The sequence below is a fragment of the Coregonus clupeaformis genome, chromosome 34 (genome assembly GCF_020615455.1).
Source record: "Coregonus clupeaformis isolate EN_2021a chromosome 34, ASM2061545v1, whole genome shotgun sequence".
Taxonomy (NCBI): domain Eukaryota; kingdom Metazoa; phylum Chordata; class Actinopteri; order Salmoniformes; family Salmonidae; genus Coregonus; species Coregonus clupeaformis.
In genome coordinates, this window is record NC_059225.1 from 12,320,210 (window position 1) to 12,464,388 (window position 144,179).

The following is a 144,179-nucleotide window of genomic DNA, read 5'->3' on the forward strand; positions in this document are numbered from 1 at the left end:
CCTGAAGGAGAATGTCTGGCCATCTGTTTGTGACCTCAAGCTGAAGCGAACTTGGATTCTGCAGCAGGACAATGATCCAAAACAAAATGAAGACTTTGGAGTGGCCTAGTCAAAGTCCTGACCTGAATCCTATTGAGATGCTGTGACATGACCTTAAAAAGGAAGTTCATGCTCGAAAACCCTCCAATGTGGCTGAATTACAACAATTCTGCAAAGATGAGTGGGCTGAAATTCCTCCACAGCGCTGTAAAAGACTCATTGCAAGTTATCGCAAACGCTTGATTGCAGTTGCTAACATTTACATTTTAGCAGACGCTCTTATCCAGAGCAACTTACAGTTTGTGCATACATTATTTTTATTTTTTTCATACTGGCCCCCCATGGGAATCAAACCCACAACCCTGGCGTTGCAAACACCATGCTCTACCAACTGAGCTACATCTCTGCCAGCCATTCCCTCCCCTACCCTGGACCAATTATGCACCGCCCCATGGGTCTCCCGGTCGCGGCCGGCTACGACAGAGCCTGGATTCGAACCAGAATCTCTAGTGGCACAGCTAGCACTGCGATGCAGTGCCTTAGACCACTGCGCCACTCGGGAGACTGCTAAGGGTGGCCCAACCAGTTATTAGGTTGTAGGGGACAATCACTTTTTCACACAGGGCCATGTGGGTTTGGATTTTGTTTTCCCTTAATAATAACAACCTTCATTTCAAAACTGCATTTTGTGTTTACTTGTGTTATCTTTGACTAATATTTACATTTGTTTGATGATCTGAAACATTTAAGTGTGACAAACATGCAAACAAATAAGAAATCAGGAAGGGGGCAAACACTTTTTCACACCACTGTATATATGGGGGATATAACCATTCCAGCTCTACAGATTTTGCTGCGAAGAATCATTAGATCATTTGTTTTGGTACTGTCCATATGTAGCTTGTTTTTGGTCGCAGGTTCAGGAATGGCTGAAGAATTACAACATTTACCTGGAGTTAACTCTGCAAATAGCACTGCTGGGTGATTTAAGAAGTCACAGTCAATCGCTCAATAATATAATAATACTCATAGCAAAAATGTTCATCTTTAATTTACAATATGTAGAATCTATGAGACTCGAAAGGTTTAGAACTTTTGTTAAACATCACAACACAGTTGAAAATTGTATGGCAAATAGAAATCAAAACTGGATGGTGTTCAGATATAGAATGGAGGGGTTGAGTGGAGCTGAAGGATGGGCCTAAAAACAAACAAAAGATAACTATTGTAAAATATACTGTGCCGTAAAATGTATATAATATGTACAAGGTGGAAGTAGAAGCCTAAATGTTGTTGTCAATTAGTTTACTCCATTTAGCGGAGGGATGGTAGGGTTAGGGGAATATAATAAAGGAAAATATTATTTAAAATATGTACACTACCATTTAAAAGTTTGAGGTGACTTAGAAATAACCTTGTTTTCGAAAGAAAAGCAATTTTTTTGTCCATTAAAATAACATCAAATTTATCAGAAATACAGTGTAGACAATGTTGTAAATGGCTGTTGTAGCTGGAAACGGATGATTTTTAATGGAATATCTACATAGGCGTACAGAGGCCCATTATCAGCAACCAGCAGTCCTGTGTTCCAATGGCACGTTGTGTTTGCTAATCCAAGTTTATCATTTTAAAAGGCTAATTGATCAGTAGAAAACCTTTTGCAATTATGTTAGCACAGCTGAAAACTGTTGTGCTGATTAAAGAAGCAATAAAACTGGCCTTCTTGAGACTAGTTGAGTATCTGGAGCATCAGCAATTGTGGGTTCGATTACAGGCTCAAAATGTCCAGAAACAAATAACTTTCTTCTGAAACTCGTCAGTCTATTCTTGATCTGAGAAATGAAGGCTATTCCATGCGAGAAATTGCCAAGAAACTGAAGATCTCGTACAACGCTGTGTACTACTCCCTTCACAGAACAGCGCAAATTGTCTCTAACCAGAATAGAAAGAGGAGAGGGAGGCCCCAGTGCACAACTGAGCAAGAGGACAAATATACATGATGTTCCCCCGTCCTTGTACCCCAGCTTGCATTTCTCAGGTACGGCACCCACCATCACCTGGCATCACGATGGTGGGCTGCCCGGTCGAATACCACTTTGTGTCGCCGTGGACACAGGACACGGACATCTCCTCACCCTGGTCGTTCGGATGGGCCAGCAGGCACGCTTGTACGAGCGTTACCACACTCCCAGAATCCAACAGAGTGTGGGTGTCGTCACCGTCGACTTTCACCGGGACCGAAGGCTCCCGGATTCGGCCTGCGTCCCCTTCAGCAGGGCCTCAGTATTCTGGTGCATCTCCACGGCTCCCAAGAGGTCCTCCAAGGTCTGGGGCGCATGTAGGCTGGCCGCCCTGTTCATGTCGTGAGGTAGTGCCCGTAAGAAGTGATCCATGACCACTTTGTCGATAACTGGGAGGGTGGCTATGTCGGTTAGGAGCCATGCCCTGGTGATGCGCAGTAGGTCGCTCATCTGGGCTCGGGGGGAAGCTTCGGCCATGATACTCCAGTTGGGCCCAACGGGCCAGGCTGTACCCGTTGCGGCTGAGTACCTCCCTCTTGAGACAGTCATAGTTAGCCGCCTGTTTGGTGTTGAGGTCATAATATGCCTTTTGGGCGTCTCCGGACAGGAACGGGTCCAACAGACTCGCCCACTTTACCTTGGGCCATCCTTCCCGGAGTGTTGTCCGTTCGAACGTGCAGAGGTAGGTCTCAATGTCGTCATCCTCCGTTAGCTTGATTTAAAACTGATTGGGATGCGATTCGGTCTGCGTTTCTCCTCGCAGCTTCCTGACTTCCTCCAGCAGGCGGACATTCTGTAGATGCTGTTCTTCCAGCATTCGTTACTGAATGTCTAATTGTCTAATAACAACCCACTCTTAACTAACATTATCTAATAACAACCCACTCTTAACTAACATTGTGTAATAACAACACACTCTTAACTATCATTTTGTAATAACAACCCACTCCTAACTAACATTGTCTAATAACAACCCACTCTTAACTATAATTGTCTAATAACAACCCACTCTTAACTATCATTGTCTAATAACAACCCACTCTTAACTAACATTGACTTTGTCTAATAACAACCCACTCGTGGTCTGTACCTCGACATGGTGAGTGGGATTCAAACCATGACAGGCCATTAATTTATCATTTCTTTAAAATGCTCAGATAACCATCTGTGTGGACACCCGCAGGACTACTTGCTGTATGGATCCAGGTGTGAATGTCACAGCTGCAACATAACTATTCAACATGACAGAGTGACTAGTTATTGGACATTAAGTGTGAATTGAACTATGATTACTTGTCTGGCCCTACTGTCTTTGAGTTGGCTTTAGTTCTGCACTGATTGAATATATCTTTATCATTGAATTTAGTTTTGCACTAAATACATACAGTAAAAGACATGTTCAGTGTTCTAGAGGATGTCATCAGGCTTTAGAAGACATTGTGGCCTATGTAACAGCTTGGATGTCATCAGGCTATAGAATACATTTTATGCATTGTTTAGTTGACAAAACCTTACAGAAAACCATATATCACATCAAATAAAATCACTCACACTGTGATGAAAGAGCCTAGTGGAAGTTCAACAAATGTTTTTGCGTGGATGTCATCAGTCTTTGGGCAAGTCATGAGGATGTTAAATCATGTCCTCTGTCTCGCTCTCCTCTCCTCTCTGTCACTTCTCTCCTCTCTGTCACTCCTCTCCTCTCTGCCACTCCTCTCCTCTCTGTCACTCCTCTCCTCTCTGCCACTCGTCTCCTCTCTGTCACTCCTCTCCTCTCTGTCACTCCTCTCCTCTCTCTGATCGTCTCCTCTCTGTCGCTCTCCTCTGTGCACTCCTCTGTCATCACTCCTCTCTCTCTGTCACTCCTCTCCTCTCTGTCATCCTCTCCTCTCTGTCCTCCTCTCCTCTCTGTCACTTCTCTCCTCTCTGCCTATCACTCTACTCTCTGCCACTCCTCTCCTCTCTGTCCTCCTCTCCTCTCTGTCTACTCTCTCCTCTCTGTCACTCCTCTCCTCTCTGCACTCCTCTCTCTCTTCCTCTCTGTCACCCCTCTCCTCTCTGTCACTCCTCTCCTCTCTGTCACTCCTCTCCTCTCATCCACTCTCTCCTCTCTGTCACTCCCTCTATCTCCTCTCTGTCGCCCCCTCTCCTCTCTGCCCTACTCTCTCCTCTCTGTCACTCCTCTCCTCTCTGCCACTCTTCTCTCCTCTCTGTCATCCTCTCTCTCTGCCTCCTCCTCCTCTGTCACTCCTCTCCTCTCTATCCTCACTCCTCTCTGTACCCTCTCCTCTCTGCCACTCTCTCTCTGTATCCTCTCTCTCTGCCTCCTCACCTCTCCTCTCTGTCACTCCTCTCCTCTCCTCCTCTCCTCTCTGTCACTCCTCTCTTTCTCTGTCACTCCTCTCCTCTCTGTCCTCCTCTCCTCTCTGCCACTCCTCTCCTCTCTGTCACTCCTCTCCTCTCTGTCACTCCTCTCCTCTCTGTCATCCCTCTCCTCTCTGTCATCCTCTCCTCTCTGTCTCATCCTCTCTGTCACTCCTCTCCTCTCTGTCCTCCTCTCTCTCTGTCACTCCTCTCCTCTCTGCCACTCCTCTCTCTCTGTCACTCCTCTCCTCTCTGCCACTCCTCTCCTCTCTGTCACTCCTCTCCTCTCTGTCACTCCTCTCCTCTCTGTCACTCTTCTCCTCTCTGCCACTCCTCTCTCTCTGTCACTCCGCTCTCCTGTCATCTCCTCTCTTCCTCTCTGTTCACTCCTCTCCTCTCTGTCACCTCTCCTCGTATCTCTCTGTCTCCTCTCTCTCTCGTCCCTCCTCTCCTCTCTGTCATCTCCCGTCACCTCTCTCTGCCTCTTCTCTCTGTCACTCCTCTCCTCTCTGCACTCCTCTCCTCTCTGTCACTCCTCTCCTCTCTGCCACTCCTCTCCTCTCTGCCACCCCTCCCCTCTCTGTCACTCCTCTCCTCTCTGTCACTCCTCTCCTCTCTGCCACTCCTCTCCTCTCTGTCACTCCTCTCCTCTCTGCCCTCCTCTCCCTCTCTGTCACTCCTCTCTCTGCCACCCCTCTCCTCTCTGTCACTCCTCTCCTCTCTGTCACTCCTCTCCTCTCTGCCCTCCTCTCCTCTCTGCCACTCCTCTCCTCTCTGTCACTCCTCTCCTCTCTGCCTCTCCTCTCTCTCTGTCACTCCTCTCTCTCTGCCACTCCTCTCCTCTCTGTCACTCCCTCTCCTCTCTGTCACTCCTCTCCTCTCTGTCACTCCTCTCCTCTCTCCTCCTCTCCTCTCTGCCCTCCTCTCCTCTCTGTCACTCTCTCTCTCTCTGCCACCCCTCTCCTCTCTGTCACTCCTCTCCTCTCTGTCACTCCTCTCTCTCTGTCACTCCTCTCCTCTCTGCCACTCCTCTCCTCTCTGTCACTCCTCTCCTCTCTGCCACTCCTCTCCTCTCTGTCCTCCTCTCCTCTCTGCCTCTCCCCTCCTCTCCTCTCTGTCACTCCTCTCCTTCTCTGTCACTCCTCTCCTCTCTGCTCTCTCCTTCTCTCCGTCCTTCTCTCCTCTCTGCCACTCCTCTCCTCTCTGTCACTCCTCTCCTCTCTGGCATCCCTCTCCTCTCTGCTCTCTCTCTTCTCTCCTTCTCATCTTTCCTCTCTGTCACTCCTCTCCTCTCTGCACTCCTCTCCTCTCTGTCACTCCTCTCTCCTCTCTGTCACTCCTCTCCTCTCTGTCACTCCTCTCCTCTCTGCCACTCCTCTCTCTCTGCCCTCCTCCCTCTCTGTCACTCCTCTCCTCTCTGTCCTCCTCTCCTCTCTGTCACTCCTATCCTCTCTGCCACTCCTCTCCTCTCTGTCACTCCTCTCCTCTCTGCCACTCCTCTCCTCTCTGTCACTCCTCTCTCTCTGCCACCTCCCTCTCTGTCACTCCTCTCCTCTCTGCCACTCCTCTCCTCTCTGCACCCCTCTCCTCTCTGTCACTCCTCTCCTCTCTGTCACTCCTCTCCTCTCTGCCACTCCTCTCCTCTCTGTCACTCCTCTCCTCTCTGCCACTCCTCTCCTCTCTGTCACTCCTCTCTGCCACCCCTCTCCTCTCTATCACTCCTCTCCTCTCTGTCACTCCTCTCCTCTCTGCCACTCCTCTCCTCTCTGTCACTCCTCTCCTCTCTGCCACTCCTCCTCTCTGTCACTCCTCTCCTCTCTGTCACTCCTCTCCTCTCTGTCACTCCTCTCCTCTCTGTCACTCCTCTCCTCTCTGCCACTCCTCTCCTCTCTGCCATCCCCTCTCCTCTCTGTCCTCCTCTCCTCTCTGTCACTCCTCTCCTCTCTGCCACTCCTCTCTTCTCTGTCACTCCTCTCCTCTCTGCTCCTCTCCTCTCTGTCACTCCTCTCTGCCACCCCTCTCCTCTCTATCTCCTCTCCTCTCTGTCACTCCTCTCCTCTCTGCCACTCCTCTCCTCTCTGCCCTCCTCTCCTCTCTGTCACTCCTCTCCTCTCTGTCACCTCCTCTCTGTCACTCCTCTCCTCTCTGCCACTCATCTCCTCTCTGTCATCCTCTCTGCCACTCCTCTCCTCTCTGTCACTCCTCTCTGTCATGGCCTCTCCTCTGCCACCTCTCCTCTCTGTCACTCTCTCCTCTCTGCCTCTCTCCTCTCTGTCACTCCTCTCCTCTCTGGCGCTCCTCTCTTGCCTCCTCTCCTCTCTCACTCCTCTCCTCTCTGTCATCCCTTTCCTCTCTGTCACTCCTCTCCTCTCTGCCACTCCTCTCTCTCTGTCACTCCTCTCCTCTCTGTCACTCCCTCTCCTCTCTGTCACTCCTCTCCTCTCTGCCACTCTCTCCTCCTCTCTGCCCACTCCTCACCTCTCTGTCACTCCTCACCTCTCTCTGTCACTCCTCTCCTCTCTGTCACTCCTATCTCTCTGCCACTCCTCTCCTCTCTGTCACTCCTCTCCTCTCTGCCACTCCTCTCCTCTCTGTCACTCCTCTCCTCTCTGCCACTCCTCTCCTCTCTGTCCTCCTCTCCTCTCTGCCACTCCTCTCCTCTCTGCCACCCCTCTCCTCTCTGTCACTCCTCTCCTCTCTGTCACTCCTCTCCTCTCTGCCACTCCTCTCCTCTCTGTCACTCCTCTCCTCTCTGCCACTCCTCTCCTCTCTGTCACTCCTCTCTGCCACCCCTCTCCTCTCTATCACTCCTCTCCTCTCTGTCACTCCTCTCCTCTCTGCCACTCCTCTCCTCTCTGTCACTCCTCTCCTCTCTGCCACTCAACTCCTCTCTGTCACTCCTCTCCTCTCTGTCACTCCTCTCCTCTCTGTCACTCCCCTCCTCTCTGCCTCCTCTCCTCTATGTCCCTCCTCTCCTCTCTGTCTCCTCTCCTCTCTGCCACTCATCTCCTCTCTGTCATTCCTCTCTGCCACCCCTCTCCTCTCTGTCACTCCTCTCTGTCATGCCTCTCCTCACTGCCACTCCTCTCCTCTCTGTCACTCCTCTCCTCTCTGCCACTCCTCTCCTTCTGTCACTCCTCTCCTCTCTGGCTCCTCTCCTCTCTGGCTCCTCTCCTCTCTCACTCCTCTCCTCTCTGTCACTCCTTTCCTCTCTGTCACTCCTCTCCTCTCTGCCACTCCTCTCCTCTCTGTCACTCCTCTCCTCTCTGTCACTCCTCTCCTCTCTGTCACTCCTCTCCTCTCTGCCACTCCTCTCCTCTCTGCCACTCCTCACCTCTCTGTCACTCCTCACCTCTCTGTCACTCCTCTCCTCTCTGTCACTCCTATCTCTCTGCCACTCCTCTCCTCTCTGTCACTCCTCTCCTCTCTGCCACTCCTCTCCTCTCTGTCACTCCTCTCCTCTCTGCCACTCCTCTCCTCTCTGTCACTCCTCTCCTCTCTGCCACTCCTCTCCTCTCTGCAACCCCTCTCCTCTCTGTCACTCCTCTCCTCTCTGTCACTCCTCTCCTCTCTGCCACTCCTCTCCTCTCTGTCACTCCTCTCCTCTCTGCCACTCCTCTCCTCTCTGTCACTCCTCTCTGCCACCCCTCTCTCTCTCTATCACTCCTCTCCTCTCTGTCACTCCTCTCCTCTCTGCCACTCCTCTCCTCTCTGTCCTCCTCTCCTCTCTGCCCCTCAACTCCTCTCTGTCACTCCTCTCCTCTCTGTCACTCCTCTCTCTCTGTCACTCCTCTCCTCTCTGCCACTCCTCTCCTCTCTGCCACCCCTCTCCTCTCTGTCACTCCTCTCCTCTCTGTCACTCCTCTCCTCTCTGTCCCTCCTCTCCTCTCTGTCACTCCTCTCCTCTCTGCCCTCCTCTCCTCTCTGTCACTCCTCTCTGCCACCCCTCTCCTCTCTATCACTCCTCTCCTCTCTGTCACTCCTCTCCTCTCTGCCACTCCTCTCCTCTCTGCCACTCCTCTCCTCTCTGTCTCCTCTCCTCTATGTCACTCCCTCTCCTCTCTGTCACTCCTCTCACTCTCTGCCACTCATCTCCTCTCTGTCATTCCTCTCTGCCACCCCTCTCCTCTCTGTCACTCCTCTCTGTCATGCCTCTCCTCCTGCCACTCCTCTCCCTCTGTCACTCCTCTCCCTCTCTGCCACTCCTCTCCTCTCTGTTCCTCTCCCTCTGGACTCTCTCCTCTCTGGCACTCCTCTCCTCTCTCACTCCTCTCTTCTGTCACTCCTTTCTTCTGTCACTCCTCTCCTCTCTGCCATCTCCTTCCTCTCTGTCACTCCTCTCCTCTCTGTCCATCTCTCTCTCTGTCACTCCTCTCCTCTCTGCCCTCCTCTCCTCTCTGCCACTCCCTCACCCCTCTCTGTCACTCCTCACCTCTCTGTCACTCCTCTCCTCTCTGTCACTCCTATCTCTCTGCATCCCCCTCCTCTCTGTCACTCCTCTCCTCTCTGCCACTCCTCTCCTCTCTGTCACTCCTCTCCTCTCTGCCACTCCTCTCCTCTCTGTCACTCCTCTCCTCTCTGCCACTCCTCTCCTCTCTGCAACCCCTCTCCTCTCTGTCACTCCTCTCCTCTCTGTCATCCTCTCCTCTCTTGCCACTCCTCTCCTCTCTGTCACTCCTCTCCTCTCTGCCACTCCCTCTCCTCTCTGTCACTCCTCTCTGCCACCCCTCTCCTCTCTATCACTCCTCTCCTCTCTGTCACTCCTCTCCTCTCTGCCCTCCTCTCTCTCTGTCACTCCTCTCCTCTCTGCCACTCAACTCCTCTCTGTCACTCCTCTCCTCTCTGTCACTCCTCTCCTCTCTGTCACTCCTCTCCTCTCTGTCACTCCTCTCCTCTCTGTCACTCCTCTCCTCTCTGCCACTCCTCTCCTCTCTGTCACTCCTCTCTGCAACCCCTCTCCTCTCTGTCACTCCTCTCCTCTCTGTCACTCCTCTCCTCTCTGCCACTCCTCTCCTCTCTGTCACTCCTCTCCTCTCTGCCACTCCTCTCCTCTCTGTCACTCCTCTCTGCCACTCAACTCCTCTCTGTCACTCCTCTCCTCTCTGTCACTCCTCTCCTCTCTGCCACTCCTCGCCTCTCTGTCACTCCTCTCCTCTCTGTCACTCCTCTCCTCTCTGGCACTCCTCTCCTCTCTGTCACTCCTCTCCTCTCTGTCACTCCTCTCCTCTCTGCCACTCCTTTCCTCTCTGTCACTCCTCTCCTCTCTGCAACTCCTTTCCTCTCTGTCACTCCTCTCCTCTCTGCCACTCCTCTCCTCTCTGTCACTCCTCTCCTCTCTGTCACTCCTCTCCTCTCTGTCACTCCTCTCCTCTCTGCCACTCCTCACCTCTCTGCTACTCCTCTCCTCTCTGTCACTCCTCTCCTCTCTGCCACTCATCTCCTCTCTGTCACTCCTCTCCTCTCTGCCACTCCTCTCCTCTCTGCCACCCCTCCCCTCTCTGTCACTCCTCTCCTCTCTGTCACTCCTCTCCTCTCTGCCACTCCTCTCCTCTCTGTCACTCCTCTCCTCTCTGCCACTCCTCTCCTCTCTGTCACTCCTCTCTGCCACCCCTCTCCTCTCTATCACTCCTCTCCTCTCTGTCACTCCTCTCCTCTCTGGCACTCCTCTCCTCTCTGTCACTCCTCTCCTCTCTGTCACTCCTCTCCTCTCTGCCACTCCTTTCCTCTCTGTCACTCCTCTCCTCTCTGCCACTCCTCTCCTCTCTGTCACTCCTCTCCTCTCTGTCACTCCTCTCCTCTCTGTCACTCCTCTCCTCTCTGCCACTCCTCACCTCTCTGCCACTCCTCTCCTCTCTGTCACTCCTCTCCTCTCTGCCACTCCTCTCCTCTCTGTCACTCCTCTCCTCTCTGCCACTCCTCTCCTCTCTGCCACCCCTCTCCTCTCTGTCACTCCTCTCCTCTATGTCACTCCTCTCCTCTCTGCCACTCCTCTCCTCTCTGTCACTCCTCTCCTCTCTGCCACTCCTCTCCTCTCTGTCACTCCTCTCTGCCACCCCTCTCCTCTCTATCACTCCTCTCCTCTCTGTCACTCCTCTCCTCTCTGCCACTCCTCTCCTCTCTGCCACTCCTCTCCTCTCTGTCACTCCTCTCCTCTATGTCACTCCTCTCCTCTCTGTCACTCCTCTCCTCTCTGCCACTCATCTCCTCTCTGTCATTCCTCTCTGCCACCCCTCTCCTCTCTGTCACTCCTCTCTGTCATGCCTCTCCTCACTGCCACTCCTCTCCTCTCTGTCACTCCTCTCCTCTCTGCCACTCCTCTCCTCTCTGTCACTCCTCTCTCTCTCTGGCACTCCTCTCCTCTCTGGCACTCCTCCTCTCTCACTCCTCTCCTCTCTGTCACTCCTTTCCTCTCTGTCACTCCTCTCCTCTCTCTCCTCTCCTCTCTATCACTCCTCTCCTCTCTGTCATCCTCTCCTCTCTGGCACTCCTCTCCTCTCTGTCCCTCCTCTCCTCTCTGTCATCCTCTCCTCTCTGCCACTCCTCTCCTCTCTGTCACTCCTCTCCTCTCTGCCACTCCTCTCCTCTCTGTCTCCTCTCCTCTCTGTCACTCCTCTCCTCTCTGTCACTCCTCTCCTCTCTGCTACTCCTCTCTCCTGCCCCTCCTCTCCTCTCTGTCACTCCTCTCCTCTCTGCCACTCCTCTCCTCTCTGTCACTCCTCTCCTCTCTGCACTCCTCTCCTCTCTGCCACCCCTCTCCTCTCTGTCACTCCTCTCCTCTATGTCACTCCTCTCCTCTCTGCCCTCCTCTCTCTGTCACTCTCTCCTCTCTGCCACTCCTCTCCTCTCTGTCACTCCTCTCTCACCTCTCTCTCTCTATCACTCCTTCCTCTCTATCACTCCTCTCCTCTCTGCCACTCCTCTCCTCTCTGCCACTCCTCTCCTCTCTGTCACTCCTCTCCTCTATGTCACTCCTCTCCTCTCTGTCACTCCTCTCCTCTCTGCCACTCATCTCCTCTCTGTCATTCCTCTCTGCCACCCCTCTCCTCTCTGTCACTCCTCTCTGTCATGCCTCTCCTCACTGCCACTCCTCTCCTCTCTGTCACTCCTCTCCTCTCTGCCACTCCTCTCCTCTCTGTCACTCCTCTCCTCTCTGCACTCCTCTCTCTCTCTGGCACTCCTCTCCTCTCTCACTCCTCTCCTCTCTGTCACTCCTTTCCTCTCTGTCACTCCCTCTCCTCTCTGCCACTCCTCTCCTCTCTGTCACTCCTCTCCTCTCTGTCCTCCCCTCCCCTCTGTCACTCCTCTCCTCTCTGCCACTCCTCTCCTCTCTGCCACTCCTCACCTCTCTGTCACTCCTCACCTCTCTGTCACTCCTCTCCTCTCTGTCACTCCTATCTCTCTGCCACTCCTCTCCTCTCTGTCACTCCTCTCCTCTCTGTCACTCCTCTCCTCTCTGCCATTCCTCTCCTCTCTGTCACTCCTCTCCTCTCTGCCACTCCTCTCCTCTCTGTCATTCCTCTCTGCCACCCCTCTCCTCTCTGTCACTCCTCTTCTCTCTGTCATGCCTCTCCTCACTGCCACTCCTCTCCTCTCTGTCACTCCTCTCCTCTCTGCCACTCCTCTCCTCTCTGTCTCCTCTCCTCTCTGTCACTCCTCTCCTCTCTGCCATCTCCTCTCCTCTCTGCCATTCCTCATCTCTCTGTCACTCCTCACCTCTCTGTCACTCCTCTCCTCTGTCACTCCTATCTCTCTGCACTCCTCTCCTCTCTGTCACTCCTCTCCTCTCTGCCACTCCTCTCCTCTCTGTCACTCCTCTCCTCTCTGTCACTCCTCTCCTCTCTGTCACTCCTCTCCTCTCTGTCACTCCTCTCCTCTCTGCCACTCCTCTCCTCTCTGCCACTCCTCTCCTCTCTGTCACTCCTCTCCTCTATGTCACTCCTCTCCTCTCTGTCACTCCTCTCCTCTCTGCCACTCATCTCCTCTCTGTCATTCCTCTCTGCCACCCCTCTCCTCTCTGTCTCCTCTCTGTCATGCCTCTCTCCTGCCACTCCTCTCCCTCTCTGTCACTCCTCTCTCTCTGCCCTCCTCTCCTCTCTGTCACTCCTCTCCTCTCTGGCACTCCTCTCCTCTCTGGCACTCCCTCTCTCTCTCACTCCTCTCCTCTCTGTCACTCCTTTCCTCTCTGTCACTCCTCTCTCTCTGCCACTCCTCTCCTCTCTGTCACTCCTCTCCTCTCTGTCACTCCTCTCCTCTCTGTCACTCCTCTCCTCTCTGCCACTCCTCTCCTCTCTGCCACTCACTCTCTGTCACTCCTCACCTCTCTGTCACTCCTCTCCTCTCTATACTCCTATCTCTCTGCCACCTCTCCTCTCTGTCAATCTCACTCTCTGTCACTCCTCTCCTCTCTGCCATTCCTCTCCTCTCTGTCACTCCTCTCCTCTCTGCCACTCCCTCTCCTCTCTGTCACTCCTCTCTTCTCTGGCACTCCTCTCCTCTCTACTCCCTCTCCTCTCTCACTCCTCTCTCTCTGTCACTCCTTTCCTCTCTGTCACTCCTCTCTCTGCCACTCCTCTCCTCTCTGTCCTCCTCTCTCTCTGTCACTCCTCTCCTCTCTGTCACTCCCCTCTCTGCCATCCTCTCCTCTCTGCCACTCCTCACCTCTCTGTCACTCCTCACCTCTCTGTCCTCCTCTCCTCTCTGTCACTCCTATCTCTCTGCCACTCCTCTCCTCTCTGTCACTCCTCTCCTCTCTGGCACTCCTCTCTCTCTGGCACTCCTCTCCTCTCTCACTCCTCTCCTCTCTGTCACTCCTTTCCTCTCTGTCACTCCTCTCCTCTCTGCCCTCCTCTCCTCTCTGTCCTCCTCTCCTCTCTGTCACTCCTCTCCTCTCTGTCACTCCTCTCCTCTCTGCCACTCCTCTCCTCTCTGCCACTCCTCTCTCTGTCACTCCACCTCTCTGTCACTCCTCTCCTCTCTGTCACTCCTATCTCTCTGCCACTCCTCTCCTCTCTGTCACTCCTCTCCTCTCTTCACTCCTCTCCTCTCTGCCATTCCTCTCCTCTCTGTCATCCTCTCCTCTCTGCTACTTCCTCTCCTCTCTGTCATTCCTCTCTGCAACCCCTCTACTCTCTGTCACTCCTCTTCTCTCTGTCATGCCTCTCCTCACTGCCACTCCTCTCCTCTCTGTCATCCTCTACTCTCTGCTACTCCTCTCTCTCTGTCACTCCTCTCCTCTGTCACTCCTCTCCTCTCTGCCATCCTCTCCTCTCTGCCATCCTCACCTCTCTGTCATCCTCACTCTCTGTCACTCCTCTCCTCTCTGTCACTCCTATCTCTCTGCCACTCCTCTCCTCTCTGTCACTCCTCTCCTCTCTGCCACTCCTCTCCTCTCTGTCACTCCTCTCCTCTCTGCCACTCCTCTCCTCTCTGTCACTCCTCTCCTCTCTGCCACTCCTCTCCTCTCTGCAACCCCTCTCCTCTCTGTCACTCCTCTCCTCTCTGTCACTCCTCTCCTCTCTGCCACTCCTCTCCTCTCTGTCACTCCTCTCCTCTCTGCCCTCCTCTCCTCTCTGTCATCCTCTCTGCCCCCTCTCCTCTCTATCATCCTCTCCTCTCTGTCACTCCTCTCCTCTCTGCCACTCCTCTCTCTCTCTGTCACTCCTCTCCTCTCTGCCACTCAATCTCCTCTCTGTCACTCCTCTCCTCTCTGTCACTCCTCTCCTCTCTGTCATCCTCTCCTCTCTGTCACTCCTCTCCTCTCTGTCACTCCTCTCCTCTCTGCTACTCCTCTCTGTTACTCTCTGTCACCTCCTCCTCTCTCTGCTCACTCCTCTCCTCTCTGTCACTCCTCTCCTCTCTGCCACTCTCCTCTCTGCTCACTCTCTCCTCTCTGTCACTCCTCTCCTCTCTGTCATCCTCTCCTCTCTGTCACTCCTCTCCTCTCTGTCACTCCTCTCCTCTGTCACTCCTCTCCTCTCTGTCACTCCTCTCCTCTCTGTCACTCCTCTCCTCTCTGTCACTCCTCTTCTCTCTGTCACTCCTCTCCTCTCTGTCACTCCTCTCCTCTCTGTCACTCCTCTCTTACCTCTCCTCTCTGTCACTCCTCTCTCTCTCTGTCACTCCTCTCCTCTCTGTCACTCTCCTGCCACTCCGCCTCTGTCACTCCTCTCCTCTCTGTCACTCCCTCTCTCTCTGGCACTCCTCTCCTCTCTGTCACTCCTCTCCTCTCTGTCACTCCTCTCCTCTCTGCCACTCCTTTCCTCTCTGTCACTCCTCTCCTCTCTGCAACTCCTTTCCTCTCTGTCACTCCTCTCCTCTCTGCCACTCCTCTCCTCTCTGTCACTCCTCTCCTCTCTGTCACTCCTCTCCTCTCTGTCACTCCTCTCCTCTCTGCCACTCCTCTCCTCTCTGTCACTCCTCTCCTCTCTGCCACTCCTCTCCTCTCTGCCACCCCTCCCCTCTCTGTCACTCCTCTCCTCTCTGTCACTCCTCTCCTCTCTGCCACTCCTCTCCTCTCTGTCACTCCTCTCCTCTCTGCCACTCCTCTCCTCTCTGTCACTCCCTCTCTGCCACCCCTCTCCTCTCTATCACTCCTCTCCTCTCTGTCATCCTCTCCTCTCTGGCCTCCTCTCTCTCTGTCACTCTTCTCCTCTCTGTCACTCCTCTCCTCTCTGCTACTCCTTTCCTCTCTGTCACTCCTCTCCTCTCTGCCACTCCTCTCCTCTCTGTCACTCCTCTCCTCTCTGTCACTCCTCTCCTCTCTGTCACTCCTCTCCTCTCTGCCACTCCTCACCTCTCTGCCACTCCTCTCCTCTCTGTCACTCCTCTCCTCTCTGCCACTCCTCTCCTCTCTGTCACTCCTCTCCTCTCTACCCACTCCTCTCTCTCTGCTACCCCTCTCCTCTCTGTCACTCCTCTCCTCTATGTCACTCCTCTCCTCTCTGCCACTCCTCTCCTCTCTGTCACTCCTCTCCTCTCTGCCACTCCTCTCCTCTCTGTCACTCCTCTCTGCCACCCCTCTCCTCTCTATCACTCCTCTCCTCTCTGTCACTCCTCTCCTCTCTGCCACTCCTCTCCTCTCTGCCACTCCTCTCCTCTCTGTCACTCCTCTCCTCTATGTCACTCCTCTCCTCTCTGTCACTCCTCTCCTCTCTGCCACTCATCTCCTCTCTGTCATTCCTCTCTGCCACCCCTCTCCTCTCTGTCACTCCTCTCTGTCATGCCTCTCCTCACTGCCACTCCTCTCCTCTCTGTCACTCCTCTCCTCTCTGCCACTCCTCTCCTCTCTGTCACTCCTCTCCTCTCTGGCACTCCTCTCCTCTCTGGCACTCCTCTCCTCTCTCACTCCTCTCCTCTCTGTCACTCCTTTCCTCTCTGTCACTCCTCTCCTCTCTGCCACTCCTCTCCTCTCTGTCACTCCTCTCCTCTCTGTCACTCCTCTCCTCTCTGTCACTCCTCTCCTCTCTGCCACTCCTCTCCTCTCTGCCACTCCTCACCTCTCTGTCACTCCTCACCTCTCTGTCACTCCTCTCCTCTCTGTCACTCCTATCTCTCTGCCACTCCTCTCCTCTCTGTCACTCCTCTCCCTCTCTGTCACTCCTCTCTCTCTGCCATTCCTCTCCTCTCTGTCACTCCTCTCCTCTCTGCCACTCCTCTCCTCTCTGTCATTCCTCTCTGCCACCCCTCTCCTCTCTGTCACTCCTCTTCTCTCTGTCATGCCTCTCCTCACTGCCACTCCTCTCCTCTCTGTCACTCCTCACCTCTCTGCCACTCCTCTCCTCTCTGTCACTCCTCTCCTCTCTGTCACTCCTCTCCTCTCTGGCACTCCTCTCCTCTCTGTCACTCCTCTCCTCTCTGCCACTCCTCTCCTCTCTCACTCCTCTCCTCTCTGCCACTCCTCTCCTCTCTGTCACTCCTCTCCTCTCTGTCACTCCTCTCCTCTCTGTCACTCCTCTCCTCTCTGCCACTCCTCTCCTCTCTGCCACTCCTCACCTCTCTGTCACTCCTCACCTCTCTGTCACTCCTCTCCTCTCTGTCACTCCTATCTCTCTTTCACTCCTCTCCTCTCTGTCACTCCTCTCCTCTCTGTCACTCCTCTCCTCTCTGCCATTCCTCTCCTCTCTGTCACTCCTCTCCTCTCTGCCACTCCTCTCCTCTCTGTCACTCCTCTCTGCCACCCCTCTCCTCTCTGTCACTCCTCTCCTCTCTGTCACTCCTCTCCTCTACGCCACTCCTCTCCTCTCTGTCACTCCTCTCCTCTCTGCCACTCCTCTCCTCTCTGTAACTCCTCTCCTCTCTGTCACTCTTCTCCTCTCTGTCACTCTTCTCCTCTCTGTCACTCCTCTCCTCTCTGTCACTCCTCTCCTCTCTGCCACTCCTCTCCTCTCTGTCACTCCTCTCCTCTGTCACTCCTCTCCTCTCTGCCACTCCTCTCCTCTCTGTCACTCCTCTCCTCTCTGCCACTCCTCTCCTCTCTGTCACTCCTCTCCTCTCTGTCACTCCTCTCCTCTCTGTCACTCCTCTCCTCTCTGTCACTCCTCTCCTGTCTCTGCCACTCCTCTCCTCTCTGTCACTCCTCTCCTCTCTGTCACTCCTCTCCTGTCTCTGCTGTCCTCTCTTCTCTCCTCTGTCTCTCCACTACAGCACATGCATATTGCGGTCCTCCTGATCAAGTTCAATGACTGTGTGAACGCCACAGACAAGTGAGCCTTCAACTCTCTCTAGAAGGCAGCCCAGAAGCTAAACGCAGGGAATGTGTTATGTCTCTCTAGTTGCACAAGTGTTTGACTTACAATAGTAGTCTGGTCACAATAATTCCCATCCAATATATTTTGATGCACACGGCTAAGGAAACCTTATCACCCAGTATCTCTCCCTCTGACCATATCCTCCTCCTTCCTCAGGCTGATGATATATGTGCCCTGTTGATGGACACTATGCCTCCAGACACAGAAGAATAGGGAACACCAGCTCGGCCAATGAGCCACCCAGCTGAATGGACTAACGCTTTAATGCATAAATCCTTCAGCTATTGTATTTTAACATTTTGTGTGTATTTCATACAAGCTTGTGGGTTGTTATGATATTCTTGCTTTGTAACTCTCAGACAAATCTGTAATTATATCCTGTAATCGTGTCCCTCTGTCACGGATACGGCCGAGGCTGCCCCTCCTCCTCGCTCGGGCAGGCTTCGGCGGTCGTTGTCACCGGAGTATTAGCTGCCACCGATCGATGTTTCTGTGTCTCACTAGTTCTGTCTTTATTATTCACACCTGTTACTCATTAGGCTTATTAGTTTCCCTATATTACCTGTTTTCCCTCCTGAGTGTGTGCGTGATTGTTCTTTGTTACGTCTTCTGTTGAGCTGTTGTTTTGCTCTTCCCTGCGTGGAGGGTTTGCTATGGTTTACTTTGAGTCTAGTAAAGCCATTTATCTCTCAGTTCTGTGTCCTGCGCCTGATTCCGTTTCCCCACTTCACCCAGACGCTGACAGAATCACGCACCCTTTATGGAGTCAGCAGGCACGCCCGATCCCAGCGCTTCGGTGGAGGAACGCATCCACCAGCACACGACCATGCTGCATAGATTAGGTTCAGCTCTGGATCAAGTGTCAACACCATGGATCGATGGGAAAGAGTTGGGTTTTCTACACCTCCTCCTTCGCCGATTTCTCCTCCATCAAGACCCTCAAACCCTGGGTCCAGTGGTATTCAGCTCTCGCTCCCGAGGGAATACGATGGGACAGCTGCCGGGTGTAAGGGTTTCCTGCTCCAGGTGGAGCTTTACCTGGCCACCATCCACCCGGCTCCCTCGGGATATGAGAGCGTGTCCGCCCTCATCTCCTGTCTGTCGGGCAGAGCCCTGGAATGGGCCAACGCGGGGTGGGGTGGAATAGACGCTGAGTCCGTTCGTTATGAGGATTTTACCCGCCGTTTCCGGGCAGTATTCGATCATCCGCCTGAGGGGAGAGAGGCGGGGAAGCGTCTGTTTCACCTCAGCCAGGGAGGGAGGAGCGCACAGGAATTCGCCCTGGATTTCAGGAAACTGGCAGCCAGCGCTGGATAGAACGAGAGGGCCCTGATTGATCACTACCGATGCAGTCTACGGGAGGACGTTCGTCGGGAGCTGGCCTGCAGGGACACTAATCTTAAACTGGACCAGCTGGTAGATTTATCGATCCGGCTGGATAACCTGTTGGCTACCCGCGGATGTCCAGATCAGGGTCCGTCCAGTCCATCCCCCAGCACTTTCGAGTCCACACCTATGGAGCTTGGAAGTGCTGATGCGGAGAGAACGAGCAAGGGGGTGGTCTCCTGCACCAACTGTGGCCGCAGAGGACACACTGCGGGCCGGTGCAGGAGAAGACCCTCATGGAATCGAGGCAGCAGGCAGGGTTCTGGGGGACCATCCCAGGTGAGTAGGCACCCAACTCACCCAGAGCTCCCTGTTGCTCACATTATGATAAATGTTATTTTTCCTGAGTTTTCCACACATTCCCAGCATAGGGCGCTCGTAGATTCCGGCGCAGCTGGGAATTTCATGGATAGACTGGTTGCGCATAGATTAGGGATTCCTATATTGCCTTTAGATGTGCCCTTCCCTATACGTGCCCTAGATAGTCGCCCATTAGGGTCAGGTATGGTTAGGGAGGTCACAGTTCCACTTCGGATGGAGACACAGGGGGGTCATGAGGAGAGAGTGCTGGGCCTTCCCTGGCTAGCCACCCATGACCCCTGTATTTCGTGGCAACAGAGGGCTCTTAAGGGATGGTCACCTCAGTGCTCGGGAAGGTGTGTAGGTGTTTCCGTAGGGGCAACCACGGTGGAGAGTCCAAACTAGGTCTCCCCAATGCACATTCCCTCAGAATATGCCGATTTGGCTCTCGCGACTCAATTACCACCCCATCGACGAGGGGATTGTGCGATAGATCTCCGTGAGGGCGCTGCACTTCCCAGGAGTCACGTGTATCCTCTGTCACAGGAGGAGACGGTGGCTATGGAGACATATGTCACCGAATCTCTGGGACAGGGATACATTCGGCCCTCCACTTCCCCTGCCTCCTCAAGTTTATTTTTTGTGAAGAAAAAGGATGGAGGTTTACGCCCGTGCATTGACTATCGAGGTCTCAATCAGATAACCGTAAAATACAGCTATCCTCTTCCTCTCATTGCTAGTATGATACAGCTATCCTCTTCCTCTCATTGCTTCCTCTCATCGGAGTCATTGCACGGGGCGCGCTTCTTCACAAAATTGGACCTCAAGAGTGCGTACAATCTGATCCGTATCCGGGAGGGGGACGAGTGGAAGATGGCATTTAGTACCACCTCTGGTCACTATGAGTACCTCGTCATGCCGTACGGGTTGATGAATGCTCCCTCAGTCTTTCAATCCTTTGTCGATGAGATTTTCAGGGACCTGCACGGACAGGGTGTAGTGGTGTATATAGATGATATTCTAATATACTCCGCTACACGCGACGAGCATGTGTCCCTGGTGCGCAAGGTGCTTGGTAGACTGTTGGAGCATGACCTGTACGTTAAGGCTGAGAAATGTCTGTTCTTCGTCTCCTTCTTAGGATACCGCTTGTCACAGTCAGGGGTCGAGATGGAGTGTGACCGCATTTCAGCCGTGCGTAATTGGCCGACTCCTACCACGGTAAAGGAGGTGCAGCGATTTTTGGGTTTTGCCAACTACTACCGGAGATTTATCTGGGGCTTTGGCCAGGTAGCAGCTCCCATAACCTCTTTGCTAAAGGGCGGATCGGTGCGCCTGCAGTGGTCAGCTGAGGCGAACAGGGCTTTTGGTCAGCTGAAGGTGCTGTTCATCACGGCTCCCGTGCTGGCTCATCCGGATCCTTCCTTGCAATTCATAGTCGAGGTGGACGCGTCCGAGGCGGGGATAGGAGCTGTACTGTCTCAGCGCTCGGGTATGCCTCCCAAACTCCGCCCCTGTGCTTTCTTCTCGAAGAAGCTCAGCCCGGCGGAGCAAAACTATGACGTGGGGGATCGGGAGCTGTTTGCTGTTGTGAAAGCTCTTAAGGTGTGGAGCCATTGGCTTGAGGGGGCTAAACATTCGGGCAGCGAGGAGACTGAATCCTCGTCAGGCAAGGTGGGCCATGTTTTTCACACGTTTTGTGTTCACCCTATCATATAGACCAGGTTCCTAGAATGCTAAGGCAGACGCTCTGTCCCGGCTATATGACTCAGAGGATCGGACCAGGGAGCCTACTCCCATACTTCCGGCTTCTTGTCTGGTGGCACCGGTGGTATGGGAGGTTGACGCGGACATCGAGCGGGCATTACTCACGGAGCCCACTCCCCCCCAGTGTCCAGTGGGTCGTGCGTATGTTCCGTCCGAGGTTCGCGATCGTTTGATTTATTGGGCTCACACGTCACCCTCTTCTGGCCATCCTGGCATTGGTTGGACAGTGCGCTGTCTTAGTGGGAAGTACTGGTGGCCTACCTTAGCTCAGGACGTGAGGGTTTATGTTTCTTCCTGTTCGGTGTGTGCCCAGTGCAAGGCACCTAGACACCTGCCCAGAGGTAAATTACAACCTCTCCCCGTTCCACAGCGGCCATGATCACACCTATCGGTGGACTTTGTTACGGATCTTCCTCCGTCACAGGGTAACACCACGATCCTGGTCATTGTGGATCGGTTTTCTAAGTCCTGTCGTCTCATTCCTTTGCCCGGTCTCCCTACTGCCCTACAGACCGCAGAGGCCCTGTTTACACACGTCTTCCGGCACTACGGGGTGCCTGAGGATATAGTGTCTGATCGGGGTCCCCAGTTCACATCGAGGGTCTGGAAGGCGTTTATGGACCATCTGGGGGTCTCGGTCAGCCTGACCTCAGGTTTTCACCCCGAGAGTAATGGGCAGGTGGAGAGAGTAAACCAGGATGTGGGTAGGTTTCTGAGGTCGTATTGCCAGGACCGGCAGGGGGATTGGTCAGTTTCCATCCCCTGGGCAGAGATGGCACAAAATTCCCTCCGCCACTCCTCCACTGACCTGTCTCCTTTTCAGTGTGTACTAGGTTACCAGCCGGTCCTGGCACCGTGGCATCAGAGCCAGATCGAGGTTCCTGCGGTGGATGAATGGTTTTGGCGCTCTGAGGAAACATGGAATGCTGCCCATGTACGCCTGCAAAGGGCGATTAGGAGACAGAAGGCGAGTGCCGACCGCCACCGCAGTGAGGCTCCGGTTTATGCACCGGGGGACCGGGACTGGCTCTCGACCCGAAACCTGCCCCTTCGCCTGCCCTGCCGGAAGCTGGGTCGGCGGTTTGTGGGGCCCTTTAAAGTCCTGAGGAGGTTGAACGAGGTTTGTTATAGGTTACAGCTCCCCCTGATTCCGTCGATAACCCCTCGTTCCATGTGTCTCTCCTCAGGCCGGTGGTAGCTGGTCAGCTCCAGGAGTCCGAGTGCGGGAGGTTCCCCCCGCCCCATTGGACATTGAGGGGGCACCGGCGTACTCGGTCCGTTCCATCATGGATTCGAGGCGTCGGGTTGGAGGCCTGCAGTATCTCGTGGAGTGGGAGGGGTATGGTCCGGAGGAACGGAGATGGGTTCCCAGGAGGGACATCCTCGATCCCTCCTTGTTAAGGGAGTTCCATCGTTGTCATCCGACTCGCCCTGCTCAGCGGAGAGGCCGGTGTCGACGCACGGCTGGAGCTGCACGTCGGGGGTACTGTCACGGATACGGCCGAGGCTGCCCCTCCTCCTCGCTCGGGCAGGCTTCGGCGGGCGTCGTCACCGGAGTACAAGCTGCCACCGATCGATGTTTCTGTGTCTCACTAGTTCTGTCTTTATTATTCCCACCTGTTACTCATTAGGCTTATTAGTTTCCCTATATTACCTGTTTTCCCTCCTGGGTGTGTGCGTGATTGTTCTTTGTTACGTCTTCTGTTGAGCTGTTGTTTTGCTCTTCCCTGCGTGGAGGGTTTGCTATGGTTTACTTTGAGTCTAGTAAAGCATTTATCTCTCAGTTCTGTGTCCTGCGCCTGATTCCGTTTCCCCACTTCACCCAGACGCTGACACCCTCAGGACTACAATGTTGAACATTAAACTCCATTATCTTATAAGCCGAGGTGAACTGATGGACAGTGGACCAGCACCAGTCAGTATGTAACCTGACACCACTGGAGGTGAACTGATGGACAGTGGACCAGCACCAGTCAGTATGTAACCTGACACCACTGGAGGTGAACTGATGGACAGTGGACCAGCACCAGTCAGTATGTAACCTGACACCACTGGAGGTGAACTGATGGACAGTGGACCAGCACCAGTCAGTATGTAACCTGACACCACTGGAGGTGAACTGATGGACAGTGGACCAGCACCAGTCAGTATGTAACCTGACACCACTGGAGGTGAACTGATGGACAGTGGACCAGCACCAGTCAGTATGTAACCTGACACCACTGGAGGTGAACTGATGGACAGTGGACCAGCAGCAGTCAGTATGTAACCTGACACCACTGGAGGTGAACTGATGGACAGTGGACCAGCAGCAGTCAGTATGTAACCTGACACCACTGGAGGTGAACTGATGGACAGTGGACCAGCAGCAGTCAGTATGTAACCTGACACCACTGGAGGTGAACTGATGGACAGTGGACCAGCACCAGTCAGTATGTAACCTGACACCACTGGAGGTGAACTGATGGACAGTGGACCAGCACCAGTCAGTATGTAACCTGACACCACTGGAGGTCTTGATGGTATTTGTGTAGAATAAGAAAGAAAACCAGTAGGTGGTCACTACAATGCAGACAACTTTAGTGAACTATTTACACATAACATATACAAAATAATCCAGTGTAAATAGGAGCAGATCAGTCTATAGTTTACAGCAACATGAACGTGACCAGCAGTAGCTCAGACACCTCCATCCCAACGCCGATGTCCACGTACCCCAGAACTCCCTCATCCCCATACCACTCCTCCTCCTCCTGCATGTCCAGCTGAAGCTCCCTGATCTGACTCTTATCCTCCTGTACTCCGGCCTCCAGCGACGCCAGCACCTTGTGGTTGAAGTTTGGGCTGTATTGGGCTTGACCAGGTGAGGCTGGGGCTTGACGAGACGCTCATACAGGGCCTGGAGACTCCTGATGGCAACCAGGGCTCCGATGTACCTGGCTGGAGGTGAGTGGTGCACCAACTTTTAAATGTAACAGGCACAAACTATTATGTAGGGCCAACAGCTCCAACAGATTAATTTACATTTACATTTTATCCCGAGGGACTTATAGGAGCAACTAGCCTTGCTCAAGGGCACATCGACAGATGTTTCACTTAGTCGGCCCAGGGATTCGAACTAGCGACCTTTCAGTTAACTTCAGATTCTATCAATAGAAATAGCAATACATGGCATGCATCAAATAAAAATGTCCATAAATGTAATGCTGTAATTATATTATTTGGAACCATTCACTTCACAGTCAGTCTTCCAGTCTCATCTTCCAATCTCAGGAATCCTGCACCTTGAAGAAGCAGGTCCCGGACAAGAGCCTGTGAGTGATTTCCATAGTTTGTCCTTCTGTGATTGTATGTGACACAAGCTCATCCATGTAACAGCATGAATATACAACATTAATAACTTTGGCTGAGAGCGATGGAAAGAAAATCGACCTCGAAGACAATTCATGGAAAAATTCAGTGGATATTTTTGGCACAAAGGTGACAACGAAAGTGGTTTTAGAAAATAGACTTCTCTATGGGAATTGTCTTTCTGGGCTCAGCGTCCGTTAACAGCACTATCAACAAGGCAGGTCCTACAGGCTCTAGTTTTATCGCACCTGGACTACTGTTCAGTTGTGTGGTCAGGTGCCACAAAGGGGGACTTAAGAAAATTGCAATTGGTTCAAAACAGGGCAGCACGGCTGGCCCTTGGATGTACACAGAGTGCAAACATTAACAATATGCATGTCAATCTCTCCTGACTCAAAGTGGAGGAGAGATTGACCTCATCACTGCTTGTGTTTGTGAGAGGTGTTGACATGTTGAAAGCAGCGAGCTGTCTGTTTGAACGATTGGCACACAGCTCAGACACCCATGCATACCCCATAAGACATGCCACCAGAGGTCTCTTCACAGTCCCGAAGTCCAGAATAGACTATGGGAGGCGCACAGTACTACATAGAGCCATGACTACATGGAACTCTATTCCACATCAGGTAACTGATGCAAGCAGTAGAATCAGATTTAAAACACAGATAAAAATACACCTTATGGAACAGCAGGGACTGTGAAGCAACACAAACATAGGCACAGACACATGCATACACACACATGATAACATACGCTCTATACACACACGTACACATGGATTTTGTGTTGTAGATATGTTATAGTGGAGTAGGGGCCTGAGGGCACACACTTAGTGTGATGGGAAATCTGTTATGAACGTATTGTAATGTTTTTTTAAATGTATAACTGCCTTAATTTTGCTGGACCCCAGGAAGAGTAGCTGTTGCCTTGGCAGCAGCTAATGGGGATCCATAATAAATACAAATACACACTGCAGTCTCCTCTGGGTACATGGAATGTCGTGCTTCCCAACCAGAACCCTGGCCCGTGGATCCACGCAGGGGTGTAGTGCTGCCAGAGTGCAGAGGAGCGGCGCTTCCTCACTTTTTTCAATTTGAGAATACAAGGAGGTGGTAAAACTATTTCAGGAAAATGTATTCTGATAAATTCCAAATAAATTATATTTAATTACCACTAAAGTTCCATGAAAAACAGTAGAATGACAAACCAAATAAACATGTTTAGCAGTCTAGAGGTAAATGGTGGTTTCTACCCTGTCTTCTCTCTGGCAGTGGTAAGAATGATGAACAACTATGTAGGCTACATATGTATACTGCAGAGGCCCATCGGAGGCTTGACGACTTTGGCCAATCAGAACATTGAAACGAATATCGTAATTCACCGTGTGTCAGCCTTGAAATTGATAAAACTCCATGGACCCCCTCTTGAGCAGTGGAACCCAGAACCATGTGACCACTTGATAATGGCGACAACTTTCTGCCGAGAACACCCAAACCAGAGTGGGCTCCACAAAGCCCAAGGAGCCAGACCCACTCTGAAAGTTGATGTAGCCCTGCTTGGGATACTTAGCCTACATTGGCTATTGGTTGAGATGCAGGTTCGGTTCTAGCTTGGTTGGTCAGGGTGGGCAATTGGAAATAATAGTTGGAGGTAATAATGCATTTAGGTTATAGTTTATTGAGATGCATGAATACACCACACAAAAAGCTTGATTTGATGGCTGTTTTAAAACGGATTTTCTGTAATTCTACATAGTAATGATTTATGTTCACTACTTGGTCAATTGATTTGATAGCATGTTTAATCTATGCAAATGTATTTTATGAATTGATAGTTCACCTCTCTTTTTCCTATTATTCTGTAATAGGGTATAATGTAACCATGTGTTCAAGCTAATCAAATCAAAGTGTATTTATGATACAGCGTGTAAGCTACATACAAAGATATGTCGACTCGCAATAAAGCTCTCCTCGTAAACAGTGCAATGATATTAAGCTATATGTATTTGTATTTACATTAGGCTGTAGTCTACAAATAGCTATTCCATGTAGTCGTAGGCCTACTAGGCTACACTTCAAATTATTGTTGTTTGTTCCTGAACTGGCCGAATGGCGGAGCTATCCTGCAGCACCACAAGTTGGTTCAATTTCTTTACTGCAGTGGGCTAAATCAGGGTCAAAAAGAGTGATTCTTGGTAGTCTTAAACAAATCTACTTTGAAACAAAAGTATACACCTCACACACATGGTTATGGGCTTTAAAAAAGGAGACACCTGTACCATGTCAGATATAGAGTTGACATTTATAAAATGTTGAGTTTGCGTCCCAATATTACACTTTATATACATCACAGAAGACTGAAATATAATACAACTGTTTGACATAGAAACACCGGATTTTCATCTGTATTAAAAAAAATATATATATATATATATTAATAACATTCCACCCATGAAGCCGAAGAGGACGCTTTTGGTCATTGACTGCAGAAAAGGGCTATATTGCGCGATCCTGGCACTGTCCTTTAGAACCACGAAGGGTGCTCCAATGGTTTAAAATAACACTAATCAAGATCTGTTGCCTAATAGTCCTACTCATCACTTATGATTATTATTACTAATAGAAGATGATCACTTCTCACAATGCTGGCTCGTTTAGTAAAGTTAGATCAAAGCTGAATCAATGTCTCACAAGGTCGCATAATGACGAATTAGTGTTTTACATAACAGAACCGAATATAATAGCATAGCTAGTAGGCCCCCATAACATTACTGTTACACCAAAAACACCTCCTTATTTTTAATTAGATTTTAGGATGGTTATCTGAAGCTGAATAGAAACAAAAATAGAAAAAAAGATCGTGCGCCAAAACTTAACAGACCGCGCCACTAGGCAGGATGTATGCTGTGATTAAAACAAAATACAAGAAAGGCTAATAGTTTGTTTACACCACCTGCTCTAAATCGTGCACGAAACTGTAATTCAAGAAGATCGAAATACATAGGCTATTCCCATTTGTCATGCAGATGCAATTTCACCAGTAAAACGATTGACAGCGATTATGGCCTATTTTGAAATTACTAATGTAATTAGGTGTTTGAGGGTATTAAAAATAGACTATTTTCTTGAGACAATATGTGTGGGCACAGGCTGACGTTGCAATTGGAGGATGCAATTAATGCATATTCTATAAAAGGGCTGTCCAACCCTGTTCCTGTAGAGACCTTTACAGCAGGGGTATTCAACTCTTAAAGCCAATTTACGCTTGATCCAAAAATGTGTTCGGAGGCTTTTGCGGAGGCTTGCAGAGGCCAAATCGAGCTCTGTACCGCATGGCTGTGTGCCTCTCAAATTTCGTAACTATGAGGAGGGCTCTGTATAGCTCAGCATTGACATGAATGGTTGACTGTAGGTGAGAGCGGGAGTTCCTGTATAAACATAAACTCACTTCCTTGACAACTTCCTTCACAACAGCTAAGCTCCGCAAAGTGCAAGAAGTATGAATGCCCTGAGTTCTGCAGAGGCAGTATCACTGTAAATGCTGCATGGCCAATGCAGATGTAGGATTGACCACGCAGAGCCTTTCAATGGTGCTGGATGGTCAATCCGACATCTGCATTGGTGGTATCTGCAGTGGTTTTATGGAGCTCAATTTGGCTCTGTAATTGCGTCACACCATCCATAAGGCACCTCCGACAACATTTTTCGGATCAAGCATAAATTGGCTTTAAAGCTACCATCCTGTAGGTTTTCATTCAAAGTCCAACCCTAATCTAGTGCACCTGATTCTAGTAATTAGCTGGTTTATTAGATGAAACAGGTTAGTTACAACTTGGGTTGGAGTGAAAACCTTTAGGAGGGTCTCACCTAGCAAAATGTCATTAAAAATATGTTGAAAAGATGACTATGCCTGACATCCAATCTACGTTTGGTTTTGGTTGAAAGTTGAAAATGCTTATTTTTAATGTAATTGAAAATACGTATTTTTTATGTAGTTAAAAAGACTACTATTCAAAGATGTCCGTCTACGTTCGGTTTTGGTTGAAAAAACATTCTGGTCATTGTTTCAACAACTTGTATCAAAAATGTGTCTATGAACAATTTTATTAACAATCATACATCATTCGAGTTTTTACACACAGTATTTATTTACAACATTCAACTGCTAATTGTCTTAATTCCACTACTGAAGAAGCATGACTCAAATCACTTACTCATATTTCAAACATCCAGGTGAAAAAATATACATTTTTAATTATTCCATGCCTCACCATTAAGATCATTATTGCCAATACATATTAACAAAAGGGGTTTCCATTCGGTTTTGATATTTGATATTTACATGTTATGTAACATTTAGTATTCATCAATTATTTATGCAACCAACTGAACATTTATTTGTACGATTATATGGTTCACAAACAATGGAGTAAAGCAGCTTATATTCTGGGTTGGACAATGCATCCTATTCTCAGTCTTTTAATCAATGGCATCAACATAGTGGAAAACCAATGAACTTACCAAGCAACAAACTCTTGCAAAGCCAATGAACAAATATGTGAAAAAGCAACACACATCTTGGTCCATCTTAGTATGATAAATAGTATACATTCAGTATGTATCTTCCACCTTGTCGAAATTGTGCATGGTATGTACTGAGTGTACAAAATGTTATGGACACCTGCTCTTTCCATGACAGACTGACCAGGTGAATCCAGGTGAAAGCTATGATCCCTTATTGATGTCACCTGTTAAATCCACTTCAATCAGTGTAGATGAAGTGGAGGAGACAGGTTAAAGAAGGATTTTTAAGCCTTGAGACATGAATTGTGTATGTGTGCCATTCAGAGGGTGAATGGGCAAGAACAATTATGGCGTGCTCACCTCACTGGCTGTAGAAGTGTTCTTCCTAACAGGAGATCTTATATGTTTTGTTCTATGAGATAATCTTCATTAGCTAACGTCACTTTTTGTGAATTTTGAAGCATTTATGTAATCATAAAAAGCACGTAAACGCTTCATAATTCATCAAGGTTATGTTAACTGACTGATATTATCTCATAGAACAAAACATATAAGATCTCCTATGCCTGTGTTAACCTCAGACCTTATTTTCAGCGTTTATCCCAAAACCCTGTTCTTTCCCCATAGGAATGGCTGAACGAACCAGAGGTAACTAATTTCCGGTTTTTAAGACTACAAGCTGGCGAGCTCTATACCATGCCTTCTTAACTGCCCCTTGGGAAGATTAATTAAGTTGTAATTATTTGAATTGAATATAAAACTTCAGTCTCACAGACAACATGATGTTAGTAAATGTAATGTATAACAAGAGGTATTACAGAGTGTTATGGGTATGATTATGATAATGCTATCTCTGTCACATCTGCTCCTGCAACGCCCTCTACTGCTCATCCTGTCTCCATGACCTGCCGCCACTCCCCCAGTACTCTCTCTCTCTCTCCCTCTCCCTCTCTCTCTCTGTGTGTGTGATTGTGTGGGCGGAGACAGGTGTGCTGGAGTCAGAGCAGATCCCCACCAGCTGCAACCTGTTCCATAATCAAGACCTCTACAAATACTCAGCCCTGCCACTTCCACACTGCCAGATCGTAATCTCTGCTCAGTCAATGTACGGTTCTAGCCGTTTGTTACTAATCAGATCCTGTTGTGCCTGTTTTCCTTGCCTGATGCTGTTTTCCGCTCAGCTACAGTTCTGCCCGCTCTGACTCTGGTCCCTGTCTCCAGTCCCACGTCTTGTCATCTTGCTACTCTGTCCTCGATTCCCCACTCTACTAGTACCTTGGATTCCCCTCCGGACCTGCTCACCCTGTCTCAACCCTCCCTTGCTCCAGCCGCAGCCTCCGCATCTGGTTTCCAGCGGTTTCCCCTGACCTGCACTCCATCTTCCCCCTGTGTCTCAATAAATACCTTGCTTACTTCATCCCAGTCTCCTCGTCTGAGTCTGCTCTTGGGTTCCCAGAGTCTGGATCAGCTCCTGATTTCTGGACCTCTGAAGCAGCCTGGGATGGTATTGCCTGAGAGAGTACAGTCTGTTCAGCCCTCTTTTTTTCCCCTGTAGTCCACAATCATCTCCTTTGTCTTGGTCACGTTGAGGGAGAGGTTGTTGTCCTGGCACCACACGGCCAGGTCTCTGACCTCCTCCCTATAGGCTGTCTCATCGTTGTCGGTGATCAGGCCTACCACTGTTGTGTCGTCTGCAAACTTAATGATGGTGTTGGAGTCGTGCCTGGCCATGCAGTCATGGGTGAACAGGGAGTACAGGAAGGGACTGAGCACGCACCCCTGAAGGGCCCCCGTTTTGAGGATCAGCGTGGCAGATGTGTTGTTACCTACCCTTACCACCTGGGGGCGGACCGTCAGGAAGTCCAGGATCCAGTTGCAGAGGGAGGTGTTTAGTCCAAGGGTCCTTAGTTTAGTGATGAGCTTTGAGGGCACTATGGTGTTGAACGCTGAGCTGTCCTCTCCCTGTCCTGAGCCAGGTAGACCAGAAGAATCCTCACCTGTATAAGTAGTGTCCTCTCCCTGTCCTGAGCCAGGTAGACCAGAAGAATCCTCACCTGTATAAGTAGTGTCCTCTCCCTGTCCTGAGCCAGGTAGACCAGAAGAATCCTCACCTGTATAAGTAGTGTCCTCTCCCTGTCCTGAGCCAGGTAGACCAGAAGAATCCTCACCTGTATAAGTAGTGTCCTCTCCCTGTCCTGAGCCAGGTAGACCAGAAGAATCCTCACCTGTATAAGTAGTGTCCTCTCCCTGTCCTGAGCCAGGTAGACCAGAAGAATCCTCAAAACACAAGTATGGGAATGGAGTTGAAGACTTCAGCTATAACAGAGGCTTTTTCAATTCCAAAGACGAAGACAGTTTGACATCTTTTTATAACCTCTAGCCATCTCCCCTTACCTGTTGACAGCCTGCACCAGCCCAGTGAGCACACTCTCCAGCCAGCCCTCCGGGACGTTCTCCAGCAGCTTCCAGCACACCCTCTGCCACTACATGTCTGAGCACGTGCAGGAGTAGAAGCGAGAGGCCAGCACCTCAAACACTAACCCTGCAGAAAGAGACACAATTATTTAACTCTTCTGATGAATGGAAAAGTGTCACAGTTGATAATCATCAATGCATGAGGAACACATGTTGAATGCAGCCTTGTGTCCAGCTGTGTCCCTGAACACAAGCCTTCCGCAGTGCATGGGCCACAAAAGTCAGGGAGCAGCCTTTTCCATCTGGTAACAACACAGTGTATTCAGTTGTGTAAAGTACTTAAGTAGTCCTTTAAAGTATTTTTACTTAAGTCGTTTTTTTTTGGTATCTGTACTTTACTATTTACATTTTTGCCAACTTTTACTTTTACTTCACTTAATTCCTTAAGAAAATTATGTACTTTTTACTTCATACATTTTACCCGACACCCAAAAGTACTCGTTACATTTCGACAAGAGAACATCCCTGGTCATCCCTACTGCCTCTGATCTGGCAGACTCATAAATCACAAATGCTTTGTTTGTAAATTATGTCTGAGTGTTGGAGTGTGCCCCTGGCTGTCCGTAAATAAATAAAAAACTAGCAAATTGTGCCGTCTGGTTTGCTTAATATAAGGAATTTGAAATGATTTATACTTTTACTTTTTACTTTTGATACATACAGTGCATTCAGAAAGTATTCAGACCCCTTGACTTCTTCCACATTTTGTTACGTTACAGCCTTATTCTAAAATGGATGAAAAAAAAAAATGTTCTCATCAATCTACACACAATACCCCATTAGGACAAAGCAAAAACAGGTTTATTGAAATGTGTGCAAATGTATTAAAAATAAAAAATGGAAATATCTCATTTACATAAGTATTCAGACCAGTGATGCCAACTTAGCAATTTTGTTGCTAGATTTAGCAACTTTTCAGACTACCCTGGCAACCTTTTTCAGACAGCACCTAGCAACAAATTTAGCTATTTTTAAAATTTTATTTGGAACTTTTAGCAACTTTTGAAAAGTGACTCAAACGCTAAAATGCACACATTTTCCCTCTAAATGACACTAAAACGATTTTCTCTGTCACACACTCCGTCACAACACACATGCCTGGCTGCAAAAGGGCATTGTGAGTGACGTCAGCAGCAGGCGCTCAGCTCGTGCACAGGCAGCAGCAGGCCAGCCAAGCAGCACAACAACCTGGAGAGAGCTGGAGAGAGATGCCTAGCGCACAGATCAGTATTTGAGTTAAGTTGCTTGTTCAATAAAATAGCATATACAGTGGGGAGAACAAGTAATTGATACAATGCCGATTTTGCAGGTTTTCCTACTTACAAAGCATGTAGAGGTCTGTAATTTTTATCATAGGTACACTTCAACTGTGAGAGACGGAATCTAAAACAAAAATCCAGAAAATCCCATTGTATGATTTTTAAGTAATACCTTTGCATTTTATTGCATGACATAAGTATTTGATACATCAGAAAAGCAGAACTTAATATTTGGTACAGAAACCTTTGTTTGCAATTACAGAGATAATACGTTTCCTGTAGGTCTTGACCAGGTTTGCACACACTGCAGCAGGGATTTTGGCCCACTCCTCCATACAGACCTTCTCCAGATCCTTCAGGTTTCGGGGCTGTCGCTGGGCAATACGGACTTTCAGCTCCCTCCAAAGATGTTCTATTGGGTACAGGTCTGGAGACTGGCTAGGCCACTCCAGGACCTTGAGATGCTTCTTACGGAGCCACTCCTTAGTTGCCCTGGCTGTGTGTTTCGGGTCGTTGTAATGCTGGAAGACCCAGCCACGACCCATCTTCAATGCTCTTACTGAGGGAAGGAGGTTGTTGGCCAAGATCTCGTGATACATGGCCCCATCCATCCCCCCTCAATACGGTGCAGTCGTCCTGTCCCATTTGCAGAAAAGCATCCCCAAAGAATGATGTTTCCACCTCCATGCTTCACGGTTGGGATGGTGCTCTTGGGGTTGTACTCATCCTTCTTCTTCCCCCAAACACGGCGAGTGGAGTTTAGACCAAAAAGCTCTATTTTTGTCTCATCAGACCACATTACCTTCTACCATTCCTCCTCTGGATCATCCAGATGGTCATTGGCAAACTACAGACGGGCCTGGACATGCGCTGGCTTGAGCAGGGGGACCTTGCGTGCGCTGCAGGATTTTAATCTATGACGGCGTAGTGTGTTACTAATGGTTTTCTTTGAGACTGTGGTCCCAGCTCTCTTCAGGTCATTGACCAGGTCCTGCCGTGTAGTTCTGGGCTGATCCCTTACCTTCCTCATGATCATTGATGCCCCATGAGGTGAGATCTTGCATGGAGCCCCAGACCGAGGGTGATTGACCGTCATCTTGAACTTCTTCCATTTTCTAATAATTGCGCCAACAGTTGTTGCCTTCTCACCAAGCTGTTTGCCTTTTGTCCTGTAGCCCATCCCAGCCTTGTGCAGGTCTACAATTTTATCCCTGATGTCTTTACACAGCTCTCTGGTCTTGGCCATTGTGGAGAGGTTGGAGTCTGTTTGATTGAGTGTGTGGACAGGTGTCTTTTATACAGGTAACGAGTTCAAACAGGTGCAGTTCATACAGGTAATGAGTGGAGAACAGGAGGGCTTCTTAAAGAAACTCTAACAGGTCTGTGAGAGCCGGAATTCTTACTGGTTGGTAGGTGATCAAATACTTATGTCAAGCAATAAAATGCAAATTAATTACTTAAAAATCATACAATGTGATTTTCTGGATTTTTTGATTATGTCTCTCACAGTTGAAGTGTACCTATGATAAAACTTACAGACCTCTACATTCTTTGTAAGTAGGAAAACCTGCAAAATCGGCAGTGTATCAAATACTTGTTCTCCCCACTGTATATCTTGTTATTAGCTTGTACCTATAATTGTTGATCAGTTAGGTAGCATGTTAACTAACTACCAATGCACTGCTAAAACTATAATTGTTCAGAATGTGTAGGATTACTAGTTAATAAGAAAATTAATAAAATGTAATTGTTCAATAATGTGCAATGTGTAATTGTTCAATAATTCAATGTGTTGTGTTTAAAAATAAAAATATCTGATCATTTAAATGTGTTGTGTTTATATTAATTTTACAAATACAATTATGTGATAATAAACAAACAAATCTAAACTAACAAATGTCAAATCATATTTGTCGCCGAGATGGCCAGTCATTTTGAGTAACGTTATTGTGTATTTTACGTAATTACACAGTTTTACGTTATTATGTAATGACGTCCTTTAGCAACTTTTAGCAACAAATCGAACTGCCTCTAGCAACTTCCCCTGAAAATGAGTTGGCAACTGATTCAGACCCTTTACTCAGTACTTTGTTGAAGCACCTTTTGCAGCGATTACAGCCTTGAGTCTTCTTGGGTATGATGCTACAAGCTTGGCATTTGGGAAGTTTCTCCCATTCTTCTCTGCAGATCCTCTCAAGCTCTGTCAGGTCGGATGGGGAGTGTCGCTGCACAGCTATTTTCAGGTCTCTCCAGAGATGTTAAATCGGGTTCAAGTCCGGGCTCTGGCTGGGCCGCTCAAGGACATTCAGAGATTTGTCCCAAAACCACTCCTGCGTTGTCTTGGCTGTGTGCTTAGGGTCGTTGTTCTGTTGGAAGGTGAACCTTCGCCCCAGTCTGAGGTCCTGAGTGCTTTGGAGCAGGTTTTCATCAAGGATCTCTCTGTACTTTGCTCCGTTAATCTTTCCCTCGAGCCTGACTAGTCTCCCAGTCCCTGCCGCTGAAAAACATCCCCACAGCATGACACTGCCACCACCATGCTTCACCATAGGGATGGTGCCAGGTTTCCTCCAGACGTGACACTTGGCATTCAGGCCAAAGAGTTCAATCTTGGTTTCATCAGACCAGAGCATCTTGTTTCTCATGGTCTGAGAGTCTTTAGGTGCCTTTTGGCAAACTCCAAGTGGGCTGTCATGTAACTTTTACTGAGGAGTGGCTTCCGTCTGGCCACTCTACCATAAAGGCCTGATTGGTGGAGTGCTGCAGAGATGGTTGTCCTTCTGGAAGGTTCTCCCATCTCCACAGAGGAACTCTGGAGCTCTGTCAGAGTGACCATCGGGTTCTTGGTCACCTCCCTGACCAAGGCCCTTCTCCCCCGATTGCTCAGTTTGGCCGGGCGGCCAGCTCTAGTAAGAGTTGGTGGTTCCAAACTTCTTCCATTTAAGAATGATGGAGGCCACTGTGTCCTTTGGGACCTTCAATGCTGCAAAAAAATGTTGGTACCCTTCCTCAGCTCTGTGCCTTGACACAATCCTGTCTCGGAGCTCTACGGACAATTCCTTCGACCTCATGGCTTGGTTTTTGCTCTGACATGCACTGTCAACTGTGGGACCTTTTATAGACAGGTGTGTGCCTTTCCAAATCATGTCCAATGAATTGAAATTACCACAGGTGGACTCCAATCAAGTTGTAGAAACATCTCAAGGATGATCAATGGAAACAGGATGCACCTGAGCTTAATTATGAGTCTCATAGCAAAGGGTCTGAATACTTATGTTAATAAGGTGTTTTTTTTATATATTTAATACCTTTGCAAAAAAATCTACAAACCTGTTTTCAGTTTGTCATTATGGGGTACTGTGTGTAGATTGATGTGGATTTTTTTTAATCAATTTTAGAATAAGGCTGTAATGTCACAAAATGTGGAAAAAGTAAAAGGGTCTGAATTCTTTCCAAATGCACTGTGTGTATATTGAAAACCAAATACTTTTAGACTTTTACTCAAGTAGTATTTTACTGGGTGACTTTTACATTTACTTGAGTCATTTTCTGTTTAGGTATTTTTACTTTTACTCAAGTATGACAATGGAGTACTTTTTCCACCACTGAGTGATTTCACAGTGACAGTGATTATACAATGGGTGGGTCTAATCCTGAATGCTGATTGGTTAAAACCACTTTCCAACTGTTGTCTATTCCACAAGTTACCACTGGCTAAATCTATGACGTTAAAATGCCTATTTACTCTGTTCCATCTGACGGCGCAATCCACTGTCTCATCAGCCCAGCCAGGCAATTTATGAACTTGATCTCCACTATAAAAAGCATCTAGACATTATCTCACATTTCTATGTTCGATGTAGACAGATAAAGTTAAAACAGACATAAATAGGCCCTTAATCAGAATGTATTATATTGCATTAAATAATTACTATCTTCTGCATGGACATACAAACCTCTGAGCCTGACAGGTTCTCTCCAGCGCAGTCTAAGGATGAAGGATATATAACCAAATTGAATAGTTTTTTCCCCATATAAACACGTATCATTCTTGTATCAGATCTACATATGTAGCGGATCGTCCTGAAAGAGAACGATACCCCCCAGTGGATACATAGCGTTTTGGAATGAAAATTATTCAAATGTATTTTATGTTTTAACATCAGCTATGCAAAAACCCAACTGTTACATGACATACCTTCTGTAACAGCACACCAACACCATGCTGATCTGTGTAAAAAAGCTAAAATTAGCCTTGGCATGTCAACATATTGTAAAAATGATCTGGTGATATTATCCTACCATGACAGTTAACAGTTATGCCACTGGTATGACAATAATATCACTAGCTAACTATTACAGAGTTGTCATTCAGCAATAAAGTGAAGTGCATCACAGCCTAACAAAACTCTGGTAAGGAAAATGCATTTTTTTTTACTGCATTTGTCAGTGAGAGTGACACAGACACACACACATAGAGGGGGTGAAAGTTTAAACAAAATGTGGATCTGATTCATGATTTTGAGCACTTAAAACATGTTTGACTAACTAACTAACTAACTAATACAAATGGGACAGTAATCAAATGTATCACAACAGAAAAGTGCGTGCTGGCGCACCAACAGTAGGTAGATTTAGCCAACCTCTTTCCCCTCTCTTAGTGCCATATTAAGCCCCTATTACGAGCTAGCTAGCTAACTATGATAGTTGGATAACTACAGCAAGTTAGTTAGCTAGTTAGCAAACCAGCTAGCTATGCTTTCCCACCTTGTTTACCTATTAGGTAAATTAGCATCTGACTGCAGGTAACGTTACCCAGAGTAGCTAACGTTAACATTAGCTGCTAGAGAAAAAATTGTTTGCTAATGTTAGCTAGCTAGCTACATAACTAACGTTAGTTAGCTACACGCGCACACACCAATGACTAGCTAATCACCAACAGTAGCTAGCTATCTAGGTAAATACATTTGGCCAACTCATTGTCCTCATCTCCCCTTCTTAGTGGCTTATTAATGCCACTCTCTCACAAACTATGATTGCTAGCTATTTAGAAAGCTAGTTAACCCATACAGCACGTTAGATAGTTAGCAAATCAGTTAGCTATGTTTTCCCGCCTTGTATCTAGCCAAAGATATTTAGCTATCCACTTCTGTCTGTGTTGTAACATTAGCTAGCAAGCATCTTCATTCTAGGGAAAATACTACAGAAAATAATAGTTTACGACCTGAACAGATTACAAAATGTTTATAAAATGATTCTGACAAAAATTTCCCCACACTTGCTTGTCCTCAACATTTTGAAAGTCGTCGCTGTGCTGTGTGGCTACTGTGTGGTCGCGAGAGGGGAAAATGGCGCAAATGGCTCAAAGTCGTGTGTCCCCCTAGCACATGCGCAGTAACGTTGTCAAAGAAGAAATGGCGGTTAAAATATTGAATTCAAATTGTTATAAATTCAGTTGTTAAATTGTGCACTCATTAGATTACAGGCCATTTTCTGTCATATTCTGCCTATGTCAGAACATCTGACAATTTAACAAGCTACATTTGTAGGAAAAATAGTGGCCATGATGGATGGATCTGATATCGCCCATAATTCAACGTCCATGAACGTCACGTGCTGAGTGGGGTAGCTCTCCAGGAACAGGGTTGGAGAGCCCTGTTCTATCATGACACACTGTTCAATAGGCTACATCTGTGGGTACAAACTTTGATTGAGGAAATGATGCCTTCGTTTACATTTAGAAAATGTGGCACTCCCTCACAAAAAAATTGCACTACACCACTGGATCCATTGCCCCGCGCTAGCTCCGCTGAAATGCAAGTCCCTGCTCCCAGCTTGGCTTGGCTCCAGTGCTATTGCGCATGTACTTCTAGGCTCCTGAAACTGGAACTAGCAAAATGTCAGCCCCTGAAACCGGAACTAGCAAGATGTCAGCCCCTGAAACCGGAACTAGCAAGATGTCAGCCCCCACGAATCGGCATATGTGACCATGAGTAGAGTACGATGAAAACAATGGTTGGCCATCTTGGAGGCTGTCTCTAGTTCTTAATATAGCTCAGTGGATCCAATTACGCGCTGCCTGTCATTGACAGACGGGACCAAAAAGTCCAGAACCGTGATTAGATAACATCTCCAGTTGGAATTCCACACACATCACAGGACAGGGAAATGCCGCATGAGTACAGGTACCATCTTTTGAGGAATTTTTAGCTTTTCATCTGAATTTTTCGTTTCCATTTTACTAAGGAACAAACACGACAATGGGACTGTGCTATAGCCTGCGTCTTAGTCTTGACGAACCCGGTGATACCGAGCAGCCGGCGGACTCCTCTGTACGGTTACGCTCCAAGGACCTTGACCACGAGGATACAGAGGCATATAATGACATGACACGGCTCCATAGTTGTTGGTGTCGCCGCGGCGGCCCTGGCAAAGGCAAACCATCAGCAGGAGATGCCCGTCGAGGGGACACGACTGACGGCGTGCCCATACAGAATGGGGGCGGCGGGGGAGCAGACCGCAGCCAGCAGCAGCAATTGCTGCAGAAAACGCTCAGCAAACAGAAACAGAAAAACTTGGACAAAAAGCTATCAGAGGAGAAGGAGGTAAAAAAACAGGCGAAGAAAGTCAGTAAACACATTGATCAAACTCTGAAGGAACAACAACGGGAATACGAGCAGACGCCTCGTCTGCTTTTACTCGGTAGGTGTGAGATGGTAAGGTTGGGGCTAATAAATTGACCAGCCCAGTGCTCTTGTGTATCACATTTCAGCCCTGAAATAACGTTTCCCCCCATTTGACATTTCATTTCGGATGTCCTGAGAAACGGAAGGCTGTAAGGTAGGCTTATATTAGGTATGTTATGTTATCCTTCTGCAATCAACGTGCCACAAAGTCAAACCAATGAGATTTATGATTTGAATATATTAGCTCTATCAAAAGAAATGGAACAGAATAGATGAATGGGAGTGAGTAGCGCCTGGCTATCCTATCAGGATAGCTAGTTCGAGAACCGCTCAACCCTGTGCCAATTCCCGCGCTATCAACATACCTGTAAACGTCTCAGACAATTAATGCAAGGCCTACCACTAACACGTGGTGTCCTGATGGTCACCAGGTCTATGGTCACTAGTTCTCCTCTACCAATTAATTAATATGTTATATTCAAAATATGTTTGCATTTATGAATGGGTATTGATTCATTAGGCCTGAAAATGTAGCCTACCAGTGATGAGTAGGTTATAGTCACAGGAGTATATGGATGGTAGAGCATTGATACCATAATATTAAGTACTGGTTCTCATCCCAGGTTGAAGCAGTATACACACAAAATGTCCTTGAAAATGCACTTGTAATTGAAAATGCAATAGGCCTACATCATGCAATGGAGTCATCATTATCAGTGTACCAATGCTTTACAAGAGGCAACCGAAGATGTTAAAGAGACACTTAACCCAGCAACTTCAAATGATCTTTTCAGTCACTAATACAAGTTGTGGCAGAGCCTTATATTGACTATGTACAAGGTTTAATATAAGGCTCAGTGTTTCCCCTATATTCATTTAGCAGCAAAGGGCCGCCGCTGCTAAATCGTTGCCGCCACTCCCAAAAATATGATAATTGTTTGTAGAATTGCAGAAAACTTGCTTTAAAGGTAGACTCAGCGATATGATGTAGCTGCTTCTTTGTTGTTGTGAGTGGCAGGAGGAGGGGCTTGGTGGCAGAGGGAGGGGCTTGGTGTCTGTGTGCAAATGGGAAGGTGCACAGTGCACACAGCACAGAAGGAGCGAAGGACACGACTAAAAAGACAAACGCTCATAAAAAAAACGGGGAAAAAAACAACCTTGATTCCTGCGATACAGGCATTTGGAACATTGCGCTAAAACATACATTCAAATTAATTAAATATATTGCCCAGCCCTACATGGCAACATGTGTGCCACTTTTAAAGTATTTCAAACGTCATTTTAAACCAAAGAAGAACACACTTTCAAGACTACTGTAGCCTACCATTACATTTGCACATGCACCCACACAGATACTTTCATCCAGTCCCATGTATTCCAAATCAAGCATGGAAATAGTGCTTTCTAACAATGTCACGATGACAGCCCCTTGTGTAACCTAGCCTGGTCCCAGATCTGTTTGAAGTCTTGCCTTAACGTGACAATGATCATATAGGAGTTGGCAAGACTGCACTAACAGATCTGGGACCAGGCTATGTGTAACCTTCACAGTGGTAGTATCTCGGCATTCCAAAAAACGAGTTTATCAAAGACCAAGAGGCACACATCAAATGCTGCTTAACTAGCAGTGGCAGTAGGCTAGTGCATGTGACCAGCAAGTGTCCTGGAACATCAATCTAGGGCGGCAGGTAGCTTAGTGGTTAAGAGCGTTGTGTCAGTAACCGAAAGGTCGCTGGTTCTAATCCCCGAGACGACTAGGTGAAAAATCTGTCGATGTGCCCTTGAGCAAGGCACTTAACCCTAATTGCTCCTGTAAGTCGCTCTGGATAAGAGCGTCTGCTAAATGACAAAAAATAAAAAATAAAAAAATAAAATATATATATATAAAAAAAAAAAAAAAAAAAAAAATCTATCAGTCAGTCTGTTCCCCTTATAACCTCAGATGGAGTCTAGATTTCAAATGAGGGTAGCAATCTGTATTTACTGTTTTTGAATCAAAAAGTCATTTGTTTGTCCAATGACAGAATTATCCTTTTATTGACAGCGGGCAGTGAAGATCAGAAAATACTTTGCTGACCATAACACTCACATCTGCCAATTAGAAATGAGCTGTACCATGATAGCATGTTATTATACAGTGTAAGCTATAGCAGTTTACAGCTGAGATGACAAGCACACTAGATGTGACACCATTCCTCTGCTTTTTATGTGGAAGGGCAGCCGAAGGAAGGTGACGTAACTTCAGCTAGTGTTAGTGTAAAGAATCTAACGTTGAGAGAGGTCGGAGGTGGTCAGAGCCAACAGTCAGGTAATATTATGACCGTGTCAGACACAGGACAGCATCAGCACGGATTCTAATAAAAAGTTTGTGTGTTTGTGACATTTAGAATGTCAGTCAGTTTGCCTTTTAATAAAACTAAACTACCATGGAAATCAAAGTGTAGGCCTACCAATGGCAATTTCTTTGAATTATTACATAAAAGACAATCGGCATCATCTTGCATAACCTTCAATCATCCTGAAGTATTTCAGCATTCCTGATGGAGGTTGATCATCATTGGGAGCACAGGCAGGCATCATATGCCCAACACTCATCTACTACATAACCCTTTCCACTCTACTGAGCCAAGCTGAGCTGAGCCAAACCAAGCTGGACTGTGCAGACCTGGTTATGTATTCGCCATAGTTGCTGGAACTGTGATGAGGACAATGTGAAAAGAAAACAACAGAGCTAGCACAGTATGGTTCGTGCCGGCATAAAAGTGTGAGAATGGTACGTGACCTGTTGGTAGTTTATTGCTAACACATCTCTGGGCTTGCCTATGTGCATCTGAGCCAATTTCCCACCCCCCACATGTACTTTCAGGTGGGGGACCAAGGCCGCCAAAGCAGCCTCTGGGAAAACGGACAGAATTTTGGATACACACACACACACACACACAGGCGTGTCCAGATTCTACTACCCTGCTAGAACTCTATCATCATGTATTTAGGCACTACCCTTCACTGCATACACTTGCCCTGGCGGGTATCACAGTTCTACAAATATGAATACTATACTTTGCTACTGCTAGCGTACTTTACTGCTGGCATGTTGGTCTGTCTGTAACCAAATAAGGGCTGAGATGATTAGGATTAGCTCTATTCTCTCCTTGACCAACAACTCCCAACTTTCCTACTGTAATGCACGTCTCATTCCATCTTATGATATCCTGTTTATTGAGAGTAAGGTCCATCCTTGTGTCAAGTTGCCATATATAGAAGCAAGTGGGAATAGTCCAAAGTCTGTGCTATTTTTGCTGCCGGTCCGTCGTATAAACCCTTCCCCACCTTGCTTTCTCGGTCTCATGGCCTGATTATGGCAGCCACGTTTTCAGCTATTGGGATGTTTCATTTCTGGGATGGCCAATGATAAGAGATGGACGGGAAGGTTTTGCCTTAGAGCACCATATGGTCATTGATTATTCATACAGCACATATCCCTTAGTTATGAAAATTGAGTTTGAGTTCAAGTGGTGTGTGTACGTGCATGTGTGTATACCTGTGAATGTGGTGGAGCAAGTTTGTGAGGCAGCAAAGGGAAGTGTGTACATACAGTATGTGTACAGTGATCTGTGTGCATGTTCATTTTTTAGTGTGTTTTCTGCATGCTAAGGGGCAGGTTGGCTCTGTTATCGTTCCATATCAGAGCAGCAGTGAGAGGCACAGAGCGAGAGAGAGAGCGAGAGAACACACTCCGCGAGGCTATTTTTAGCCCGTATTCAGATAGAATCTGGGTTACGGAATTTCAAGAAATGGAACAGAGATGCTCTCAAGCAGGTTCAGATTCCATCCAAATATGCAAATGTTCTGAGTAGCTGTGATTCACCTGAATGGATATAGTGGCCATCTTTTGAAAAAGTAACACCAAAGTCATATAATTGCATTTAACCTTCTAAGTGAGTAAGAAATCCACAATTGAGAGCTTTTAAAAACATCATATTTTCAGGGCTAGGCTAGGCCAATCAGTTCTGTTGTTCCCGTTTTCACCTAATTTTTATATTCATTAAGGATAATTCTGAGGTAAGAACCTGCTGTGTGAAAAGGCCAAATATGTCCCCAAAAGGTTTTATCTATAAGCCTTGGTGGCATTTCTCAGTTTGGTAATAGGAAAAATTGGACTGCTTCATTCTATTTACATTTCGGTCAGCAGGTACTGCACATAGGTTGGTCAGGTTATTGGGACAAAAACCTCCTTCTCACTGCTGATCTCTTCTAACATCCTTTAATGTTCCTTGACGTCAACGTCCCTAATCAGTTTTCTCCCTCAGTCACTAGACCAGTAGATCTGACCTGGGAGTTTACTCAAAATCTGAGAATATGATTCACTGTATAGAGTGCTTAACTGGATACATAAATTACAAGGGTTACATATTGCTTTTATAATAGTGATGTAACAGATTTTAGGCATTTATGTGTTTATGTCAACTGACTTAACTCATGAGATAAAATGTCACGAGGGAAGCATGTTGGCTATCATTAAACCTTGGTTTAGTTCCAACTGTTTGAAAGCTGATACCAGTCCAGCATCCAGATATATTTATGACATCCGTTACATAATTACCACGACTCTTTCTACAAAGGGTTCAAGTTAAGGTGACTTAATTATGGGGTGCCATTTGTAAAGATATGTCATTCCTGGAAATAGTTTGACTTGCTCAGTCCTGTGTCCAACTCTGGCCAGACAGACGGTGATGACCTCGTCTTGACCTCAACAGACCTCTCTTACACCTACCGTTATCTGGGGAGAAAATGTGCGTCCTGTTTTCTGCCCATATTTTTACTCTCGCTTTCTAAATTGAGCCCCACGTCCTGCGGATACTAGCCCAGGGCTGTCCAGCGGGATTGAAAGTTCATCTCGAACCAAAACAAAACAAAAGATCACACACCAGGAATGTGTGACAAAGGACAGTAATATCCCAAACTCACTCATTTGGCCACTAGCCTACTGACAGACCTCCCTGTTCTTAGCCTGCTGACAGACCTCCCTGTTCTTAGCCTACTGACAGACCTCCCTGTTCTTAGCCTGCTGACAGACCTCCCTGTTCTTAGCCTGCTGACAGACCTCCCTGTTCTTAGCCTGCTGACAGACCTCCCTGTTCTTAGCCTGCTGACAGACCTCCCTGCTCATAGATGCACTCTCAACTCGCTTTTGCAATTTGCATGTTTACCTGGTCAGTACTAACCTGCAGCTCTCCTGGGTCGAGTTCAGTAGGGTACACCGTAGCAAAGTGTTTTGCAGAAAGAAAAACGAAAATGAGCGTTACTTATTGGACAAGTCCAGGAAGTCCCTCCCTGTGTCAAGCCGTTTTCTTCCATTTAGTGCCTAAAGAACACGACCCTGTAGTGGGTCTGTTGTGAATCTCATGTTATGACTATGGATAACTTTTAGAAAGCTAGTTAGCATTCCAGATATCTTCTTAATCTCTAACCACCTATGTGTACTCACTGGAAACCGAAAGAATACACCTGACTAAAGATAGACTGGAAACCTGTTTTTCAGCCTAAGGTAGCGTATGACCTGAGCATATATTAACCCCTCATACCCGAGGCAACAGGGATCAAGGAGGAGGGGTGAAAGTCATAGTCACGGCTCTATAGTAAAGGACACCTGTTTTTCTGGACCATTCCCTTGTTGTAAATCACACATTAAAGTGTAATATTCATGCAAACCACAAGAGGGAGGAAAAAGGCAATGTAAGACAATAGCCAATGGGCTGATTTACATTGACCGCTGGCATTAAATAGATGTGTTTTGTTACTTAACTCCTTGTGCCAAAGAGGGAAAGAACTTGGGCACCGTAGCTCACATAGTTGTATCGAAAAAGGTGACAAAAAAACAAAATCAGTGACAAAAAAAAGATTGTCTTAACTCCCCATGGCCACTGTAGGGAGACATACAGTACATGACTCACTTCTGAATACTGCTCTCAACCAACACACAACATTAACAGTTAGGAAGGCTACATTTGCATCCAGAGGAGCCACACACTGGTCAACTCGCCCTATAAGATCACATTTGCATCTTGTTTTCATATTTTTTTTGGTATTGGAAAATCTTTCAATTGTTCTGGAGGCTGTAATGTTCTCGCCAGTGACATATCACGACAGATAACCATCTCATGTGGTCTCACGGTTGCCAGTTTACCTCACACTACTTTTAGTATAATCCATGTTTTGATATGAGGTCTGAATTCTTTTTTTTGACATTTTGGAAATCAATCAATCAATCGTTCAATTGATGTAATTCATTATAGTCCTTCTGAGTCTAGTTTGCCACTGAAACGGTCAAACACATCTACCCCACTTACTTCAGATCACAAAGTACTCCTTTATTCAGTGTACCTGTTGTCTTTCAATTAGTTCACTACATCTTATTGGGGTTTGAAAGGACTTCATTAGTGATTCATTTTCCCCCCAACAATGCTTTCCTTAGAGGATGGCTTTTATTGGTTGTCAGAACATTTGTCTATTTATCCAACCTACCCTTAAAATGACCCAGAAAGCTCCTCCATCCTATCACATTGGGAGGTTGTCTTGGGCTCTCACTCGCTACATGGATATCTGCTAGGACATGGACACTGATATGCAAACTCCAACTTGTTTGCATATATTCCATTGCATTTGCATTCTGCCTTTTTTTCCTCAAAGGTTGAGGTGCTTTTCTGTTATAGTCAACCTTTAGATTCTCTACTATTATTATAGTGTGACATTTTGTATTGCTACATATTCAAGATAATGTACAGTAGTAGGCTATAGTAGGCATATGTCAAGTTAATACTTCAGAGAACTTTAAATAGCAGCCAACTATACTTTTCTATTTCTTATTTGTACAGATTTTGTAACTGTGTTATCATTTGGTCTCGTAATTTCAAAATGGTTTGTGTGGTTATGGGGCTGCTGTGCGGCTTAGTGCTATCCGGGATCCTTGGGACGTCCCTACCCTAAACGCTAACCTTAACCCTTACCTTAACCCTTACCTAACCCTAACCCTTCCCACTGGGCACAGATGTCAAGGTATAGTTTTGATTTACATTTGGTTGAGTTTTCAACTAACTTGAATTTAAAATGAAATCAACAAAAAAATTCACCATGCCATTGGATTTAGGTTACAAGTTGGGTACAAACGAGACGAAATAACCTGATGTTGTTGAATTTTTGCAAATCCAATCAGTTTTCCACATGAGTAACCTTAACCATTTTTAAATGACCACTTCAATGGGGGTAGGGATCCTGGATACTATGGACCCTGGTGTGCGGCCCTGCTTGGTCGCGCGCTGTAGTTTAGCTCCATTCACCCGTGTTTGAGCGCACCTGTGAAATGATTTACGCGCACAAAGTAGACAAGGGAAACTATTTGTGGAAAACGTGTCTGTCTGGTGCATTTTCTATTCAATAATAACACAAACATAAACCCGTTTTTGTAAACTATATTTTACTATATTATTCACTTTTTTTAATGCTGAACATTCATTAGGCTATCAGATGCGCCATTAGAGAGTTTGCAATACATTCATCAAGGCTTTGAATTATTCTATTGTTGTAGCGTATGTATTTAATAGTGTAAATATGTATCTAAATAGGCAAATATAGAAACCATATCAACGGGTAGTCTTAACTTTCCCTGGGGCCCCCATCCTATTGAAGCTAAAGCCTTTGACGCACATTTTACTAGATGAACGTAGCCTGTCCTTTTTGTTTGTTCTAGCGGTACAAATCAAGAAAATATCGTCGATTAATGTTTTGTTAAACTGGATATTCAAACAGTGGTATGGTGGCGCGCGCTCTGAGGTGTTTCTTTTTCGGTGCTGTGTGACTTCCTGGTGCTACAAAGAGAGGCAGTGCTGAGTTAAAGAGACAGAAACACAAACAGAATTTTAGACAGGAAAAATAGAGAGTGGGAAGCAGGAGCGAGAGAAAGGAGCAGTTGGCTGGCTTCCAGATTCAGCCCCGCTCCACTCTTTGCATATTTATGAAATTAATGTATATTTTTGTTATATTTATGATGCACATATTTATTAGAATCGACTGAATCTACTGGATTGGGTTTGACAAGGGGTTAAAACGAAATTGTAACGGGGAAGGTTTTTTCTGAGCGACAGAAGTGGCGCACGGATTTTTCGTGCCATTTGTTCTCCTTTTATATTGAAAGAAGGATTTACATTAGCTGTTATTTTATACTTTCTGTTTACGAGAAGAGGTCAGCGGAAGATGGGTTGTTTGGGCAACAGCAAGACTGAAGATCAACGCATCGATGAAAAGGCACAAAGAGAAGCGAATAAAAAAATCGAGAAACAATTACAAAAGGAAAGACAAACATATAAAGCCACACATCGACTGCTTTTATTGGGTAAGGTCCAGAAGGTGGATTTGATAAATTATATGTATCATGTATGTTTTCAGATATTCGCACCCCAGCCCACATACGTTGACAGGTCTCGCAACCGAGCGCTGACTGAATCTTCAGATGGATTGTAGCCTAATTCTCATGGATTTAAACACCAGCATATGAGGCACCCAAGTACCTTTATATATTTTAGTGATGGCTCCAGGTCCTTATGCTAGATCTGTGTTTTATGTCGAAGGGGCCGGAGAGTCTGGGAAAAGCACGATTGTCAAGCAGATGCGGATTCTGCACGTCAATGGCTTTAACGCAGAGTAAGTACCCGTTATTTCATATATTTGACCGCATTTACGTGCCAAAGTTTGACGTATTCCTATTCTATGTGGATATTGTTAGGTATTAGAATATGTTTTATTGTTGTCATTTTAATTTGTTCCCTGTAAGATAAGAAAATGACCGAGTGTTGGGTAGACGTTTCTTTGCGCTGTAGCACTGCAGTGTCCATCGGGAGTCATTGGGCCCAATGGTTTTAACAACAGCATGGCGACAATCCTGCTATGTCCAACTGATTTCTAATAGCTGTCACAGAGATAAAGACGTCATATTATGTGGTCTAGATTCTGTGTGCCAAAACACTGCCAGATAAATGTTAGGCTTACAGTTGCTATTACATTATTATGCGCAAGCCAACAGAAAAATCTAAAAACTGAATTCATTGGCTGAAAAAACGGTTATGCAAAAGTAACGTGTGCAGTGGTATTTTACAACGATGCTGAAACAATGTATCTGTAAGCCTTTCTATGGCCTATGATATCCCATCTGGACTTGGTTACATTATCGTTTGATTTGGTTACATTGTGCAGTGTAGGATAGTCTTCTGTATTGGCTGTAGAGGTGTAATGAATCCGTTTTTTAGGAAAATGAATGATAATATCCAATCATAAACGGTCCTCTATTTATATATTTAATAATATCTTTGATATTATTTGAGCAAATGGACCGAGATACATATAGTCAATGCTTAATGTCCGTCCACTTTTGGTGCTGAATGGAACAAATCTCTCTGAATATTGGGGTAGCGCTAACAGCCACTGGGCACACACTGGTTGAATCAACCTGTTTCAAAATGACGTTGAACCAACGTGTAATAGACGTTGAATTATTGTCTGTGTCCAGTGGGAGGCTACTGTAATAGCATAACAAGTAAACTTTCAAATAACATTTTAGCACAATACATAATTGCTATTCATTTACAAATGGTAAGTATGACCAAATAAGCTATTAGGCCTATGATGGTTTGCATTAGTGGTGCTATGAGACATCCTCTTCTTTCTACAGAATGGCATAAAGATTCCTTTAATTAATCCAGTGATCACTTTTCCAGTATTCATTCATGCCTAACAATCCTAATTCTATATGTTGTTTCTCCACCCAGAGAAAAGAAACAGAAGGTCCTGGACATTCGGAAAAATGTCAAGGATGCCATTGTGGTAAGTTGTAGGCTGTATGTAGCCTACTCAAATAAAAAGATGATGTGCTGAGATTTGTATGATAGAATGTACATGGTCACACCCTATGAGATTTTCTTTCCTGCAGTTCCATTTGACTGATAGACGGGCTTGTCCCCGTGTGTCCAGCTTGATGTCTGTGTTTTTTGTTTTTTTTTCCCCGCTCTCTAGACGGTGGTTTCAGCGATGAGCACGTTAATACCCCCAGTTCCAATAGGCAATCCAGCGAACCAGTCCAGAATTGACTACATCAAAAGTATAGCACCTCTCTCGGACTTCGACTACACAGAGGTAAGGGGTGACCGTCCGTCAAACACTGACTGATATGTGTGTATATATATATATACACACAGTACCAGTCAAAAGTTTGGACACACCTACTAATTCCAGGGGTTTTCTTTATTTTTACTATTTTCTACATTGTAGAATAATAGTGAAGACATCAAAACTATGAAATAACACATATGGAATCATGTAGTAACCAAAAAAGTGTTAAACAAATCAAAATATATTTTATATTTGAGATTCTTCAAAGTAGCCACCCTTTGCCTTGATGACAGCTTTGCACACTCTGGTATTCTCTCAACCAGCTTCATGAGGTAGTCACCTGGAATTTATTTCAATTAACAGGTGTGCCTTGTTAAAAGTGAATTTGGGGAATTTCTTTCCTTCTTAACGCGTTTGAGCCAATCCGGTGTGTTGTGACAAGGTAGGGTTTGTATACAGAAGATAGCCCTATTTGGTAAAATACCAAGTCCATATTATGGTCCTCTGTAGCTCAATTGGTAGAGCATGGCGCTTGTAACGCCAGGGTAGTGGTTTCGATCCCCGGGACCACCCATACGTAAAAATGTATGCACACATGACTGTTAGTCGCTTTGGATAAAAGCGTCTGCTAAATGGCTTATTATTATTATTATCATTATTATTATTATTATTATAAGAACAGCTCAAATAAGCAAAGAGAAATTTTAATTTAATTTCACATTTATTTAACCAGGTAGGCCAGTTGAGAACAAGTTCTCATTTACAACTGCGAACTGGCCAAAATAAAGCAAAGCAGTGCGATTTAAAAACAACAACAACACCGTTACATATGGAATAAACAAAAACAAAACGTACAGTCAATAACACAATATAAATTCTATATACAGTGTGTGCAAATGTAGTAAGTTATGGAGGTAAGGAAATAAATAGGCCATAGTGCAAAATAATTACAATTTAGTATTATGACAGCCCATCATTACTTTAACACATGAAGGTCAGTCAATCCGGAAAATTTCAAGAACTTTCTTCAAGTGCAGTCGCAAAAACCATCAAGCGCTATGATGAAACTGGCTATCATGAGGACCGCCACAGGAAAGGAAAGGAAGACCCAGAGTTACCTCTGCTGCAGAGGATACGTTCATCAGAGTTACCAGCCTCAGAAATTGCAGCCCAAATAAATGCTTCACAGAGTTCAAGTAACAGACACATCTCAACATCAACTGTTCAGAGGAGACTGCGTGAATCAGGCCTTCATGGTCGAATTGCTGCAAAGAAACCACTACTAAATGACACCAATATGAAGAAGATACTTGCTTGGGCCAAGAAACAAGAGCAATGGACATTTAGGCCGGTGGAAATATGTCCTTTGGTCTGATGAGTCCAAATCTGAGATTTTTGGTTCCAACCGCCGTGTCTTTGTGAGACTTAGAGTAGGTGAACGGATGATCTCTGCATGTGTGGTTCCCACCGTGAAGCATGGAGGAGGATGTGTGATGGTGTGGGGGTGCTTTGCTGGTGACACTGTCTGTGATTTATTTAGAATTCAAGGCACACTTAACCAGCATGGCTACCACAGCATTCTGCAGCAATACACCATCCCAACTGGTTTGCGCTTAGTTGGACTATCATTTGTTTTTCAACAGGACAATGACCCAACACCCCTCCAGGCTGTGTAAGGGCTATTTGACCAAGAAGGAGAGTGATGGAGTGCTGCATCAGATGACCTGGCCTCCACAATCACCCAACCTCAACCCAATTTAGATGGTTTGGGATGAGTTGGACCGCAGAGTGAAGGAAAAGCAGCCAATGCTCAGCATATGTGGGAACTCCTTCAAGACAGTTGGAAAAGCATTCCAGGTGAAGCTGGTTGAGAGAATGCCAAGAGTGTGCAAAGCTGTCATCAAGGCTAAGGGTGACTACTTTTAAAGAATCTCAAATATAAAATATATTTTGATTTGTTTAACACTTTTTTGGTTACTACATGATTCCATATGTGTTATTTAATAGTTTTGATGTCTTAACTATTATTCTACAATGTGGGAAATAGTTTTTTTTAAATAAATAAAAACCCTTGAATGAGTAGGTGTGTCCAAACATTTGACTGGTACTGTATATATATATATATATATATATATATATATATATATATATATATATATATATATATATATATATATATATATATATATATATATATATATATGTATATATATATATGCATACATACATATATACATACATACATACATACCGAGAGAGAGCGAGAGATCTGTACAGCTTGTTAATTATGCCCTGAGAAGCAACCTCGAGGCATTGATCAGGTCTTTGCTATTCATAGATTCAGCGTGTATCCAACTCCTGATTGAATTCACTCATTCAGTGGACAATAAAAAAACAAATGTTGTCTAAGTCTATTTGTAGTTAAGTTGTTCAAAGTGGAGTCTGTTTAAATGCTGATGCCAAATATACGGTCACTATGAAAAATATGTTATGTAAGCCTATTCTAAAATAGCAGTTATCTAAAAAAGCCACATTCACTATTAGCTCCATTTGGATGAAACAATGAGAAGTTGTGAGAAATGTTCAGATCAAAGGATAAGAGTCCATTCAAAACCATCACCTACTGGGCATAAGCTACATCAGGACTGCCCAACCCTGTTCCTGGAGAGCTACCCTCCTGTAGGTTTTCGCTCCAACCCCATTCATCTTATCAACCTGCTAATTATTAGAATCAGGTGCGCTAGATTAGGGTTGGAGTGAAAACCTACAGGACGGTAGCTCCACAGGAACAGGGTTGGGCAGTCCTGAGCTACATGATTAGGCAATTTATAAATGTATGAACCATTGCAGGGTTTTAGTATATTAAAAAAAAAAAAAAAAGTTGTAAATGCTTTATTAAATTGTGCAATATGTATGATTACCTGAGCTCTGCAACAGGTTCTGCAAACTCCCAGTAGTAGGCTACGTTGGAATTACCTTAGATGATTTCTTTACTTTGGATTTGATTGAAAGGGCCTGAAGTGGGCAAATATATTACATTACTTCTGGTGTGTGCAGTGATATCTCCCAGCTATGAATTAAATTGTATGAGTAAACAATAAAACAAATACTTTGCTGTATTTGACTGCCTGGAAATATACACTACATGACCAAAAGGATGCATGGGCATTAGTATGGAGTTGGTCCCCCCTTTGCTGCTATAACAGCCTCCACTCTTCTGGGAAGGCTTTCCACTAGATGTTGGAACATTGCTGCGGGGACTTGCTTCCATTCAGCCACAAGAGCATTAGTGAGGTCGGGCACTGATGTTGGGCGATTAGGTCTGGCTCGCAGTCGGCGTTCCAATTCATCCCAAAGGTGTTCGATGGTGTTGAGGTCAGGGCTCTGTGCAGGCCAGTCAAGTTCTTCCACAGCGATCCTGACAAACCATTTCTGTATGGACCTCGCTTTGTGCATGGGGGCATTGTCATGCTAAAACAGGAAAGGACCTTCCCCAAACTGTTGCCACAAAGTTGGAAGCACAGAATCTCTGTATGCTGTAGCGTTAAGATTTCCTTCACTGGAATTAAGGGGCGTAGCCCAAATCATGAAAAACAGCCCCAGACCATTATTCCTCCTCCACCAAACTTTACAGTTGGCACTATGCCTTCGGGCAGGTAGCATTGACCTGGCCTCCGCCAAACCCAGATTTGTCCGTCAGACTGCCAGTTGGCGAAACGTGATTCATCACTCCAGAGAACGCGTTTCCACTGCTCCAGAGTCCTATGGCGGCGAGCGTTACACCACTCCATTGCGCATGGTGATCTTAGGCTTGTGTGCGGCTGCTTTGCCATGGAAACCCATTTCATGAAGCTCCCGACGAACAGTTATTGTGCTGACGTTGCTTCCAGAGGCAGTTTGGAACTCTTCAGTGAGTGTTGCAACCGAGAACAGATGATTTTTATGTGCTTCAGCACTCTGCGGTCCCGTTCTGTGAGCTTGTGTGGCCTACCACTTCGCGGCTGAGCCGTTGTTGCTCCTAGACGTTTCCACTTCACAATAACAGCAGTTACAGTTGACTGAGGCAGCTCTAGCAGGGCAGAAATTTGACAAACTGACTTGTTGGAAAGGTGGCATCCTATGATGGTGCCACCTTGAAAGTCACTGAGCTCTTCAGTAAGGCCATTCTGCCAGTGTTTGTCTGTGGATTGCATGGCTGTGTGCTCGATGTTATACACCTGTCAGCAACAGGTGTGGCTGAAATAGCCGAATCCACTAATTTGAAGGGGTGTCCACATACTTTTGTATACAGTGAGGGAAAAAAGTATTTGATCCCCTGCTGATTTTGTACGTTTGCCCACTGACAAAGAAATGATCAGTCTATCATTTTAATGGTAGGTTTATTTGAACAGTGAGAGACAGAATAACAACAAAAAAATCCAGAAAAACGCATGTCAAAAATGTAATAAATTGATTTGCATTTTAACGAGGGAAATAGGTTTTTGACCCCTCTGCAAAACATGACTTAGTACTTGGTGGCAAAACCCTTGTTGGCAATCACAGAGGTCAGACGTTTCTTGTAGTTGGCCACCAGGTTTGCACACATCTCAGGAAGGATTTTGTCCCACTCCTCTTTGCAGATCTTCTCCAAGTCATTAAGGTTTCGAGGCTGACGTTTGGCAACTCGAACCTTCAGCTCCCTCCACAGATTTTCTATGGGATTAAGGTCTGGAGACTGGCTAGGCCACTCCAGGACCTTAATGTGCTTCTTCTTGAGCCACTCCTTTGTTGCCTTGGCTGTGTGTTTTGGGTCATTGTCATGCTGGAATACCCATCCACGACCCATTTTCAATTCCATGGCTGAGGGAAGGAGGTTCTCACCCAAGATTTGACGGTACATGGCCCCGTCCATCGTCCCTTTGATGCGGTGAAGTTGTCCTGTCCCCTTAGCAGAAAAACACCCCCAAAGCATAATGTTTCCACCTCCATGTTTGACAGTTGGGGATGGTGTTCTTGGGGTCATAGGCAACATTCCTCCTCCTCCAAACACGGCGAGTGGAGTTGATGCCAAAGAGCTCAATTTTGGTCTCATCTGACCACAACACTTTCACCCAGTTCTCCTCTGAATCATTCATATGTTCATTGGCAAACTTCAGACGGCCCTGTATATGTGCTTTCTTGAGCAGGGGGACCTTGCGGGCGCTGCAGGATTTCAGTCCTTCACAGCGTAGTGTTAACAATTGTTTTCTTGGTGACTATGGTCCCAGCTGCCTTGAGATCATTGACAAGATCCTCCCGTGTAGTTCTGGGCTGATTCCTCACCGTTCTCATGATCATTGCAACTCCACGAGGTGAGATCTTGCATGGAGCCCCAGGCAGAGGGAGATTGACAGTTCTTTTATGTTTCTTCCATTTGCGAATAATCGCACCAACTGTTGTCACCTTTTCACCAAGCTGCTTGGCGATGGTCTTGTAGCCCATTCCAGCCTTGTGTAGGTCTACAATCTTGTCCCTGACATCCTTGGAGAGCTCTTTGGTCTTGGCCATGGTGGAGAGTTTGGAATCTGATTGATTGATTGATTGCTTCTGTGGACAGGTGTCTTTTATACAGGTAACAAGCTGAGATTAGGAGCAGCTCAGCTCGTTACCTGTATAAAAGACACCTGGGAGCCAGAAATCTTTCTGATTGAGAAATACTTATTTCCCTCATTTAAAATGCAAATACATTTATAACATTTTTGACATGCGCTTTTCTGGATTTCTTTGTTGTTATTCTGTCTCTCACTGTTCAAATAAACCTACCATTAAAATTATAGACTGATCCTTTCTTTGTCAGTGGGCAAACGTACAAAATCAGCAGGGGATCAAATACTTTTTTCCATCAATGTATACAGTGTATGATACACAGTATATACCCAATATGAGTTCCTATTGGCTGTTGGTTTTTGTTCTTCTGTTCTTCCATTGGAATGTCCACAAAATCGGACATGGGTCCAAAAGTTTGCTCCCATCAGGAACCTTGTTTTTTCAGACAGTGATTAAGGGGAAGCTGGCCCAGTGCGCAATCTGGACACATCTGTTGGACTAGATAAATACTAATCAACTGTTACATGATGAGTCGGCTTTCTAAAAAAAGCTTTTAGTAACCTAATTTTCTTTTCTTTTTTGGCGGAGGGCGGAGTTTGGGGGAGCGCATCATTAGCCATTTTTAAATCAAAGCCGTCCCTTCTCCCTCACAAGGAATTGTTTGATGCCTTCTCTGTGTGCACTGGGTCAAGGCAAGGCAGACAAAGCGTTGGTCTGTTTGTGCCGAGGTGTTACGAAAGAATCCAAACAGTCGATTCTTTTAGCTTCTCAGATTCCCTGTGTTGGGTCAGCGACGCTGCAGACGACATGAAACGGATGATGAGAATAAGGGTCTGCTCCAGGGTTTGTTGATACTCTGTTATCTAATGTTTTTAACTGTGAACTCTACGAGCGCTGATGAAGGTTGTTGTGATGTTGACAGTGGCTTGCTAATAGTAAACACTGGTTGTGAGTGGACCACAAACATGAAATATGAAATATGGGACTTTCAAAAGTTTATTTGACCCCGAGATGAGGATATTTGTTACTTACGAGCTTCCGTTTCAGCTGTATAGAATTGATTAGCTTTTTATAAGGGACCACTATAGGAAGAAGTGGTACATGAAGGTTATTGCGTTGTGTGTCAAAGATCCTCCCTTAATCATGTCAATGTTGTTCAGGTCAGACATTTTGAGTTAATCTGGTATTTCAATCAAGTGCTTTTGCTTTAGCGTTCAAACTAAAGCTTGTTAGAACGCCATTTTAGTCCTATTCTCTCTGGTGTTGCCCAGTTGTTGGAGGTATCTGTCCCGTCTCTGTCCCGTCTCTGTCTGTCCGTCCGTCTGTTCGTCTGTGTATTCATACTAGTGGAGATCCATACTGTATACCAGTCGGTCAAAACATGGACAGTAGGAGCAGTAGATGTTTTGGCTGCAACACAGGTTTCATTAATTAGGCCTATTATGTAAAGGCACATCGATTTCTGTTTGTAAACCAGCTGGCTAGTGGCTCAGAGATGTGGACAAAGAGAGGCCCTCGCAGCATTCAAACAAATTAATATTTTCCTCTAAAGCAGGTCCGTGTTTCATGTATTGCCTCCTATGTCACATGTAAAGCCCTGTTTCTGTAGATTAGTATCATCCAATTACCGCCTGCATGTGTAACTTGTTACTGTTAATTTTTCTAAAAAAGGGACTTTCTAAGAAGAGCACTTGTCCAGTGTTTAAGTTGTGTAACAAATGGGTTTGTTTAACCTCACGTTTGTTGAATTTCACTTGAGTTAATGAAATTATGCCCTCAACTTCATGCACCATGCCCACGAGAGAGACACACACACACACACTTTCAAAATGGTTCCCTTCAGATTATTAAAACAATAACAAGCAGAGATTCATACCATACGCTTTAATCACTACCCACCCGCACTCATTGATAATTGATAATCACGAGCAGTTTATCATGATAAGACAGAGCCAATAGGCATGTCTTCACGTCTATCTTATTTTTCAGAGATTGATCTGCCATTATTTAGGCTGAAATAAATTTGGCAAAATATATGGCTTGTATTTTTTTAAATGTAATTGAACCTTTATTTAACTAGGCAAGTCAGTTAAGAACAAATTCTTATTTACAATGACGGCCTACACCGGCCAAACCCGGACGACGCTGGGCCAATTGTGCGCCGCCCTATGGGACTCCCAATCACGGCCGGATTGTGATACAGCCTGTAATCGAACCAGGGTGTCTGTAGTGATGCTGCTGCCCTGGCTCAAATGCTTATATTGGCAGCAGATAACATACACCCTGGTCAAAAACCACTGGGCTTTCAAAGAAGGCATCAGCAGTTGATTGCAGTTACACAATTGACGAGCATACATTTTATCTTGACGTGGTGCCAGTAGCGTTTAGACTAGAATAATCTTAGATTGTTTTTGGGGCCACTTGGCTCCAGTACATTCTCATGTGTTCAGTGGACAGTCTACAATGCCTTTTCCATCTGCCCAAAGCTGACATTTGAGACTTAAATATGCAACATGACAACTATACCTTCAAAGATTTAATCTACTTGTGTCTATCTATTGTATTTAAACTATTGATGGCAGATGCAGGTGTTAAGATGTAACAATCGATTATATAAAACACACACCCCGTTAATATCTTATGTAAATGACGGCAGCTACCAATGAAGACATTTATCTGAGACGACTACAGAAATGTCAGTACATTGGATTAATAAGGTTTGGCCAATATGGTGAGAGTGTGGTATGCGGCTATAGGAATGAAACGGTTAAGGAGCCGTAAGTTAGTTATGTGCACAACGTCCCGTTTGCTCTCTTTCATTGGCCCCTCCATTAGAGGCAGTAAACTGTATACTGCATTTATTCACACTGTGTCACGAGCCTCCCTGAAACCGAGCCCTGAGGAGTGTCTCCTGCTTCTTTACACAAACACACACACACACACACACAGCTTGATCATATTATACCTCCTTTGTTAAGCCATTGGAAGAGGAGAGAGCCATTGGCGCTTCTAAGTCTTTTTTAGCTTGTCGGCTGGAGGGACCCGCCAGAGTGTAGCGGACAAGGTTGGAATGGTGGACGTGATGAACACTGTACACTACAGTACAGTATGGAGTAAACTGGCTCTCTTTGACTTCATTTAGCCGACATAGCATGTGTAAACGAAGTGAAATCAGTCATATGTTTTAGTTAGTAGGCCAATGATTGCAAGATGAAGACCGATAGGCTTTTTAATCTAAATGAAATGATCATTTGAGTCGCAGACCTCCAGTCTTGGCTGGGTAAGCCCAGCCTTCAGACAGACCTCAGCAATGACATTTTGTAATGCTTGCTGAAGACACTGAATACTACTGTGTAACTGTCTCCCCACCCAAACATCCTTAAACTAAAATAGACCATAGATAATTGCAGATTAATCCGATATTTTTCTGTTTTAGTTCTAAGAAGGTTCCCTGAAATTCTGTGTGACATGTTTGTAAACTTTTTGGGGCTATGGGGTGTGTATTGTCAGGCTAGCATTTCAACACATTCAGTCACCCACAGATCCAGTTCAGATCCATTCTTCTCTTTGTCAGCCAGTGACAAAATAAAACAGCAGAATTGGTAACAGGACCAGATCTTTCGTTCTTTCTTTTCTTTCTTTTCTTTTCGTTCTTTCGTTCTCTCTCTCTCTCTCTCTCTCTCTCTCTCTCTCTCTCTCTCTCTCTCTCTCTCTCTCTCTCTCTCTCTCTCTCTCTCTCTCTCTCTCTCTCTCTCTCTCTCTCTCTCTCTCTCTCTCTCTCTCTCTCTCTCTCTCTCTCTCTCTCTCTCTCTCTCTCTCTCTCTCTCTCTCTCTCTCTCTCTCTCTCTCTCTCTCGCTCCTTTGCTCTGGCCTGCATCACCATTTCCTGACAGCAGCCATTTAGACCAGATTAACCTACTCTACAGCATGGCAATGCACAGGCAGACAGACAGAAAGACAGACAGTTGAGATTTGCTTATGTTTCGACCACAAAGTGGTTGTGCGCGTCAGTGTGTGTTTGACAGGAAGGGGGGTTTTGAAGTGTAACAGGACGTAGCTGAGAGACTCAGGATCACGCCTCGCTGGCGTTGTGACCAGCGCTGTGTCTCCCCTGACCATTTTGTCTGATGGTGTGTGTGTTCTATAAATAGCCTCGTCATTTTGTTGATGACTCATCGTAGCCTTATGTATGACAGTAAAGCTATACCTGGGCTAGAAAATCAGGCTCTGTGATAAAGATAGTGGGGTTCCTTTAACATTGCATAGTGTGTAGCTGTATGTGTGTATATATATATATATATATATATATATATATATATATATCTAAGTATCCTTTGTCTCATTGTGCTCTCAAACTTGATTTTCTAAACCGAAAAAACATTCAAGGGAATCGTTCATGGGATTTCATGTTTGATGTTGTGTTCATAAACTTGATGAACCATCTTATTCAAAAAAGGGGTGGACATGAATAACAATGTGGATATAGCTACATGCAAGGTTTATGGAACATGTATAAAAATGTATCCACATGCACAAACTGAAATACTTGATCATTTAATCAAGCATTTAGTGACAGCAAACCGTAGCTGACAGGCAGGCTACCCAAAGCAAACCGTAGCTGACAGGCAGGCTACCCAAAGCAAACCGTAGCTGACAGGCAGGCTACCCAAAGCAAACCGTAGCTGACAGGCAGGCTACCCAAAGCAAACCGTAGCTGACAGGCAGGCTACCCAAAGCAAACCGTAGCTGACAGGCAGGCTACCCAAAGCAAACCGTAGCTGACAGGCAGGCTACCCAAAGCAAACCGTAGCTGACAGGCAGGCTACCCAAAGCAAACCGTAGCTGACAGGCAGGCTACCCAAAGCAAACCGTAGCTGACAGGCAGGCTACCCAAAGCAAACCGTAGCTGACAGGCAGGCTACCCAAAGGGCTTAATTGAGTTCATTACTCTTTACACATGACTGAGAATGTCGTCTCACCAGAACTTTGATTTGTCTGTGGAGGATACCATAACACAATAGTGTTGCATAAGAGACGGGTAGTATCCCCTCCCTCCAAACACACATACACACACACACACACACACACACACACACACACACACACTTGTTTTGAGTGGAACATCCCCAGTGAAAACGTAGCCTTCCTGTGTTCTAGGTCAGGTACCAGACCACCCTGAACACCGCCTTTACACAACTGTGATCTCACCCATCACCTGGACAGAACTGTGGCCCTAACAACTAACAGTCACATCCGCCATAGATTGACCTCGGGAGCTCAAATGTTGTGGCACTAAAGACAGCGGTGTCCTAGCACAATCTCTCTCTCTGGTCCAATGGTGGGTATACAAGGGGTATCATTGATACCCAGGGGTGGGTGAGTGTGCCCAGGGAAGCTGAGGTGATCACACTGGTAGCGGTGTGGAGGGACTGGAGGATGACTGAAAAGCAGCCAGGGACATCATTAGCCACAGCCCCATGGGCTAGCCGTTTTATAACCCAACTACTAATGACTATTTTTGCCTTAGCCTCGTCGTTAATGAAGGCTTAGGTTCAGTAAAGGACGTGGCGGTTAAATGGGAGGGCTCCTAATGGGCTTCAGTGTTTTTTGTTTACGTGTTTTTGTGTCACCAGGTGTTCCCCAGGGCTCAGTGTTGGGCCCTGTGAGTTTTGACTGTGGGGACCCACAGGGCTGCTTTAGTATTCCCCATACCTGAGATAGGCAGCCTATCACGTTGGCTACATAGGTTCTCCACAGTTCTTTAGTTTTTCGCTCAAGTGTTTCTTTTCAGGAATTTAAACTGGTGTAAATTTGGATTTCATAGTGGTGAATTTGACTTTATTATCTGTGGATTTCAGTAGGTTGGGTACCTCCCCTTTTTTGCACTCCACAGTTCATTAACTTTCTCAGCCAAAAACAATTAGACAAAATTGTAGAAAAGGATTGGCTGTGTGCTTGTCAGTAGTTCTAGAACGTTCTAGAGCACCCTCATTGCTATCCCTGTGATACTGACAACAGTGCAAGTAATGACTCATATGGGGAAAAACATCCGATTTTCCTCAGTCACGAGACCGACAGGACCTGGCTCAGTGTTATTGTAACGTAGTAACATGGCACACGTTAAAGCAACATCCCCATATCTTCTCCGTTCTCCCTGTAAACACATAGTACGGTAGCGTCTGGGCTGATAAAGGCAGCAGAGCAGATGAACTGTCTCTGTGTCCTTCTCCCGCTTCTGTCCTCCTCTCCGCTTAGTGACTTCCTGTTCTCGCAGTGAGATCATCAGCCTTGGCCAGGAAACTGCCCTAGCAGACAGGCGCACTCTGCTTTGCATGAGGAGAGAGAGATCCTGACTCTGCTGCGTCGGTGCATAAAAATGTCACCTGGAACTAATGGGGGTAAAGAGGAAGTCCGAGAGGTGCGGTTGTGCTCATATACTATACACAGCTGGATTTCAGTGTGCGGAGGGAGGCATTCACAGTAATCAAATCAAATCACATTTTAACTCTATTTTCTTAAAATTGCATTGTTGGTTAAGGGCTTGCAAGTAAGCATTTCACGGTAACGTCTACACTTGTTGTATTAGGCGTAACCTGTTAAGTGAAGCTTAGTAAGATGTAGTTTTGAGGTGTTTTTTTCTCTGTTGTGAAATACCATGAGAACTATGTAGGAATTCTCTCTTGCATATTTTGCACATTACAGTTTGTGGAGGAATTGTTTTTCTTATGGTAGTATTGAGGTGTGAAAGTAAAAAAGTTAACTATGTCAAAATGAGTAAATGGCCTCCTACTGTGTTTTGTTTCTGGAAAATGGTTGACACATTGCTGATAATAGATACACGGTCGATACGGCACAGTAATTCAACAGTTCAGCACAGACTGTTTAGCAGAGTCGTGAACAAGCTGCCATTTAAAGGGTGCTTCAAACTTCGCTGAAGGCCTTGTTGTTGCCTCGGCGTTAGCGACTTTAGCATCGGAGTTTGTTTTGCGTCTGTTGCCATTTGTTTGCCTGTATTGTGGTTATTATGTGATGACCCCACCGGGGGACTAATTATTGTAAACCCAGCTCTCGGCTCTCTCTAAGGAACACGCGGGGGGGGAAAACAAGTCTTCTCTTTCTCAGAACCTCCCTCTCTCTTCTCTTCGCCTTCCTGCCTCCACTCGTCCCTCCCTCCCTCTTTCCCATTGGTATACTTCTGAGGCAGAAGACGGCGAACAGTGTGTTTTGTGTTGTGTCGAAAAAAGCATTTTGAATTTTAGTGCTGGTTTGTCCCTAAAAGTTCAGCTTCATATTGTCGCATCTTTCTCAGTTTGGATTTTAAAAGTTCATCTTTATATTGGCGTGTTTCTGGCTGTCTAGAAGGCACCAGAAGTTTAGATTAGCCTGGTCCCTTCCCAACCTCCTCCACCACACACCTTCTGTCCACTGCTCTTCCACTCACTTGCCTCTCATTGAATAGGTCATTATGGGGATGCTCTTTCTCAGAGAGCGGTATAATTTACCCCCCTTATTCTTGTTTGTGTGTTCACGTGGTGAATGGATCAGACGTTTTCCTCTGTAGTTTTATTTATCTCATCCTGTACGACAAATCAGTTCACACGGTTCAACATCTGAATAATGTATGATGGAAGACACTTGTGATCATCTAACCTGCTGCTACAGAGGGCACTCATATGAAATGTACTTTAATATATCGTGCAAATGTACAGCGAACCCAACGTGATGACAAGTTGGCTCTCTTGTCTAAAACTAAAGCTCCTGTTGAAGACGCCGTGCTTTGACAACAGAGTTCTCCCTGAGCTGTCACGTGTCTCTCCTCCTCCTAACCCCGTCTCTCTCTCTTCTTCCCTCTTTTCTTGTCTTTCGTGGAAAAACAGGAGTTCTTCGAGCATGCCAAGCAGCTGTGGGACGATGAAGGCGTGAAGGCTTGCTTCGAGCGCTCCAACGAGTACCAGCTCATCGACTGCGCACAGTAGTGAGTGCCCCCCAGCCCCCATCCCTCGTGCCCTCCTTTCCTCCCCATCTCTCTCTTCCACTCTCACCCTCTCCCTTCTTTTCCCATCCCCCTTTCTCCCCCCCTACCCCTCTCCACCCTTCTCTCTTCCTCCCTGTCCATGTTCTCCCTCTGTCCCATCCCTTTATTCATCTCTACCTCCCTCCCATCTCTGTTTCCCACTCCCCATTTTTCTCTATCCATCCATCCCTCCTTACTTCTTTCTCACTCCCTCCCCATCCTTCTATATCCCACTCTCCCTCTCTCCCCCATCCCTGTGGACACTCCATCTCTCCACTGACGTTGCGTGTCCCGCAGTCTGCTAACCCGAACCCCCAGAAGCCTTAAGACCGTAAGTGGAGATGCACGCTCCCAGTGAAGAGAGGAGAGGGCTTAGCATTGTTCACAACACGTGTCTTTTACCCTCCTCTGAGGTAACCTTTCAGGCCATTTCACCCAGTCACATTGATGTCCTCAGTAAGGTGGCGCTACCTGGGGTTTAACATGGATCAAGGAGGCTTGGTCCATATAACAATGTTTTTGTTCCATCTCAGATTACTGGCAATTACCGACTGAAATTCATACCACCCCAATATAATTTTTCTGGCCAGCGGTGCGTAAAGAAAACACACATGCAGGCACAAATGTATTGTTATGCATAACTACTCACCACCAAGTAACAAGGGAAGGATCCAGAGGAGAGGTTGTTGGAAAGACCTTAATTAAGCCAGTCCAGTTGTTTTACGTGTGAGGATATCCATTGTGTGTGTGTGTGTGCGTGTGTGTATGCATGAGTGTTACTCAAGCATCCTCATTAATGAAAGGTGGGTCCTTATGAGAGTCCTGCACTTTCCATCCCATCACAGCCCTGGTTGCTCTCTCAGCCAATGGTATGTCTCTGTTGACTCTCCTCATGTGTCCTGTGCATTCTGATTGGCATTTTAGACCTCATATAATCACCCATGGAGCTCTGACCAAGTCTTCCAAGTCCTCAGAGCTGCTCTTCAGGGAGTTAATGGCACATAATGTTTTGGCCGTGTGTGTGTGTGTGTGTGTGTGTGTGTGTGTGTGTGTGTGTGTGTGTGTATACATGTGCACATTTACAAGGTATCCACTTTTGTGTGCACTTCCCACATGAAAAAATACTATAGTGTATACTATGGTAGGAATACTATAGTATTCACTGCAGTGTTTTTGCAGACTTTACTGTAGTATTCACTGTAGTATACTATAGTATAAATACTGTGGTAAAATAAAGAGTAGTATAAACTGTAGTATTTACTGTAGTGTTTTTGCTGACTGTAGTATTTACTGTAGTATCTTTGCGGAATTAAGTATACTGTAGTATTTACTCTAGTGTTTTTTGTGGACTATAGTATACAATATATGGTGTATACTTGGCATGTAGGTTTCTACGTGTGGAACAAATTGGGATATGGGGGAGGGGAATGGGCAGGGTATATGCAAATTAAATACTGTAGTATTTACTATAGTTAAAGAAAATAGTGTTTTTGTGGACATTTCTGTAGTATTTACTACAGTGCTTTTTGTGTGTGGATAATACTGTAGTTTTACTATAGTATTATTGAGTATACTACAACATTCTATACTAAGTACTTCACATGATCGAGGGATACTATAGTTTGTAGTATAGTATTCTACAGTATACTACAGTTTACTACAGAATTCTGTAGTAAGTACTGTAGTATTCATCGCAGTGCTAGCTGTGCCACTAGAGATCCTGGTTCGAATCCAGGCTCTGTCGTAGCCGGCCGCGACCGGGAGACCCATGGGACGGCGCACAATTGGCCCAGTGTCGTCCAGGGTAGGGGAGGGAATGGCTGGCAGGGATGTAGCTCAGTTGGTAGAGCATGGCGTTTGCAACGCCAGGGTTGTGGGTTCGATTCCCACGGGGGTATGAAAAAAATAAAATAAATGTATGGACTCACTAACTGTAAGTCGCTCTGGATAAGAGCGTCTGCTAAATGACTAAAATGTAAAATGTATTTTTTTATGTGGGTCTGCAGAACCCGACCCCTTATTTGATAGTTATTTGACCCGCATTAATAACCATTTCCATAGGCGACGGTACAGCCTATTATGTTGTCGATGATGTCCTTGAATGAGAGTAGACAATATGTGACTCAAGGTTATGATTTCCATAACCTTTGTTTAGGAGGAGCACTCCAGACACCACTTGGCTTGCTGGCTGCGTTCTAGTCTCTGTTTGTGCTCCCCTCTTCGGTGTGAAGCAGTGTTTTATACCACCGGCAAATTCTGTGACCATGAAATACACACAAGTTGTCCCTTTTCTAATTTCCAGTCAGTCAGAACGTGGCTGCGGGTTGTTTTGATTGTAGTGGCATGAAATATGTGACGTCAGACCCCCTTGTTGTTCCTCTCCCAGGAAGACGCCCATTATGCTGAGGCTTACTGAAGGCAGACACACACCCGTCTAGAGTGTTTGTTCTGGCTAAGTGTGTGTGTGTGTGTGTGTGTGTGTGTGTGTGTGTGTGTGTGTGTGTGTGTGTGTGTGTCTGAGCGTCTGTGTATCTGTGTGTGCGCATGCACATATCGCTCAATGCCATGACGCACAGTAGCTCCACCATATCCATGTTGAACCACTCTATCTCGTTTCCATTGACAATATCTCTGCCTTCTGTATACTGAAACAAAGTGACACACGTTGGGGCTAGAAGGAGGAAACTGTCATCTGTCAGGGTCCATAACTGACGGTTAGCTCTAAGTTAGCATGACAGGGCATTTCAACCTCTGTTCCTGTCCTTTTAGCCATAGCTAGCATGATAACGTCTTGTTTCTAGTCTGCTCACTTTGTTTCGCCTTAAAGGTAGATTCAGCAATATGACGTTGTTGTACACAGCTGGGAGACAAACGTCAACTCTGCCAACACTATTGGCTGTTTAAAATCTGTTGTTGATGTCAGTAAGCAGGAAGTCGGCCCTCTGTTTTGATGATGTCATATTGCTGAGTCTTCCTTTTAAGTCGTGATTGTCCAATGGTGGCTGGTTCGGAGCCAGCATCAGAGCCAGCATAGCCTACCCTCTTCTCTGCGCTGCATTTAGCCTGTGTAGTATCCAGGATAGCGCCGTGGTGCTATTCTTAGGTCCTCCAATGAACGTGTAAAGCAATGGAAAATGCTGAGCAATCAGTGCTCACTAGCACCCCCTTTTCCGCTTAGCTTTTTCAGTTAGCCGCTGCCATCTCTCCAGACCCAATTGAAACTCAAAATGAGTATGGGCCGATCCAAGTGCTTGTGTCAAAGAGGAGGCCCATATTGACGTTCCACAATCCTATAAGCCAATCAATAGCGACTGTACATTGTACATGTAGGGCGGAGATCTTTTTTAAGCATTTTAATTGATTTCAATGTTCTGTTCCGTTGCCCAGTCCGTTGGAGCCTTTGGGCCATGCAATGAAGCGTTGTTGTTTGGAAAAGCCCATAAATGTCATGGAATGGCTTGTTTGTTTCATTCCACTTTGTTTATCCATTAGAGTTTTGTCCAGAGTTTGACTCAACTTGTTCAAAAGTTAAGTGTCTTGTCGTTTTGACTTTACTTCGTACTTGTAGCACCCTGTATCGATACAAAAACACTGTTAGTTGTAGGCATATTACACTGTATTAAAACAACAGTGAACAAATTGCTATGTACAAAACAACCAATCAACTGAAATAGGGATGCAGTCCAACATTTTTACTTGCCAACAAAAACCATACCAAAGATTCTGATATTTGTCTAGTTTTCTACACAATTTGTGAGCGTATTGTGCCGTAGCTTGAGGGCTAGCATCTAGAGGCACTTCCCTTTGTGTACCATGGATTTTATCCCCTTGCTTGCAGTACGTTTCAGTAACTGATATCATACCAGTACACAGAGGACCCTCTTCCTCTCTCTCTCTCAAAAATTCCTCCCTCAACAGGTAATATTGGCTTCAGGCTACGTTATCCTGATATACAAAACTCAAAGATTTAAGCCTGTCAAAATGGACCCCACCAATGACTTAACGTTTGAATTTGCTTAAAAACATAGCACGCATGGTCATGCAAATATATATATATATATATATATATATATATATATATATATATATATATATATGGAATGTGATACAAAACGAGCCAACAATGTGCTTTTGAACCATGCTTTAGGACCATGCGGACGCCATTTCTAAAAGCAGCCCCACTTCTAAAACCAAAGTTGCGCCCCATAGCAACCGTATGTTGTACTCTCAAAGCTACACGGAAACTCCCCTCGGCTGTGTCACTGGAACTCATGTGGTCATGTATTTGATAGCTACCATCTCCACCTCCAAAACATTAGCGCTAGCATGCTAAGCGTTAGCACGACAGACATTATCATTAGCTCAGCACACTAAGGCTGTGTGCGCTAGCTGCATATCCTGGTTTGTGTGCAAATTAGCATTAGCATGCTAAAGCTGTGTGCGCTAGCTGCATATTCTGGTTTGTGTGCTCAGTGGGCAGTAGGAAGCAGAGGACACTGTTGATGTTACAGGCTGATAAGGCCTTAATATAGTCCTGTGGGAGCACAATAGTATCCCTGTTCTGACTGGCCTGTTCTGTTTCTAGCTCGGGGAGAGCATTGTGCGTACACAAACCCTGCTCTCCCTCTCCCTCCCCCTGCGCTCTCCCTCTCTCCAGGCTAGCCTAGTTAATCTAGTTGGTCCTATGTGGAGACTCCCAAGTGCACGTCATTTTTTCCCCTGCCCAAACCAGATTGTAAGCGGCCTTTAGTTGAGTTTAGGTTTCTGTCTCAGCCGTATTTCAACCTTAGATGTAATCCTCAGTAGGGGAAACTGCGACACTGTCCGCCCCACGAATGTTATTGTTTTTGTTTTGTTGACGAAGCGGAGGTGAGGAGCGTCGCACAACGTCGCACAATTGCTGTACATATTGTGATCCTGAGTGGCGCAGCGGTCTAAGGCACTGCATCGCAGTGCTAGAGGCGTCACTACAGACCCGGGTTCGATCCCAGGCTGTATTACAACCGGCTGTGATCGGGAGTCCCATAGGGCGGCGCACAATTGGCCCAGCGTCATCCGGGTTTGGGGAGGGTTTGGCCAGGGTAGGCCGTCATTGTAAATAAGAATTTGTTCTTAACTGACTTGCCTAGTTAAATAAAGGTTAATAAATACATATATATATGTGTGTATGTTTGTGTATGTATGTATATATATATATATATATATGTACGTATGTATGTATGTATGTGTATTCTGTTGTTCTATCACGTGTGCAATGATGTTATGGGGGAAAAACAGTGTTTGTTGTTTGCAGTAACTTCTTTGTTGTTGTAATATCACAAACGGATGTGGCAGTTTGACCATTTAAGGATTCCAGCTTTAAAGATATTCTCTGGTACTTTTGTATACTTTTTAGCTAGTAGTTCTGAAAGTAGCGCCCACGAGCCAAAAGTGGTCCCCGAAAATGGTGTACTACATCACATATGTGCACCACATCATTGCTCTCTCTCTCGCTCTACTGTGTGTGCGTCTTGCTAGCTGTGACTCAAATGGCGAGGTGCTGAAGCTCATTGGCTGAAACCCGAATTGCTAGGGGGCTGGCCAACGTGGGGTTAAATGTAGGGAAAATGGTGCCTCACAGCTTCTAGAAAACAGTCGCTTTCAAACTAGGAATTTTGTGGCTAATTGAGGCACAGATGTAGGATCTTAATTTTATCACCTGTTGCAGGAGAACTTTGTAATTTCCACTTTGACATTTCAGACTTGAAATGTATCAACCCCTACAAAAATGTCCATTATTATAATCCACATAATAATTCACATTTCCTGTTGCTACAGGAATATTTTAATGCTGTAGCAAACTGGCTCAAATTAAGATCCTACATCTGTAAGACAGTTATTCTGCTCATAGATTATGCATGTGTGAACTACACATTGACACATCCAGCCCAAAACGGGAGGTTTAAAAAATACATCCTAGTCGCCAATGTACCGGAGCATGTTGTTAACTCTGGTGATCCAGTGCTTTTGCAACAAGCTTTGGCTGAAAACGTATACCTTAAAACATTTGTATTGAGATTTCAACTTGATCAATTATTGTTATAATTGAGGTGTGGCGGTCGCTAATTATGTCAATGAATGCAGGAATATCAGACTTCCTATGCACATTTGCCATACAAGGGCTCCCTAGAAGATGTGCAATGCAGCCAAATTACTCAATACAGTTGAATTCAACCACACACTGTGTCATTGTTCTACAATACAGATGCCGTATCTTAATTTGATCATCCTGTTGTTGTAGCAAACTCGCTCAAATTAAGATCTTACATATGTTCATGTGGTTCTGCTGTTGTGCTGGATTTCTTCCAGATTATACAAAGAGGAGCACCCAGGCTCAAGTGTAGCCTGCACACCAGAGGTCCTCTGTAGATCAGTTGGTAGAGCATGGCGCCTACAATGCCAGGATAGTTGGTTCGTTTCCCAGGACCACCCATACATAGAAACTGTGTGCACACGTGACTGTAAGTAGCTTTGGATAAAAGCATCTGCTAAATGGCATATACTGTATATTATATTATATTATTGAACTGTGCCCTTATTTTGCCTTGTTTTGATGACCATTGCAGTTGTGTTAGTTCTATTTAATTCTGTGGTTGGACCATGGTGCTTTGCAACACTAGGGTGGTACTGACTCCTGCATGGGCCGCATATACTGGACATACAGTTAAATACATAAAAATGACAATATCATGATAATGAAGTATTCTATGACCAAGTATATATGGTACAATATGTAGGGTGTCAAAACAAAAATGCATCTATTGACCAATGGGTAAAATACTGTGTAGACAATCCTCTAAGCAAACCGATGGTCCAAACCTCATGTCTCTACCATAATCTGTTCAATAGTTATTGGTGTTTTAACCGTTGTAGGGTGGCCAAGATTAGGGTGACTAAATCAATGGAGGCCAGAGAAAAGAAGTGGTCAAAAATCAGGAAAATAGCATTGCGTCAGCTAGGCTAGATGCTGTGAGTGAGTTAAGGCTGACTGACAGGCTCACTGTTGAACTCACCATCTTTCTTGTCCAATCCAGAGGACATACAGTGGCTTGCGAAAGTATTCACCCCCCTTGGCATTTTTCCTATTTTGTTGCCTTACAACCTGGAATTAAAATAGATTTTTTGGGGGTTTGTATCATTTGATTTACACAACATGCCTACCACTTTGAAGATCTACATGTTTTTTTATTGTGAAACAAACAAGAAATAAGACAAAAGAACAGACAACTTGAGCGTGCATAACTATTCACCCACCCCAAAGTTAATACTTTGTAGAGCCACCCTTTGCAGCAATTACAGCTGCAAGTCTCTTGGGGTATGTCTCTATAAGCTTGGCACATCTAGCCACTGGGATTTTTGCCCGTTCTTCAAGGCAAAACTGCGCCACTCCTTCATGTTGGATGGGTTCCGCTGGTGTACAGCAATCTTTAAGTCATACCACAGATTCTCAATTAGATTGAGGTCTGGGCTTTGACTAGGCCATTCCAAGACATTTAAATGTTTCCCCTTAAACCACTCAAGTTTTGCTTTAGCAGTATGTTTAGGGTCATTATCCTGCTGGAAGGCGAACCTCCGTCCCAGTCTCAAATCTCTGGAAGACTGAAACAGGTTTCCCTCAAGAATTTCCTTGTATTTAGCGCCATCCATCATTCCTTCAATTCTGACCAGTTTACCAGTTCCTGCCGATGAAAAACATCACCACAGCATGATGCTGCCACCACCATGCTTCACTGTGGGGATGGTGTTCTCGGGGTGATGAGAGGTGTTGGGTTTGCGCCAGACATAGCGTTTTCCTTGATGGCCAAAAAGCTCAATTTTAGTCTCATCTGACCAGAGTACCTTTTTTCATATGTTTGGGGAGTCTCCCACATGCCTTTTGGCGAACACCAAACGTGTTTACTTAATTTTTTCTTTAAGCAATGTCCATTTTCTGGCCACTCTTCCATAAAGCCCAGTTCTGTGGAGTGTACGTCTTAAAGTGGTCCTATGGACAGATACTCCAATCTCCGCTGTGGAGCTTTGCAGCTCCTTCAGGGTTATCTTTGGTCTCTTTGTTGCCTCTCTGATTAATGCCCTCCTTGCCTGGTCTGTGAGTTTTGGTGGGCGGCCCTCTCTTGGCAGGTTTGTTGTGGTGCCATATTCTTTCAATTTTTTAAATAATTGATTTAATGGTGCTCCGTGGGATGTTCAAAGTTTCAGATATTTTTGACCGGTAGTGTATATACACCATATATACTCTATGTATAAATGATATACACGATATGTCCCACTCTACTCCATGCACTGTGTTGGCGCTATTCTGACACACTAATTCTCATTAATGTAAAGTTAATCAACAACAGTGTCGGTAACCGGCTCTGGTAAAGTCAATGCTATCTCTACGGGGTGGTTCAATGACTAGTCTAGCTAATAACAGCCTAACACTTGAGTTTAACACTTCATCAAACCAGCCAACCACACAATGCTTACTGTGTCAGTTTATGACAGTTTAGTACAGCGTATGACAGTTTATGACAACATACTTTACTCCGGCACAATACAAGATAGTTTGGTTGATTGATAGAGACTGACGGTTTTGGTACATTAGTGGTGCATTAGGACCATAGCATCATAAAGACAGATTAGGACCATAGCATATTTACATTTTAGTCATTTAGCAGACACTCTTATCCAGAGCGATTTACAGGAGCAATTAGCGTTAAGTGCCTTGCTCAAGGGCACATTGGCAGATTTTTCACTTAGTCGGCTCGGGAATTAGAACCAGCGACCTTTCGTTACTGGCACTACGCTCTTAACCACTAAGATACCTGCCCATCACCATAAAGACAGATTGGGACCGTAGCATCATAAAGACAGATTATGACCATAGCATCATAAAGACAGATTAGGACCATAGCCTAACACTATAAAAACAGATTAGGACCATAGCATAGGAAAGATTACAAACATATTATAGGACAGATTAGGACCATAAAATAGGACAGATTAGGACCATATGACAGGTTAGGACCATAACATAACACCATAAAGACAGACTAGGAGATGACTCCTCAGTGACTAGTTCAGTATGAGGGCTGTTCCTCTTATCACTGTTTCAGAGCAGCTATGTGTTTACATGTGTTTCTGTGTCCGTCTGCACATGCATGTATCAGGCACCAGCCTGTGAGTGAGTGAGCGAGAGAGCGTGAGAGTAGGAGTGAGAGAGGACATGCAGAACCGAGCAGAACAGTAGGCCCCAGCCTGTCCACTACTCCTCCTCCCCACCTCCTCAGAGCTTATGTAAACGAGCTGTGGGGCCGGGGCAAGCTGGAGCTGGAGCTATTTTTAGCAGTGCGGAGTTGCAGAGCACAAACTGGCTGCAGGGTCACGTGGCTGTGTGGCCAAATCAAAGGGAGGAACCCACCAATAGGCTGTAAACAAAGGAAGGTCAGCCACAGAAGGTGAGCGAGAGAGAGGGGGGTGGTCTGCACACACACACGCACATTTAACACACACACACACACACACACATAACACACACACACACATAACACACATACTAGGTAGTAGTACATGGGTCTTTGAGCACACACACACACACACACACTGTACTACTTTCACACACATATAGGGTGTTCTCTGGTCTTCAGTGCACACACTAGCATAAACACACACACACACACACCCTTACTCAGACGGTGAGACAGTACACATACAGATTGAATAGCTTGTGCACTCACACAGTCCTGCCAAACATTCGACTCAACCAAGCCACACGGGCTGAAGGCCTTAGGAGAGGATATCATTGTGACACCAGCTCTGATTATATCAAAACACACACACACACACACACACACACACCACACACACCACACACACATTTGTGATGCTAGTGGAGAGGGATAGGTAGCCCCTAGAGGAATATGTGTGTGTGTGTGTATGCTTGCAGACAGCTCATCCTTGTGTGAAGCCTCAGTGGTGGGGAGCCCCCAGTGGTGTGAAGCCTCAGTGGTGGGGAGCCCCCAGTGGTGGGGAGCCCCCCAGTGCCTTCCTCTCCCTCCTCTATCACTCAGGTGTGGGTGGGAGAGGTAGGTATCCGTCTTAGGAAAGTGGACGGGACGGCCCCACACAGACTAGACACACAGAATAGAGCGTTTGTCATATTTATGTAGCTCACGCACAAATACACAGTCCCACACAAATGCTCTGAAGATATACTGCTTCTTAGAATTATACAGTGTTGGCCAAAAATATTGGCACCCTTGCACTTTTTTCAAATAATGCACACTTTCTTCCAGAAAACTGTAGAAATTAAAACATATTTTGATATGCACTTATGTATGTCTTTTTAGTTTGCAGTTCAACAAAACAAAAAAATCGGACTAATTTACTAAATGTTAGCTTATTCCACAAATAAGTCCTAAACAATATTAATGGCACCTTCTAGAAATAGTTAGAAATAATTCGATTTCAAGCAGGTGATTCTCCTTTACTTTGGAATTGAACTCACCTGTGGTGATTGCAGGTGCCTGCAATATAAATATCCCTCATTCAACCAGTTTGAATAGAGAAATGGACTCATTCTCCTGTTTTGTGTCGCTGTGTGTCCCGCAATGAGCATGGAGAAAAGACAGAAAACCAGAGAATTATCTGAGGAGGCCAGACACAAGATTGTAGCCAAGCATTGACAATCTCAAGGCTTCAAGTCCATCTCCAGAGACCTTGATGTTCCTGTTTCCACCATACGTAATGTTATCAAGAAGTTTAAGGCCCATGGCACTGTAGCCAACCTCCCTGGACTGTCACGGTTCCCTAAGACAGAACCCAGAAGCAGACCAGGACAAGGAGAGTTGAACGAAGGTGAGTGTTTATTACAGATTCAAAAGGTGCAGAATAATCCAGGAGACGGAGCGGGTGGCGGAGATGAGTAGGTGGAGGTGAAGTGGCAGATTAAATGATGGCACGGCAGGGGTTGGGTGAAGGTTCCGGGAGAATGATGTTAATGGCTAACGATCCGGCAGGGAATGGATGTTAGGCCAGAGCCTAAGAAGGGTGATGATCAGGACCAGGTGTGCAGATTGCTGATGGGATGCAGGTGCGGAAATCAAGAGAGCTCCCCGGAGCGTTCCAGAACCCTCGGGAAACTGGAGATCACGAGCAGAAAAAACTAGTCCACCGACAGGACCCGACTCAGACTGCCGGGATCGTTACAGTACCCCCCCTCCGACGAACGCCACCGGGCGGACTCCCCGGAGCGCCAGGATGGAGGCGGTAGAAGTCACGGATGAGGTCAGCATCTAGGATCTGTCGCCCGGAATCCAACTCCTCTCTTCAGGACCATACCCTCCCAGTCCACGAGATACTGGAAACCCCGGCCCTGCCGTCTGGAATCCATGATGCGTCGCACCGTGTAGGCAGGACCACCTCCGATCATCCGAGGAGGAGGAGGAGGAGGCGGAGGAGGCAACAGAGGACTGAGGAAAACAGGCTTGAGGCAGGAGACATGAAAGGTGGGATGGACTCTGAGCGTCCTCGGGAGTTTGAGTCGAACTGCCACCGGATTGATCACCTTCTCCACCACAAACGGACCAATGAACTTCCGGTAACAACTTCCTAGACTCAGTCCGTAAAGGAAGATCCCGTGTGGCCAACCAGACCCTATCTCCGATGGTGTAGGTGGGAGCGGGGATCCGGCGACGATTCGCCTGGAGCTGATACCGGTCCGAAACTCTAAGGAGTGCCTTTCTGGCCCGATGCCAGGTCCGGTGGCAACGACGAATATGGGCCTGAACAGAAGGCACTGAGAGCTCCTTCTCCTGAGAAGGGAACAAGGGAGGTTGGTAGCCATACAGGCACTGGAAGGGAGACATCCCAGTGGCAGATGTAGGGAGAGTATGTGGGCATACTCAACCCAAGGCAACTGAGAGACCCAGGAGGTGGGGTTGGAAGAGGCCAGGCAGCGTAGCGTGGATTCCATCTTCTGGTTGGCTCTCTCCGCCTGACCATTAGATTGGGGGTGAAAACCAGATGTGAGGCTGACTGTAGCTCCAATGGCCAAACAGAAGGACTTCCAGACAGCAGAGGTAAACTGAGGGCCACGGTCGGAAACGATATCACTGGGCAACCCGTGGACCCTGAAAACCTCCCTAACCAGGATCTCGGACGTCTCCGAGGCAGAGGGAAGCTTGGCAATTGGCACAAAGTGGGCGAACTTGCTGAATCTGTCCACGATAGTCAGAACGACCGTGTTCCCCTCAGAAGCGGGCAACCCAGTGACAAAGTCCAGGGCTAGATGCGACCATGGTCGCCGGGGAATAGGAAGGGGGGTGAAGTAGTCCAGAGCTGGGCCGATTGGTACTCTTATTCTGCGCACACACTGGACAGGCAGCAACATAACCCCGAGTATCCTCGGCCATGGCAGGCCACCAAAAACGTCTGCGAAGAAACGCCATCGTCCGAGCCACGCCAGGGTGACAAGCCATCTTGCTGGCGTGGGACCATTTGAGGACCGCAGGACGAACCGACTCAGGCACAAACAACCGACCGGGTGGACCGTTACCGGGACCGGGCTGCGTCCGAAGAGCCGCCATCACCTCCTCCTCAATCTTCCACCTAACAGCTCCCACGACGCAGTTCCGGGGGGAGAATTGTCTCGGTCTTGGACCCACTCTCCTCCGTCTTGGAGAACATCCGAGACAAGGCGTCCGCCTTGCCGTTCTTAGATCCAGGTCGGAACGTCAGGGAAAAAATTGAATCGTCCGAAAAACAACGACCACCTGGCCTGACGGGAGTTGAGACGTCTAGCCGATTGCACGTAAGCAAGATTCTTGTGGTCAGTCCAGACAATAAACGGTTGCTCCGCCCCCTCCAACCAGTGGCGCCACTCCTCCAAGGCAAGTTTCACCGCGAGAAGCTCCCGGTTACCCACATCGTAATTCCTCTCCGCAGGCGAAAGGCGACGAGAGTAGTAGGCGCAGGGATGGAGTTTACTGTCCGTGGAGCATCGCTGCGACAGGATGGCGCCAACTCCCACATCAGACGCGGCCCACTTCAACGACGAACTGACGGGCCGTGTCCGGTTGAGAGAGAATCGGTGCGTTGGTGAATCGCCTCTTCAAATCCAGAAACGCTCGATCCGCCTCCGGATTCCACTTGAAGCTCCTGATACTGGAAGTCAAGGCAGTTAACGGAGCGGCCACACGGCTGTAATCCCGGATGAACCTGCGGTAGAAATTCGCAAACCCCAAAAAATCTCTGGAGCTGCAATCTCGTACCGGGCTGGGCCCATTCCAGAACCGCTCTAACCTTCTCCTGGTCCATCCTAATCTCTCCCCTGGAGATGATGTACCCGAGAAAGGATGTCGTGTGGGCGTGAAACTCGCACTTCTCGGCCTTCACGAACAGGCGATTCTCCAACAATCGCTGCAGAACCTGCCGGACATGCTGGACGTGGTCGGAAGGTTCCTTCGAGAAGATCAGAATGTCATCCAGGTAAACAAACACAAAGAGACCGATCATATCTCTCAGGACGTCGTTCACCATACTCTGGAATACCGCTGGAGCATTGGTCAGTCCAAACGGCATCACCTGATACTCGAAGTGACCCATCGGTGTATTGAAACCCGTCAACCACTCGTCTCCCTCTCTGATCCGGACCATGTGATACGCATTGCGTAGGTCTAGCTTGGTGAACACCGTAGCACCCTGTAAGGAGTCGAAGGCAGAACTCATCAAGGGCAGGGGATACTTGTTCTTGACCGTGATGTCATTCAACCCCCGATAATCAATACACGGTCGAAGAGAGCCATCCTTCTTACCCACAAAGAAGAATCCTGCCCCCAGGGGTGATGACGAGGGGACGAACGAGACCAGCAGCTAGGGACTCCTTGATGTAGGTCTCCAAAGCCTCACGTTCAGGGCGGGAGATACTGTATAACCTTCCCTTGGGGTAGACAGCTCCAGGGAACAGGTTGATGGCACAATCATATGGTCGGTGGGGAGGGAGTGACAGAGCCTTCTGCTTACTGAACACTTCCCCCAAATCGTGATATGTCTCGGGGAACCAGGGACAAATCTGGGGGGTTTAGCCTCAATCACCTGACTGGGAACCGAATGGGGACAGGCAGTCTTGAGACAGTTAGCATGACAATCAAGGCTCCAACTCGTTACCTTGCCCGTCACCCAATCGAACGTGGGATTGTGTTCCTTCAGCCAGGGGTATCCAAGGACCAGAGGAACATGGGAAGACGGCAGAATGAAGAATGAAATCATCTCCGAATGATTCCCGACAACAGCATCTTAACCGGTTCAGTCCTCATCGTGATACGTGCCAGACTACTGCCGTTCAGAGTGGTCGCTTCAATGGCTTCCGGCAATTGCTCCTTGGAAAGCCCCAGCTGTTCCACCAACTCGGCATCAAGAAAGCTTCCATCGGCACCTGAATCGAGCAAAAGCGTTAATCGCTAAGCTCTGATTCCTGTTCACAAGGGTAGCCGGGAAACGGGGTCTGACAGAGGTATTGAGAGGTCGAAACTGGCTCGCTAAAAGTCCTCCCAACTTTAGCGAGCCGCACAGTTTGACGACCGCCGGGAACAGGTGGCGAGGTAATGTCCCGAACCACCACAGTAGAGGCAACAGTTAGTCCTACGTCTGAGTTGGCGTTCCTCCTTGGTTAACCCGTGCCGCCCTACTTGCATTGGTTCAGAATCGGGAGACAGGACCTCTCCACTAATCCTGTGTGGTGGACGATGATCGACGTATTCTGGTCCAATCCCCGACCCGACTGGAACCTGAGAAGCTGATCGATTGGACGGACCCCATTGCTTCTCCCTCCTTCGCTCTCGGACTCGATTATCCACCCGGATAGACAAGGCTACCAAGCTGTCCAGGTCACTAGGCTCCGGATAGGAGATCAACTCATCCTTGAGCTGCTCCGACAGACCCTGGTAAAAGGCCGCTTGCAGAGACTCCTCATTCCACCCACTCTCCACAGCCAACGTCTTGAACTCGATCACGAAGTCGGCCACGCTGCGAGTTCCTTGGTGAAGCGAAAACAGGCGCCTAGCTGCGTCCCTCCCTCGGACGGAATGGTCGAAGAGCTTCCTCATCTCGGCCGTGAACCCCGGGTATGAAGCCATGCAGGGGTCTTGTCGTTCCCAAACGGCTGAAGCCCACTCCAGCGCCGACCACGCAGCAACTCAATCACAAAGGCTATCCTAGCCTTGTCTGTGGCATAAGAGTAGGGCTGTAGATCGAACACTAACCCACACTGCATGAGGAAAGAACGGCATCTTCCCAGCTCCCCCTCATATTTATCCGGCGCCGGAACCTTGGGCTCACGGAAGGACACCGCTCCAGACGCGGCAGGCGAGATGGGTGAAACCGGCAGTGGATCCTCCACCGGAAACTCGCGCTGGTTCTGGACCTCCGTCAGACCGGTAGAAAGGTTCCGAACTGCCAACGCGATCTCCTGTAGCTCCGTGCTATGATGGCCCAACATCTTCTCCTGATGGGTAATGGCATGGCGAACAGAGTCCAGGTCCGCTGGGTTCATTAATGGTCGGATCGTTCTGTCACGGTTCCCTAAGACAGAACCCAGAAGCAGACCAGGACAAGGAGAGTTGAACGAAGGTGAGTGTTTATTACAGATTCAAAAGGTGCAGAATAATCCAGGAGACGGAGCGGGTGGCGGAGATGAGTAGGTGGAGGTGAAGTGGCAGATTAAATGATGGCACGGCAGGGGTTGGGTGAAGGTTCCGGGAGAATGATGTTAATGGCTAACGATCCGGCAGGGAATGGATGTTAGGCCAGAGCCTAAGAAGGGTGATGATCAGGACCAGGTGTGCAGATTGCTGATGGGATGCAGGTGCGGAAATCAAGAGAGCTCCCCGGAGCGTTCCAGAACCCTCGGGAAACTGGAGATCACGAGCAGAAAAAACTAGTCCACCGACAGGACCCGACTCAGACTGCCGGGATCGTTACATGGACGTGGCCGCAATAGAAAACTTGATGGAAGATTGCAGCGAAGGATTGTTCGAATGGTGGAGAAAGCACCTTGATTAACTGCCACACAGATTCAAGCTGACCTTCAGACACAAGGTACGACAGTTTCAACTCGCACCATCCATCACCAACTCAATGAAAGGGGGTTATATGGTAGGAGACCCAGGAGGACACCACTGCTGAGAGAGAGACATAAGAAAGCCCCACTGAAATTTGCCAAAAAACACCTGGACATGCCAAAGTCCTTCTGGGAGAATGTCCTGTGGACAGATGAGACCAAATTATAGCTTTTTGGTAAAGCACACCATCTCTATGTTTACAGAAAACAAAATGAAGCCTTCAAAGAAAATAACACCTTCCCTACAGTCAAACATGGAGGAGTTTCAGTGATGTTTTGGGGTTGCATGGCATCATGAAATCAGGAGAATACCAAGGCATTTTGGAGCGCAATGTTGGACCCAGTGTCAGAAATCTGGGTCTCCGTTGAAGGTCATGGGTCTTCCAACAGGATAATGACCCCAAACACACTTTAAAAAGTATCCAGGAATGTTTCAAGATAAAACGCTGGACTTGATTGCAGTTATTTTGACCAAAGGCTGTGCTACCAAATATTAAGTCTAGGGTGTCAATAATTTAGTCAATGCCATTTCTGTTTATTTTCTGATTTAAATGGATATATTAAGTTCTGAATCAAAAACAAAGGTTCTGTAATATTAACAGTGAAATAAAGAATTGTGGAGACCAAATACTTTGGTCAATTTCAACTTATTTTTGGGGGAAATTGTGAGTTACTTGAAAAAAGTGCAAGGGTACCAGTATTTTTGGCCACGACTGTATACATGATATATCATGACTGGTTTAATTAATGTATACGGCAACTTCTGTATATATGCCTGTATGGCAACTATACTAAATAGCTCCAATCCTGGTGGTATTGCATCTAAATGGAGGATAATTGAAGGCCCATCCTTCTCCTCTGACTGCCTCCACCACTTGGTCCTCGTCAGACATTTTGATTCCTTCTCTAGTTTGTCACCACACAGCCTTTGGTCATTGTTTGTCCATGTGCAGATGTTTCAAGACAGATAGAATCTGAAGACAGTGTGTGTGTGATGTACTCTGTGATTCTTTAGCTAGTTTATGACTTCTCTCCCCAGTCAGTTAGGTCCAGCTGTTATGACTTCTCTCCCCAGTCAGTTAGGTCCAGCTGTCATGACTTCTCTCCCCAGTCAGTTAGGTCCAGCTGTTATGACTTCTCTCCCCAGTCAGTTAGGTCCAGCTGTTATGACTTCTCTCCCCAGTCAGTTAGGTCCAGCTGTTATGACTTCTCTCCCCAGTCAGTTAGGTCCAGCTGTTATGACTTCTCTCCCCAGTCAGTTAGGTCCAGCTGTTATGACTTCTCTCCCCAGTCAGTTAGGTCCAGCTGTTATGACTTCTCTCCCCAGTCAGTTAGGTCCAGCTGTTATGACTTCTCTCCCCAGTCAGTTAGGTCCAGCTGTTATGGAAAGAGGCCTAGGCGCATACACGCATCTCTGTAAATTGTGTGGGTGTGTCTGTGTGTGTGTGTCGACACGTTTAACTATACTTGTGGGGACCAGAAGTCCAACTGGAGACATTTTGTTAGTCCCCACAAGGTCAAATGCTATTTCTAGGGGGTTTAGGGTTAAGGTTAGAATTAGTCTTAGGGTTAGAATTACGTTTAGGGTTAGGAACTAGGGTTAGTTTTAGTGTTAGGGCTAGGGTTAGGGTTAAGGTTAGGTTTTTGGGTTAGGGTTAGGGTAAGGGTAAGAGGACGGTTAGGTTTAGGGGTTAGGGAAAATAAGATTTTGACTGGGACTGAATTGTGTGTCCCCACAAGGTTAGCTGTACAAGACTGTGTTTGTGTGTCTCTCTCTGTGTGTATGTGTCTCTCTGTCTGTGTGTGTGTGTGCGAGCAAACGAGCGAGCGTAAGCCAGCTAAGGAAGAGGAGGAGTGCTCTCTATCGACCCCGCTGACAGGGGTTGCCGTGGCAACACAGCTAGAGCCCAATGCAGGCATGGTCAGTCACCAAAGGAGGTGCTATCGCGTCGCCCATCTCAGTCAGAGGGGGCGCCACCCAGAGGCCACTAGAGGAATAACGTTTTATTTAGGGAAGTTGACGATTGGACCAGCTGTAGACAGATAGACAGACCTCTCTCTCCGTGACCAGTTCCTCAAAAGGGTGCCCATAAATCTACTCCCCTGTGTGTGTGTTTGTGTCACTACTAGGTCCTGCTGAGTGTATGTGCTTTTTAAAAGGACATTCTACTCCAAAATGAAAAGAAAATGATGCTGACATCATCTAAAATATAATTTCCACCTCCAGAAATGAGCCCAATAACATATTGGTACATGTATTTGTAACATATAGCCTATTCAAGGTCTGTATAGTATTAGCAATGAACATTATCACCTGAAGCCCAACTGATGCAGCATAGTGGCTATAAATATATAGGCTGAAGCAAGTGGTTTCCTGTCTGCATTTACCCTATTGGGCTTATCATTAGCCAGATCCCAAATGTGATCTTTTAACTAGTTAGCATCCTATTGATGAATTTTATGCACCTCAAGGAATATTTATCTCGCATAAAACACACAACAACAAGCCAACTGGGTAAATAGATAAACTATTCTACTATACGGTTGTCTGATTTTTCTATTCATTACTTGTTTTGTTTGCAGAGAAAGTAAATGTTATAGCATCTTCAAATATTTCCACAAATATTTGTTGATGTTCCATATTTTTTTGCCGTGGCGGCAATGATTTTAATAAGTGCAGCAGAAACACTGGTGCAAGTCTTAATCTGTTTAATGTATCTATCAGGATACAAAATGGCCCCGTCTTTCCTCATATAAACTCTCTCCATTGCCAGGCAAAAGAAGAGCTCCTATCACAGGCTCTAGTAGCACTAATAACACTCCTAACATCAATCTAGTAGCACTAAGAACAGTCCTGACATCAATCTAGTAGCACTAAGAACAGTCCTGACATCAATCTAGTAGCACTAACAGTCCTGACATCAATCTAGTAGCACTGAGAACAGTCCGGACATCAATCTAGTAGCACTAAGAACAGTCCTGACATCAATCTAGTAGCACTAAGAACACTCCTAACATCAATCTAGTAGCACTAAGAACAGTCCTGACATCAATCTAGTAGCACTAAGAACAGTCCTAACATCAATCTAGTAGCACTAAGAACAGTCCTAACATCAATCTAGTAGCACTAAGAACACTCCTGACATCAATCTAGTAGCACTAAGAACAGTCCTGACATCAATCTAGTAGCACTAAGAACAGTCCTAACATCAATCTAGTAGCACTAAGAACACTCCTGACATCAATCTAGTAGCACTAAGAACACTCCTAACATAAATCTAGTAGCACTAACAGTCCTGACATCAATCTAGTAGCACTAAGAACACTCCTGACATCAATCTAGTAGCACTAAGAACACTCCTAACATAAATCTAGTAGCACTAACAGTCCTGACATCAATCTAGTAGCACTAAGAACACTCCTGACATCAATCTAGTAGCACTAACAGACCTGACATCAATCTAGTAGCACTAACAGTCCTGACATCAATCTAGTAGCACTAAGAACAGTCCTGACATCAATCTAGTAGCACTAAGAACACTCCTGACATCAATCTAGTAGCACTAAGAACAGTCCTGACATCAATCTAGTAGCACTAAGAACACTCCTGACATCAATCTAGTAGCACTAACAGTCCTGACATCAATCTAGTAGCACTAAAAACAGTCCTAACATCAATCTAGTAGCACTAACAGTCCTGACATCAATCTAGTAGCACTAAGAACAGTCCTGACATCAATCTAGTAGCACTAAGAACACTCCTGACATCAATCTAGTAGCACTAAGAACACTCCTGACATCAATCTAGTAGCACTAACAGTCCTGACATCAATCTAGTAGCACTAAGAACAGTCCTGACATCAGTCTAGTAGCATTAAGAACACTCCTAATATCAATCTAGTAGCACTAAGAACACTCCTGACATCAATCTAGTAGCACTAACAGTCCTGACATCAATCGAGTAGCACTAACAGTCCTGACATCATTCTAGTAGCACTAGTAGTCATAACATCTATATAGTAGCTCTAAGAACAGTCCTTACATCAATCTAGTTGCACTAATAACACTCCTGACATCAATCTAGTAGCACTAAGAACAGTCCTGACATCAATCTAGTAGCACTAATAACACTCCTGACATCAATCTAGTAGCACTAAGAACAGTCCTGACATCAATCTAGTAGCACTAAGAACACTCCTAACATCAATCTAGTAGCACTAAGAACACTCCTAACATCAATCTAGTAGCACTAAGAACACTCCTGACATCAATCTAGTAGCACTAAGAACACTCCTAACATAAATCTAGTAGCACTAAGAACACTCCTGACATCAATCTAGTAGCACTAACAGTCCTGACATCAATCTAGTAGCACTAAGAACACTCCTGACATCAATCTAGTAGCACTAAGAACACTCCTAACATAAATCTAGTAGCACTAACAGTCCTGACATCAATCTAGTAGCACTAAGAACACTCCTGACATCAATCTAGTAGCACTAAGAACACTCCTGACATCAATCTAGTAGCACTAACAGTCCTGACATCAATCTAGTAGCACTAAGAACAGTCCTGATATCAATCTAGTAGCACTAAGAACACTCCTGACATCAATCTAGTAGCACTAAGAACACTCCTGACATCAATCTAGTAGCACTAACAGTCCTGACATCAATCTAGTAGCACTAAAACAGTCCTAACATCAATCTAGTAGCACTAAGAACACTCCTGACATCCATCTAGTAGCACTAAGAACACTCCTAACATAAATCTAGTAGCACTAAGAACACTCCTGACATCAATCTAGTAGCACTAAGAACACTCCTAACATCAATCTAGTAGCACTAAGAACAGTCCTGACATCAATCTAGTAGCACTAACAGTCCTGACATCAATCTAGTAGCACTAAGAACACTCCTGACATCAATCTAGTAGCACTAAGAACACTCCTAACATCAATCTAGTAGCACTAAGAACAGTCCTAACATCAATCTAGTAGCACTAAGAACACTCCTGACATCAATCTAGTAGCACTAAGAACACTCCTAACATAAATCTAGTAGCACTAAGAACACTCCTGACATCAATCTAGTAGCACTAAGAACACTCCTAACATAAATCTAGTAGCACTAAGAACACTCCTGACATCAATCTAGTAGCACTAACAGTCCTGACATCAATCTAGTAGCACTAAGAACACTCCTGACATCAATCTAGTAGCACTAAGAACACTCCTGACATCAATCTAGTAGCACTAACAGTCCTGACATCAATCTAGTAGCACTAAGAACACTCCTGACATCAATCTAGTAGCACTAAGAACACTCCTAACATAAATCTAGTAGCACTAAGAACACTCCTGACATCAATCTAGTAGCACTAAGAACACTCCTGACATCAATCTAGTAGCACTAACAGTCCTGACATCAATCTAGTAGCACTAAGAACACTCCTGACATCAATCTAGTAGCACTAAGAACACTCCTGACATCAATCTAGTAGCACTAACAGTCCTGACATCAATCTAGTAGCACTAAGAACAGTCCTGACATCAGTCTAGTAGCATTAAGAACACTCCTAATATCAATCTAGTAGCACTAAGAACACTCCTGACATCAATCTAGTAGCACTAACAGTCCTGACATCAATCTAGTAGCACTAAGAACACTCCTGACATCAATCTAGTAGCACTAAGAACACTCCTGACATCAATCTAGTAGCACTAACAGTCCTGACATCAATCTAGTAGCACTAAGAACAGTCCTGACATCAGTCTAGTAGCATTAAGAACACTCCTAATATCAATCTAGTAGCACTAAGAACACTCCTGACATCAATCTAGTAGCACTAACAGTCCTGACATCAATCTAGTAGCACTAAGAACACTCCTAACATCAATCTAGTAGCACTAAGAACACTCCTGACATCAATCTAGTAGCACTAAGAACACTCCTAACATAAATCTAGTAGCACTAAGAACACTCCTGACATCAATCTAGTAGCACTAACAGTCCTGACATCAATCTAGTAGCACTAAGAACACTCCTGACATCAATCTAGTAGCACTAAGAACACTCCTGACATCAATCTAGTAGCACTAAGAACACTCCTGACATTAATCTAGTAGCACTAAGAACACTCCTAACATAAATCTAGTAGCACTAAGAACAGTCCTGACATTAATCTAGTAGCACTAATAACACTCCTGACATCAATCTAGTAGCACTAAGAACAGTCCTGACATCAATCTAGTAGCACTAAGAACACTCCTAACATCAATCTAGTAGCACTAAGAACACTCCTAACATCAATCTAGTAGCACTAAGAACACTCCTGACATCAATCTAGTAGCACTAAGAACACTCCTAACATAAATCTAGTAGCACTAAGAACACTCCTGACATCAATCTAGTAGCACTAACAGTCCTGACATCAATCTAGTAGCACTAAGAACACTCCTGACATCAATCTAGTAGCACTAAGAACACTCCTGACATCAATCTAGTAGCACTAAGAACACTCCTGACATTAATCTAGTAGCACTAAGAACACTCCTAACATTAATCTAGTAGCACTAAGAACACTCCTGACATTAATCTAGTAGCACTAAGAACACTCCTGACATCAATCTAGTAGCACTAAGAACAGTCCTGACATCAATCTAGTAGCACTAAGAACACTCCTAACATCAATCTAGTAGCACTAAGAACACTCCTGACATCAATCTAGTAGCACTAACAGTCCTGAAATCAATCTAGTAGCACTAAGAACACTCCTGACATCAATCTAGGAGCACTAAGAACAGTCCTGACATCAATCTAGTAGCACTAAGAACACTCCTAACATCAATCTAGTAGCACTAAGAACACTCCTGACATCAATCTAGTAGCACTAACAGTCCTGAAATCAATCTAGTAGCACTAAGAACACTCCTGACATCAATCTAGTAGCACTAACAGTCCTGAAATCAATCTAGTAGCACTAAGAACAGTCCTGACATCAATCTAGTAGCACTAAGAACACTCCTGACATTAATCTAGTAGCACTAAGAACACTCCTGACATCAATCTAGTAGCACTAAGAACACTCCTAACATAAATCTAGTAGCACTAAGAACACTCCTGACATCAATCTAGTAGCACTAAGAACAGTCCTGACATCAATCTAGTAGCACTAAGAACACTCCTAACATCAATCTAGTAGCACTAACACTCCTGACATCAATCTAGTAGCACTAACTGTCCTGAAATCAATCTAGTAGCACTAAGAACAGTCCTGACATCAATCTAGTAGCACTAAGAACACTCCTAACATAAATCTAGTAGCACTAAGAACACTCCTGACATCAATCTAGTAGCACTAACAGTCCTGAAATCAATCTAGTAGCACTAAGAACAGTCCTGACATCAATCTAGTAGCACTAAGAACACTCCTAACATCAATCTAGTAGCACTAAGAACAGTCCTGACATCAATCTAGTAGCACTAAGAACACTCCTAACATCAATCTAGTAGCACTAAGAACACTCCTGACATCAATCTAGTAGCACCAACAGTCCTGAAATCAATCTAGTAGCACTAAGAACAGTCCTGACATCAATCTAGTAGCACTAAGAACACTCCTGACATCAATCTAGTAGCACTAACAGTCCTGACATCAATCTAGTATCACTAAGAACACTCCTGACATCAATCTAGTAGCACTAAGAACACTCCTGACATCAATCTAGTAGCACTAAGAACACTCCTGACATCAATCTAGTAGCACTAAGAACACTCCTGACATCAATCTAGTAGCACTAAGAACACTCCTGACATCAATCTAGTAGCACTAAGAACACTCCTAACATCAATCTAGTAGCACTAAGAACACTCCTAACAACAATCTAGTAGCACTAACAGTCCTGACATCAATCTAGTAGCACTAAGAACACTCCTGACATCAATCTAGTAGCACTAAGAACACTCCTGACATCAATCTAGTAGCAATAACAGTCCTGACATCAATCTAGTAGCACTAAGAACACTCCTGACATCCATCTAGTAGCACTAACAGTCCTGACATCAATCTAGTAGCACTAAGAACACTCCTAACAACAATATAGTAGCACTAACAGTCCTGACATCAATCTAGTAGCACTAAGAACACTCCTGACATCAATCTAGTAGCACTAAGAACACTCCTGACATCAATCTAGTAGCACCAAGAACACTCCTGACATCCATCTAGTAGCACTAACAGTCCTGACATCCATCTAGTAGCACTAAAAAAACTCCTGACATCAATCTAGTAGCACTAAGAACACTCCTGACATCCATCTAGTAGCACTAACAGTCCTGACATCAATCTAGTAGCACTAACAGTACTGACATCAATCTAGTAGCACTAACAGTCCTGACATCAATCTAGTAGCACTAAGAACACTCCTAACATCAATCTAGTAGCACTAAGAACACTCCTGACATCCATCTAGTAGCACTAACAGTCCTGACATCAATCTAGTAGCACTACCAGTACTGACATCAATCTAGTAGCGCTAAGAACACTCCTAACATCAATCTAGTAGCACTAAGAACACTCCTGACATCAATCTAGTAGCACTAACAGTCCTGACATCAATCTAGTAGCACTAAGAACACTCCTAACATCAATCTAGTAGCACTAAGAACAGTACTGACATCAATCTAGTAGCATTAAGAACACTCCTGACATCCATCTAGTAGCACTAACAGTCCTGACATCAATCTAGTAGCACTAAGAACACTCCTGACATCAATCTAGTAGCACTAAGAACACTCCTGACATCCATCTAGTGGCACTAAAAGTCCTGACATCAATCTAGTAGCACTAAGAACACTCCTAACATCAATATAGTAGCACTAAGAACACTCCTGACATCAATCTAGTAGCACTAACAGTCCTGACATCAATCTAGTAGCACTAAGAACACTCCTAACATCAATCTAGTAGCACTAAGAACACTCCTAACATCAATCTAGTAGCACTAAGAACACTCCTGACATCCATCTAGTAGCACTAACAGTCCTGACATCAATCTAGTAGCACTACCAGTACTGACATCAATCTAGTAGCGCTAAGAACACTCCTAACATCAATCTAGTAGCACTAAGAACACTCCTGACATCCATCTAGTAGCACTAAGAACAGTCCTGACATCAATCTAGTAGCACTAACAGTCCTGACATCAATCTAGTAGCACTAAGAACAGTCTTGACATCAATCTAGTACCACTAACAGTCCTGACATCAATCTAGTAGCACTAAAAACACTCCTGACATCAATCTAGTACCACTAACAGTCCTGACATCAATCTAGTAGCACTAACAGTCCTGACATCAATCTAGTAGCACTAAGAACAGTCCTGACATCAATCTAGTAGCACTAAAAACACTCCTGACATCAATCTAGTACCACTAACAGTCCTGACATCAATCTAGTAGCACTAACAGACCTGACATCAATATAGTAGCACTAACAGTCCTGACATCAATCTAGTAGCACTAACAGTCCTGACATCAATCTAGTAGCACTAAGAACAGTCCTGACATCAATCTAGTAGCACTGAGAACAGTCCTGACATCAATCTAGTAGCACTGAGAACAGTCCTGACATCAATCTAGTAGCACTGAGAACAGTCCTGACATCAATCTAGTAGCACTAAGAACAGTCCTGACATCAATCTAGTAGCACTAAGAACAGTCCTGACATCAATCTAGTAGCACTAAGAACAGTCCTGACATCAATCTAGTAGCACTAAGAACACTCCTAACATCAATCTAGTAGCACTAAGAACACTCCTGACATCAATCTAGTAGCACTAAGAACACTCCTGACATCAATCTACTAGCACTAAGAACACTCCTGACATCAATCTAGTAGCACTAAGAACACTCCTGACATCAATCTAGTAGCACTAACAGTCCTGACATCAATCTAGTAGCACTAAGAACACTCCTGACATCAATCTAGTAGCACTAAGAACACTCCTGACATCAATCTAGTAGCACTAAGAACAGCCCTGACATCAATCTAGTAGCACTAACAGTCCTGACATCAATCTAGTAGCACTAAGAGCACTCCTGACATCAATCTATTAGCACTAACAGTCCTGACATCAATCTAGTAGCACTAAGAACAGTCCTGACATCAATCTAGTAGCACTAAGAACAGTCCTGACATCAATCTAGTAGCACTAAGAACACTCCTGACATCAATCTAGTAGCACTAAGAACACTCCTGACATCAATCTAGTAGCACTAAGAACACTCCTGACATCAAACTAGTAGCACTAAGAACACTCCTGACATCAATCTAGTAGCACTAAGAACACTCCTGACATCAATCTAGTAGCACTAACAGTCCTGACATCAATCTAGTAGCACTAAGAACAGTACTGACATCAATCTAGTAGCACTAAGAACACTCCTAACATCAATCTAGTAGCACTAAGAACACTCCTAACATCAATCTAGTAGCACAAAGAACACTCCTGACATCAATCTAGTAGCACAAAGAACAGTCTAGTCAAGTAAATCTTTACCCCCTCGACATCAACGGCAACCTATTCCCTATATATTGCACACCTTTTGACTTGAGACCACATACAGTGGGGAAAAAATGTATTTAGTCAGCCACCAATTGTGCAAGTTCCCCCACTTAAAAAGATGAGAGAGGCCTGTAATTTTCATCATAGGTACACGTCAACTATGACAGACAAATTGAGAAAAACAAATCCAGAAAATCACATTGTAGGATTTTTAATGAATTTCTTTGCAAATTATGGTGGAAAATAAGTATTTGGTCACCTACAAACAAGCAAGATTTCTGGCTCTCACAGACCTGTAACTTCTTCTTTAAGATGCTCCTCTGTCCTCCACTCGTTACCTGTATTAATGGCACCTGTTTGAACTTGTTATCAGTATAAAAGACACCTGTCCACAACCTCAAACAGTCACACTCCAAACTCCACTAAGGCCAAGACCAAAGAGCTGTCAAAGGACACCAGAAACAAAATTGTAGACCTTTACCAGGCTGGGGAAGACTGAATCTGCAATAGGTAAGCAGCTTGGTTTGAAGAAATCAACTGTGGGAGCAATTATTAGGAAATGGAAGACATACAAGACCACTGATAATCTCCCTCGATCTGGGGCTCCACGCAAGATCTCACCCAGTGGGGTCAAAATGATCACAAGAACGGTGAGCAAAAATCCCAGAACCACACGGGGGGACCTAGTGAATGACCTGCAGAGAGCTGGGACCAAAGTAACAAAGCCTACCATCAGTAACACACTACGCCGCCAGGGACTCAAATCCTGCAGTGCAAGACGTGTCCCCCTGCATAAGCCAGTACATGTCCAGGCCCGTCTGAAGTTTGCTAGAGTGCATTTGGATGATCCAGAAGAGGATTGGGAGAATGTCATATGGTCAGATGAAACCAAAATAGAATTTTTTGGTAAAAACTCAACTTGTCGTGTTTGGAGGACAAAGAATGCTGAGTTGCATCCAAAGAACACCATACCTACTGTGAAGCATGGGGGTGGAAACATCATGCTTTGGGGCTGTTTTTCTGCAAAGGGACCAGGACGACTGATCCGTGTAAAGGAAAGAATGAATGGGGCCATGTATCGTGAGATTTTGAGTGAAAACCTCCTTCCATCAGCAAGGGCATTGAAGATGAAACGTGGCTGGGTCTTTCAGCATGACAATGATCCCAAACACACCGCACGGGCAACGAAGGAGTGGCTTCGTAAGAAGCATTTCAAGGTCCTGGAGTGGCCTAGCCAGTCTCCAGATCTCAACCCCATAGAAAATCTTTGGAGGGAGTTGAAAGTCTGTGTTGTCCAGCGACAGCCCCAAAACATCACTGCTCTAGAGGAGATCTGCATGGAGGAATGGGCCAAAATACCAGCAACAGTGTGTGAAAACCTTGTGAAGACTTACAGAAAACGTTTGACCTGTGTCATTGCCAACAAAGGGTATATAATAAAGTATTGAGAAACTTTTATTATTGACCAAATACTTATTTTCCACCATAATTAGCAAATAAATTCATAAAAAATCCTACAATGTGATTTTCTGGATTTTTTTTCCTCATTTTGTCTGTCATAGTTGACGTGTACCTATGATGAAAATGACAGGCCTCTCTCATCTTTTTAAGTGGGAGAACTTGCACAATTCGTGGCTGACTAAATACTTTTTTTCCCCACTGTAGGTCCAAAGTAGTGCACACTATATGGGTAATATGGTATATAATTCCCGACTATAGCATTCATTTGGACCAGAGCTGGGCTCTAGTCAAAAGGAGTGCACTACCTAGGGAATAGGGTCTCATTTCAGACACAGACCTGGATGGAGATTGTAATGTTAAACGATTACTGCTACCAGGAATATAGGAGTTGTGAAAATTCCTGTCGTTTTTTGGCAGAGATAAGCAGGCCAGACTCAGACACATAAACACATGCTAGTCAGACATGTAACACTAGAACCATACAGAGCTACACTCAACAAAAATGTAAACGCAACATGCAACAATTTCTAAGATTTTACTGAGTTACAGTTCATATAAGGAAATCAGTCTATTGAAATAGAGTCACTAGTCTATGGATTTCACATGACTGGGGAATACAGATATGCATCTGTTGGTCACAGATACCTTAAACAAAAAGGTAGCGGTATGGATCAGAAAACCAGTCACTACCTGGTGTGACCACCATTTGCCTCATGCAGCGCGACACATCTCCTTTGCATAGACTTGATCAGGCTGTTGATTATGGCCTGTGGAATGTTGTCCCACTCCTCTTCAATGGATGTGTGAAGTTGCTGGATATTGGCGGGAACTGGAACACTCTGTCGTACACGTCGATCCAGAGCATCCCAAACATACGCAATGGCTGACGTGTCTGGTGAGTATGCAGGCCATGGAAGAACTGGGACATTTTCAGCTTCCAGGAATTGTGTACAGATCCTTGTGACATGGGGCCGTGCATTATCATGCTGAAACACGACGTGATGGCGGCGGATGAATGGCACGACAATGGGCCTCAGGATCTTGTCACGGTATCTCTGTGCATTTAAATTGCCATTGATAAAATTAAATTGTGTTCATTGTCCGTGGCTTATGCCTGCCCATACCATAACCCCACCGCCACCATGGGGCACTCTGTTCACAACGTTGACATCAGCAAACCGCTCGCCCACAGGACGCCATCTGCCCGGTACAGTTGAAACCTTAATTAATCCATGAAGAGCACACTTCTCCAATGTGCCAGTGGCCATCGAAGGTGAGTATTTGCCCACTGAAGTTGGTTACGACGCCGAACTGCAGTCAGGTCAAGATCCTGGTGAAGATGACTAGCACACAGATGAGACGGTTTCTGACAGTTTGTGCAGAAATTCTTTGTCTGTGGTTGTGAGGCCGGTTGGACGTACTGCCAAATTCTCTAAAACAACGTTGGAGGCGGCTTATGGGAGAGAAATTAACATTACATTCTCTGGCAACAGCTCTGGTGGACATTCCTGCAGTTAGCATTCCAATTGCACGCTCCCTCAAAACTTTAAACATCTGTGACATTGTGTTTTGTGACAAAACTGCACATTTTAGAATGGCCATTTATTGTCCCCAGCACAAGGTGCACCTTTGTAATGATCATGCTGTTTAATCAGCTTCTTGATATGCCACACCTGTCAGGTGGATGGATTATCCTGGCAAAGGAGAAATGCTCACTAACGAACTGTGCACAAAATTTGAGAGAAATGCGCTTTTTGTGCGTACGGAACATTTCTGGGATCTTTTATTTCAGCTCATGAAACATGGGACCAACACTTAACATGTTGCGTTTTATATTTTTTTCAGTGTATGTTAGTGCCCTGCTGTGGTGTTACAAAGTGTGTCTGTGTGTGTGTGTGCGTGCGTGCGTGCGTCTATGTATTCTTCTTTGTATTATTAGTAGTCATTAGAAGAGACTACAGTATAGGCCGTCCGAATCATCCATATTTCTCTCCCTGCTATTGGAAAGTGTCTGGTTCTTCTGGTTTAGCCATTCTCTCTGTGTGTTGTGTCGTGAGGGATCGTTTTTGGTGAGTGACCAGATTTCCACACCGACCACCAACAGCCACTCAAAATGTGGAAACTATTGATCCATTCTTTCCATTCCACCGATTTTAATAGCATCAGCCAGCAGATGTAGGCTGTGGACAAGTCCATGAGTTTAATAAAAGGAGGGCAGCACTGGCCCGTTTTTGTGGAGTAACAGTTCAACCTTGCATTGAAGAGCTGAGTGTTGGTAGCAGGGGATGGAGGTCACTCACAGTCATGGAGAGCTGAGTGTTGGTAGCAGGGGATGGAGGTCACTCACAGTCATGGAGAGCTGAGTGTTGGTAGCAGGGGATGGAGGTCACTCACAGTCATGGAGAGCTGAGTGTTGGTAGCAGGGGATGGAGGTCACTCACAGTCATGGAGAGCTGAGTGTTGGTAGCAGGGGATGGAGGTCACTCACAGTCATGGAGAGCTGAGTGTTGGTAGCAGGGGATGGAGGTCACTCACAGTCATGGAGAGCTGAGTGTTGGTAGCAGGGGATGGAGGTCACTCACAGTCATGGAGAGCTGAGTGTTGGTAGCAGGGGATGGAGGTCACTCACAGTCATGGAGAGCTGAGTGTTGGTAGCAGGGGATGGGAGTCACTCACAGTCATGGAGAGCTGAGTGTTGGTAGCAGGGGATGGAGGTCACTCACAGTCATGGAGAGCTGAGTGTTGGTAGCAGGGGATGGGGATCACTCACAGTCATGGAGAGCTGAGTGTTGGTAGCAGGGGATGGGGATCACTCACAGTCATGGAGAGCTGAGTGTTGGTAGCAGGGGATGGGGATCACTCACAGTCATGGAGAGTGAATTATGAAACTTGGCTGTGTGGCTGTAGTGTTTACAGGCCCAACCTCCAGAGGAGGATACTTTTTTTGGTTTCTGGGTTTCTGGGTAAAAGATTGGGAACTTGTATCAGAGGGTTGGTAACATTTTATTAACTATGGTTCTTACTGAATAATTCCATTGGTAACTGCCTGGTACCAAATGGTGCCGACTGGTGCTAGTTTTAATAAGTCCCATATAAACCAACAGAATATAAGGTTATTACTGTGTTATTACCTTCATATACATTCTGATATAACTACCTGATTATTTATTTACCATATAATGAAGCGTTACCAGAGGATATAGTGTATCCAACTACCAGATTATATATAGTACAGCGCCTGGTTAAATATACTTTATAATGGACCTGGTTACATAGACTTCATAATGGACCTGGTTACATAGACTTCATAATGGACCTGGTTACATAGACTTTATAATGGATCTGGTTACATAGACTTTATAATGGACCTGGTTACATAGACTTCATAATGGACCTGGTTACATAGACTTCATAATGGACCTGGTTACATAGACTTTATAATGGACCTGGTTACATAGACTTTATAATGGACCTGGTTACATAGACTTCATAATGGACCTGGTTACATAGACTTCATAATGGACCTGGTTACATAGACTTTATAATGGATCTGGTTACATAGACTTTATAATGGACCTGGTTACATAGACTTCATAATGGACCTGGTTACATAGACTTCATAATGGACCTGGTTACATAGACTTTATAATGGACCTGGTTACATAGACTTTATAATGGACCTGGTTACATAGACTTCATAATGGACCTGGTTACATAGACTTCATAATGGACCTGGTTACATATACTTTATAATGGATCTGGTTACATAGACTTTATAATGAACCTGGTTACATAGACTTCATAATGGACCTGGTTACATAGACTTCATAATGGACCTGGTTACATAGACTTTATAATGGACCTGGTTACATAGACTTCATAATGGACCTGGTTACATAGACTTCATAATGGGCCTGGTTAAATAGACTTCATAATGGACCTGGTTACATAGACTTCATAATGGGTCTGGTTACATAGACTTCATAATGGACCTGGTTACATAGACTTTATAATGGACCTGGTTACATAGACTTTATAATGGACCTGGTTACATAGACTTCATAATGGACCTGGTTGCATGGACTTTATAATGGACCTGGTTACATAGACTTCATAATGGACCTGGTTACATAGACTTTATAATGGACCTGGTTACATAGACTTTATAATGGACCTGGTTACATATACTTTATAATGGACCTGGTTACATAGACTTCATAATGGACCTGGTTACATAGACTTCATTATGGACCTGGTTACATAGACGTCATAATGGACCTGGTTAAATATACATTATAATGTGTCTGTTTGTCAGTTGGACTTCTCTAATGCCCAAAGTGTGATCATTGTCATCACACACAGGCCTATATATCCATCAGTTCCTATAAGTGTATTCTTAGGTTAAAACACAACCTCAAATAAACCTGTACAGAACTGCCTTTTGTGGTGGTTGCTTCCTCAATGTAGAATAGAACACAACAGAATAGAACACAACATAATAAAATAGAATTGGGATGTTTAGGGTGGCATCTGCTGGTTTAGACCAGTGACAGTGCTTTTGATATCACTGTGCTGTTCAGCGGTTACAAACTGCTGTGTGTGTGTGTGTGTGTGTGTGTGTGTGTGTGTGTGTGTGTGTGTGTGTGTGTGTGCATGCAGTTTGGGACCGCAGGCACACTCACAAACACACACACACACCCAGGGAACATACAGCTTGTGCACAATAGAGCAAGAGGGTCTCATCTAGCTCTCTATGGCAGGAACTAATTGCTGTCTTACGTAATGGGACAGGAAGAGTGGGACATAAGTAGGCGGGGGACGCCCTCTGCTGGGGAGTGATTGTACAGCCCGGGGAAGAGCTCTGCAATTGTGTTAGTCAGTCAGCATAGCGATATAGCTTATAGGGATATAGCTTATAGGGATATAGCTTATAGGGATATAGCTTATAGGGATATAGCTTATAGGGATATAGCTTATAGGGATATAGCTTATAGGGATATAGCTTATAGGGATATAGCTTATAGGGATATAGCGCATAGGGATATAGCGCATAGGGATATAGCGCATAGGGATATAGCTTATAGGGATATAGCTTATCGGGATATAGCTTATCGGGATATAGCTTATCGGGATATAGCTTATAGGGATATAGCTTATAGGGATATAGCTTATAGGGATATAGCTTATAGGGATATAGCTTATAGGGATATAGCGCATAGGGATATAGCGCATAGGGATATAGCTTATCGGGATATAGCTTATCGGGATATAGCTTATAGGGATATAGCTTATAGGGATATAGCTTATAGGGATATAGCTTATAGGGATATAGCGCATAGGGATATAGCGCATAGGGATATAGCGCATAGGGATATAGCGCATAGGGATATAGCGCATAGGGATATAGCTATGTAGTGAAGTGACATGTTCAGAATGCAGAAGATAGAAATGCAGTGAATAGAGCGGACCCCATTCTATGTCTTACATATACAGGAAACTGCCAAAATAAAGGAAACACTAACATAAAGTGTCTTAATAGGGCGTTGGGCCACCACGAGCCAGAACAGCTTCAATGCACCTTGGCGTAGATTCTACAAGTGTCTGGAACTCGAGAAATTCCATAATTTTGTGTTTTGCTGATGGTGGTGGAAAACGCTGTCTCAGGCGCCGCTCCAGAATCTCCCAGAAGTGTTCAATTGGGTTGAGATCTGGTGACTGAGACACACCCCCTTTAAACCCCCATGATCCTTTGAGACCCCTCTTTCAAAGTCACTGAGATCTCTTCCAGCCATGGTAGTCAAAATAATGGGCAACTGGGCATTTTTATACATGACCCTAAGCATGATGGGATGTTAATTGCTTAATTAACTCAGGAACCACACCTGTGTGGAAGCATCTGTTTTCAATATACGTTGTATCACTCATTTACTTGAGTGTTTCCTTTATTTTGGCAGTTACCTATATCTGTTCTATGTAATGAGATGAGTTATTCTGGATATGATTGTTTCGTGCTTGGCTAGAACTCTGACCCACTGTCTGTTTGATAGAAAGACATTGTGTTGTAGTGTGTATTTCTCTAGAGTTCTCACTGTCCCTCTCTCTTGTCCTGTCTCTAACCACTGACTGTCTCAGAGCCCCAGCTCCAAAACTAGCTGCCTATCCAGCCATATGCTGCATCTATCCAGGAACACACTGTGTGTGTGTGTGTGTGTGTGTGTGTGTGTGTGTGTGTGTGTGTGTGTGTGTGTGTGTGTGTGTGTGTGTGTGTGTGTGTGTGTGTGTGTGTGTGTGTGCACACTTACATGGATGTGGTATGGGAGTGGTTTAAAGACACCATGGCAACAGACACAAGAAATGATTACTTTATTTATTCTTAGTGCTTTTCCTTAGTTAGAGTGTGTAGAGTCAGATCTTCATCTATTTCTACTGTCATGTCAGTGATATGTACTGTTCCTTAGTTAAAATGTGTCGTATAATGATGTCTTCTGTTTTCTGTTTTGCAGCTTCTTGAACAAAATTGAGTCGGTGAGGTCGAATGACTACACACCAACAGATCAGGTTAGAAGGCTTCTCGACGTTCTAGAGCATAGCTCTAATGTAGTGAATAATGACATGTCAAATGTTACAACCATAGCTGTTGTTTTACTGTATTATCTGAAGCACTGTGTATGAAAATGTCTCTGTCTCTGTCTCTCTGTCTCTGTCTCTCTGTCTCTCTGTCTCTCTGTCTCTGTCTCTGTCTCTGTCTCTGTCTCTCTCTCTCTCACTCTCTCTCTCTCGCTCTATTAAATTAAATTAAAAGGGCTTTATTGACATGGGAAACATATGTTAACATTGCCAAAGCAAATGGAATAGATGATAAACAAAAGGGAGATAAACAAGGGAAACAATAGTACATTTAATTTCAAATGTTATATTATTGTACAGTGTTGTAACAATGTGATAGTGGTTGACGTATGAAAGGGAAATACATAAACATAAATATGGGTTGTATTTATAATGTTGTTTGTGCTCTACTGGTTACCCTTTTCTTGTGGCAACATGATTGCACACTGCGGTATTTCACCTAACAGTTATAGGAGTTTATCAATGTTTGATTTGTTTTCAAATTCTCTCCTCTCTCTCCCCCTCTCTTTTTGCGGATCTCTTCATCTCTGTACTCCTCTTGTTTTGATCCCCAGGACTTGCTTCGCTGCAGAGTTTTGACTTCAGGGATTTTTGAAACAAGATTTCAAGTCGACAAAGTGAACTTTCAGTACGTGACCCCTTTTCTTCATTCTGATGTAATGGTACACAGCGTAGTCTGTTGTGTTAGCTGGATGAAACATGTACTTTATGTGCATGGCCATGGTGGTTTCATATTATCATGGAAATGTCTCCACCTTGTGGTCGTATAGGGTCATTTTATTTTTTTTAATTCTAACTGGGTGTCATGCAAAGCACAAAGCCTTGCTTCTGTTTGTGTTAGGTTTTTGTTTGTTATATGGACATAATTTGTTAAAATACAAATCTAGCTAAGTGAAAATCTAATGGGATTAGTATCATACTATTTACAGTCAACCACCAACATTTCTTAGGAAGAGTTGTTGCTTTTGTGTTTTCCTTTTTGGAAATGATAATTTTGGTTGTCTAACATATGCACACTAAATGGAAAGAAGTATCTGCCCTGAAACACCATGACACGGCAACTCAACATACTGCCAAGTGGTTTAGTGTTGTGGTTAAGTTTATCCACAGGAGGGCTCTGTTTCCAGCACCATCACTCCATGTAGAAAACTAGTCCAATCGACTGTGTCTCAAGGTTTGAGATCAAGACATGGTTGAGTTAAATGGCCTTCTCCACAAATTGGACCATACAAAAGTCAGCTAATAGGTTTGTCCCTCTCTCCCAGTATGTTTGATGTAGGTGGCCAGAGAGACGAGAGGAGAAAATGGATCCAGTGCTTTAACGGTGAGTTAGGAGTTTACATTTTTTTATTTTTTTATTGTCATTTAGCAGGCGCTCTTATCCAGAGTGACTTACAGTTAGTGAGTGCATACATAATTTTTTTATATTTCATACTGGCCCCCCGTGGGAATCGAACCCACAACCCTGGCGTTGCAAACGCCATGCTCTACCAACTGAGCTACATCCCTGCCAGGTATTTCCTCCCCTACTCTGGACGACGCTGGGCCAATTGTGCGCCGCCCCATGGGTCTCCCAGTCGCGGCCAGCTACGACAGAGCCTGGATTCGAACCAGGATCTCTAGTGGCACAGACCACTGCGCCACTCGGATTCTGTGTACAGTTCTGCTACCCACAATGCTGTTCTGCTGCCCGCAATACTGTTCTGCTGCCCACAATGTTGTTCTGCTGCCCACAGTGTTGTTCTGCTGCCCACAGTGTTGTTCTGCTGCCCAATTTTGTTCTGATGCCCACAGGGTTGTTATGCTGCCCACAATGCTGTTCCGCTGCCCACAGGGTTGTTCCACTGCCCACAGTGTTGTGTATGGTTCCGCTGCCCACAGTGTTGTTCTGCTGCCCACAGGGTTGTTCTGCTACCCACAGGGTTGTTCTGCTGCCAACAGCGTTGTTTTGCTGCCCACAGTGTTGTTCTGCGAGTGTAACTATGGTGGTTCTGTGAATGACGCTCGCTTAACAAGTAACCTTTTCTGAAACCGGAAGACTCGCGTTAGCTCCCGTGATGATGCCTAGGCTTTAGCTTAACAGGCTAGCACAGTCTTGAGGTGGGACAGACGACTGTGTTGCGGTAGCTCCGCATTGTATACCATATCTGGATCCACTTCCACATTTTATACGGAAGGATACATTAGCATTACATGTTATATGACGTGGTTTGCGAGACACCGCGTCTGGTCCTCATAATACACAGAGTACTCCATTAGTACTGAAACAACCCATTTCACTGTGCTCCTATTTCTCTCAGACGTGACGGCCATCATCTTTGTGGCGGCAACCAGCAGTTATAACATGGTCATAAGGGAAGACAACAGCACCAACAGACTCAGAGAATCACTGGATCTCTTCAAGAGCATCTGGAATAACAGGTTGGTCCACAGTCACCTCGACTGTCTCTCTCGGCCCTCTCCCAACTCAGTTTTGCGCTACTGAACATTTCTCACCAGATTTAGTAATATATTCCATTGGCATTCCATTGTGTTGTGATTTCAATATATTTTCAATATACTTGCAATACATTTGTAAACTGAAAATGCATTTCAAACCAGCTTTGTTTGTGTTTTCTGCAGCACATTGCAACCCCTATATAAATGTGCTTCCCATTTAGGTTTAATCGGTCAAGGTGGTGATATCAGTGTTAATCGGTCAAGGTGGTGATATCAGTGTTAATCGGTCAAACAGAAGCAGAAACATGAGAGTTGGACGGAGAGGTTTTATTTTTAAACCAGCCCATTCACATTTCCACTAACTCTGACGCAGTGTGATTGTTTAAATGCCTGTCTAGTCACGCCATTCTTTTCAATCTTACTTTTCAGGTTTCTACGGACCATTTCAGTCATCCTGTTCTTGAACAAGCAGGACATGCTGGCTGACAAGATCTTAGCAGGGAAATCCAAACTTGAAGACTACTTCCCCGAGTATGTTCGCTATGCAGTACCAGCTGAAGGTGGGGACTGAGATGGATGGAACACACCCCATTGTTTAAATCATTATTGATTTCACTCATATTCAATATTTATAAGCTTTTATAATCCTTTATTAATTAAAGGTTATTATAAAATGATCATAATAATTATTCAGATTTACTAACCTAAGTTTCACACACTCCTAAGATTCACACACAACGAAGCGTCGTTGTTTTTTCTTCCCAGTGAAGGATCTCCAAACCGATCCTCAAGATGTATACAAAGGTTAACCCATTTTGGCAACTCACACTTTTGAAAATGCGAATCAAATGGAATCATTTGTGCTTGCCCTGCAATCAACCTTATTTAGACCTCATAGGACACTATTACTTCTCCATCTTCCAGGGACTCTACTGCAGTATGTAAACAACAGCATAAACTTACCTTTCATCACATCGTCAAATGAGAATGGTTTGGAGCACGCTAGTTAGAGATGCTGCATAAACATTTGATTGCAGGTACTGCCATCAGGCACTGCACTGATTACATCCAGTCCTAATGATATCCTTGTTCTGATTAAATGAAATACTGTAGTCTTAAAAACCCTGGACTTGTTCCGTTTTGTCTCTTTCTGATCAGCCGTTCCAGACCCTGGAGAGGATCCTAAAGTGACCCGGGCCAAGTTTTTCATCCGAGATGAGTTCCTTGTGCGTACCGTTTTCATTCTATGTACTGACTGTAGATCTCTTGTTTCCTAGTGTTGTAGACCCTTGTTTCCTAGTATAGACCCTTGTTTCCTAATGTTGTAGATCCCTTGTTTCCTAGTGTTGTAGACCCTTGTTTCCTAGTGTTGTAGACCCTTGTTTCCTAGTATAGACCCTTGTTTCCTAATGTTGTAGATCCCTTGTTTCCTAGTGTTGTAGACCCTTGTTTCCTAGTGTTGTAGACCCTTGTTTCCTAGTATAGACCCTTGTTTCCTAGTGTTGTAGACCCTTGTTTCCTAGTATAGACCCTTGTTTCCTAATGTTGTAGATCCCTTGTTTCCTAGTGTTGTAGACCCTTGTTTCCTAGTGTTGTAGACCCTTGTTTCCTAGTATAGACCCTTGTTTCCTAATGTTGTAGATCCCTTGTTTCCTAGTGTTGTAGACCCTTGTTTCCTAGTGTTGTAGACCCTTGTTTCCTAGTATAGACCCTTGTTTCCTAGTGTTGTAGACCCTTGTTTCCTACATTTTACATTTTAGTCATTTAGCAGACGCTCTTGTCCAGAGCGACTTACAGTTAGTGCATACATTATTTTTTTCATACCCCCTGTGGGAATCGAACCCACAACCCTGGCGTTGCAAACGCCATGCTCTATCAACTGAGCTACATCCCTGCCGGCCATTCCCTCCCCTACCCTGGACGATGCTGGGCCAATTGTGCGCCGCCCCATGGGTCTAGTGTTGTAGACCCTTGTTTCCTAGTATAGACCCTTGTTTGCTAGTGTTGCAGACCCTTGTTTCCTAGTGTTGCAGACCCTTGTTTCCTAGTGTTGTAGACCCTTGTTTCCTAGTGTTGCAGACCCTTGTTTCCTAGTGTTGTAGACCCTTGTTTCCTAGTGTTGCAGACCCTTGTTTCCTAGTGTTGTAGACCCTTGTTTGCTAGTGTTGTAGACCCTTGTTTGCTAGTGTTGTAGACCCTTGTTTCCTAGTGTTGTAGACCCTTGTTTCCTAGTGTTGTAGACCCTTGTTTGCCAGTGTTGTAGACCCTTGTTTGCTAGTGTTGTAGACCCTTGTTTCCTAGTGTTGCAGACCCTTGTTTCCTAGTGTTGCAGACCCTTGTTTCCTAGTGTTGTAGACCCTTGTTTCCTAGTGTTGTAGACCCTTGTTTGCCAGTGTTGTAGACCCTTGTTTGCCAGTGTTGTAGACCCTTGTTTGCCAGTGTTGTAGACCCTTGTTTCCTAGTGTTGTAGACCCTTGTTTGCCAGTGTTGTAGACCCTTGTTTCCTAGTGTTGTAGACCCTTGTTTGCTAGTGTTGTAGACCCTTGTTTGCTAGTGTTGTAGACCCTTGTTTGCCAGTGTTGTAGACCCTTGTTTGCCAGTGTTGTAGACCCTTGTTTCCTAGTGTTGTAGACCCTTGTTTGCTAGTGTTGTAGACCCTTGTTTCCTAGTGTTGCAGACCCTTGTTTCCTAGTGTTGTAGACCCTTGTTTCCTAGTGTTAACTTAGAGGCAAGCATTTGAGGGTTGGGTTCATTTCCATTTCAATTCAGTCAATTCAGGAAGTAAAGTGAAATGTGGATGTGTCTCTCCACCACCCCACAGAGGATCAGCACGGCGAGCGGCGAGGGCAAACACTACTGCTACCCCCACTTCACCTGCGCCGTGGACACGGAGAACATCCGCCGCGTCTTCAACGACTGCCGAGACATCATCCAGAGGATGCACCTGCGCCAATACGAACTCTTGTGATTGGTCGCAGCCCACCACCCAGTCAGCACTCTGCTAATCCTGGCGCTGTTTGATTCCACTCCCAAAACACAAGGCCCTGTTACCACGGGGACCAGGAGAACTACTGAAGCATCACAATGCTGTCATTTTATTTTCTCCTTCCTTTGTTATTTTATTTATGGCCCATCTTGACTTTTATTTTGTAGGTATAAGCAGGGATGGGACGTTGTGTGATGTGCCTCATCTTTTATTTCCAATACCTTTATTCTGCTCATTCCACTAAAGCCTTTTTGTAGTTTTTGTTTTGAACTAGTCTTGTTCTTCTTCTGTCATTTCTGTTGTTTGATCTGGACCAGCTGAAGTTGTTGGAGGGTGTGGATGTGTGAGAGAGTTGAGGTATCTGATGGACTCCTGTGTGTGTTGGTTCCAGAGTTGGCAACAACCTCCCAACACTCCTTTGGGTGGATGATTGCTTCTCTATCTCTATGAAGGGGTGGGTGGGGCGGGCAGCAGATGTATCAGGTAACTTAATGCTGTCAAGGAAGTATACACATGATGTAGCACCGTGATATTTATTACTCTGTCACTTTTTGTTTATTTTGTATCGTTTTATTGCAGGATGATGGAGAGCGAGACTTTCAGGCTGTAGATTTAGCATAGAGGGGGTGGGGCTTGTGGGAGACCAGGAGGATTCTGGGAGTATGAGTCCTATGCAGCTCTGGCCGTAGGGGCAGCAGCAGCTTTCTGCCACGTGTCTAGATGGAAAGAGAAATACCACACTCACTTTGATTTGCCCACAGACGGTCATTTTTTACTTAGATCCTCTTGGGCAATAGTTCTATATATTTTTTTTTGTTTGTTTGTTTATTATCTTGTACACTGTGCAAGGTTGATTATCTTGTACAGACTGCAAAATGTAATGTTATTTTGTACAACTTTATTGAGAGAAAAAACTACTTGTAGAAGATCTTTGTGCCTTGATAATGGCTGTACCTGTAAATTGAGCTCTGATGTATGTTTTTGACTGCGCTGTACAGCTTGATGTCAAACTCTATCTGACAGTAGAGACTGCAGGTAGGGCGTTTCTCTCTCTGTAGAGGTAAATTTTTCTGGTTTATAAAAAAGGAAAATGTTCTTTAGAAAAAGGAGGAAAAATTTGCGAGGGGTTAAAAAAACACACAAAAATCCTGTATACATTATGCAAATGAACCACTTACCTACTGCAGTGACCCCAGGTCGCAGCCAGAGACATGCCTTCATCCTCCATTCCTTTCAACATTTCTATTTTATTTCTGATTCTCAGCTTTAATACATTACAAGATCCATTGACGTGTACAAATCGCAACCTGGCGTTGTTTTACTACAGTAGGAAGCAACTTTTTAGATATAAAGTGTGTATGAGATGTATACATACACGTGCCAGTAAATGTGTGTGTGTGTGTGTGTGTGCTTCAAAGCATGCATGTACTGTAAAACACACATGCACTCATGCATTGTACATATACATTTTATATTAATATATATGTACATATACATTTATAAAGATATACATATTCTATAAATCTATATGTACAATTATATATAGTAATGTGTGTGCCTATGTGTATACATATTCATGTCTAGAACGTATGTATGCATGCATAGCATAGGCATCAACTTATATAGAATGAGACGATATGAGAAAGTAGTGACACCTTGGTCATCACAATCACAACCAGCCCTTCACAATGGGGCAGGTGTGAGCCCAGTTAGATAGGCCGTTCTTTACGCTGAACAGCAGTCTATTTTGAGAGCGAGGAGGCAGGAGTGATACAACGTTTGTGTCAGGCCTTTTAAGGAATACGGAAAAATATTTTTATTTTAATAAAGAGGCACATCAGAAGACCTTTTTTTTTTTTTTTTGTTGGTTTGTCTAAACTGAATGTGCGGGAAAATATAACAGATTATGTACACTTTGTATATGCATAAATTACAGTTACAAGAAACCCAGTTCTACCGTCTTCCCTCGACTGTTTTCGTCCAGGTCACATTTAAAAAGGTCAAAGATGGCCTTGTCATAGCTTATTAACCATTAGATCAAAGATAAGTAAAAAAACAAAAAAAACATTCAAGTTGCCAATAATTTAAAAGGGGAAGAAAGCTAATTGATGAGTAAAAGCTGTACAGCGTGACCCAGGCCCTGTAAAAGGTGCTGTTGGGTTGGATGTCAGGAGTGTCTGCACTACACAGGAGTCTTTTGGTCTCAGGGATGAACATGGGGCCTGAGGGGGTCAAATGTGACAGGTCACACAGATGAGACGTCCCCATACAGTTACTTTGACAGGTAACCATAGGGCCTATCTCTTGCCCTTCACCTAGAACATTTCGCTCTCCATTGGTTTCAGTCACACTTTATGGGCATTTGCTACCCTGAATGCTGCTTCTTGGGCCTTTTTTTAATAGGCCCGCAAAGCAAACAGATCTAGGGGAAACACTTTCACTATAACAGTCAGAAGCCCTTGTGCTTGCCCATGAGGCTGGTGGCCAGGAGCATGGAGGTCTTGGAGAAGTGGAGGTGGGCAGTGAGCAGGAGGGAGACGACCATGGCTGTGGAGCAGTAGATGACCACCACGCTGCTCTCCTCTGGCAGGAAGCACTTGGCCAACTGGAAGTCTGTGGGAGAGAAGGTGCCCTGGAGAAAGTGGGAGAGAGAGGTAAAGTTGAATTTAAAATGGAATTGACCCCAATCCTGATATTTATACTGAACAAAAATATAAACGCAACATGCAACAATTTCAAAGATTTTACTCAGTTACAGTTCATATAAGGAAATGTGACTGGGAAATACAGATATGCATCTGTTGGTCACGGATACCTTAAACAAAAAGGTAGGGGTGTGGATCAGAAAACCAGTTAGTATCTTGTGTGACAACTATTTGCCTCATGCAGCGTGACACATCTCCTTCGCATAGAGTTGATCAGGCTGTTGATTGTGGCCTGTGGAATTTTATCCCACTCCTCTTCAATGGCTGTGTGAAGTTGCTGGATATTGGTGGGAACTGGAACACGCTGTTGATCCAGAGCATCCCAAACATGCTCAATGGGTGACATGTCTGGTAAATATGCAGGCCATGCATGGCCGTGGTCCTCTGTAGCTTAATTGGTAGAGCATTGCGCTTCTAACGCCAGGGTAGTGGGTTCGATCCCCGGGACCACCCATACGTAAAAATGTATGCACACATGACTAAGTCGCTTTGGATAAAAGCGTCTGCTAAATGGCATATTATTATTATTATTATTATTATGGAAGAACTGGGACATTTTCACCTTCCAGGAATTGTGTACAGATCCTTGCGACATGGGGCCGTGCATTTTCATGCTGAAACATGAGGTGATGGCAGCTGATGAATGGCACGACAACGGGCCTCAGGATCTCGTCACGGTATCTCTGTGCATTCAAATTGCCATAGATAAAATGCAATTGTGTTCATTGTCCTTAGCTTATGCCTGCCTATACCCCCACCGCCACCATGGGGCACTCTGTTCACAACGTTATAAGGCCAGTTGGACGTACCGCCAAATTCTCTAAAACGACATTGGAGGCGGCTTATGGTAGAGAAATGAACATTCAGTTCTCTGGCAACAGCTCTGGTAGACATTCCTGCAGTCAGCATGCCAATTGCACGCTCCCTCAAAACTTGAGACATCTGACATTTTACAGTGGCCTTTTATTTTTCCCAGCACAAGGTGCACCTGTGTAATGATCATGCTGTTTAATCAGCTTCTTGATATGCCACACCTGTCAGGTGGATGGATTATCTTGGCAAAAGAGAAATGCTCACTAACAGGGATGTAAACAAATTTGTGCACCAAATTTGAGAGAAATAAGCTTTTTGTGTGAATGGAAAATTTGAGATGTTTTATTTCAGCTCATGTAATAAAACAAAGACTGTACATTTTGTGTTCATATTTTTGTTCAGTGTAGTTAATTAGTTACCAGGATGAAGCTGGGGTTGTTGCGGTTTCTCCAGCTGAAGGAAGGAACGCTGATCTCTGGGTGCTTGTTGTCATGGATCACCTTACAGGCACTGTGGGTGTGGCCGCTCAGAATAAGGCGGGGCTGGAACCACCAGAGTAACTGCAGAGTGGGACCAAAAGAATCCATCATGATATTTCTGTAATCACATGCCTCTAAAGCCGTGTTCACATTGGCCGTGTGAAGTGACTCAAATCGTATTTATTTACATATAAGTATGAAAGTATGAAAAATGTATGCACTCAAGTCGCTCTGTATAAGAGTGTCTGCTAAATGACTAAAATGTAAATAAGATTTATCTCTTCTTTTTCCTGCAGTCTGAACAGCCAAAAAGCACATGGAATCAGATATTTCTAGCCACATTTCAAACCACCTTCCTAGGTGGTTTGAAGTCATATACAAATTTGATTCCTGGCCATGCGACTTGTGTCTGAATGGTCAAATCTGATTTATTTGCTGTCAAGTGGTTTCTAGACTGTTATTTGGCATATCTTGTTGCTTGCTAGCTACTATGTTGACATGTAGTAGCCAACTAGCTTGTTAATTGTTTACAGCTAGCTAGCGGACTGCTGTGGCTAGCCAAAAAGGACTTGTTTTGAAAGTTGGATCATCTTATCCTTTGAGGCTTTAAAAGTGTTCTTACACTATGATTTTGAATATTCAAAGCAACTGGGCAACGACCATGGCAGGCATTGTTGTCACCTTAGCTTGCTACATAACTTCTGAGTGATAGGAACCACAAGCACCAATCAGTCTAGACCACTGCACACACACCCCTATGACAACTAGCGTTGCCTTGTCAGCAAATGACTGCTGTCTGAACACACACAAATCCGATTTGGTCACTTGCTGTTTGGACAGTTAGTTGTCCAAAACAAAACTGATTTGAGCATTAAAGCCTGCAGTGTGAACAAGGCTTAAGAAGACCCAACATATGTTATGGTCTTCAGTCGGAAAGATGCACTCTTCAGAATAAGCCCTAGGGGTGTATCTCAATAGTCTAAAGTGGCTTCCTCTACTTGTCTCCTTTCCTTCATCTGCACGATCTGAAGAAAATAAAACAGGTGCAAGCAAGGAGAGGAGGCCACGTTAAACAATGGCGATGCACCCCAGGTTTTAGTTAGAGTGCTGAGTGTGTGTAAGCTCACCCTTTGAGAAGCCTCCTGGGAGAGAACGTCATAGCGCTCATGGAACACCTGGTGTCGCTCTTCAGGAGAGGCGGCGTCCTGCCCAGTGCACTCTGCATCATTGGGTCGGTACAGAGGGTAGTGCTGCCCACAGAAGGTCAATACACAGTGCATAACATACTGTAAGTGAACAATGCTGATGAATGCTAACTCTATAGCCCCACGGTAAGCTAACACCAGGTGATTCTGTATAATAGGTAGGCTCTACACAATATGGATTTCATCTGCAACTAACCAATAACCCCCCCCACACACACACACACACAGAACAGCCTCAATTCATCGGGGCATGGACTCTACAAGGTGTAGAAAGCGTTCCACAGGGATGCTGGCCAACGTTGACTCCAAGTTGGCTGGATGTCCTTTGAGTGGTGGACCATTCTTGATACACACGGGAAACTGTTGAGCGCGAATAACCCAGCAGCGTTGCAGTTCTTGACACAAACCAGTGCGCCTGGCACCTACTACCATACCCCATTCAAAGGCACTTACATCTTTTGTTCAGCCCATTCACCCTCTGAATGGCACACATAGACATTCCATGTCTCAATTTTATTTTATTTTCCCCCTTATATTACCAGGTAAGTTGACTGAGAACACATTCTCATTTACAGCAACAACCTGGGGAATAGTTACAGGAGAGAGGCTTAAAAATCCTTCTTCAAGTGACATCAATAAAGGATCTTTCACCTGGATTCACCTAGTCAGTCTATGTCATAAAAAGAGCAGTTCTTAATGTTTTGTACACTCAGTGTAGTTCCTTAATTTATTTTTATGAAATCAACAGTTTTTACAAAATAGCTCATTAATTTACACGACCCATTAGCACAGATCGAGAAGCTTGCTTTGGAACACTAGTTGTTTACATATTTGATTGGTCAGAAATGTCACCAGTGGGGAGAGAGCAAGAGAGAGGGGTGCACATGGATGGCACATGGCTTGAAGCGCTGAACATCATGACATGACGTGAACTGGAATGGGTTTAGGCTATTATAACTTCACCGAATTACAGAATTATATACTAGACATAAGTGGTGTAATGTAACTAAGTTAAAATACTTTAAAGTACTACTTAAGTAGTTTTTTGGGGTATATAGTTGAAGTCGGAAGTTTACATACACCTTAGCCAAATACATTTAAACTCAGTTTTTCACAATTCCTGACATTTAATCCTAGTAAAAAGTCCCTCTTTTAGGTCAGTTAGGATCACCACTTTTATTTTAAGAATGTGAAATGTCAGAAATATAGTACAGAGAATTATTTATTTAAGCTTTTATTTCTTTCATCACATTCCCAGTGGGTCATAAGTTTACATACACTCAATTAGTATTTGGTAGCATTGCCTTTAAATTGTTTAACTTGGGTCAAACGTGTCAGGTAGCCTTCCACAAGCTTCCCACAATAAGTTGGGTGCATTTTGGCCCATTCCTCCTGACAGAGCTGGTGTAACTGAGTCAGGTTTGTAGGCCTCCTTGCTTGCACACACTTTTTTAGTTCAGCCCACACATTTTCTATAGGATTGAGGTCAGGGCTTTGTGATGGCCACTCCAATACCTTGACTTTGTTGTCCTTAAGCCATTTTGCCACAACTTTGGAAGTATGCTTGGGGTCATTGTCCATTTGGAAGAACCATTTGCGATCAAGCTTTAACTTCCTGACTGATGTCTTGAGATGTTTCTTCAATATATCCACATAATTTTCCTTACTCATGATGCCATCTATTTTGTGAAGTGCACCAGTCCCTCCTGCAGCAAAGCACCCCCACAGCATGATTCTGCCACCCCCGTGCTTCACGGTTGGGATGGTGTTCTTCGGCTTGCAAGCATCCCCCTTTTCCTCCAAACATAACGATGGTCATTATGGACAAACAGTTCTATTTTTGTTTCATCAGACCAGAGGACATTTCTCCAAAAGGTACAATCTTTGTCCCCATGTGCAGTTGCAAACCGTAGTCTGGCTTTTTTATGGCGGTTTTGGAGCAGTGGCTTCTTCCTTGCTGAGCGGCCTTTCAGGTTATGTCGATATAGGACTAGTTTTACTGTGGATATAGATACTTTTGTACCTGTTTCCTCAAGCATCTTCACAAGGTCCTTTGCTGTTGTTCTGGGATTGATTTGCACTTTTCCCACCAAAGTACGTTCATCTCTAGGAGACAGAACACGTCTCCTTCCTGAGCGGTATGATGGCTGCGTGGTCCCATGGTGTTTATACTTGCGTACTATTGTTTGTACAGATGAAAGTGGTACCTTCAGGCGTTTGGAAAATGCTCCCAAGGATGAACCAGACTTGTGGAGGTCTACAATTTATTTTCTGAGGTCTTGGCTGATTTCTTTTGATTTTCCCATGTCAAGCAAAGAGGCACTGCGTTTGAAGGTAGGCCTTGAAATACATCCACAGGTATACCTCCAATTGACTCAAATTATGTCAATTAGCCTATCAGAAGCTTCTAAAGCCATGACATCATTTTCTGGAATTTTCCAAGCTACAGTTTGAAGGTACAGTCAACTTAGTGTATGTAAACTTCTGACCCACTGGAATTGTGATACAGTGAATTATAAGTGAAATAATCTGTCTGTAAACAATTGTTGGAAAAATTACTTGTCATGCACAAAGTAGATGTCCTAACCGACTTGCCAAAACTATAGTTTGTTAACAAGCAATTTGTGGAGTGGTTGAAAAACGAGTTTTAATGACTCCAACCTAAGTGCATGTAAACTTCCGACTTCAACTGTATGTACTTTACTTTACTATTTATATTTTTGACAACTTGTACTTTTAGTTCACTACATTCCTAAAGAAAATAATGTACTTTTTACTCCATACATTTTCCCTGACACCCAAAAGTACTCATTACATTTCGAATGCTACGGTAGGACAGCAATATGGTCCAATTCACGCATTTATCAATATAGCACGTTTCCTACTTTCATTGATCTGGCGAACTCCCTGAACACAAACACTGTGTTTGTCTGAGTGTTGGAGTGTGCCTGGCTGTCTGTAAATTAAAAGAACAAGAAAATCATGCAATCTGGTTTGCTTAATATAAGCTTTAATAGCTTTACTTTTACTTTGGACTTTTACTGAAGTATGACAATTGAGTTTTTCCACCGCTGTACTTAAGTACATTTAAAACCAGATACTTTTAGACATTTACTCAAGTAGTATTTTACTGGGTGACTTTCACTTTTACTTGAGTCATTTTCTATTAAGGTACACTATATATACAAAAGTATGTGGACACCCCTTCAAATTTGTGGATTCGGCTATTTCAGCCACACCCGTTACTGACAGGTGTATAAAATCAAGCACACAGCCATGCAATCTCCATAGACAAACATTGGCAGTAGAATGGCCTTACTGAAGAGCTCAGTCATAAGATGCCACCTTTCCAACAAGTCAGTTCGTCAAATTTATGCCCTGCTAGATCTTCCCCGGTCAACTGTAAGTGCTGCTATTGTAAAGTGGAAACTTCTAGGAGCAACAACGGCTCAGCCCTGAAATGGTAGGCCACACAAGCTCACAGAACGGGAGCGCTGAGTGCTGAAGCACGTAAAAATCGTCTCTCGGTTGCAGCACTCACTACAGAGTTCCAAACTGCCTCTGGAAGCAACGTCATTACAAGAACTGTTCATCGGGAGCTTCATAAAATGGGTTTCCATGGCCGAGCAGCCGCACAAAAGCCTAAGATCACTATGCGTCGGCTGAAGGTGTGTAAAGCTCACCGACATTGGACTCTGGAGCAGTGGAGACGCGTTCTCTGCAGTGATGAATCACACTTCACCATTTGGCAGTTCGACGGACGAATCTGGGTTTGGAGGATGCCAGGAGAACGCTACCTGCCCCAATGCATAGTGCCAACTGTAAAGTTTGGTGGAGGAGGAATAAAGGTCTGGGGCTGTTTTTCATGGTTCAAGCTAGGCCCCTTAACTCCAGTGAAGGGAAATCTTAATGCTACAGCGTACAATGATATTCTAGATGATTCTGTGCTTCCAACTTTGTGGCAACAGTTTGGAGAAGGCCCTTTCCTATTTCAGCATGACAATGCCCCATGCACAAAGCGAGGTCCATACAAAAATGGTTTGTCGAGATCGTTGTGGAAGAACATGACTGGCCTACACAGATCCCTGACCTCAACCCCATCGAAACACCTTTGGGATAAATTGGAACGCAGACTGCGAGCCAGGCCTAATCGCCCAACATCAGTGCCCGACCTCACTAATGCTCTTGTGGCTGAATGGAAGCAAGTCCCTGCAGCAATGTTACAACGTCTAGTGGAAAGCCTTCCCAGAAGAGTGGAGGCTGTTATAGCAGCAAAGGGGGGACCAACTCCATATTAAAGCCCATGATTTTGGAATTAGATGTTCGACAAGCAGGTGTTCACAAACTTTTGGTCATGTAGTGTATCTTTACTTTTACTTAAGTATGACAATTGAGTACTTTTTCCACCACTGCTAGACATTAATATTTTTGAACAAACAATTCCTTTATTAACTGGTTCTCAAGATTTGAAAATAACGGTTCTGTTCCGGAACACCCCCTGCTTTTTACATAGAAGTATTTACATTGAGTGTACAAAACATTAGGAACACCTGCCCTTTCCATGATAGACTGACCAGGTGAAAGCTATGATCTCTTATTGATGTCACCTGTTAAATCCACTTCAATCAGTGTAGATGAAGGGGAGGAGACAGGTTAAAGAAGGATTTTTAGCCTTGAGACAATTGAGACATGGATTTTGTATGTATGCCATTCAGAGGGTGAATAGGCAAGACAAAAGATGTAAGTGTCTTTGAATGGGGTATGGTAGTAGGTGCCAGGCGCATCGGTTTGAGTGTGTAAAGAACTGCAACCCTGCTGGGTTTCTCACCCTCAACAGTTTCCTGTGTGTATCGAGAATGGTCCACCACTCAAATGACATCCACCCAACTTGACACAACTGTGGGAAGCATTGGAGTCAACATTGGCCAGCAACCCAGTGGGACGCTTTCAACACCTTGTTGTCCATGCCCCCAACGAATTGAGGCTGTTCTGAGGGCAAAAGGGGGTGCAACACAATATTAGGAAGGTGTTCCTGTGTTTTGTACACAGTGTACAGTGACACTGCAATGACCTATAATTAACTAATGTACTCTCACTCACTTCACAAGCACGCACGCACACTAAACCGTACCTGTAGGTGTTCCTTTGTTTTGTACACAGTGTACAATGACACTGCAATGACCTATAATTAACTAATGTACTCTCACTCACTTCACAAGCACGCACGCACACTAAACCGTACCTGTAGGATGATAGGTGAAGAGTGGGGAAACTTCTGCATATCGTCCTGACAGTATGTTCTCATGCTGCTTGACCGGTGGCTCTGTGAAATCCACAATATCATTACAATCTACTTTCACATTGGCAATGGGAGTAACATAATGTTGACAATGTGTAGGGACAAGCCTTCATCTTTCGTGACAACATTATGCTTACCACGTTTCAAAAGACATTTACGGAATACATTTCTGGGGATGTTAGTGAATAAAGTCTGGGTACAAACCCAAAACATTTGACCCACAAATCTCTTTGGCACTGAGTAACATGTAAAAAGCTCTATGGTGACTCTCTTGATTTTTCGTCAACGCTCAAATCTCTGCTTCTCTCCAAATCCCAATAACCCCCATTTTGTGTGTGTGTGTTTGTGTGTGTGTTTGTGTGTGTGTGTGTGTGTGTGTGTGTGGCATTGATGAGGATGTTGGTTGTGATAAAGATCACCAGCACTGAACAGTTGAGAGCCTGAGAGAGGCTGTACAGCTCGTTTTCCACATGCTCGCAGATGGGGCAGCGGTCTCCATGCATGGCCATACTGTTCACCAGTACAAAACTTAATGGGAAAACACACACACACACATTAAAACCATACATTAATGATGGTACAAGGATTGGAGCTAAGCTACACATCAACGTGACTAACCACAATCCACACATTGTTAAACTGTTTACATGCAGGATTTTGAGGTTAGATGTCGCTATTTACTGTAAAGCAACCTACTTGACTCCCTTGTTGGTTACGATCCGGGCAGACGTGACATTGAACACCTTCTCGAAGCGTTCAAGTTTGTACCAGTTCATCCTGTTCAAAGATTTTTTTAAATGACGTCAAGAGGACATTAGTACCACCACCACAGGGCATGGGGGCACAGTGCACTAACTCACCCCGACTACAGACAACGTAACTTACTATTGTTAGCAGAACTAGGTAACAATAGAGAGAATGATGTTGTTGAAATGTTCCCTGGTAGCCTCCATTTAACAGTGAAACTTCTGAACTTAACTTACTCATGATGGAAGCCAATGTCATGGTTCCCAATGATGGCTATTAGCTCCACATCACTGGGATGTCGGAAGATCTGCTTAAAGCGGCGGACGTCATCCTCCCAGTCCTGAAGAACACAAGGTGCATTTTCAGATGGTCAGTTTGGAACAGTTTGAGCTGGGGTATCAACATCTGCCTCAACCCCTCCTAGCACTAGACACAGTAGGATGTGTACAGTAGGATGTGTACTACTGTTATTTAATTCCTTCCTCAGTTGGATTTTGGTTTACGTCATACCATTAACTCATAATGACTGTAATGAACTCCCAAATGCATACTCCTATTCACTGTCAGTGTCTACTAAAGCACGTCTGGTGGGGGTCAGTCACACCTCAAGGACAATCTGTCCAGCAAATTGAATGGCCAGTGCTCAAATCCACACACACACACACACATCCCCTTATGTACCAACATATATTATCATCACATATCCTGAGTAGTCCAGCTGTGTGGTCTATCAGGTCTGATAACCGACAGTGTCCATCAACAAACCTTTGGGGAGCTCCATTTCCCCTCGTCGAAGAGGTCTCCCAAAATGAAGACCACCTCTGGCTGTAGGATCCCCAGTGCTGTCTGGAAAGATCTCTCCATCTGCCATTCTCTATCAGGGAGGAATGTACAGTACATTAGGATTAGGGCAGGGAGTTTTCCTGACCATGTGGAAAAACTCTGGGCCCTGACTATAGTGATAGCCTATTACAGTCCAGAGTTGCCCCGTAAGGAAATACTCCAGGCCCAGATAATAATCTGTTGGTCATGACTACCCAACACCAAGAGACAACCACCATTATTTGAAAGTATTCTTGTCCATCATGTTGGATAATGTATTAAACAAATCCTGGTAGCATCCTCCCAATGAAGAAAACTATTGAAACTGACCAATAGAACTCATTTTGTGGACCATGTGAACATGAGGCATTGCAGTCAAAGCTGTGATCCGGTTTAGTGCCCTAGCTGGTGAAGTTGGATGCCATGGTGATTTCATATGATCTGATATTAATTTGAGCCTTAAGAGGATTAATTCTATTCCTGTCCTAAAAATATATTTAAAAAATCCCACTTTCCATTACTTATGGACGTGTTTGGAGGGCGTTATACTGTCTGTTTCTGTTCATTGTTTTTTTTATACATCTGATACGAGATGCAAATTAAAACTTTGACCAAAGAGAGGTTTGAAATGCACACATTCAACAAATGACAGTCCTACAGGGATGTAAAACACACAATATATATATATTTTTTTTATTTTTTTTCTTATTAATATGATACGCATTAGCAATGAAATTGGAATAGGAGTCCACAGCATACCTTCGCAGTTTGTCGAGCCAGTGTCCCTTTATTGCGCCAAGGAGGTGGGTATCCGACAGAAACAATGCACGAAGCGGAGGGGCTCCCTTGCCGCTGTCTCCATTCAACTCCGGCCACGAACAACGCAAAATTGCAGGGTAATATATCAAATATTCACAGAAGATAAACACGCAAATGACAGATAAGAACATAATGAAAGTAAGGCCCCATTTACATTTGCAACTCAGTCCGTGCATGTCTGAAAACGAAATGCCAATCTGTTCCAGTCACTGCCGGACAAGGCGAACTAAATCCTACTAAATCATTGAAAAAACGTGCCCTAGATTGCTTAACGGCTTACGAATAGTGCAGAGGACTCATGCCCTGGCTAAAAATACGCATATTCGTCGGTGTCAATAGTTCTTGGTCCGTTTAGGATTGTCATGCGACAGCAATCTCCCAAATATGACTCGCGTGGGATGTCTAGTGAAGAGAATGCGGAGGCTGAATAGTTGTTGATAACAAAGTACTTCGTAGATATCAATATTTGACTGCAATTATGGCTTAATTTGGCAACAAAGTCCACTAAACTAGTTTATGGCATTAAGCGCGACGCAGTTTGAGCATGAGTGTGTGTGTGCTGGGGTGCGTTCAGTTCGCATCAACGTTCACACTGAACCACACGTTTCCCCAAAACGGTGCGCACCGTTCTTCGACAGCCTTTGAAGTAGCCTACGTTTGCTCCCGTTCGATGGGTGTGGCGAGGTGTGGCCTGATCAATATAGGTGTGACCATCTGAAATCGCAAAACTTGTGCAGTACACCATATGATAACTGCCCTCTGGGCCACCATAATCACAACGTTTTTCAACTAGTGGTTCAGTACAGTAGGCCTACCGTTTCCGTTGAATTGAACGTTGCACACCGTTCTGTCATACTGAACACAACCTTGTTTGACTTCTTTTTTTTTTGCTATTGGGCAGCACGAGCAACAACGTTCTTCAGAGATGAATCTGATTCGTAATTATGATAGCCTGATTGGTACTGTATATGTCACTTTGTCACGTGCATTTTTATTGACTTGTGACTAGCTACATTGTTTTGATGGCAACAGTATAACGTTTGTATTTGTCGACCATCCACACATCTACATTCTAATATCTATCTTTGTGATGAAATGTACTGAAAAGGTAAATCCATTTGAATTCAATCTGTTTTTGAGAGCACTCCTTTTGATTTGAACAAAATCTGCCATACATATTTGCCCATTGTAGAAGTGCTCCGAAAGTGACTTTTTGGACCTGAATGCCAAAACATTCAAGAGATAAAGGTGCTCAAAGTTGATCCATTTTGCATACCCCACCCTACCATTAGACATCCATGTCTTCATCACTGGAAAATATAAAAGGTTGAGATTTATATAATTTAAAAGCTTACAAACAGGGTTGTCAAATTAATTTACAATAGAAGATTATCATTTTTTTGTATTATTATGTCATTTTTAACCTTTAACGTCAATGATCTAAAAACTCGTAAACTCAGATTTTTTTCATACTCGCATACTTTGTAGCTTAGACCCTACTTTACATCATCTACGGTTTTTGAGTTGTGCCCGCCATCGGTTGAAACACAACATGCTATTGAATACAAGGTGGGTGTCATGTTTCGGCTGATAAATACAATTGTAATGTTAACTTTCAAATGGTACCACAAAGATGGTTGGAGGTCCACACATCAGAGAAGGTTGACTTGAATGGGAATATCCTGTTGTTTTAAATTAAACAGTCAATCCTCCATAGGAAACCTATTGAAATCATAGAAATATAGATAATATAATAGACATAACAATTTAAGTTGACATTCGATGGTGGGTGGAGCGGCGGTCTTCTTTGTGGTAGTAATTAGAAGTAAAAATGTCAATTCAATAAAAATGTAAATGGTGTACCAGCTAAATTGTATAATTCTATGAATTATAGTTCTATGATTTAAATGACACCCACCCTGTATTCAAAAGCATTTTGTGTCTCAACCGATGGCAGACACAACAGAAAAACCTCAGATGTAAAGTAAGGTCTAAGCCAAAGGCAAAATCGTGGTGTAGATATTGGGGTGGATGAACAGTAGATGGAGGGTCCTCCCTCCCCCGCGCATTTCCTGCAATTCTACACAGTTTGACATTATTTATTATGCCTCTGAGTGGTATTTTGAGGGGTATATGGAGCGGTATTTTGAGGGGTATATGGAAGGGGATTTTGAAAACACAGTATAAGTGGAAGGAAAAGTGGAAGGCCCCCCAACCCCCCTAAAAGTAAACATTTTAATATATTTTTGGGGAAAACATATTTTTGGAAATTAGCTAACTTCCTGCATTTCAACACAACACACAATAGAAAAATTTGCAGTTTTATAATGCTATTCTTCATATTTTGCCATGAGGATGAGAGAAAATGTTGCAATTTTAAAGCTAATTTCCTGCTGCTCTACACAATTTGCCATGAGGCTGAGAGAAAATGTTGCAGTTTTAAAGTAATGGTCCAGGGAAAATCTCACTTTTAAAAGTTTATATTCTGTTAACTCATACCCAAATAATTATACTCGTATTTGTGGCAAAAGCATAAATTGGACAAAAGGAACGGTATGAGTAACTGCATACTTGGACTGTGTCTGAAAGTGGGCGTTGTAAAAGAAGTGGGTGGATCAACAGCGATGGGTGTAACATCAACGGGTGGACCAACAGCGATGGCTGTAACATCAGCGCTCCATTATTGATTAGACCGTCCATAGCCAGGTGCACCACGGGTCAGCTTAATGTTTACATAGCAGGTTAAGATAACTAACGTAGCAGGTTAGGATAATTAACATAGCAGGTTAGGATCATTAATGTGGCAGGTTAGGAGAATGAGGTTAAGGTTAGGAAAATGGTTAGCGTGAGGCTGAGCTAAAACGTTACAGATGTCAACAATCGACTCGTCTTGAGTGGCAAAAAATGTGCCCAATTAGGACTCCTGAGTGGCGCAGTGGTCTAAGGCTACGGGTCAAACCCAAGTTCGATCCCAGACCACAACGGACCCGGGTTTGAGCCCAGGCTGTGTCACAGCTGGCCGTGACCGGGATAATTCTGACACACTTAGTGACATAGCAAGAATTCTCTTTGTTTGTGGTTTTGGAAATCCAAGCTATTAGAGATTGTGTAGGCCTATTGTTTGTATGTGTGATTTAATGTAATTTCGTTTTGGAAATGCCAAGACCTATTACGTAATCTCCAATAGAAACCCATCTGTATTGTCTCAGACCCAGTCAAACCAGTTAATCCACCCTGCACTGGGTACACAATGGGTGGATTAGTCTATTGAGGCTCACAACTATAGTGCTACTTTCAAAGTATATGGTGGAATGCATTTCACTAGAGTTAACCCAGCTACATGTGTTTTTACCTAATTCTAACCCTAGGGGAATACCTATCATATATGCCTATCATATCTATAGATTTCTAAGTACATTTTTTTACATTTAAGTCATTTAGCAGACGCTCTTATCCAGAGCAACTTACAAATTGGTGCATTCAACATATGATAGCCATTGGGACAACCACCTTTTTATTTTTTATTTTGTTATTTTATTTTAATGGAGGGGGGGTAGAAGGATTACTGTTATACTATTCCAGGTATTCCTTAAAGAGGTAGGGTTTCAAGTGTCTCCGGAAGGTGGTCAGTGACTCCGCTGTCCTGGCGTCGTGGGGGAGCTTGTTCCACCATTGGGGTGCCAGAGCAGCGAATAGCTTTGACTGGGCTGAGCGGGAACTGTGCTTCCATAGAGGTAGGGGGGCTAGCAGGCCAGAGGTGGATGAACGTAGTGCCCTCGTTTGGGTGTAGGGTCTGATCAGAGCCTGAAGGTAAGGAGGTGCCGTTCCCCTCACAGCTCCGTAGGCAAGCACCATGGTTTTGTAGTAGATGCGAGCTTCAACTGGAAGCCAATGGAGTGTGCGGAGGAGCGGGGTGACATGAGAGAACTTGGGAAGGTTGAACACCAGACGGGCTGCAGCGTTCTGGATAAATTGTAGGGGTTTAATGGCACAGGCAGGGAGCCCAGCCAACAGCGAGTTGCAGTAATCCAGATGGGAGATGACAAGTGCCTGGATTAGGACCTGTGCCGCTTTCTGTATAAGGTAGGGTCGTACTCTGCGAATGTTGTAGAGCATGAACCTGCAGGATTGGGTCACCGCTTTGATGTTAGCGGAGAACGACAGGGTGTTGTCCAGGGTCACGCCAAGGTTCTTTGCACTCTGGGAGGAGGACACAATGGAGTTGTCAACCGTGATGGCAAGATCATGGAGCGGGCAGTCCTTCCCCAGGAGGAAGAGCAGCTCCGTCTTGCAGAGGTTCAGCTTGAGGTGGTGATCCGACATCCACACTGATATGTCTGCCAGACATGCGGAGATGCGATTCGCCACCTGGTTATCAGAAGGGGGAAAGGAGAAAATTAATTGTGTGTCGTCTGTGTAGCAATGATAGGAGAGACCATGTGAGGATATGACAGAGCCAAGTGGTGGAGTGGTGTATAGAGAGAATAGGAGAGGGCCTAGAACTGAACCCTGGGGGACACCAGTGGTGAGAGCACGTGGTGCGGAGACAGATTCACGCCACCTGGTAGGAGCGACCTGTCAGGTAGGACGCAATCCAAGAGTGAGCAGCGTTGGAGATGCCCAACTCGTAGAGGGTGGAGAGGAGGATCTGATGGTTCACAGTATCAAAGGCAGCAGATAGGTCTAGAAGGATAAGAGCAGAGGAGAGAGAGTTAGCTTTAGCAGTGCGGAGAGCCTCCGTGACACAGAGAAGAGCAGTCTCAGTTGAATGACCAGTCTTGAAACCTGACTGGTTTGGATCAAGAAGGTCATTCTGAGAGACTGCACGCTCAAGAGTAAATGACTGAAATTACTCTCTAAATCTCTCTCTGGCTATAAAACACACACACACACACACACACACACACACACACACACACACACACACACACACACACACAAACACACACAATCGCCCAGTCCTTTCTTAAATCTTTATCACTAGCCAGCAATAGATTAGGATTATGGAGAGAAGAGTTTATAAGGGTGCGCAGTAGTAGATGCGAGCTTCAACTGGAAGCCAATGGAGTGTGCGGAGGAGCGGGGTGACATGAGAGAACTTGGGAAGGTTGAACACCAGACGGGCTGCAGCGTTCTGGATAAATTGTAGGGGTTTAATGGCACAGGCAGGGAGCCCAGCCAACAGCGAGTTGCAGTAATCCAGATGGGAGATGACAAGTGCCTGGATTAGGACCTGTGCCGCTTTCTGTATAAGGTAGGGTCGTACTCTGCGAATGTTGTAGAGCATGAACCTGCAGGATTGGGTCACCGCTTTGATGTTAGCGGAGAACGACAGGGTGTTGTCCAGGGTCACGCCAAGGTTCTTTGCACTCTGGGAGGAGGACACAATGGAGTTGTCAACCGTGATGGCAAGATCATGGAGCGGGCAGTCCTTCCCCAGGAGGAAGAGCAGCTCCGTCTTGCAGAGGTTCAGCTTGAGGTGGTGATCCGACATCCACACTGATATGTCTGCCAGACATGCGGAGATGCGATTCGCCACCTGGTTATCAGAAGGGGGGAAAGGAGAAAATTAATTGTGTGTCGTCTGTGTAGCAATGATAGGAGAGACCATGTGAGGATATGACAGAGCCAAGTGGTGGAGTGGTGTATAGAGAGAATAGGAGAGGGCCTAGAACTGAGCCCTGGGGGACACCAGTGGTGAGAGCACGTGGTGCGGAGACAGATTCACGCCACCTGGTAGGAGCGACCTGTCAGGTAGGACGCAATCCAAGAGTGAGCAGCGTTGGAGATGCCCAACTCGTAGAGGGTGGAGAGGAGGATCTGATGGTTCACAGTATCAAAGGCAGCAGATAGGTCTAGAAGGATAAGAGCAGAGGAGAGAGAGTTAGCTTTAGCAGTGCGGAGAGCCTCCGTGACACAGAGAAGAGCAGTCTCAGTTGAATGACCAGTCTTGAAACCTGACTGGTTTGGATCAAGAAGGTCATTCTGAGAGACTGCACGCTCAAGAGTAAATGACTGAAATTACTCTCTAAATCTCTCTCTGGCTATAAAACACACACACACACACACACACACACACACACACACACACACACACACACACAAACACACACAATCGCCCAGTCCTTTCTTAAATCTTTATCACTAGCCAGCAATAGATTAGGATTATGGAGAGAAGAGTTTATAAGGGTGCGCAGTAGTAGATGCGAGCTTCAACTGGAAGCCAATGGAGTGTGCGGAGGAGCGGGGTGACATGAGAGAACTTGGGAAGGTTGAACACCAGACGGGCTGCAGCGTTCTGGATAAATTGTAGGGGTTTAATGGCACAGGCAGGGAGCCCAGCCAACAGCGAGTTGCAGTAATCCAGATGGGAGATGACAAGTGCCTGGATTAGGACCTGTGCCGCTTTCTGTATAAGGTAGGGTCGTACTCTGCGAATGTTGTAGAGCATGAACCTGCAGGATTGGGTCACCGCTTTGATGTTAGCGGAGAACGACAGGGTGTTGTCCAGGGTCACGCCAAGGTTCTTTGCACTCTGGGAGGAGGACACAATGGAGTTGTCAACCGTGATGGCAAGATCATGGAGCTGGGCAGTCCTTCCCCAGGAGGAAGAGCAGCTCCGTCTTGCAGAGGTTCAGCTTGAGGTGGTGATCCGACATCCACACTGATATGTCTGCCAGACATGCGGAGATGCGATTCGCCACCTGGTTATCAGAAGGGGGAAAGGAGAAAATTAATTGTGTGTCGTCTGTGTAGCAATGATAGGAGAGACCATGTGAGGATATGACAGAGCCAAGTGGTGGAGTGGTGTATAGAGAGAATAGGAGAGGGCCTAGAACTGAGCCCTGGGGGACACCAGTGGTGAGAGCACGTGGTGCGGAGACAGATTCACGCCACCTGGTAGGAGCGACCTGTCAGGTAGGACGCAATCCAAGAGTGAGCAGCGTTGGAGATGCCCAACTCGTAGAGGGTGGAGAGGAGGATCTGATGGTTCACAGTATCAAAGGCAGCAGATAGGTCTAGAAGGATAAGAGCAGAGGAGAGAGAGTTAGCTTTAGCAGTGCGGAGAGCCTCCGTGACACAGAGAAGAGCAGTCTCAGTTGAATGACCAGTCTTGAAACCTGACTGGTTTGGATCAAGAAGGTCATTCTGAGAGACTGCACGCTCAAGAGTAAATGACTGAAATTACTCTCTAAATCTCTCTCTGGCTATAAAACACACACACACACACACACACACACACACACACACACACACACACACACACACAAACACACACAATCGCCCAGTCCTTTCTTAAATCTTTATCACTAGCCAGCAATAGATTAGGATTATGGAGAGAAGAGTTTATAAGGGTGCGCAGTAGTAGATGCGAGCTTCAACTGGAAGCCAATGGAGTGTGCGGAGGAGCGGGGTGACATGAGAGAACTTGGGAAGGTTGAACACCAGACGGGCTGCAGCGTTCTGGATAAATTGTAGGGGTTTAATGGCACAGGCAGGGAGCCCAGCCAACAGCGAGTTGCAGTAATCCAGATGGGAGATGACAAGTGCCTGGATTAGGACCTGTGCCGCTTTCTGTATAAGGTAGGGTCGTACTCTGCGAATGTTGTAGAGCATGAACCTGCAGGATTGGGTCACCGCTTTGATGTTAGCGGAGAACGACAGGGTGTTGTCCAGGGTCACGCCAAGGTTCTTTGCACTCTGGGAGGAGGACACAATGGAGTTGTCAACCGTGATGGCAAGATCATGGAGCGGGCAGTCCTTCCCCAGGAGGAAGAGCAGCTCCGTCTTGCAGAGGTTCAGCTTGAGGTGGTGATCCGACATCCACACTGATATGTCTGCCAGACATGCGGAGATGCGATTCGCCACCTGGTTATCAGAAGGGGGAAAGGAGAAAATTAATTGTGTGTCGTCTGTGTAGCAATGATAGGAGAGACCATGTGAGGATATGACAGAGCCAAGTGGTGGAGTGGTGTATAGAGAGAATAGGAGAGGGCCTAGAACTGAGCCCTGGGGGACACCAGTGGTGAGAGCACGTGGTGCGGGAGACAGATTCACGCCACCTGGTAGGAGCGACCTGTCAGGTAGGACGCAATCCAAGAGTGAGCAGCGTTGGAGATGCCCAACTCGTAGAGGGTGGAGAGGAGGATCTGATGGTTCACAGTATCAAAGGCAGCAGATAGGTCTAGAAGGATAAGAGCAGAGGAGAGAGAGTTAGCTTTAGCAGTGCGGAGAGCCTCCGTGACACAGAGAAGAGCAGTCTCAGTTGAATGACCAGTCTTGAAACCTGACTGGTTTGGATCAAGAAGGTCATTCTGAGAGACTGCACGCTCAAGAGTAAATGACTGAAATTACTCTCTAAATCTCTCTCTGGCTATAAAACACACACACACACACACACACACACACACACACACACACACACACACACACACAACAATCGCCCAGTCCTTTCTTAAATCTTTATCACTAGCCAGCAATAGATTAGGATTATGGAGAGAAGAGTTTATAAGGGTGCGCAGTAGTAGATGCGAGCTTCAACTGGAAGCCAATGGAGTGTGCGGAGGAGCGGGGGTGACATGAGAGAACTTGGGAAGGTTGAACACCAGACGGGCTGCAGCGTTCTGGATAAATTGTAGGGGTTTAATGGCACAGGCAGGGAGCCCAGCCAACAGCGAGTTGCAGTAATCCAGATGGGAGATGACAAGTGCCTGGATTAGGACCTGTGCCGCTTTCTGTATAAGGTAGGGTCGTACTCTGCGAATGTTGTAGAGCATGAACCTGCAGGATTGGGTCACCGCTTTGATGTTAGCGGAGAACGACAGGGTGTTGTCCAGGGTCACGCCAAGGTTCTTTGCACTCTGGGAGGAGGACACAATGGAGTTGTCAACCGTGATGGCAAGATCATGGAGCGGGCAGTCCTTCCCCAGGAGGAAGAGCAGCTCCGTCTTGCAGAGGTTCAGCTTGAGGTGGTGATCCGACATCCACACTGATATGTCTGCCAGACATGCGGAGATGCGATTCGCCACCTGGTTATCAGAAGGGGGAAAGGAGAAAATTAATTGTGTGTCGTCTGTGTAGCAATGATAGGAGAGACCATGTGAGGATATGACAGAGCCAAGTGGTGGAGTGGTGTATAGAGAGAATAGGAGAGGGCCTAGAACTGAGCCCTGGGGGACACCAGTGGTGAGAGCACGTGGTGCGGAGACAGATTCACGCCACCTGGTAGGAGCGACCTGTCAGGTAGGACGCAATCCAAGAGTGAGCAGCGTTGGAGATGCCCAACTCGTAGAGGGTGGAGAGGAGGATCTGATGGTTCACAGTATCAAAGGCAGCAGATAGGTCTAGAAGGATAAGAGCAGAGGAGAGAGAGTTAGCTTTAGCAGTGCGGAGAGCCTCCGTGACACAGAGAAGAGCAGTCTCAGTTGAATGACCAGTCTTGAAACCTGACTGGTTTGGATCAAGAAGGTCATTCTGAGAGACTGCACGCTCAAGAGTAAATGACTGAAATTACTCTCTAAATCTCTCTCTGGCTATAAAAACACACACACACACACACACACACACACACACACACAAACACACACAATCGCCCAGTCCTTTCTTAAATCTTTATCACTAGCCAGCAATAGATTAGGATTATGGAGAGAAGAGTTTATAAGGGTGCGCACCCTTATAATCTCCTTCTCTAGGAATTGACAGACCCTATTCGAGTAGGATTTCATTAATCGGGAGCTTGCCAGATGTTTTTTCCTTCCCATTAGGAATATAATTCAATAGGCTATCAGCCTATTGTCGTTTCAAAACCGTCATCATTAAGACTTGTCATAAGCATGTAGGCTATGATCCTTATCTGTTTTTATCATTTTAGAATGCTCCAGACTAAATTAAAAGTTTATATATAGCGAGATGTATAGGGCTATTATAAGCCTAATAATAATATATTATAAAGGCGCATCATGCTTATAATAAGCAATAAGGCATTATACCTGCAGGCTTTAAGTAGTGTTATTAAAAGGGTAAGCTTATTCAAATCATGTCAAACTTTATTCATAAACTGACAACAAAGATAAAGACTAAATATGTTTGAGACCTCACTTTGATCTTCAAGCACAGATTTAATGCAGTCTACTAGGCAACATTTCGATACATTGGTGGTCGTGGATAAAATGTTATCCATCCGTGACAGCACGCCAGACATCATCACGTGGTGCAGTGTTAATTCTGTTTAGCCTACTCGCCGCGGCATTTTTTTTCATCATCACTGGATACGAATGCGTCGGAAGTCCTCGTCTGTGTTTACCTACAAGACATTTCATTCTACGTGCCTTATGCTGTAGGAGACCGTAACTTAGGCTAACTGACTGTGAGTAAAATACAATGTTGTTTATTCAAGAGTTTTCCTCGCCAAATATTATTTATAGGCTACAGGTTGACAATGGCGACCAATAACATGGAGTTTGCTTTCATCTAGTTCCAGGTTCCAGATTGGTCATGTCTCGTCGACGTTGACGGGAATAGAGATTCGTTTTGCCCCTATCAAGGTCCTTCGAATCCAACGTAGAATCGTACATTATTTACAAACGTTGTTGTTATCGAAGTCCACTCAATAGCAAGGCAGTAGAGAAGAGAGCACCCGTCTGCATCGCGGAGGTGGACACCGGCCATAACGGGACCGTACCGGAGACATACACCGCAGATTCGGAACTGTGCCGCAAGCCACATAATAGGTTATAATTTGCTGACTCTTGGATGCCTGGAATAACCTACCGTAAACGGCAAAAAAATAGCCCCTGCTCCTCATTATAAAATGACAACCTCGGACAGTGACAAGTGCTGGCGGGAGTGCATGGATGTTGCTGTAGAAGTTGCATTTAGAGTTGGTAAGGTAAGTCAAGTGTTACTTGGTTCCACCCCCTCCAGGTGTGTGCTATATGTTACTTGGTTCCACCCCCTCCAGGTGTGCATTATATGTTACTTGGTCCCGCCCCCTCCAGGTGTGTGCTAAATGTTACTTGGTCCCGCCCCCTCCAGGTGTGTGCTATATGTTACTTGGTCCCGCCCCCTCCAGGTATGCATTATATGTTACTTGGTCCCGCCCCCTCCAGATGTGCATTATATGTTACTTGGTCCCGCCCCCTCCAGGTGTGCATTATATGTTACTTGGTCCCGCCCCCTCCAGGTGTGTGCTGTATGTTACTTGGTTCCACCCCCTCCAGGTGTGTGCTATATGTTACTTGGTCCCGCCCCCTCCAGGTGTGTGCTATATGTTACTTTGTCCCGCCCCCTCCAGGTATGCATTATATGTTACTTGGTCCCGCCCCCTCCAGATGTGCATTATTTGTTACTTGGTCCCGCCCCCTCCAGGTGTGCATTATATGTTACTTGGTCCCGCCCCCTCCAGGTGTGTGCTGTATGTTACTTGGTTCCACCCCCTCCAGGTGTGTGCTATATGTTACTTGGTCCCGCCCCCTCCAGGTGTGTGCTATATGTTACTTGGTTCCACCCCCTCCAGGTGTGTGCTATATGTTACTTGGTTCCACCCCTCCAGGTGTGTGCTATATGTTACTTGGTTCCACCCCTCCAGGTGTGTGCTATATGTTACTTGGTTCCACCCCCTCCAGGTGTGTGCTATATGTTACTTGGTTCCGCCCCCTCCAGGTGTGTGCTATATGTTACTTGGTCCCGTCCCCTCCAGGTGTGTGCTATATGTTACTTGGTTCCACCCCCTCCAGGTGTGTGCTATATGTTACTTGGTCCCGTCCCCTCCAGGTGTGTGCTATATGTTACTTGGTTCCACCCCCTCCAGGTGTGTGCTATATGTTACTTGGTTCCACCCCCTCCAGGTGTGTGCTATATGTTACTTGGTTCCGCCCCCTCCAGGTGTGTGCTATATGTTACTTGGTTCCGCCCCCTCCAGGTGTGTGCTATATGTTACTTGGTTCCACACCCTCCAGGTGTGTGCTATATGTTACTTGGTTCCACCCCCTCCAGGTGTGTGCTATATGTTACTTGGTTCCACCCCCTCCAGGTGTGTGCTATATGTTACTTGGTTCCACCCCCTCCAGGTGTGTGCTATATGTTACTTGGTTCCGCCCCCTCCAGGTGTGTGCTATATGTTACTTGGTTCCACCCCCTCCAGGTGTGTGCTATATGTTACTTGGTCCCACCCCTCCAGGTGTGTGCTATATGTAACTTGGTCCCGCCCCCTCCAGGTGTGTGCTATATGTTACTTGGTTCCGCCCCCTCCAGGTGTGTGCTATATGTTACTTGGTCCCGCCCCCTCCAGGTGTGTGCTATATGTTACTTGGTTCCACCCCTCCAGGTGTGTGCTATATGTTACTTGGTCCCGCCCCCTCCAGGTGTGTGCTATATGTTACTTGGTTCCACCCCCTCCAGGTGTGTGCTATATGTTACTTGGTTCCACCCCCTCCAGGTGTGCATTATATGTTACTTGGTCCCGCCCCCTCCAGGTGTGTGCTATATGTTACTTGGTCCCGCCCCCTCCAGGTGTGTGCTATATTTTACTTGGTTCCGCCCCCTCCAGGTGTGTGCTATATGTAACTTGGTCTCGCCCCCTCCAGGTGTGTGCTATATGTTACTTGGTTCCACCCCCTCCAGGTGTGTGCTATATGTTACTTGGTTCCACCCCCTCCAGGTGTGTGCTATATGTTACTTGGTCCCGCCCCCTCCAGGTGTGTGCTATATGTTACTTGGTCCCGCCCCCTCCAGGTGTGTGCTATATGTTACTTGGTCCCGCCCCCTCCAGGTGTGTGCTATATGTTACTTGGTTCCACCCCCTCCAGGTGTGTGCTATATGTTACTTGGTCCCGCCCCTCCAGGTGTGTGCTATATGTAACTTGGTCCCGCCCCTCCAGGTGTGTGCTATATGTTACTTGGTTCCACCCCTCCAGGTGTGTGCTATATGTTACTTGGTTCCACCCCCTCCAGGTGTGTGCTATATGTTACTTGGTTCCGCCCCCTCCAGGTGTGTGCTATATGTTACTTGGTTCCACCCCCTCCAGGTGTGTGCTATATGTTACTTGGTTCCACCCCCTCCAGGTGTGCATTATATGTTACTTGGTCCCGCCCCCTCCAGGTGTGTGCTATATGTTACTTGGTCCCGCCCCCTCCAGGTGTGTGCTATATGTTACTTGGTTCTGCCCCCTCCAGGTGTGTGCTATATGTTACTTGGTTCCACCCCCTCCAGGTGTGTGCTATATGTTACTTGGTTACGCCCCCTCCAGGTGTGTGCTATATGTTACTTGGTTCCACCCCCTCCAGGTGTGTGCTATATGTTACTTGGTTCCACCCCCTCCAGGTGTGAATTATATGTTACTTGGTCCCGCCCCCTCCAGGTGTGTGCTATATGTTACTTGGTCCCGCCCCCTCCAGGTGTGTGCTATATGTTACTTGGTTCCGCCCCCTCCAGGTGTGTGCTATATGTAACTTGGTCCCGCCCCCTCCAGGTGTGTGCTATATGTTACTTGGTTCCACCCCCTCCAGGTGTGTGCTATATGTTACTTGGTTCCACCCCTCCAGGTGTGTGCTATATGTAACTTGGTCCCGCCCCCTCCAGGTGTGTGCTATATGTTACTTGGTTCCACCCCCTCCAGGTGTGTGCTATATGTTACTTGGTTCCACCCCCTCCAGGTGTGTGCTATATGTTACTTGGTTCCGCCCCCTCCAGGTGTGTGCTATATGTTACTTGGTCCCGCCCCCTCCAGGTGTGTGCTATATGTTACTTGGTCCCGCCCTCCAGGTGTGTGCTATATGTTACTTGGTTCCACCCCCTCCAGGTGTGTGCTATATGTTACTTGGTCCCGCCCCCTCCAGGTGTGTGCTATATGTTACTTGGTCCCGCCCCCTCCAGGTGTGTGCTATATGTTACTTGGTTCCACCCCTCCAGGTGTGTGCTATATGTTACTTGGTTCCACCCTCCAGGTGTGTGCTATATGTTACTTGGTCCCGTCCCCTCCAGGTGTGTGCTATATGTTACTTGGTTCCACCCCCTCCAGGTGTGTGCTATATGTTACTTGGTTCCACCCCCTCCAGGTGTGTGCTATATGTTACTTGGTCCCGCCCCCTCCAGGTGTGTGCTATATGTTACTTGGTTCCACCCCTCCAGGTGTGTGCTATATGTTACTTGGTTCCACCCCCTCCAGGTGTGTGCTATATGTTACTTGGTCCCGCCCCCTCCAGGTATGCATTATATGTTACTTGGTCCCGCCCCCTCCAGGTGTGTGCTATATGTTACTTGGTCCCGCCCCCTCCAGGTGTGTGCTATATGTTACTTGGTCCCGCCCCCTCCAGGTATGCATTATATGTTACTTGGTCCCGCCCCCTCCAGGTGTGTGCTATATGTTACTTGGTCCCGTCCCCTCCAGGTGTGTGCTATATGTTACTTGGTTCCACCCCTTCCAGGTGTGTGCTATATGTTAGTTGGTCCCGCCCCCTCCAGGTGTGTGCTATATGTTACTTGGTCCCGCCCCCTCCAGGTGTGTGCTATATGTTACTTGGTCCCGCCCCCTCCAGGTGTGTGCTATATGTTACTTGGTCCCGCCCCCTCCAGGTGTGTGCTATATGTTACTTGGTTCCACCCCCTCCAGGTGTGTGCTATATGTTACTTGGTTCCACCCCCTCCAGGTGTGTGCTATATGTTACTTGGTCCCGTCCCCTCCAGGTGTGTGCTATATGTTACTTGGTTCCACCCCCTCCAGGTGTGTGCTATATGTTACTTGGTTCCACCCCCTCCAGGTGTGTGCTATATGTTACTTGGTCCCGCCCCCTCCAGGTGTGTGCTATATGTTACTTGGTTCCACCCCCTCCAGGTGTGTGCTATATGTTACTTGGTTCCACCCCCTCCAGGTGTGTGCTATATGTTACTTGGTCCCGCCCCCTCCAGGTATGCATTATATGTTACTTGGTCCCGCCCCCTCCAGGTGTGTGCTATATGTTACTTGGTCCCGCCCCCTCCAGGTGTGTGCTATATGTTACTTGGTCCCGCCCCCTCCAGGTATGCATTATATGTTACTTGGTCCCGCCCCCTCCAGGTGTGTGCTATATGTTACTTGGTCCCGTCCCCTCCAGGTGTGTGCTATATGTTACTTGTTTCCACCCCTTCCAGGTGTGTGCTATATGTTACTTGGTCCCGCCCCCTCCAGGTGTGTGCTATATGTTACTTGGTCCCGCCCCCTCCAGGTATGCATTATATGTTACTTGGTCCCGCCCCCTCCAGGTGTGTGCTATATGTTACTTGGTCCCGCCCCCTCCAGGTGTGTGCTATATGTTACTTGGTCCCGCCCCCTCCAGGTGTGTGCTATATGTTACTTGGTTCCACCCCCTCCAGGTGTGTGCTATATGTTACTTGGTCCCGCCCCCTCCAGGTGTGTGCTATATGTTACTTGGTTCCGCCCCCTCCAGGTGTGTGCTATATGTTACTTGGTCCCGCCCCCTCCAGGTGTGTGCTATATGTTACTTGGTTCCACCCCCTCCAGGTGTGTGCTATATGTTACTTGGTCCCGTCCCCTCCAGGTGTGTGCTATATGTTACTTGGTTCCACCCCCTCCAGGTGTGTGCTATATGTTACTTGGTCCCGCCCCCTCCAGGTGTGTGCTATACGTTACTTGGTCCCGCACCCTCCAGGTGTGTGCTATATGTTACTTGGTCCCACACCCTCCAGGTTTGTGCTATATGTTACTTGGTCCCGCCCCCTCCAGGTGTGTGCTATATGTTACTTGGTTCCGCCCCCTCCAGGTATGCATTATATGTTACTTGGTCCCACCCCCTCCAGGTGTGTGCTATATGTTACTTGGTTCCGCCCCCTCCAGGTATGCATTATATGTTACTTGGTCCCGCCCCCTCCAGGTGTGTGCTATATGTTACTTGGTCCCGCCCCCTCCAGGTGTGTGCTATATGTTACTTGGTCCCGCCCCCTCCAGGTGTGTGCTATATGTTACTTGGTTCCGCCCCCTCCAGCTGTGTGCTATATGTTACTTGGTCCCGCCCCCTCCAGGTGTGTGCTATATGTTACTTGGTTCCGCCCCCTCCAGGTGTGTGCTATATGTTACTTGGTTCCGCCCCCTCCAGGTATGCATTATATGTTACTTGGTCCCGCCCCCTCCAGGTGTGTGCTATATGTTACTTGGTCCCGCCCTCCAGGTGTGTGCTATATGTTACTTGGTTCCACCCCCTCCAGGTGTGTGCTATATGTTACTTGGTCCCGCCCCCTCCAGGTGTGTGCTATATGTTACTTGGTTCCGCCCCCTCCAGGTGTGTGCTATATGTTATTTGGTCCCGCCCCCTCCAGGTGTGTGCTATATGTTACTTGGTCCCGCCCCCTCCAGGTGTGTGCTATATGTTTCTTGGTCCCGCCCCCTCCAGGTGTGTGCTATATGTTACTTGGTCCCGCCCCCTCCAGGTGTGTGCTATATGTTACTTGGTTCCACCCCCTCCAGGTGTTTGCTATATGTTACTTGGTCCCGCCCCCTCCAGGTATGCATTATATGTTACTTGGTCCCGCCCCCTCCAGGTATGCATTATATGTTACTTGGTCCCGCACCCTCCAGGTGTGTGCTATATGTTACTTGGTCCCGCCCCCTCCAGGTGTGTGCTATATGTTACTTGGTTCCGCCCCCTCCAGGTGTGTGCTATATGTTACTTGGTTCCACCCCCTCCAGGTGTGTGCTATATGTTACTTGGTTCCGCCCCCCCTCCAGGTGTGTGCTATATGTTACTTGGTTCCACCCCCTCCAGGTGTGTGCTATATGTTAATTGGTCCCGCCCCTCCAGGTGTGTGCTATATGTTACTTGGTCCCGCCCTCCAGGTGTGTGCTATATGTTACTTGGTCCCACCCCCTCCAGGTGTGCATTATATGTTACTTGGTCCCGCCCCCTCCAGGTGTGTGCTATATGTTACTTGGTCCCGCCCCCTCCAGGTGTGTGCTATATGTTACTTGGTTCCACCCCCTCCAGGTGTGTGCTATATGTTACTTGGTCCCGCCCCCTCCATGTGTGTGCTATATGTTACTTGGTTCCACCCCCTCCAGGTGTGTGCTATATGTTACTTGGTCCCACCCCCTCCAGGTGTGCATTATATGTTACTTGGTCCCGCCCCCTCCAGGTGTGTGCTATATGTTACTTGGTCCCGCCCCCTCCAGGTAGTGCAGGAGGCGGTGAAGCACGAGAAGAACGTGAGTACCAAGAGCACGCCAACCGACCTGGTAACGGAGGCCGACCAGCAGGTGGAGGAGCTCATCATCTCCACCCTCAGGGACAAGTTCCCCTCGCACAGGTACGCAATGGGATCTTCCAATGGTATCTCCTCAACACAGGGGGGGTTACATTTTGGCTCCCAACTAGCCCCTGCCCTCTGCCACAGGTGTCAAACTCATTCTACGGAGGAGTGTGTGCGGGTTTTCACTCCTCCCTTGTACTTCAAATCAAATCAAAATACAATTTTATTGGTCACATGCGCCGAATACAACAGGTGCAGACATTACAGTGAAATGCTTACTTACAGCCCTTAACCAACAGTGCATTTATTTTTAACAAAAAAAGTAAAAATAAAACAACAACAAAAAAAGTGTTGAGAAAAAAAGAGCAGAAGTAAAATAAAATAACAGTAGGGAGGCTATATATACAGGGAGGCTATATATACTTGATTGATGAATTAAGGTCACTAATAAGTAAGGAACTGCCCTCAACTGGTTTTCTAGGTCTTAATTGAAAGGACACTAGGCCAGCGTTTCCCAAACTCTGTTCTGGGGACCCCAAGTGGTACGCGTTTTGGTTTTTGCCCTAGCATTACACAGCTGATTCAAATAATCAAAGCTTGATGATTAGTTGAATCAGCTGTGTAGTGCTTCGGCAAAAACCAAAACGCGTACCACTTGGCGTCCCCAGAACAGAGTTCGGGAAACCCTGCACTAGGCCTTCCATGTAATGAGTTTGACACGTCTGCGCTAGGCCCTCTGCGTTTACACAGCTGAAAGATCTCTTTAGGCCTCTAATCATGACAGTGCTGAGTGTCAGGGAATGATGCACGCATGGCATTCACACGCTGTATTTGGTGAACTTGTGACAGGTTCATCGGAGAGGAGTCGTCTGCAGCCGGGGAGAAATGCATCCTCACAGACAGCCCCTCCTGGATCATAGACCCTATCGATGGCACCTGTAACTTTGTTCACAGGTACAATGACAGTTTCCAACAGCAATATCTACGACAGCCATTTCCTCAGATTAGGGATTTGGAACTATACATGTTGAAATAAACATAGTAAATAAAGAAAATATTTATACTCTGTTATCGATAGAATAGCATCACCAAAGATTTAGGCTATTGATGATGTACTTGATTTTCTCAGTTTCCCCATGGTTGCAGTTAGCATTGGTTTTGCTGTGAAGAAAGAGGTAAGCATGAGAAGTGTGGGTGAACAGAATTGACCAAGTAAAAAATATTACTATTAAAAGGGTATTCATTTGTATTCTAATGTAGCTTGAGTTTGGAGTGATATACCATTGCTTCGATGGAACATTATACACAGCAAGAAAAGGCCACGGGGCATTTTGCAATGGTGTAAGGATCCAAGTATCAAAGGAAAAAGGTAAGTCAACTTCTCCTTACCGCTTTGTGTGATGCACCCACATGTTCATAGTGGATTGTTTTTTTTGTTTTTTCACCTTTATTTAACCAGGTAAACCAGTTGAGAACAAGTTCTCATTTACAACTGCGACCTGGCCAAGATAAAGCAAAGCAGTGCGATAAAAACAACAACACAGAGTTACATATGGGGTAAAACAAAACAAAGTCAAAAATACAACAGAAATACATATAATATACAGTGTGCAAATTTAGCAAGTTATGGAGGTAAGGCAATAAAATAGGCTATAGTGCAAAATAATTACAATTAGTATTAACACTGGAATGATAGATGTGCAAGAGATGATGTGGAAATAGAGATACTGGGGTACAAATGAGCAAAATAAATAACAATATAGGGATGAGGTAGTTGGGCGAGCTAATTTCAGATGGGCTGTGTACAGGTGCAGTGATCGGTAAGGTGCTCTGACAACTGATGCTTAAAGTTTGTGAGGGAGATAAGTGTCTCCAGCTTCAGAGATTTTTGCAATTTGTTCCAGTCATTGGCAGCAGAGAACTGGAAGGAATTGCGGCCAAAGGAGGTGTTGGCTTTGGGGATGACCAGTGAGATATACCCGCTGGAGCGCAGACTATGGGTGGGTGTTGCTATGGTGACCAATGAGCTAAGATAAGGCGGGGATTTGCCTAGCAGTGATTTATAGATGGCCTGGAGCCAGTGGGTTTGGCGACGAATATGTAGTGAGGACCAGCCAACAAGAGCGTACAGGTCACAGTGGTGGGTATTATATGGGGCTTTGGAGACAAAACGGATGGCACTGTGATAGACAACATCCAATTTGCTGAGTAGAGTGTTGGAGGCTATTTTGTAAATGACATCGCCGAAGTCAAGGATCGGTAGGATAGTCACTCCAGTCACCTGTCAATTGTAATGCCATATGTTAAACTAGGGGTCGGCAACCCTGTTCCTGGAGTGCCACAGGTACTGCATGATTTTGTTCCAACTAGGCACAACACCTGACCAACTGAGCTAATGGATCAGTTCAGTGATTAACTAAATGTAACACACCTGGCCTTCCAGGTCGGTTAAATCAAAAACATGAACCTCAGGACCAGGCTCGCCTACCCCTGTGTTAAAGTAACAAGGGAAGCAGCTGAAACAAGCAATTGTACCATGCAGCATTATCAAATGTTAGCTTGATTGATTTAAGTTATCGATTTGAGAATCTTTTTTATTTTTTTGGTTTACTAAAATGTTCTGTATCCATTATCCTAATCTGAAGCTGTTTTTCTATTCCCAACGACTGATAGATGTCTCCAAGGCGCTCATTTTGACCGAGATCGGAGCCAAGCGGGACCCAGCAACACTCAACATCTTCTCAGGGAACATCATGAAGTTACTGAGTGCACCAGCTCATGGGTACCCACTGACTGTTTCAGTGGTCATTCTGGGTCATGTTCATTAGGCACCAAACGGAAGAAAACAGACTAAAACAGGGTTGCAAAACATTATCAACTGTTTTTCTGTTGTGTTACCTGATGAACATGACCCGGGTCTAATGGGCCTCATATCAGGGTCTTTACGATCCAATGGCAATACAGTGATGTATTTTGGCCTTAGACATTCCTTGAATAGCCTGGTCCCAGGTCTGTTTGGGCTTTGTCTTCAATGCATATATGGCCATTGTCATGCCAAACATGACTATAGAGCATAAACAGATCTGGGACCAGGGGCCGTATATCTCAAACGTCTCGGAGTGGGAGTGCTGGTTTAGGATCAGTTTTGCCTTTTTTGGATCACAATGAATAAGATTACATGGATAGGGGGGGATCTGACCCTAGATCAGCACTCTTACTCTGAGACACTTGGCTACTCCGTGTGTTCCAGGGTGAGGATCATCGGCAGCTCCACCCTGGCCCTGTGTCTGATAGCCACGGGCGCGGCTGAGGCCTATTACCAGTACGGCCTGCACTGCTGGGACATCGCCGCTGCCGCTGTCATCATCCGAGAGGCCGGGGGAGTCGTCATAGACACCACAGGTGGGGGGTTCTAGAATAGACTTACAATACAATAGATTATTTGACTCCCTGTCAATGATGGGTGATAGGGATCGGTTTCACAAACACTCAATGTTTATTTCTATAAGGCTTATAATTTGTACTGTATGTCCCCCTGTATTCTGGTCTCAAACTGAGCTCATCTGAATGGTTGTCCTGGAGGAGGCAGTGATGAGATGGGTATATTAGCTAGAGCTTTCACTTGAGCAAATAACTAATGAGGTCCCACAGAATGCAAAGAACGCATACTGTTATTATGGAAAAGTCCCTAGGGTATTATTGAATCAGTTCTTATTGGCTGTCATTATTGTGATAGACACGGTAACTTTTAAAATGAGAATGTACCATTTCTGGTATTTCATAGTATAGTTGCTATCTCTTGAGTAATGACGTATGGACTGTGCCCTTCCGAAGCCTATTGTGAGGCTGAGCTTGCTATCCGGCTGAAGAAGTGGCTGGCCGTCTGCCTCGTTCATCTCTTCTTCCCAAGGCCCGGGGTGTTGCACAAAAGGACCACTGTTGAGAGACGGAGGGACTGGGCGTGAGGTCGGGATCATGTGGTCAGCTGCTGTGTGCTGCCGTTCAGTCTCTGGCAGTCCCGAGAGAACAAGGGCCCTCTGAGGCCTCGGCCTGCCTTGGCCTGGCCTATCAGCTCCTTCCCTGTAATGTAGGAGAAGACTCCATTTTACCTTTCAACCAGTTCCAACGGTCTAGTAGTGGGCCGCGGTGGTGCCTGAATGGAAATTTGATTGAAATAGTTTTAGATTTGATTTGTTAGTGAGGAGGGTTAGGACTGATTCATGTATTTATAGTTTCATGTATTTATAGTTTGTTTATAGTTGATTTGAATGTGGTTATGAGTGTGTTTTTGATGGATGTTGGAGTTACATAAGATGTGTTTTTTTTGTTCCAGGGGGTCCTCTCGACCTCATGTCCCGAAGAGTGGTCGCTGCAGGAACCCACGAGATGGCCAATTACGTCGTCCAGCAACTGCAGCCTATCAGCTACAAGCGGGACGACAGTGACCCAGGTGTGCAAAAGTAAAAGTCTACCTCCATCTATCCAGTGGATTCTCCTCCGCCTTTTACCTCAAATCATGAAATCCTGCTGCAGAGTATGCAAGCCTGCTCTTTTTTTTTCAGAGGAGATTTAGCTAAAATGTAATTTCTCCTTATAATATGGAAATCTTTTTACTGTTTATTGCAAGTATGTAATATACACACGGCCAGTTAATAATTTGACTAGATTTACAGTAGTAATTACATAGATTGTAAGTACTGCTTATTTATTCTTAGTTGAAACACTGACTAAAGTTTGTCACAATGTTTAACCGTTTTTAAAAACTTTTCTAAATATGGATCCTCATACAAAGGAAAATGGTGGAAAATGTAGACGTGTTTTCAATGACGTAATGAAAATAGATGGAGCAGGTTTGTCTGGAGCTAGATGTTTGGTTTGTAGTGATGGTTGTGGATGGTAAGACTTAAATCACTGCCAAGATTATTTTCAGTGCCGTTGGGCCTAGTTATTCACTATATTAAATGAAATAAACAATTACAGTAATACTTGTTATTCTCTTTGTGTTCTTGCCAGCTGTATTCACCTGTCGTTGTTCGTACATTATTGTTACACACCTTTTCATTTGTTCGTGTTTTTTCAGAAGTATTTTATGGATGTACAGGTAACAGCCAAAATAAGGAACCAGAATTATAAAGTGTCTTAATAGGGCGTTGGGCCACCACGAGCCAGAACAGCTTCAATGCACCTTGGCATAGATTCTACAAGTGTCTGGAACTCTATTGGAGGGATGTGACACCATTCTTCCACGAGAAATGTCATAATTTGGTGTTTTGTTGATGGTGCAGGAAAACGCTGTCTCAGGCGCCGCTCTAGAATCTCCCATAAGTGTTGAATTGGGTTGAGATCTGGTGACTGAGACGGCCGTGGTGTCTGGTTTTCATGCTCATCAAACCATTCAGTGACCCCCCTCGTCCCCTGTGGATGAGGGAATTGTCATCCTATGGGGTCATGATATAAAATAATGGCCTATTTTTATACATGACCCTAAGCATGATGGGATGTTAATTGTTTAATTAACTCAGGAACCACACCTGTGTGGAAGCACCTGCTTTCAATATACGTTGTATCCCTCATTTACTCAATTGTTTCCTTTATTTTGGCAGTTACCTGTACATTCCCATTCATATTCAACATTGTCTAATGAATATTGTGGTTCCTTTTTTTTTTTGTTGACAGATCTGTTTTTATTTGATAGAATAGCAATGTGATGTAGCCATCATCATGGGAAAACAGTGAACATTTTTTTTTATGGGTATGCCTGTACAAATATGGATATATTCACATACTGTACATGCCCGTTAGCTATACCTAGCCCAATGCTTGTGTTGGTTCTCTTGGTTCTGTTTTTACCATCTTGGTGCATGTGATACCATACCCTTGTTGTGATGGCCATATCTATCTGATTCACTTAACACTCACTTTGCCTCTCACAAGCTGTGTGACATTCATTCCACTATTTTAGATGGTGAAGGAGTGGAAGCATCACTTAGCCATATATGGTTAATGGGTGTAAAAGGCCATATCCTTTTCTAAAAGTAAAATTCGACCATGCTACTAATGACCCCTGTTGTCTTAAACTACATTCCAAGAAAATGTAATTGATAGAGATATGAAAACACTATGTACAACTGGATAGGCCTACTAAAAATATGGTATTCAATAAGTTAATGGTTTATATTTAGGTTAATGTTTTAGAGCATTGGCATTCTATTTATTTTAAAATAATATTGTTTAATGATTTCATGTATTTTACATGTGATAAGGCCACACAGAGGGCCAGAGACTGTAACAGACACCTGTGATAATCGGAAGTACCCAAAAGGGCCACTATATGTCTTGCAATAGATTACACAAATTCTGGTAGTTTACAGGTACATTTCGAAAGTTTCCAGTATATACTCTTCCTTTGCAACCCTATCCAACCAAGCCTTTCATGTTGCACCACCCAAACCCGACAGATGTCGCTGTTGTATACATGATTGTCATTGCATTCTATTCTTGTATAAAAGCAACTTGGCCTGCTGCTGCGCTAGTTGTTTTAGACTGTGTAACAACAAAGCTAATGCGTTATAACAACCTAAATCCACTCTCCCTCAAACAAATCGTTGCACGAACTGTTTTGTAGCCTATAAATATGTCATAGGTTACTGTTGCTAAGCAGCATTATGTTATGATGATTTATTGCTTGTAGGTGTAGCCTACATATTAGCTACATGTTTTATTTGTTTATGTGTATACCATAAATCAAGTAGCCTACAAAATCATAACCATATGCATATAGGTTATTCATAATATAATCCTCAACTATTTTTACGCAATTAGCGTAGGCCTATCAATTAATTAACGAGAAAAAAAATGTACCATGTTACAACCGTATATAATATAACATGTTCTATCTCTATGGTTTTAACTATTATATGAGATGTTGTAGCTCATAAACAAATAATAGAACAATAGTGAACTAGCCTACTCGTCCATAACCAGTCCCTGTGCAAGGCTCAAACCTTATTCCCCTTTTCCCGTTAGTCCCGTAAAATCGTCCCAGTTTGGAATCTGCGAGGGTTGGAGTTACCTGACCCAGAGGAGGACTTGGAATGCGGCCGCCACGCCTGCGGCTCTCGCATCTCTCAGGGGAGGAGCAACATAGGCTAGGCTACACGCTCACTGCCCTGCCCTGCCCTGCGTCTACCTCCCGCTCCTCATTGGGGACCAGACATCATTCCCTAATTCTTGCCTGACTTCTCAATGGTGGAGTCATTTGTCAGTTACAGGGTGGTCTTGTGAAGTTTTCATTGAGGAGGAGAAAAGTGTAATCATACGAGGTAGTAAAACATACAGCTGTGCGGGAGCTGGGGCGTGTGCGACGGCTAGGTAGGCATCTCCTTAGGATAGCATAGTCACGCTTTTACGCACTTCCAAGTGTCTTCTCTTACCAAACTAAAGGAGAATAAAGAAGCCGGACAAACTGCGTTCACTATCCAAGACTGGGATAATGAATTTCAACTTGTTGACTGTTTTTCATAATTGTTTTCTGTCTTAAGCGCGGTGCTGGAGTTAGGGGAACTATATATTTACTATTAGGCCTACGCGTGATCCACATTCAAGACAACCGTTATCAACACGTAGTCTTAATGTGGATAAACTGCAATGTTGTTGATATGCTGTTACAAGCACACTTTTTTTCTGCAAGAAACTGTGTGCTGCTCTGCGTGACGAGTGTTATCCTACTGGTCCAGATGTTTGGGGTTTTGGATGTGGGGTGTCGAAACTAAGATAGAGGACGCTGCCGTGCCTAAACTTTTCTCGGCTGTTGGCTATTGTTTATGAAAAGCGCTGTTTCGGACTTGGACTTTAAAAAAAAAATGTCTGAGACACTAACCGGACAATGCCCTCTCACCTGGACGTTGGAGAGAGCTGGACGGGTGCATTGAGATTCCCTAATGCCAGATAGCAGCGTATCACCATAAAATAGCTTTTCTGTTAATATTTCATAAATCCTAAGGAATGGCTTCCCAGGTGGTGTGCGGACTGGTCTTCAGGCTGCTGCTGCCAGTTTGTCTCGCTGCAGGTAAGTTCAAATGGTTGCGCAATGCAGACTTTTTTAGCCCCGTGTAGCTCAGTTGGTAGAGCTTGGCGCTTGCAACGCCAGGGTTGTGGGTTCGATTCCCACGGGGGGCCAGTATGAAAATGTATGCACTCACTAACTGTAAGTCGCTCTGGATAAGAGCGTCTGCTAAAATTTAAAATAGCCTGAAGCATGTTACTAAAATTGCAGCTGCAAAAATACTACATATTTATGTATATCAAAACGTTTTTGGTTCGTTTATTTGGAATTGACTAGGCCTATTGAATTGGAAACTTAATCAGGACAGACATAGTAGGCTATGTTTGATAATAGCATAACCACTTAGAAAATAATATAATAAGTATGATTATTACAAAATCGTAACTTTGTATTACTCTGACCAATAAAAAGTCACAATACAAATCATTTGAAGTAATTCAAATACATGAATTGATGCGGCTATACCTGTGTACTTGTTAAGATTAACGTCATCATTCAAATACATTAAATAGACTGTTTTGCATTTTGAAATACCATGTTGGAGGCTCCTTGATAGGCTGTTAAGAAGCCTATCAAGGAGCTAAATAGCCATTGTAGCAGAGATTTTCTAATCACTTCAGCAATAGAAAAGCTCTGATTGTCGTATATAATTTCCGAGCATGTGGTTTAAATTTTTAAATTTTAGCAGACGCTCTTATCCAGAGCGACTTACAGGAGAAATTGGAGTTAAGTGCCTTGCTCAAGGGCACATCGACAGATTTTTCACGTAGTCGGCTCGGGGATTCGAACCAGCGACCTCTTGATTACTGGCACAACGCTCTTAACCACCTGCCAACCGTTTCTGAGCATCTGAGCATAAAACAGTTTTTTGCAGTTTTTTTAAACAGGTTTTATGCTCAGATAATGAAAGATTTGTGTTTTAGAGATTATATGAAATGTGACTTTGATGGATGTTGACTGACAGGTGATGTGCTTTAACGTTTTCAAAGTAAGTTTGGTATGGTTTCTTGCCTGAAAAATTAGTTTTTTCAAAATTGCTCCTTAGTGTTTTTCAAAATCTTCTTTGACTGTTTGAAACTTAGAGTGTTCTCTTGGCAGCTGTGGATGGGTTGGGTTTAGGGTTAGATGTTACTGTGAATGGGGTACCCAGTAGTAGCAGGACACCCTAGTCAGGTTGTCCTGGTCTGTGTTCCACTTCCTATGGTCGCAATTGTCGATATCAGAATCAGAATCAGAATCTCCCCACTTACACAACAGAAAAACTGCTCCTGTTCTTGCAGTATGGGGAATAATCTGTCTTTACAAACAAAACCATAGGGAGCAAGCAAATGCCTGTTTTCATGCCTCAAATCACTAGTCAATGTCTGTGTATGTTCAAATCAAATCAAATCAAAAATGTATTTGCCACATGCGCCGAATACAACAGGTGTAGGTAGACATTACCGTGAAAGGCTTACTTACAGCCCTTAACCAACAATGCATTTATTGCTTAATAAAAAAGTAAAATAAAACAACAACAAAAAAGTGTTGTGAAAAAAAGAGCAGAAGTAAAATAAAATAACAGTAGGGAGGCTATATACAGGGGGGTACCGGTGCAGAGTCAATGTGCGGGGGCACCGGATAGTTAAGGTAGTTGAGGTAATATGTACATGTGGGTAGAGTTAAAGTGACTATGCATAAATAAATAACAGAGTAGCAGCAGCGTAAAAAGATGGGGTGGGGGTGCAAATAGTCCGGGTAGCCATGATTAGCTGTTCAGGAGTCTTATGGCTTGGGGGTAGAAGCTGTTGAGAAGTCTTTTGGACCTAGACTTGGCGCTCCGGTACCGTTTGCCGTGCGGTAGCAGAGAGAACAGTCAATAACTAGGGTGGCTGGAGTCTTTGACAATTTTGAGGGCCTTCCCCTGACACCGCCTGGTATAGAGGTCCTGGATGGCAGGAAGCTTGGCCCCAGTGATGTACTGGGCCGTATGCACTACATTTTACATTTACTACCCTCTGTAGTGCCTTGCGGTCGGAGGCCGAGCAGTTGCCATACCAGGCGGTGATGCAACCAGTCAGGATGCTCTCGATGGTGCAGCTGTAGAACTTTTTGAGGATCTGAGGACCCATGCCAAATCTTTTCAGTCTCCTGAGGGGGAATAGGCTTTGTCGTGCCCTCTTCACGACTGTCTTGGTGTGGTTGGACCATGATAGTTTGTTGGTTATGTGGACACCAAGGAACTTGAAGCTCTCAAACTGTTCCACTACAGCCCCGTCGATGAGAATGGGGGCGTGCTCAGTCCTCTTTTTTTTCCTGTAGTCCACAATCATCTCCTTTGTCTTGGTCATGTTGAGGGAGAGGTTGTTATCCTGGCACCACACGGCCAGGTCTCTGACCTCCTCCCTATAGGCTGTCTCATAGTTGTCGGTGATCAGGCCTACCACTGTTGTGTCGTCAGCAAACTTAATGATGGTGTTGGAAGTCGTGCCTGGCCATGCAGTCATGGGTGAACAGGGTGTACAGGAGGGGACTGAGCACGCACCCCTGAGGGGCCCCTATTTTGAGGATCAGCGTGGCAGATGTGTTGTTACCTACCCTTACCACCTGGGGGCGGCCCGTCAGGAAGTCCAGGATCCAGTTGCAGAGGGAGGTGTTTAGTCCCAGGATCCTTAGCTTAGTGATGAGCTTTGAGGGCACTATGGTGTTGAACGCTGAGCTGTAGTCAATGAATAGCATTCTCACGTAGGTGTTCCTCTTGTCCAGGTGGGAAAGGGCAGTGTGGAGTGCAATAGAGATTGCATCATCTATGGATCTGTTGGGGCGGTATGCAAATTGGAGTGGGTCTAGGGTTTCTGGGATAATGGTGTTGATGTGAGCCATGACCCGCCTTTCAAAGCACTTCATGGCTACAGACGTCAGTGCTACGGGTCAGTAGTCATTTAGTCAGGTTATCTTATATTCCTTAGGCACGGGGACTATGGTGGTCTGCTTGAAACATGTTGGTATTACAGACTCAGTCAGGGACATGTTGAAAATGTCGGTGAAGACACTTGCCAGTTGGTCAGCACATGCTCGGAGTACACGTCCTGGTAACCTGACATGCTTAAAAGTCTAACTCACATTGGCTACGGAGAGCGT

The 144,179-nt window shown here is 45.4% G+C and overlaps 3 protein-coding genes across 4 annotated transcripts; 2 read left to right on the forward strand and 1 right to left on the reverse strand.

Annotated features, from left to right (window-relative positions):
* The first annotated feature begins 36,419 nt into the window (after positions 1-36,419).
* Positions 36,420-104,819, forward strand: LOC121549676 (guanine nucleotide-binding protein G(olf) subunit alpha). 2 transcript variants are annotated; one of them, XM_041861500.2, is made up of 12 exons: positions 36,420-38,930; positions 47,539-47,611; positions 48,733-48,787; positions 48,977-49,096; positions 62,515-62,612; positions 97,321-97,375; positions 97,999-98,072; positions 98,710-98,768; positions 99,745-99,865; positions 100,313-100,443; positions 101,042-101,109; positions 102,705-104,819. In XM_041861500.2, the coding sequence occupies exons 1-12, from the start codon at positions 38,489-38,491 to the stop codon at positions 102,849-102,851; spliced, it is 1,443 nt and encodes a 480-aa protein (XP_041717434.1). In that variant the 5' UTR covers positions 36,420-38,488; the 3' UTR covers positions 102,852-104,819. The 2 variants fall into 2 exon arrangements, with proteins under 2 accessions (XP_041717434.1, XP_041717435.1); XM_041861501.2 differs by lacking the exon at positions 36,420-38,930 and adding an exon at positions 46,827-47,303.
* A 489-nt stretch (positions 104,820-105,308) lies between these two features.
* On the reverse strand, positions 105,309-116,332 carry LOC121549677 (metallophosphoesterase 1). Its single transcript, XM_041861502.2, has 9 exons — positions 115,699-116,332; positions 114,883-114,991; positions 114,354-114,457; positions 114,067-114,147; positions 113,790-113,898; positions 113,314-113,394; positions 107,994-108,116; positions 106,807-106,947; positions 105,309-105,501 (listed from the first exon to the last, which is right to left on the reverse strand). The coding sequence occupies exons 1-9, from the start codon at positions 115,932-115,934 to the stop codon at positions 105,319-105,321; spliced, it is 1,167 nt and encodes a 388-aa protein (XP_041717436.1). The 5' UTR covers positions 115,935-116,332; the 3' UTR covers positions 105,309-105,318.
* Positions 116,333-125,983: 9,651 nt separating this feature from the next.
* Positions 125,984-137,979, forward strand: LOC121549675 (inositol monophosphatase 2-like). The gene is made up of 9 exons (XM_041861499.2): positions 125,984-126,124; positions 126,233-126,646; positions 132,918-133,051; positions 133,844-133,948; positions 134,124-134,169; positions 134,255-134,363; positions 135,668-135,776; positions 136,245-136,396; positions 137,328-137,979. Exons 2-9 carry the CDS (start codon positions 126,569-126,571, stop codon positions 137,456-137,458), a joined length of 864 nt encoding a protein of 287 aa, XP_041717433.1. The 5' UTR covers positions 125,984-126,124; positions 126,233-126,568; the 3' UTR covers positions 137,459-137,979.
* Positions 137,980-144,179: the final 6,200 nt, after the last annotated feature.

Coding starts and splice junctions, on each gene's coding strand:
- LOC121549676 (XM_041861500.2), top strand. CDS start 38,489: ATGGGACTGTGCTATAGCCTGCGTCTTAGTCTTGACGAACCCGGTGAT. Junction 97,376..97,998: donor ACTACACACCAACAGATCAG/GTTAGAAGGCTT, acceptor TTTGATCCCCAG/GACTTGCTTCGCTGCAGAGT. Junction 100,444..101,041: donor CTATGCAGTACCAGCTGAAG/GTGGGGACTGAG, acceptor CTTTCTGATCAG/CCGTTCCAGACCCTGGAGAG.
- LOC121549675 (XM_041861499.2), top strand. CDS start 126,569: ATGACAACCTCGGACAGTGACAAGTGCTGGCGGGAGTGCATGGATGTT. Junction 133,949..134,123: donor ACCTGTAACTTTGTTCACAG/GTACAATGACAG, acceptor TGATTTTCTCAG/TTTCCCCATGGTTGCAGTTA. Junction 135,777..136,244: donor CTGAGTGCACCAGCTCATGG/GTACCCACTGAC, acceptor CGTGTGTTCCAG/GGTGAGGATCATCGGCAGCT.
- LOC121549677 (XM_041861502.2), bottom strand. CDS start 115,934: ATGCACGGACTGAGTTGCAAATGTAAATGGGGCCTTACTTTCATTATG. Junction 114,458..114,882: donor GGAAATGGAGCTCCCCAAAG/GTTTGTTGATGG, acceptor TGTGTTCTTCAG/GACTGGGAGGATGACGTCCG. Junction 106,948..107,993: donor CCCAGGAGGCTTCTCAAAGG/GTGAGCTTACAC, acceptor CCCACTCTGCAG/TTACTCTGGTGGTTCCAGCC.